This window comes from Doryrhamphus excisus, linkage group LG1, assembly GCF_037039965.1.
Source record: "Doryrhamphus excisus strain RoL-2023G ecotype Guam linkage group LG1, RoL_Dexc_Guam_v1.1, whole genome shotgun sequence".
Lineage (NCBI taxonomy): Eukaryota > Metazoa > Chordata > Actinopteri > Syngnathiformes > Syngnathidae > Doryrhamphus > Doryrhamphus excisus.
In genome coordinates this window covers 8,218,068-8,339,900 of record NC_136357.1, presented here as the reverse complement: position 1 = coordinate 8,339,900, position 121,833 = coordinate 8,218,068, and the positions used below count along the sequence as shown (strand labels likewise).

Below are 121,833 nucleotides of genomic sequence, written 5' to 3'. Positions count from 1 at the left end.
CGTTTATGCAGCTGAGCGCAGGACTCAGCCACCCCCATTTTTCTCCCCAGTGAGAAGCTCTTCCTCACCGCTCCCTGGGAAAGGCGTTCGGGTTTTCCGCTCTGAAAGCCCAAGATACTACAATCACAAACAGAGTTGTATGGAACACGTCTCTGATCAGTAGACGTTGGAGTTGGACATGTGCAACAGAGCTAGTGATTCCAGGAACTTCCTGCAGGTCAAGGGAGCTACTGTTTTACAGCGTGACTGTGTGTGACATATGGATTCCCTGTTAACCTTTGTGTGGGCCCCGGGTCAATGTTGGAAGTGCCTTATGTCAGCATGTGCTCTGTGAAGAGCAGGATAGAGATGTGCATGCCAATTGGTTGTTTTAGCTGCACTGAGCAGGAAATTCATGGAATCTGTTCTCCCACGGGATTGGTGTTCCAGGAACACTTTTTCTTCTGTGGCATCCAATGAACTGGGCCATAGGAGGGTATGCATCACCCTCTCTTCACTGGGGAACTAGTCAGCCGCAAGTCCCCCTCTAGTTGGCCACGCCTTGTTTCTGTCCACTTCCCCACTTGCATTTGTGCTGACAGCGGCATAGCGAGGGACCACTCCTACGTATATAAGCACACAGACAGGAAGAGCTCTTTTCCTTCTTTCTTTCTTAACCTTGACCCTGTTCTGACCATCTCTGAGCCCCAGACATCGAGCTGTGGCTTCTTTAGAGACCCACGCCAGCAGCTTTTAGTCTTGACCTACATTGCTCCCAAAGTGCCACTTCAACTCCACTTTAAGGACACCCCAGCAACAGAGCAGGACTCCAATCAATGCTTTTATTATATTTATTATATTTATTTCTGCATCCTATAGAGGGATGTTTATATAATGTTTGATTTTTCTGGAAAAATCAAAGTCACACAAACTCATCAGTTAAATGTAAGATCATGTGAGACTTCAGCATATCCTGCTACACTCAGTGAGCATTAGCGCGAGTGTAGCAGCTAATGTATCTTTCCTGGCTGCTCAGTATGATATAACAAAAGTGACAATAAGTTGACATCAATAGAATAGCACAACGTACACCTCAAATACCTTGTTAATGTGTCTTAATGTGAGGAGACTCACCTCTCAGGAACAAGCACTAATCCTTAATGCCACTGAGAGGGTACATGTTTGAGATGCTCGTCAATAGAGACGCTGAACCTCAAAATATGTTTAGTGTGGCGGGTTTATTAGAATACGCAGTGGGGGTGTCACAAGATCTTAAAAATGTGACAAGAAAATTCGCTAAATAAATGAACAAAATGAAGTCAATAATTTTGCTATGTTGTCCTCGTCTCTCACCTCCAAACAGGCAGGAAGAGGATTACTGTGCATTGTCTCTGTGGGGGAGGAGGTGCCGCTAGCATACATAGCAAAAGAGTGAAGCCCCGTCAGAAACAATGCAAGGTAACATGGCGGTAAAAAAAGATGCTTGCAAAGCCGAATGCTACAGCCAAACGCCAGTGTGGGAATAATAATGAGCAAGGTGATCCCATCAACATGAAAAGGCAAGTATGCTGAATTACTTTGAAAGTGGTTGACACACAACAAACAGCCATCAGTAAGTGTACTGAGATGTTTGGTCTGCAAAGTAATGTAAAGTAAAGTAAAAGAAATCCTGCTGTTTTATACAATTGAAAAGCCAGCATTTCAAGAGACCTGCATACAACCAAAGTTCCTCCTGCACTAAGACCGCTACATAATGTCTGTATGCTCCCAAATCCATACTGAGGTGGTACTCAACCCCAAATTCTGTCCACACTTGCAAGTACAGCCGGTCGGGACCAGGGCTTTAGCCACCCTCTGACGAAGTACACACACCCACGTCACCTTAATTTAATAGTAAGTATACAAGTAATTGTTTTACGTATTAGAGTGGATCATCGCCCATTTGCGGCCACACTATTTTTTTATATGCCCATTTGTGCTTTCCCTCCAAAAATATCATATATCATATAAAATAGGTGGTGCCACAGGAGACTGAAATGCAGTTGTCTTGGTATCCTGACAACAAAGCTAAAGTTTGGACCGTGTTTACGATTCCATCTTTTCCTCTACCCATCATCTTTCATTAGCATTCATTAGTACTGCCTACCAATACATTTTATGATATATTATACATTTTAATATGTAAGGCATACTATAGAATGTTGAAAAGTTACTAAAGATGATTTCAAAACTTGAACCAGTCAACGTACATTCAGAGATGAATTGCGTTATTATTATGTTATAATAACTGTGCTGCTGTAGCAATAACCACTCCCTATGGGCATAAAGTAGAGGGAACATGTCCTAACATGACCTGTTCTTAACAAACCGCTATTTCCTGGCCTCAAATCCACCAATGTGTTTAGTCTGTAAGAAAAAAAATGAGGCGTCAGCACCCTCACATCGTTTCTGTGTTTCTTTATCTTCTTTCATGTACATGTACCTGTTTGTCCAGTGGTGTGTGTGTGTGTATGTGTATGTGTGTGTGTGTGTGCGTTGTTTGCCTTAACTTGCTCCACTGAGGGACTGAACACACCTCGGTGTGTCTCAGGTGTGTGTAGTCTGTTTCCCCAGCAACCAACCAACCAACCAACCAACCAAAGGAAAGTCTTATGGTGAAGTCGTTACAAAACATGTCAGTTGTATTGTTTTGTTAGTAGTACAGGTCACTGCAGATCTGTGCAAGCATCTGCACACGTCGACAGTGTCTTTGTTTGGTGTTTTTCTGCTACGTGTTCCCGCAAACAAGTGAAACACATATCTCTCACCTCCCTTAGAAGTTGTTTCCCCCATAACAGCTTCCCAGATGTTGGCTGTATTGTAATAGACATTGGTGATGAGATTATAGTGATTACAGCACAGCCATGATCAAAGCACAACATGGTCAACAATATACACAACAAAAATGATCATCAAACCTGTGACCTCTTTTGTCAGAACAGTCTTTAAAGCTGCTTAGAGCGCCCTCTTTTGGTCTTAATTTAGTTTAGCAACTGGTTTATTAGTGACTTAGAAGTCTGAGAGGTCATTCTAATTGATTAGCTTCTCTCTAACCAGGATATTAAAACTGTTGCACTTTACACCACTGCAAAGCCCTAATAATTTAGTATTCAGAAGATATTGATGTTCTCACTGTATACACAGAACCGCCGTTGCATGTATTTGTATTCCATATTTTTCCACCCTTAACTTCATTCATTAGTGTTGTCCTATATCTTCCGGGGTTAAATAATCTCCTCTTACAAATGCAAAGCCACTACCAGATGATAAAGCTCTTTAGTGTTTGCTTACAAGGAGAAATATGTATTATCCATTACGAGATGCCGTCTGTGCACACATTGCAGTAGTTTTGTTGGACTTTAATGGCTCTTCTCTAGAATTAATTTCTTGAATAAAAAGACCAGAATGATGTGTTTGATGTTCTTCTCTTTCCAAATGAGGTAAGGCATGCTTGATGATGTTGAAATGTGCATTTTTACAGTATGTATATTTAGTTTGCATGGGCTTGTTTGATTCGTCTAGAACAGGGGTCGGCAACCTTTACTATGAAAAGAGCCATTTTACCCAATGCCCACTGAAGAAAAATAGCCTGGAGCCGCAAAACATATAGTATGTTTAAAACAACATTGGAGGGAATTTGGGGGTATCAAAGTAGTTCAGATAAGAAAAGACGAGTTGGAGTACTCTTGCTAGTTTTGGAGATAAACTTACATAAATGTATGTGTAAACTACTGTAAACGTAAAAACAAGTTCCCATGCCGCTGTTTTTAAATTATCTCAAATTTATTTTTTAGATTTGTAGGTAAGTATTACTTGTTTTTCTTCATGTACTGAACTGGATAGCAGTCAGAACTCACTCAGGATGCATTCATGGTCTCAGACAAAGTTGGATTTTTTAAAACTCATTACAAAAGACGTGCATTTTCCCCACTCGGGTGTTAAAAATATTCAAGCATCGCAAAGGGAGCCACAATAAAGAGTCTGAAGAGCCACATGCGGCTCTGGAGCCGCAGGTTGCTGACCCCTGGTCTAGAAATACAATGGTTAGTTTAAAAAGCAGCCATGTACTGTGTCTGATATTCAGCAGTAGAATATTTTATATTCTACATATATAAAGATGTGTTGCATAACATCTGTTCTTGTATTAAGATTAATCTTTTTTTATACATTCTCCCACTTTTAAATGAAGTCGAGTTGATATATTTTAACTTATAATGCAATTTAAGTCATTATAATGGTACTGTTCAGTATAGTATGGGACATACTCGACAGTTCCAGCTAGCGTCCAGCAGAGGGAGTCGTTGGATCATTTTAGAGCGCTCTCCCGTACGTAGGAAAGAATTTATATGAACATGCAACAAAAAACCTCTGCAAGCACACAGACATTTCACTGGACATATTGAGTAAGTAGCTAAACGTTTTTTTTTATTATCTCTCATACAGCAAGAAAAAACACTTGGCTGCAAACTTTTCAGAGTATCAGCATCCCGCATTGTTGTTGAACGTACATGTGTATTGCTGTAACAGAAGAACTAGCCACAAGTGCTAGCACTTTCACACAGTGACACCCTGTAGCCCAAAAACTCGATTAAATGAAATTCAACCTCTTATTTATTGAGGGAAGACCAGCTTAGAGCAAATTCATCCGCATATATGTGTGTGTGTGTGCCAGCCAAACCTCATACATTGTCCCAATATTGCAGAATTCCCTCTGACACAGGCTGCGTCCATGTTTGTTTTTGTTGTATCCTATCAGGGGTCACCACTGCCGTATGGTTGGCACAGGTCTCCAACCAGATGACCCCCCCTGACGCAACGCTCGCAATTATTTGGCCTTGGGACCACCAACACTGGAGAGGTCCGGTGAATGAGCGGAGGTGCGTTTCCTGGGAATCAAACCTTAACAGTCAACTGTACCATAATTACCCTACCAATGCAATGCCAAGCCTTTTAGAATGTAATTCGATATGTACTGTAAGTGTGCTGTGGTGTATCCAAATTCTGCATATTTAATTAGAATTATGGTCATTTTGTTAAACATAATGTTTATAGTGGTTGTAGTATACTTTTTATAGTGCTTGAATATACTTTAGCCTGTTTAGTTACATGAGAAATGGCTTCCTGTATGATGCAGTGGGGTACTACACTGCAAACTACATATTACAATACTTTCTGAATACAGCTCTTTCATTGGATCTCATTCGTGCAGTCGTGTCTTAATAGTTGATTGAATGTAACATATTAAGCCCACTTTTTTCTACGTGTCTGTCTGTCTATCCCAAAGAAGCGAGCTTCATGTGCTGGTATAACCTTTGGCTCCACAGCAGATAACTTTAGCTTCACAGCTTGCATGGACGCTCTAAGCCTTTTTGGGGGCTTGTGGTGTTCCAAAGTAGATTTACCTTCAATAACCATTTAATAAATCTCTATCCATTAGACTCGGAGGCTTCGTAAGAGCCGGCTGCATTAAGCCTGATTATGGGATGCGCGGCAGAGGAAAGGGGTCTATGTGTCAAGTATGTCATCGAGTGATTTATATCCCAGCTTGAAATGTGTTGTCTTGTCAGTCGGGGGACAAAGTGCAGTGAGAGAAGAGAGAAGAAGAGCTGAAACCTTTAATGATGCTTACTTTTTACCTTTGCCGCACAATGGTTCTCTCATGGTGACCCTTGACCTCTGGTTGCAGCTCCAGCATGGACACCAAAGGCCCCGCTGGTACCTTCAAGAGATCCTCCCTGAAACGCAGCACGTCTGGATCTCAGAAGGTAAGACACAACCGGGGTCACACTTATTTTGTTATTCACTTTTATTGCGCTATATTAATATTTTACATCCTTTGGTTGCCACATTTGGGCTTAATCGATCATGTTTGAGGACTGCTGATGAAATGTGAATGTCGGCATGCTGTTAGTGAAGATGAGCAGGCTTCAAGTTAAAGCCACTCACTACTTTAAGCCTTCATAATGGCCTGTATGGCAACCACCGCCACAGATTAAATATACTGGGATATGTTTCATGCTGCTTTCATGTGATTAACACTCCAATTAATAAACCCTTGAAAGCAAGACATTTTGAATATCTGAAATCAAGTTAAAATACAGAAAATTTACAGGTAATTTATACACGAGAACGACGGAACATTATTTCCTGGGTTGACAGGTACGGTTCAAATTGGGGTTGACTTTGGTGACTTTTAATATAATCTACAGCTTAGGTTCCTAAAGTGGGCTAAGTATGCCCCTGGGGTACGCCAATTGTTGAAGTGGGTATGTAAATAAAAATGTTACAAAATTAGTGACGAACACTTTCAATTACAAGTGTGCCTGAATGCCTCACGGCACAGAAAGGAGACAGAGCAAGAAGTGCATCATACAGTATCAACAATAAATAAGTTTGATGATTATTTTATGCATTAAGAGTGCTTAAGCTTGAATATTTCTTTCATATTGGTGTTCCAATCCCCGATCGGCGCAGCAGTGAAAAGCTGTCACTGTGAGTGGGGCTTTATGGTTGCTTGTATGTATGGTATTTTTGTACCTTGGCTACTGCTTTATCATGATTGCATGACTTTCCCCTTCAATTTGGTATTAAATGAATATGCAGACTTAAACCATAGCTATCGGGAGTGGACAAAAAACAAGTGAGGCTCGGATTGTATCCATTGAAACAGAAAGGCTGGAATAAATTACATGTACGATGATTACAGTCATGTGAAACTTTATCAAAATGACAAAAAATTGACCCGGGATTAATTACGTTCAATACTTCAAGTTAGTTAGAAGTTTAAGAGCTAATGTGCTAATAATAAAGAAAAATAGCAATACAAATATATGTTTGCTAACTGTATTGTTTTGGGCCAAATAATGGCCCAAGATTAAAATATACACATAAAATTTTATGTAATTATCGTTGTCGTTGAACAGCGAATCGTTTACCACAAACCTACTTATTATAAAAACTGATTTATATCTGTGATTAAATGTGATTAATTGCAAGTTAACTACAGACCGATGCAATTAATCGCGATCAAATATTTTATCAGTTGACAGCCCTAGTAAAACCATATTACTTTCAATTCAAACAGAGCTTCCATTTTGAAAGACAGAATGTTTTGCATGTGACAGGTTTGCATACACCACAGCAGACATGTATGGCGGTTATTAATATTTGCATTATCCACATGCCTTTTGTTTTGTTCTGTAACGCTATTAGCGATGTCATGGCTCTTATCGAAATAGGCCAACACTTTTAATGAGATTGTTGCTAAATATAAACGCAACAGATGGTGTCAAAAAGGTGATTTTCATTCATACATTTTTCCCTGACATCCATTCCTATGGTTTAAGCAAGGCTTTATCTGATACAATGTAATGCTTGGACAATACGTCTCTATTTACTATCATCAGTTATGGTCCCACAATAGACTAGACTAGACTAGACTAGACTAGACTAGACTAGACTAGACTAGACTGGATTAGAAACAACTCTCAGTATTATCGAGTATTCTTCTTCAATGGCAGAAGTTCTTATTGTTAAATGATTTGTTTCTCACTTTTTCACATTTGAACAAACATGCTTTTTTGACTAGAGGTCACATGTGAGTCAGCGCATAATCTGCCTGGGATGACCCTTTAACTCTTTCACTAAGAAACACAAGCTTTAAGGTAAAAGAAATGAACTGACTCCATCCACAACCTCAAGTGGGATCTGCAATGAGCTGTGAGTTGAGTCCTATTTCACCATTTATTTCCTGTTCAGACTTTACTGTATGAATCCTCTCATTTCAAAAGTTCCACAATTTCTCCATTGTTTTAATGAGATCATATGACTGCATCAGGCTCCAGTCAGCAGAGAGCTGATGCTTGAGGCCTGAGGTCAGCGTTCCGACTATGGAAGTCCTGTTACAACAACAACTGGGAAAATGTTCAACATGTTTTTTTCTGTACTTGAGCAAAAATTATCATCAAAAACTTAAGAATATAAGAATAAAAACCTTGTCCTTGTTAAACTCAGATTCTTAATGTAATACGACTAAAGTTCATGTAACATTAAAACTTCCATTCATCCATTTTCTATGCTGCTTATCCCCACTCGGGGACTTCACACTCACATTCATACCTATGGACAATTTAGAGAGAACATGTTTTTGGAATGTGGTTGGAAACCGGAGTACCCGGAGAAAACCCACACCTGCACAGAGAGAACATGCAAACTCCACACAAAATGTGTCCAAGTGGAGATTCGAACCCATGTCTTTTCTGAGTGTGTGGCCTACATGCTAATCATTCGGGCCACATTTAAACTTCTTTACGATTACAACAATTCTACTGGTAGTATGGGGATGCCAAAAGTGCAGTCCGTGGGCTATTTGTGGCCCGCGGTTGTTTTTTTAATTTTTTTTTATTGTCCTGTGGTACATTCTAAAAATATAATTGAATAAGAAAATTTTAAAAAGCAAAAATTGAAAAATGCAGAGTAATTTTACAAGAATAAAGTCCAAATATTAAGAGAGTTGTAATCTAATGAGAAAAGGTCAATAATATGAGGTCATTTTAGTAACATGAAGTTCAAATATTAAAGAAAAAAAGCTTTTTTTAAACCTTGTAATATTATGAGTATGAGTATTGGTGATGGTAATGATTTCATTTTATTTAAAATGCATCAAGTCACAATGCATCAAATAATTCAATTCACACAAGTCCAAAGGGAGTAGGAAGAAAGAAGCAAAGCAAAGATTCTTATTCTTATTTATTATTATTATCATTATTTATATACTTATTATTACCTAACCAAGTTGCAATTGTTAGACAATTATGTTGTGGAAAAGGGTATAATATTATAAGAATAAAATCAGAATATTATGAGTCATAATTATGAGAAGAAAATTTACAAGAGAAAAGTTTGAATCTAAAAATAACAGCAGAAATGGGAAATAAATGTTTTAATTTTTAAGAGAATAAAGACCAAATTTGAAGAGAATTTTGTATTCTAATGACTTTTTTTAACCACAATAAACTAAAGTAATGAAAAGCAAACAAAACTAAATTAAGTTGTCCTTTTTTATTAGATTGTGGAAAAACTCATAATATTATGAAAAGAAAATTTGCAAAGATTATTTAAGAACAAATAAAAAAGGATAAAAGAGCAAATACCAAAAATTCATACTAATATGCTTTTATACATTTTATACATTTATATCACAAACCTGAGATGCAGTTTTTTGTTGAAATATATAAGTACATGTCTATATATAAGTACAAATCTACTTGTGTAAAAGTAAACTAGTAGCGTGCAGAATGCAGTAATAGAAAAAAGATTGTGATAAAACTGCAACAACAGATTCCACATGTATTATCAATGACATTAAATTAAGTATAATAATTCCAGATTCCCCATGTATTCCAGATTAAACATGTATTATTAATCACAGTAAATTAAATAATGTCATGGATTGAATTGAAAATATGCTCAATTAAACTACATTACATAGAACTATTAATTTCACTCACATTTCTTATCAAATGACTGACTTTCAGTAATGACTTTAAGTAATGAATAGCAACCAGTTCATCAACTATTTCCACTATAAAGTAAAGTTTTTGTACAGTGTAAAAACACATCCATATGCATGGTGTGCCTGAGGTGTGACATTCCTCGGGGGCAAAAAGAGCAGCAGCTTTAAAACATGTCTTATGACACTGGCGCCTACCAGCGGGGCTAATCAGTGACATGTTGCTCTCATGTGATGCCTAACTGGCCGCTAACTGGATTTTGAAAACCCAGGATGACAATTCAGTGCATTTAGAGTAAAAAAAAAAAAAAAAAAACAGTTCACAGTTCATGCTAATTTGTCCACCACGAGCTCGGATCTCGTGGGTGTGACACTCATGTACCCCACACCCCTTCCCTCAAGTACGAGCCTGGAAAAAGGCGGCTTTTCATTCGTGCCCTGGTGGGATCCACCATGGGTCTGAAATATTCCTTAAACAGTAAAGGATTCCACACGGGTTTCCTTCCCGTCACGCCACATCAAACTCCAACCACGCTCCCATTGAGCACCCAAGCAATTAGTGGCTTTTATCTTCAACCCTGGTGACATCACATTCCACACTGGACCCCCCCAAAAGCCTTTATGATCCATTTCATAAACCACCCCAGGGTTATTATCAACAAATACATTATTTTTACTCATCAATACCCTTTACACTGAGCATATAAAGAAAAATCCTTCATTTGTGTACATTTTTATTTATGATTCTTGGTATAGTGATTAAGATGTAGCGGAGTATACTGGCAGCATACTAAGCTGTGTGGGTCATGAGACCCAACCCATGTGATGCTAGCACAATAAGGCGTGTATGGTGGAATATATACATAAGAACAGCATGGAACTTTCATAAACCACCATTACATTGTTCATTAAGTTGGATTTAATGCTCTTTTAGTGTCAGTACAGCTTGTAAGATATACATATAGACGTTTGTTTGGTCCATTACTTACCTTTGGAAAGCCTGTTTGTTAACCTTTGAAATGGTGCTGGAAATTGGGTTTATTGCCTTTGGAAATTTGCAAATTTGAACATGCATTTGTGGGAACAGCAACGAACGTGTGTAGAGCTTCTGGTAGTCACCTGATTGGCAGTACTTGTCAGCATGGACCCAGCTACAGGGGTACAAAGCCGGTACAACACCCCAAGAAGTACTTAGGCACCATGGCCTGTCTTTTACAGATTTGTAGTCAAGGTTTACAGATCTTTATGTCCAGACAATCTGGAACCTTTCATCATCAGGCTACTTTGTGCTAATGGCGGCAACAAGTGCAGTGGAACCTGAGCGTGTGGAGAAATGTTATGTTATGTTATTCAGCAATTAGTCCAGATTTTACTGTACCTATACGGCAGTGAGCATATTTTGGTGGACGCAGTCTAATGGAGTGGAAAATATGAGGCTAGTCATCATTGGAGGCAATGTTAATGCAGAGAGATATCAATATGACATTTTGTAACCATTGGAAATTGACCCGAACTCTGTCCTTCAAGACAACAACACTGGCCTCCATACAGCGGGTGTTTATCAAAGACTACTTCAAGAATTTGGAAATGGAAAGGATGGGATCATTGCCATGAAACATCATATAATCGTTCATCCATTCATTTTCTACCACTTTTTCCCCACCAGGGTTGCAGGGGTGCTGGAGCCTATCCCAGCTGTCTTCGGGCAAGAGGCGGGGTACACCCTGGACTGGTCGCCAGCCAATCACAGGGCACATATAGACAAACAACCATTCACACTCACATTCATACCTATGGACAATTTGGAGTCGCCAATTAACCTAGCATGTTTTTGGAATGTGGGAGGAAACTGGAGTACCCGGAGAAAACCCATGAGAGAACATGGAAACTCCGCATAGAGATGGCCGAGGGTGGAATTGAACCCTGGAACCCTAGTTGTGAGGTTTGCGCGCTAACCACTCGACCGCCGTGCCACCCTTCATATAATCATATATAATCATATATCATATGACATGATATCATACAATATCATTAAACTCAGAATGATTCAATCTGACGACCTGGGTTCGATTCTTCGCTTGGGCATTTTGTGCATGCGTGGGTTTTCTCCGGGTACTCCGGTTTCCTCCCACATTCCAAAAACATGCTAGGTTAATTGGTGACTCCAAATTGTCCATAGGTATGATGTGAGTGTGAATGGTTGTTTGTCTATATGTGCCCTGTGATTGGCTGGCGACCAGTCCAGGTTGTACCCCGCCTAAAGACAGCTGGGATAGGCTCCAGCGTACCCCCACGATGGATTACCAATCAAATTTAAGTTTACATATATGATAATACATACAGAATACAATAAAAATAACTAATTTGACTGTTTTCTTAATTATGCATCAGTACAGCATATATGAAATCAATATGTCCTCACGCAGTGTTCCACTGTCATATTCCATTTCCCCATAATGCTGCATCATGCCACCTCGTCAGATAAAAAATATACATTTAAAACTGTCGAGAGAAATGTCAATCCTCTCCACAAATGTTCCATTGTGCCGACTGTTTGCTAAATACAGCATGTTTGGAATGAACGCTGTTTGTGTGGAGGCTTGTGTTAATTCTTGTTAATTTGTTTGGTGTGACACAGTGTGATCTGCCAGTATATCCAAATCTTGAAGTCCCCCCCCGTTTTTTTAAGCACTTGGAGGCAGCTCTAACAAGGCAGCTGCTTGCTCTCAGGATTTGGATTTTAATTGCTGTGCTTAATGAGTTTAAGTAAGCTGGAATAACTGCGTCACCGTGGCCAAACCCCTCTGCAAGTCCATTTTTTTTGTTTTTAATTAATACACAGTGCACCCATAGAACTTGTTCTATTTAAAAAATGGCTGGTTAGTGTAGTTGTGTGCTCTCTTGCGTCTTTTTTTTTCCACACATGCTCAAAGTGCTTAACCATAAAAGGAACTCTGGTCGAAGCTATTCACATGAGGAAGACTTTGCACTAACTTGCAGCTCAAATGCCTTCATCTTCTTATTTCAGCAAAGCCCTTGATAACTTTAAATAGTCTTAATTACTCCAGAAGGTGCATTTTCACACACTGTGCAAAAATAATATATCACTAGATGTTAGCAAGAGGAGGATATTGAGTGACTGCTATCATTCTCTGCACCAAAATAGAGTGGAAATAGAGATTAACTGCAATTAGTATTGCGTGACCTTGCCCCCAACTGGAGAGCAGTCATGTCTTAACAGGGCGCCTTCTAAAAGAATGCCTGCATCCAATTCTCCCAATTATGCAAATTTGGGTTGAAATCAAAGTAGCTGGAAACGGGGGGGTGAGAGGTGGGGGCGGGGGGGTGCTGAAAAGTCTTGAAGCAACAACTCTCCCCATACAAACAAAAAGGATCTTCCACACTGCTGCGAGGGCAACGCAAAGAAAAAGAGTTTGAACAAATTGGGAGATTAGGCGCCGCTTATCAAAGTCGATGTATTGTGCCTTGTTCAAGCACCAGGGTGAAAATACCCTGCGGGCATGGGGAAGGGGGTCATGGGACTCCCAAAAGGATTACCTTGAACTGGAGTCATGAGACTGAGGCGAACAAAGAGCCTGCTCACATGCTCATCATATTAGCTGGCCCTCATAAAGTGAACAAGTGTCATGTCCTGTGGGATTCAGTGAGGCAGCAGCAGCAGCAGCAGCAGCAGCTCGCTTTTCACCGCATCTCCAGAGAAGCTTGGACCGGCCTTTTTATGTAAGTGGAGCGACTGCAAGACCTTATTTTTTTATCATTTTCTTTTACATTTATGACATAATTTGTAGATGTGAGCCAATGGCAAAAGTAGAAAATTATTTGTGGGTTTTTATTTATTTACTTATACACACCACATAATTAAATATGTACATTTTACAAAAAAACAAGGTTATTTGTTTTAAAATTTAATGCATTCATTAGATTACAAATTTTGTTTAATTATTAATTTGAATTAAGTCACATAGAACTTGCTGTATTAGGTACTTATGAGGTATTTATAAGTAGGGACTATTGCAAGAAACAACACCGCAATACATTGAATTTTACGTCAATTCGGTCATGTTGTTAGGTTTAAAATGTCAAGAAAAATCTAATATTATTGGCCAGTCGAATAACAAAATCCACTTTTGATGCCCGAGGTCTTTTCCAGACACCAAAACAGTACAACAGTGTTATTATTCCAGACGTCTTGTGATTCCTGATCATAAGACATCCATTAAGAAGCCATTAGCGGTGTCACACTTACATGACATCCAGTTATATAGAAAAACATTTTTGTTTGGTAAATGTGTCCAAGCTAATGAAGCAAAAGAATGTTCCTGGTTTATTTTTTTTTTCCACTGTTTTCACAGCCACCGCCAACGCTTTCCTGGAAAGCTGAGCTCCCATTGCTCTACTCTTAATTAGTCATTCATGCTCTACAATGGCTGTCACACAAACTTTGCTTTCAACTCAGGTTATTTTCTGCTCCGAGCTTGGAAACACATCAAGGGAGGGGGGCAATCAGAAGCAGTTGTTGGACACAGTGTGCGGTCGACTGCTATTGTGCGGTGATGATTCACTTTGTGATGTAAACATGTTGTCTTTTTCTTTCTTTTTGCTGTCTCAGGCCCAGCGAGTTTGGATTGAGAGGACTTTTGTGAAGAGAGAATGTATTCATATCTTTCCTACCAAGGACACCCTCAGGTAATTGTGGTCTTAGATGTTTTTTTTTATGCAAAAACATCATTTACTTTGTTGTTTGGTGTTATTCAAGAATATGTTCAAATTCTTAACATCCATTAACATTAATTCCTATTTTCTACTATTATTAAAAGTACAAGCTTGATGTTTTTTAATGTTGAAATCAAGACCAGATTATCCCTTAATCTTAAACACGAGTTCTATAACTTGTAGTATACAATATACACTAAGTCTGATGTGTAAATTGAACAAGCCTGTAGTATACCTCTGTGTATAACTGGACATGCTCGTATTACTATATCTTAATCATAGTTTCAAAATGGACCATCTTAGAATATATCAAAAATACCCTAATCCTGATGTCCAAACCAGTCTAACTCTGAATATACCTTAACCTCGGGGTATATTAGACAAGCCCAGTATGTAGCCTAACTGTCCACTCCCCCAAATTACCTTAAAACTGAATTTCTATATCAGTAACCCCATCATATAGCAAATACTGGACTCCAGAATATTCCCTAACCCAGCATCTGAACCCCATGTCCAGTAGCCAATCTGCAAAACAACAGCGTCATTGCACATTGAGCCCTCCCATGTGATTCCCATCTGACCCAGACGTCTTCTCATCATGTGTTCCGTGTAGATGTGCATGCGGTCAGCTGACAACGCAACACGTGGCTATTCCACCCGGCGCCAACTCTCTGGAGGAAGCTCACCAGCTAGTGCATATCGACACACCGAAGGATAAATGGAGCGTGATCAAGCACACCAGAACGTACCCGACGGACGCCTTCGGTGTGATCGAGTTCCAGGGCGGAGGGTTCATAAACAAGGCCATGGTGAGGAGAAAGTTGCTCAACCACACAACACAAGTTGTGAAGTAGTTTGGGAATACCCTAAACCCTAACTCCTCCCATGTTCTCCATTCCAGTACATCCGAGCCTCATTTGACACTAAACCCGACAACCTACTGCATCTGATGGTGAAGGACTGGCAGTTGGAACTTCCCACACTACTCATCTCAGTGCATGGGGGCCTGCAGAACTTCGACCTGCAGCCCAAACTCAAGCAGGTTTTCGGCAAAGGTCTGATTAAAGCCGCCGTCACCACGGGGGCGTGGATCTTCACTGGTGGGGTCAACACTGGTAAGGGATCATTTGCTTCCTGTTGACTTCACAAATATTAGTGACATTAGAAGATTACCTATGCACTCATTACATAATGCCTCTTCTTCAGCCCATTGTGACAGGTTTATGCACTACAATTAAGAGCTTTTGTAGGGCACAATTCATCATGTGTGGTAAGCTGTGGCCTGTTTGGGTGCTCGTAACGCTAACACTTTTCCATCTGTCCATACCTTTCGAGAACACTTTGACACTTTGAACACTTTTTTTTACAGTTGGTGTACACCCTGGACTGATCAGCTGTCACTCACAGAGCACATATACACAACCATCCATGTCTATAGACAATTTCACATCAATTACAATACGTTTGTTCACTTCCTGTATTCCAAATGTACTCTTTGCCAATTTTGAATACATAGGAAACTGATAAGACAATGTAATGGTAATGGTTTTATTTCATTTGAACATGCATCAGATTACAATTGAGCGCATCACAATCAATTCACAGTTCCACATGTCCAAAAGGAGTAGGAAGAAGCAAAGCTTATTAAATCCTACCCCTCCATCTGGTATTTTTACAATCAATAACCGTTACATTTGTTCACTTCCTGCTTTCTGTAATACAGTTTAAGGTTTTGTTTTTTGGGGCTTTTTTTGCATGTGGTAAATACTTGACAGAAAAAGAGTTAGTAGTAAGTGCAAGAGTGATGTTGTCTACTGATTCAGCCTCCAGGAAGCGTATCCACGCATAGCTACTGCTTGCAAAGTTGCGTGTCTTTGTACAAAAAGTACAAAACAGTGATGGACATATTATGAGTGGGCCATCGTCAATTCTATTTTTAGACTTTGATGCCTGTGGCCACTCTTGATTTAGAGTCTCCAATGAACCCGACATCCTATTTCCTAACTAAGGTGTGATTCGTCATGTGGGAGACGCCTTAAAGGACCATTCCTCCAAGTCACGCGGAAAAGTGTGTGCAATCGGAATAGCCCCGTGGGGAATCCTGGAGAATAAAGAGGACCTCATTGGGAAAGACGTGAGTGTCCATTGCCGTATCCATGAAGTCTTTCAACAAGCTGATGATGTCCTTCTACCCAGGTGACCAGACCCTACCAGACGATGGCCAACCCTCTGAGCAAGCTGGCCGTGCTCAACAGCAGCCACTCGCACTTCATCCTAACCGACAACGGCACGTGCGGAAAGTACGGCTCTGAGGTCAAACTGCGCCGCCTGCTGGAGAAGCACATCTCGCTGCAGAAGATCAACACCCGTGAGTTGCGCCATCTTGCAGAACACAGGCCGACTACAAGCGTGCTTCATCATCGTGTCATCTTTTACTTGGTGTTGTTTACCAAGGATTTGTGGATGGAGAGCTTCCTCTGTGACCTATGGGTTTCCCTTTGTCATCCTATGCCTGGATCTCGGTTAAGGCAGGGACAGCAAAGGGATGCTCAGCTGTCACCACAAACTTCATTCCCTCCTTCCTCCTTCCTCTGTGGCTTCCTGTGTGATCTCACATTCCACAAGTTCTCTCATGAAGCACAGCTCTGTAAATAAAAATAACGCTCATCACTGTATGTTTTCCAGGTTTGGGCCAGGGTGTACCGCTGGTGTGTCTGATCGTGGAAGGAGGTCCTAACGTTATCTCCATCGCCTTGGAGAGTCTGAGAGACGAGCCTCCCATCCCAGTGGTGGTGTGTGATGGCAGCGGCCGCGCCTCTGACATCATTTCCTTTGCACACAAGTTCTCAGAGGACGGAGGGTGAGATGTTATATCCCTACTACTTTATATTGGTGCTGTTTTCATGGATTGCCATAATGTAATCTATTATGAATTGATTTAAGTGTTTTTTTTACATCTTGAAACGATAATATAGTACACTTTTTATTTACAAGAACCAGTCATTTGTACTTTACTTTGTTTCATGGGACATTTGTCTTTTTTTACAAAGTTAATAATAATAACTTTAAGAAATGGATGAATGTATTTATTTGCGAATACTATTAAAGTGATTATTAATATTCTATTTGGGACGATTTCAAAAATAACAGTGAACATGAATTTATTTTTTAGAATAATACTACAATTATGGAATGTAATTACATGAATATAACACACAGTCATTGATATAAATGTATAAAAATGTATTATACTAGTTGTAAAATGTCTGAAAATGACTTGATATGAATTAATAACACACTAGATTTATTGTGTGAATTTGTGTAATATATTTACATATTAAAAATTTATGACAATTATAATAGTATAATAATATAGTATATTTACAAAACTGATGATCATCATTAACATACATACTGTCCTCAGTGTAAGTCGAAATTTGCATCCGTAAATCCTTTTCATTTTACTATTTCATAGATTTTACAAATGTATAAACAACTTATAAATAAGTATTATGTATTATATTGGGATAAAAAAATTAAATTACTGAATATAATTGCATAAAAATACACATTTAAATAATAATAATGTAAACATTATAAATAAACCCAAATAATTGATTAATATTATGTGTATAGTTAGTAGATTGAAATAGATAGAAATAGATTGATGTGTCCACGGCTAGTCCTTTTAATCTCCTCATGCATCCAATCTTGTCTTTCAGGCTTGTCAACGACGACGTGCGTGACCAACTCTTAGTGACCATTCAGAAGACTTTCAACTACAGCAAAAGCCAGTCTCAGCAAATCCTTCTCATGGTGATGGAGTGCATGAAGAAGAGGGAACTGGTGAGTAAGGGATGAACGAGAAACAATGGAAGCTGTCTTTACTGCATTTGAAATCAATAAACATGGAAGCCACACATTCCCGTCTCCATCTCTTATTCATCCGCTCATTTCAATTAACATATTGAATCAACATAATCCCACCACTTGCTTGTCATTCCTCCTCCTTATGATGCCCATGTGTGGAATGTGGAATAATCCACAGCTTTACCGTATGCGTGTGTGCGCCATCATCATCATCATCATTATCCATCAAGCACAAAGTTGACCCGACCGCAGCAGCATACTCTGAAGATGGTACTACGAGATAGTGCTTTAATCCCACAGCGATCTCCAAAGCGTCCACGTGAAGTACTTGTTGACTACATGAAGGCGGCAGCATTGGGAATAAAGTGATGTGATTAGTTTAATCTGCACACTTTATACATTGGAGTCGGAAGGATCCAAGCACACTACTTAACTTTCACCCAGTCACAGCAGTAAGCATGCATCACACAGATGGAAGATACATCTCCATAATCCCTCACCCAAGGTCCTCTCAGACCAGAGTGCTATCATATCACCAGGGACCCTCCATCCTCTGACCCTCATGTATTAAACCGCCTAATGCCCTCGCAAACTGCTTTTTTTTTGTTTTACATAAATCACCACATTTGCTTTCATTTGGGACCCAGACAATGTGACACAACTATGCTCTTAGTTTAAAAGTGCCATGACCTGCAAAGGAATCACTGTCTGTTCACACAATTTAAGCTCTTGGTCCTAAATGCAATCCCTAGTGAGCAGCTGGCAAATAAATATAAAAAAGTTTTACATGGTGATGCAACATTTTACCAAATAGTTACCATCTTTTTGCATACTGCAGCATTTCCACCTCCATTGTTGTCAACCTAATCGCATTAACTCCAATGGTACAGTTTATAAATTAGCTTCTTGTGCTCCAGAGGACAATGGATAAGTAAACACAAACAATCTGTCATTATGTGGCATGTGATGGCCATGTGTGCTTCTATACGCTTATTTGATTTAGCCTTGCAAAACAGGAAAAACAACTCCATGGGAATTCAATGCAGTCTAACGGTAAGGATGAGAGGAAACAATACGAAATATGTTCATTTTTCATGTTTTTTGCTGTTACGCAAAAGAACTTAAACCAAAAAAATTGCCTCAAAAGTGCAGCAAAGTTGAATTCTAACCATTGTTATCCAGGGCAATGAGCATCTAAATTATCAACCCTGCATAATCTTTCAATTTTGGATTTCTTTTTTGATGCCATCATATAGGGGACCATTTATTGCAAAGATTTTCACAATGTGATGATAGTTTTATGTTTCCCCTCCCAAGTAGAACACAAACTAGTGAAATAAAGGTTGCTAAGGGGGCAACTAACCTAAACTGCATGTAAATCAAAACGGGTCATGGGTTCACTAAGTCTATTAAAATGATAGAACAAAAAAAAAACACAGCTAAAGAAAAGCGTGGAAATCAGTGGACCAAGAGAAGGCCAAAACACAAAATCCCACACAGTACAATTTATTCTCACTACCAAGAGCGTCATCTGAGGATGTTGACTCTCACACACTCACAAAAAAAAGAGAGCAGCAAATGCTCCTTATAAACCCGCCCAGCCCTGCTGATTACGCAGACCTTCAGCTGGGCGTGGACACCACAGGTGCTTCCACTCGCTCCTAACAAAGAAGGTGATTCTTGTGGGGAAAAAAACAAAACTCATAACAATAACCACAGAACACAAACTATGACCTATTGCGACATCAGAAAGACACAACTGCTTAGTACAAAATGAACAATACAATTACATATCAATTTCATGTAGTAGATGCTAATGTAAATAGTATGTAGATGAAAGCCGACAAGTGGTTTGTGGTCAAAATCCTTTAGAACACGTGCTAGCCTACATACAGATATCCTTACATTTTACCTTTTTTACATTTACCTTGAATTTTTTAATCACACGAACACATCATTCTTTCCCTTTTCTGTACATTGTTGTTTTTTGTGAAAGCTTTGCCATCAAAATAGGTATTTCTCGCAAGCTAGCAAGTTGCTAGCGAGCTTATATGAACTCGTTTTCTTGCGCTAGAATACAGAAAAAAGGGAAAGAAATATTTGTTCACGTTTCACATAAGAATTGTGAATGATGGGGGAAATTTTAATAAATTCAAACAGACTGTTAAATATTGCTGGAAGAGGTGCAGATTCTGGAAAATCTAGAAAGATCTAGAATGTTTTCTGTGCCAGTTATTGTGTGTAGCTGCTCTCTAGAAGGCCACAATTCAATACAAAGGGGTGAAAATGAGCATAATAGGTCCCCTTTAAACAATTCATTAATGACTTATGGCCAATTAGTTACTAAGCCCCGAGTGTGCCTGTGCAAATACATTTTGCTTTGCTGCGGCCATGTTTTTCAACCAACAAAGTCTTTCAACCAGTCCCCTAAAGCTACAGTGGGTGTCTTGTCGAATGCATTAAGCTGTATGAGAAATTTCGAGTCAATTCGACTTACGGGGTTAAATTAGTCAGCCAAATAATAGGACAGGCAACACAGGGTGCATGTGTTGACAAATTCTGACCCTTTTGTGTGCTGTGGCTCACCAGAAGAAAAGTTAGCATCCACGGTACAGTCATATTGCTAATGACTAGCATATCATCTGCCAGGAAAAGGCTTTGTTTTTGTAGCAATTCGCTTAAGAGTACATATTGTACACCAGCAAGTATTGTTTAGTTTTATTATACAATTGTTTTCTTTTTACATTTGGATGACAGATTTTTCTTGTTTCTTCCTTCCAAACAGATCACAGTTTTTCGAATGGGTTCAGAAGGGCAACAGGATATTGAAATGGCCATTCTTACTGCTTTGTTAAAAGGTATGATCACTCACACTGTATCCTGTTTGTCAAATATATCAATTTAGCATACTCAGCATGCAATTTGAGGTCATGACTGAATACGCTTGTATACATTATTGCGCTCCATTTTGTGACAATTTGCTGGTTTCAGTTTCCAGTTCACTCTGTTCACATATTCTTTTACTTCCATCTCTTCGCATCAGGCACCAACGCTTCAGCAGCCGACCAGCTCAGTTTGGCACTAGCATGGAACAGAGTGGACATTGCTCGCAACCACATCTTTGTCTATGGACACAATTTACCTGTGAGTACTGCTTGGCTTCATGTTAGTGTCAATTTTTGAACCGCAGGTTTGATTGCCGGATTTGCAGTGTGAAAAATGGTGGTACACACTTTAATGTTTCAGCTCATCAAGCAAATTTAAATATTACTCAATGACAACACAACTGAACGTAACATGTAAAATGCAGTAAATGAAACTTAATCCAAACCTAATTGGCCCTGTGTGAAACAGTGATTGCCCATTAAACCTAATAACTGGTTGGGCAGCAACAACTGCAATCAAGCTTTTGTAATAACTTGCAATGAGTCTTTTACAGCGCTGTGGAGGATCACAATGTTGTGATCATACCTATTGATATGGTATTGATCATACCTATTAGTATGATGCAGTTCTACAGCACAATAACCTGCAGCTCGGTGTAATGTTTTGGTCAGTGAGTTAAAAGTATGATGTTTCAACAAAGACGGATCTCTCTTGAATTCCTTGCCCAGCCGGCAGGCGCCATCGCCAACACTGCAACCACAATGGCGTCAACCCAAGAGAAGCAGAAGAGTCCCGCCAGTGCCCCTCGCAACAAAACCAGAGGAAAGAAAGGGAAGGGCAAAGGAAAGACTAAGCCTGAAATTCCAGAGGAAACAGATCCGAGGAAGCTGGAGCTGATTCGTTGGGTAAAAAAAAATGTCAAAATTAATTTGTAAAAGTAAGAATTCTGAGTTATTATCTTATATATTTCAGGTGAATTCCCTGGAACAGGGCATGATGGATGCTCTGGTGCTGGACAGAGTGGACTTTGTCAAGTTGCTTTTGGAGAATGGTGTCAATATTCACCACTTTCTTACCATTCCAAGACTGGAGGAGTTATACAATACGGTGGGACATATATAATGCTACACAGTGATGGTAGACATCTAATATATTTTGCCTTTATAAAGATAATAATGCTTAGTTTTGAAGGTGTGCTAATAAATGTTCTGATAAAGTGACCTGGTGGATATGTTAGAAAGGCACTCTTAACATGTTTTTTTTTTCTTTTATCAGAAACTTGGCCCTGCTAATACTCTGCATGCTGTAGTTAGAGATGTGAAAAAGGTAAAATTATGTTGTATTTATTTATTTGGGTGTTTTTATTTTTATATATTTTGTGCTGGAGGAGGTTATTTTATGAAGTATTTGTACATGAAAAATGTCAAATGATCCAGAGCAGGCTATTTTTTTTTTAGTTTTTATTATTACTATTATTATCACGACACTTGGGGGTGTCAAGTTTATTTCTATTTTTGTTTTTGTGTCAAATGTGTGTTCTTTTATGTAAAAAAAGAGGGTTTTTGTTTTTTCCCTTTTACATGTTTCAATTGTGGTCGTTTGTCTATACTATGTGCCCTGTGATTGGCTGACCACCAGTCCAGGGTGTACACCGCCTCTCCCCCGAAGACAGCTGGGATAGGCTCCATCACCCCCCTCGACCCTCGTGAGGATAAGCAGTAGAAAATGAATGAATGAATATTTCAATTGATATTTTTTGCAGGGAAACCTTCCCCCAGATTACCAGATCACTTTGATTGACATTGGCCTGGTGCTGGAGTACCTCATGGGCGGAGCTTACAGGAGCAATTATACCAGGAAGGCTTTTCGCAACCTCTACAATAATTTGTATGGACTAAAAAGGGTATGCGTGGGGGCGTAATGAATTAAAATGGCGGTGAGTGATTTATCTGTTTGATACTAATGAGCGTGTGTTGTCCTGTATTGACAGCCCAAAGCTTTAAAGCTCCTCGGGATGGAGGTGAGGCAACTTTGCAGCTAAATACTCATAATTTAATAACAATAAAAACATGGAAAAATATGTCTATCTTCATGTTTGGTAGGATGATGAACCTCGATCCAAAGGCAAAAAAAAGCCTAAGAAGAAAAAGGAAGAAGAGGTGGAAATTGACGTGGATGATCCAGAGGTGTGTCGCTTCAAGTATCCCTTCCATGAGCTGATGCTGTGGGCGGTCCTGATGAAGCGGCAGAAGATGGCGCTCTTCCTCTGGCAGCGTGGAGAGGAGGCCATGGCTAAAGCTTTGGTGGCTTGCAAGTTGTTCAAAGCCATGGCTCATGAGTGCTCTGAGAGCGAGCTAGTGGACGACATCTCTCAAGACTTGGAGAACAACTCAAAGTTAGTGTCTGTATCTCATATATTTGTATGGTTTTCACCGAAATACAAGAAAAAAGACGGGTTGTTTTATACTCAAGGTCTAGAGATGTATACATTAAAAAAACCTTGTGGTGCCAAACATCTTCTCCTGGAGAAATGCAAAGGTCAAAAGTTCAATGCAGTTTATCATCTTATGAACTTCACAGAGAGTTTGGCCAGCTAGCCTACGAGCTGCTGGACCAGTCGTACAAGCACGATGAGCAGGTAGCCATGAAGCTGTTAACCTACGAGCTGGTCAACTGGAGTAACTCCACCTGCCTGAAGCTGGCCGTGGCTGCCAAGCAGCGAGACTTCATCGCCCACACGTGCAGCCAGATGTTGCTCACCGACATGTGGATGGGCTGCTTGAGGATCGGCAAGAACCCAGGCCTCAAGGTACGTAAGTGTGTCTGATTGCACAGAGCACGCTCACAAGATTATACTGACCTACTTCTTACCTTACAGGTCATTTTGGGAATTATATTCCCTCCGCTGATTCTGCTGCTGGATTTCCGTATTGGAGATGATGTATCCTACGTTGCACCTGGAGGCAAAGAAGAGGGAAAAGACAAAGATGACGACACCAAATCCAGCAAGGTTTTGCTACATCTTAATCAGTGTTTAAAAAAAGTAATTAGTTATAGCTACTAGTTACTTCTCCAAAAAAGTAACTGAGTTACTCCACTACAAAAGTAACTAGTCAACAGTAAAAGTAACTATTGCATTACTCGCTCCTGCTACAGCAAAGACGGTACCATGAGTTTTCTGTAGGTTCGAGTTGCTCACACAAGACGTGGACAAAGGTTTTTTTTCGGGGACATAATGTACATTCGACGTGTACATTTTTACCTTTGACCTCAACGAGGTTAAAGTAGTGTCTGTACTTCCATTTGGCAAACGCTGTCTTTTCACCGGAGTCCTGGCGCCATCTTTCGGTATGCTTTATCTACTACCCGGCACTTTAGATGTGCTCTAAAGACCCGCCCACCCAAGTTCTCTGATTGGCTGAACACGCAATCTTACTAAACCTTAGCCAATCGTAATTGCTTATTTGGTTATCTCAGCACCTCCCTTGTCACTCTGCAAAACTGTCACACTCTCGCTTCGCTGCAGATTAGTTATGAAGTCGGTGATATATTTTTAGGCGGTTTCAGTAACGTGCAGTAACGAGGTGTCGAAAATTATAACGACGTTATGCTGACTGTAAAATAATTAGTTATATTACCCGTTACGGTTGACTGTATGTGTTGTTTTATGTTGTATTGTTGGGTACATGAACTGCACACGCTTTGATGCTCTGCACAAATGAAGTTCCTAATGGATAAACAAAGTTCTTAAGTTGTTAAGTTACTGAAAAAAGTTTTTTTTAAAAGTTGTTTTAATGCAGTTATTCCCATCACTGATCTTAATGGTAATCAGTCAAAGTAATACAAAATAAAAAAATAATGATGTAGGAACAAGTCAAGCTAGGGTGCTACATTCATAGGTACGACTTTTGACACTTGACCTTTACAGCTTGCTTCTGATGATTTAATGTGACATGACGTATTATAATTCATAATTATGTCATTTATGCCCTGTTTAATTCCAGGAACCAAATGATGCAACCTCCCGCAAAGGGGATGAAGAGGAAGGCAGCACTAATGTCCGCAAAATCCCCATTGGCAAAAGATTCTTTGAGTTTTATGATGCACCCTTCACCAAATTCTGGTTCAACACTGTAAGTTTTTATTTGTAAAACCCTCAAATGTCAAATGTGACCTTTTAAGTCACCTTAAAGTGTAATGTTCCCTTAACTATTAGTGATGATGTGTTCTTTCTCTTCCAGATTTCCTACCTGGGCTACCTCATGTTATACAACTACATCATCCTGGTCAAGATGGAGCGATGGCCGTCCATACAGGAGTGGACCGTCATCGCTTACATTCTTACCCTCGGAACTGAAAAAGTCAGACAGGTAAAACCAACTGAGTCCTCATTGCCCTTTAAAGATCTGTTCATGAACTTTGTTGTTTCCCTCTTGAGATCTTGATGTCCGAGCCTGGCAAGCTGAAGCAGAAGATCAGCGTGTGGCTGGAGGAGTACTGGAACATCACAGACCTGGTGGCTATCTCCACCTTCCTCCTGGGCCTCATGCTGAGGCTGCAGCGTGAGCCCTACATGGGCTACGGCAGGGTCATTTACTGCATTGACATCATCTTCTGGTACATCCGCGTACTGGACATCTTTGGAGTCAATAAATACCTGGGACCCTATGTGATGATGATAGGAAAGATGGTATGTTATTTTACAGAAATAAACTCTCATCTGATTCATAACACTCTTTTTTTTAAATCTTATCTTTCAGATGATCGACATGATGTACTTTGTAGTCATCATGCTGGTGGTGCTAATGAGCTTCGGAGTGGCCCGCCAAGCCATACTTCACCCTGATGAGGAACCAACGTGGCGTCTGGCTAGAAACATTTTCTATATGCCCTACTGGATGATCTATGGAGAGGTTTTTGCGGACTCGATAGACCGTAAGACTAGAATTCATAGTAAGATTCTGTTTCCTGATTCTGGGCAGATGATCACATACAGGATTCACGTTGGTGCTTTGCTGCCCCCTACTGGAGAGTATACGCTCAACGACCACAACATTAAGTACACTTGCATGGTGGAGAAATCAAATACAACAGTTGTATAGAGCATCATTATTTACAAAGATAATGCTGCTGTTTGGATTGACATTGACACTGAGTTAGTAATTTAACAATATTTCCATCCTGAATTGAAAAACACATCTCAGTATAATATACAGAGCAATTCTTTATAGGGCATGTATTAAAATACTTTTAACCCCACATTTGACCTGGTAGGACATTACAAATGTTTTCATTGTACTTATAATGGGGATATAATAATATATTTTTTAATAGTATTTAATTATATATTTTTTATGTCTTTACTGTTAACTTTTGACTAAAGATACATAATATAGAATAGTATGTATAACTACATTCCCTATAAATAATTATTATAATCCATTGTTTAAATGATATTCAATTATAAAATATGTGATTATCATGGAACAATAATAATAATTGTGTATTACATATTTTAATTTCCAGTTGCCCTATAACGAATTGGTACCTCTCTGGAAATGATCATCATTATAAAGACTGAATACTATGTACAGCTCTTATAAAGAATCTCATGGCATTGTGCATTTTTTGTGCCTAATTTTGTGGTGAAGAGTGTATGTTGGGGAACAATGGAAACAAATCAAAGATAAGACATTTGAAATTCAGAAATTTGAAATTGGGTGGAAAGACTTGGGTTCGAATCTTGCTTGAGGAGTTCGATTCCACCCTCGGGCATCTCTGTGTGGAGTTTACATGATTGGCTATTCTTATTTTCTTACAATGAAATGTAGTCCAATGTTCATCCAAAATATACAGTATACAATAACATTTGTGCAATTACATTTTTTTTTTACATTATAAAAAGGATAAAATCCAATCCAACATTGATGTGCTAAGACAGGGGTGTCCAAAGTGCAGTCCGGGGGCCATTTGCTGCCCATGGCTTGTACTTTTTGGCCCATGCCACAATGTAGAAAATTGAAAAACATTGAAAAAAGGCACAATATAAAAAGCTGAAATCTTTCAAACTAATATTTAAAATAATATATACATAACTTTTTTCAGCCTTTTTACAAAATTTTCAAAATACATATAAAAAAAAATTTCTGTCAAATTTTTCCATGTCAGCTTTGTGCTATAGGTGACAAATTACGTTATTTTTATGGTTATTAGAATCAACTTTTTCCTGCACCTTTTTGCTCTTTTTTCCATTTTTGTAGTTGTTTTTGTTAGTTTTCTTGTTGAGTTGTATTTCTGGGGCCAATGAAAATGTGCTGCAGGGCATGATAAAAGTTGTTTTAAGATAGGTGTCATTTCACAACCATGATCATCTGCCTCAAGTTTATTCTGTTCATGCCTCTTCTGTCAGGATGAAGACAGTCATTGACAAAATTTGACATTTGAAACAGTTTGTTTTGTGATAATAATAATAATAATGCTGGTTATGCTGTATAACTGGACCACCTTGGACTTGATCATGACAGAAGGATGATGGAAACATCACATGAACTGATTTTAACACCTTTTCTGTGTCTCTTTCCTCTCAAGTATATGCAATGGAAATCAACCGTGAGTACACATGCATTGGAAATCATTGCCATGAAGAGAGCTAATAGTCATTGTTGAAGTTGTTTTTCACTTGTAGCTCCATGTGGTGAACATTTATACGACGAAGATGGAAAGAAGCTGCCTCCATGCATCCCTGGCGCCTGGCTCACCCCTGCTATCATGGCCTGTTACCTTCTGGTGGCCAACATTCTTCTGGTCAACCTGCTCATTGCCGTCTTCAAGTAAACACAGACTCCTAAATATCAAGCTGTTGTTGAGGCTTTGTTCTTACTGAGTGCGGATGCGCCGTCCAACAGCAACACCTTCTTCGAGGTCAAGTCCATCTCCAACCAGGTGTGGAAGTTTCAGAGATATCAGCTGATCATGACCTTCCACGACCGCCCCATCCTGCCGCCGCCGCTCATCATCTTCAGCCACCTGTACATCCTCTTCAGCAGGCTCTTTCGACGCTGCGCCAAGAAGAAGCAGGATGGAGAACTGGATGAGAAAGACCGTGGCCTCAGTAAGTTCAGATGCAATATGAAAAGAACTCTAGTCTGGCTTGTTTCATGGAGAATCGTGTGCCTGCCATTGGCCATGGCTCACTTCATTGTTCTAAAATCACGCCACCCCTCATGTTGTTTTTGCCACACAAGAAAATGACCCACAGTATTTTTCTTATTCATTCATTAATGAATTCATTTTCTACCGCTTATCCTCACGAGGGTCACGGGTGTGCTGGAGCCTATCCCAGCTGTCTTCACGTGAGAGGCGGGGTACACCCTGGACTGGTCGCCAGCCAATCACAGGGCACATATAGACAAACAACCATTCACACTCACATTCATACCTATGGACAATTTGGAGTGGCCAATTAACCTAGCATGTTTTTGGAATGTGGGAGGAAACCGGAGTACCCGGAGAAAACCCACGCATGCACAGGGGGAACATGCAAACTCCACTCAGAGATGGCCAATGGTGGAATTGAACTCCGGTCTCCTAGCTGTGAGGCCTGCGCACTAACCACTCGTTCGCTGTGCAGCCTATTTTTCTCATATTTCTGTTATTACATTATATTTCCATATATTTGTTGTCATACACTTATATGTATTGCTTTGCAAGTAGTTCTAAATGGTGATTAACCATGATTAAATAATTTGAAAACTGATTACTCTGATTACATTTTTAAATCATTTGACAGCCCTAATTTTATTAATTTTAGTATTAAATGCAACAAAGTGTTTTCCCCTATAAAGAAAAACAAATAAATTGGTTCTCTCACCTGTGATTGGCTGGCGACCAGTCCAGGGTGTACCCCGCCTCTTGCCCGAAGACAGCTGGGATAGGCTCCAGCACCCCCACGACCCTCATGAGGAAAAAGCGGTAGAAAATGAATGAATGAATGAATGAATGAATTTTTTAATCATTTGACAGCCCTAATTTTATTAATTTTAGTATTAAATGCAACAAAGTGTTTTTCCCTATAAAGAAAAACAAATAAATTGGTTCTCTCACCTGTGATTGGCTGGCGACCAGTCCAAGATGTACCCTGCCTCTTGCCCGAAGACAGCTGGGATAGGCTCCAGCACCCCCGCTACCCTTGTGAGGATAAGCGGTAGAAATTGAATGAATGAATGGTTCTCCCACAATTTTTGGTTTGCAACACAAAGAAAATGTAAAAAGATGCAAAAAAATAACATATATCTATTATAAATAACACATTTGCTGGTATATCCCACTTCATGTGATGAATTGTTGTCTCAAAGAACTCCGACTCAATCCAGAGGAGCTAAAGAACCTTTACGAATTTGAAGAACAGTGTGTGGAGGAATACTTCAGAGAAAAGGAGGATGAGCAGCAGTCCTCGAGTGATGAACGTATCAAGGTTACCTCAGAAAGGTAAGCTATCAAGCACAATAGCACCAAATAAAATGTATTATATTTGTTATGAGATATAGATTCACTCATAACGTCTGGTGTTCCTCACAGAGTGGAGAACATGTCAATGCGTCTGGAGGAGGTCAACGAGAGGGAGAACACCATGAAGGCCTCACTGCAAACGGTGGACCTCCGCCTAGCCCAGCTGGAGGAAATCCACGGTCGAATGGCGGTGGCCTTAGAAAAGCTGGCAGGGGTGGACCGTCTGGAGCTGACCAGGACTTATTCCCGCAACTCTTCAGTGTGTGATCCTTCCTCTCTGGTTCGCCAGGGTAGCATAAACAGCGCCGACGGTTACAGTCTGTACCGCTTCCACATGGACATGGAGGAGTTTTCATCCAAGCAAAAGGACACAGAGGAACCAGTGAAAAGCATCCTGGAACGACAGAAGAGTCTGCTTCAAGCTTCCAGTACGTGCACTCTTAACGCCAAAGAGAGCGCTCAGACCTTAGAAGTTGGGAGCCTGAGTAGAACAAGACCTAGCTCTTGCGTGGACATCCTTATATCTCCATGTGAACCCAAGCAGGTGTCTGCAGGGTCCAGCCAAGACACCTTAACCAACAAGGACGGCCAAGGAAGCACGTTGATGCTGGATAGAATCGCAGACAAGAACAGATTGAAACCATCCTCCCCTCCAAAAAGGACTAAATCACTGAGGCACTATCCAGCTGAAGACCTCTCAACCTCTCCTTTGACAAAGAAGAGGAGCATGAGCACCATCGTCATCAGCCCCCCCGATGAACCAGAGGAGCCACCTGAAGCCAGCAAAAAACTCCCCTTTGAGACATTTACTTCTCCTAAAAGGACTAAATCTTTACGATACGTTCCCGTCCAGACATCCCCTCTTACAAAGAAAAGGGCCATGAGCAGCATTGTCTACATTCCAGTTGAGGCAGATGATGATGTTCTCCATGCTCAAGACTACACATCGCTTGTGGAGCAGGCCAACAAAACACCCAATCAGTGGCCTGCAAACTTGGAATATAAAGTCCATCCCAGTGTGGTCGGTCACATTCCTAAAGTGTCCACGGTGCGGACCGCCATCCAACAGTTCCAGAGTTCCACCGATGGTGCAGAGATCACAACAAACGAGGACGGTGCAGTTCTTACAGAAAAAGAAGGAACTCCACCCAGAGTTGAGCTCACAGAAGACCAGATGAAGATGAAGGTGAAGAGAAACATGTCAGACGGCGCTCAGTATCTGACGGTCGCTGAGGACATGTACATGCCATCGCACAGGTCGCAGAGTTGGAACGCAGCAGACAGGAAAGCAAGAAGCTCAGTGGTGAGCAAGAGAGCATCCAGCAGTGAGAGAAACCTTTTGGATGCGGGCAAGATACAAGCAGACAAGATGGAGGATGGCACACGGGATAAGAAGTGACATTCACAATGTATCCCCAAGGACATTATCTGGATTTTCATAGGTCACGGTTCACACTCATCTCAAGCACCTATTATTTATGTCGTCACTTTGTGGTACCACTTCAAAGCATCTTCCCTAACTGTGTGGACACTGGAAAGGTTCAAATAGGAACATTATAAGAATATGTAGCGTCTGAAGTTATAATTCATTCATTTTCTATGCAGCTTGTCCTCACTCGGGTATGGTGGAGCCGATCCCCTCTGACTTTGAAGTTAAAATATTAGGAAGACATAATATTATAAAGGAAAGTCATAATGTTACAAGAATAACAAAAAATGTCATATCGTTTGCAAAAAGTTTGAATATTACCAAAGAAACTAAAACTAAAATCTTCATATTATAGCAAAATGCAGGGTATTATAAACAGAAAAAGATGTAATGGTAGAAAAATAACGCTGTTATGTGACAGAAGAGAAAATTCATAATGTTATGAAAATAGAGTAGTAATATGAGAAAAATTCGGGAAAAAATTAATGTTATAGGCAAAATATAAAGGCATAAATTTATATGTAATGTTATCAAAAAAATAAGAAAATTTAGTCATAATATTGCAGGACTTATTGCACAAGTTGTGATGTAACAAAAAAAGGATTTTATAATAATTAGATTATCAGAACTCAAGTTAGATAGTGGCTGTCGAGTTGTTAGAGCACAAGCCACACAGCTAGGAGACCTGAGTTCGATTCCACCCCTGTCCATCTCTGTGTGAAGTTTGCATGTTCTCCCCGTGCATGCGTGGGTTTTCTCCAGGTACTCCGGTTTCCTCCCACATTCCAAAAACATGCTAGGTTAATTGGCGACTCCAAATTGTCCATAGGTATGAATGTGAGTGTGAATGGTTGTTTGTCTATATGTGCCCTGTGATTGGCTAGGGTGTACCCCGCCTCTCGTCCAAAGACTACTGAAGACAACACCCACTGTGACCGCAACAGAAAATGAATGAATGAAGTTAGGTAGTAAGTTAGAAAATAAGCGAGAATATTTTTACATAATATTTTAGGGAAAAAGTCATATCGTCAAATATAATGACAACAAAGATACCAAAATAATGTTTTCATGTCACAAAAAAATATTGTAATATTCAGAAAATAATATGCTCCGTGAATAAAGATGTAAATGTTACAATAAATTATGAGTGGAAAAACATAATTCTTAAGAAAACAAATGTATGGCATGACAAATACGCAATTACAGGTGCACACATCTCTTCCTACAGTGCTTGAGCATGACATGCAGCACTGATACAGGTCAAAGAATCCAAACTTTAGGGTGCAACCATGCTTAAGCTAAGTACAGGTTGCCTCAGAATTACTTTGTATCTGTTGTTTCTCTAACTAGTGGGGAAACTTTCATCAACCCACAAAAAATGTCATACATGGTTATAAAGGCCATGCATAAAGCCTGATGGGAGCATCCCTATTAAAGACTACATCGGACTCTGATGAACAGTCTTCCTGATCACTCATTCACTTCTTTTACTTTACATGTACAAAGAGAGTCCTCCACTTTACAGTTTCCCTGTCTTTTAATGTGAAGAAAACCCTCTGAATGTCAATACTATTGCACCATGACATGAACGTCCAACACACTTACTCAACAATCACTTTCATATACAGACTGTAAACTGTCTTCTCTCTAGGTAGCGTACAATGTGCTTATATTCCATCCAACAGCTTTCATGCAAATACTCACAATGGCATCATCACAATATGAATTCACTGCATCTTATTTCTTACCTCTGCTCTGTATTGGCAGTGATGAATAAAAGAATTACAAAAAAAGGAGGTTGACTTTATACATATTGTCTATTCTAATGCCGTCAATGTACATGAATTTACACTCACAAATACAATCAATGCAGAGACTTCATATGCGGGTCTCGTCCTCGTGGTCAGTTTGGCACATGGTATAAAATAGTGCTACAAAGTGTCATTGTTGGACATGTACAATAAGAACACTATGGTTTACTGACATACTGAATACTGAGGAATAACTGAGGTATTATAGAACACAAAAAAGGAGACTCCTCTGAGGCCTCAGCTAGCTACAAACTAAGCACGGCTGATCAGCACCGGTTCATGCCTGGTTCCTCGTGGAGCATCTTCAAGTTGGAACGGACTTCTCGTGAACCTGTGGGCTCCAGCCGGCAGCAAGCCCCCCCCCTCCCTCCGTAACATGACATAAAGGGAAGCAAGGCCCCCCCCGTTTCCGTCTCCAAATGAGCAAAGGGGAGTACGCACTTTAGTGAGTCATCTACAGGAGGGAACACTTCAAGAACTTGATCCTCTTGGACTTTTTCTCAGTGATCTTGATCGGTTTGCCCGATGTTCCACCATTGTTGTCTGTCTGTTGAGGAAAAAGATCATCATGTTAATGACAAAAACAAACATAAAGTCAGTCAGCAATGAACACTTACTGTCTTTGAGCTGAGATTGTGCAGGATGTCTCTCCCCATGCTATAAAAGGCCTGATAACAATCAAAACAAGATGTTTAATATTTAATAAGCACATTCAAATTGTCAACATTAAAATATTGACCTACCTCCTCTACGTTTAGACTGGTCTTTGCACTGGTTTCCAAAAACTTAACACCATAATCAATAGCCAACTAAAGACAGAGAATAAATAGCATTGCATTCACACTGGACACTTTCATTGCATTCTCATGTTCTGTTGGCAGAGAGGGACTCACTTTTTCACCTCTGTCTTTGGACACCTGTCGCCTGTCTGCCATGTCACATTTGTTACCCAGGATCATTTTCTCAACATCTGATGAGGCATGCTAGGAGAGTTTACAAGGCAGAGTTTACATATTCAAGTACATTATAGAGCCTTTAATAACAAACTAAAGAGATCCAATGCAACAGTGGTATCAATATTTCACAACATGAGCATTATTGTGCTTGTAGTTTTCGCTAATATTACAGTGCTTCTGAAATAGTGGGGCAGGACCACCTGGCGGGGTACATCCCGGACTGGTTGCCAGCCAATCACAGGGCCAATACAAACAAACTGACAAACCATTCAGACTCACATTCATACCTACGGACAATTTAGAGTCTCCAATCCTTTCAGTTTTCGTGTGAGAAAAATCGGGATTCCGTTGCACTGAATGCCTATAACTGTTGTGGGGAAGAAGGACAAGGTAAGAAGCTAAAAAATCTACCACTTCCACACAGAAAAAGAGGACAGCTTTTTGTTCACCATGTCATGACTGGTATTTCAATATTTTGTGACTAATAACAGGTCACAGTCAAACTACAAAACAGCAATCATTTATGAATTAATATTTTTTATTTAATAAAACATCATAGAGCGATGAAGTAATGTCCAACCTGCGATGTAGCGAGTGACGACTGAATATACAAAGCTCACCTCTTCTATATTTCTGATCCAATTTTTTATGTTTTCAAATGACTTTTCACTGGAGATATCATAGACGAGCATAATTCCCTGAAAAGACGACAAAAAATAAATATTTAGAATCCACTTAACCTTCTAGTTAAGTTTACATTGAGTGAGGACTAACCATCGCTCCTCTGTAGTAAGCTGTGGTGATGGTGCGAAACCTCTCCTGGCCTGCAGTATCCCTGAGGGTATCGAACCAATAAGAATAAGTCTCCCAAAATAAATAAAATTGCATGAAGTAGTATAGCACTCACCAAATTTGAAGTTTGACTCTCTTTCCATCCAGTTCTATTGTCCGAATTTTAAAGTCTATTCCTGCGTTAGAATAAACAAACAGAGGTCAAAAGAGGATAATGCATGCATTAATTACCATATATCATCTAATAGACGCCAAGTTACGTTGTTGCAGTTTTTTTACTATTAGCATTTTACTTGACATATTACATGTGGAAAATATACTAGTAGCAAAATATGACTAAAATTACAGTTTTATTATCATGTTATTAACACATATGATACTGCAACATTATTGTGTATATGTGTATTACAAACTTGTGTATTTATTGATAGGAAAAATGTGCACATTTGATTTTTTTATGAAAATTTAATAACATGATAAAAATGTGTCAATGTTGTGTGCAACCATTTGTATGGTCCCAGGGGCTATGTGACTTCAGATTAGTTCCCTCAGGTCTGCCTCTATCCAACCTGACTACATGTTCTCTGCATTTTTGAAAGTCAGTATTCGTCCTTATTTAGTTTTACTTTAGATATTAAATAAATCTAAAATGTACATATGTGATGCTTTCATTAAAATATAATATGACATATATTATAATTCATTATCCAGTATATAATTTATATGGCATGTTTTTAAATTATTGGTGGAATGAATTACAATGTGGAAAATATTGTTTATATGAGGAAATACTATATTCAGGCATAAAAAAACAAATCAGGACCTTGTGTATTATCACATTTGTAAATGTGATATTGTACACTGTTATTACTAGACAGATGGATGGATAGATGGATACATGAAGGACATCATCAGCTCAATACAATGTCTCTCACACTCGTTGTCTTCTACCAATGCACATTATGTGCCCCCCCCCGCCCCCACCCCGCCTTAAAGGTAAATCCCCATATGAAGACAATAGACACAGACATATTGTGATACTGAGTATGTGCATTGTATGTCCATGCTTAATGACAGCTAGCTGGTAGCCGGGCGGCTGGCCATATACTTACCTATGGTGGATATGAAGGTGGTATTGAAAGAGTCTTCGCTGAATCTGAACAGAAGACACGTTTTGCCAACACCGCTGTCACCGATAAGCAACAACTTAAAAAGATAATCATATGTCTTCGCCATTGTACACGCAGAATAGAAGGGTCAATAAATGGGCTGTCTTCTTTTGGATCCTCAGCTGTCTGAGGTGGTCTGGGCTGCTGGCAGCGGAACAGTGTGGACAGCAGTGACGTAATGCGTTGCATTGTGGGTCACGTAGTTTTGGAGATGAAAACACTAGTTGTGTTTATTTGGCGTCTTTTACTATAAACAGGCGAGCTGTCCGTGGTGCCTTATAACATTTATATTCATACTAATTTAAAAAAACTACTTATGTGGTGGCTAAGTTGCTATAGTAATATGAGTCATGTATTGGCATACAATAAACTTCAAGGGGTCATTGTGTGTATTTAAAATTAATAATTAAACCACTAGACCCGTTTATCTGCCAGTTGGACCAGTTTACAATGTTTTTGAAATTATCGTTACAGCTCAGTGATACAGCTCCTCCCAGGTACTGCATCCACGAAGACCACGTACGACGACTGCGAGATGCCTGTAAGTTTACTTTAAAATTACAGTTGTTTTTGCTTTTGTGTCACTTATTGTAATCCTTTTATGTTCGTGTGCCTTATTAAGTAGTTATCACGCAGAGTGTCGTCGTGTGAGTCGCGTTAAAATATCTCAATGTGTGTATCTACAGCAAGCACATGGTGTCGTGTTTATACTAGCTAGCAGTGCCAATAGCCTGGCCAAGCAGCGGGGGTCGTCTATTTGCTGGAATGAGTACGAGCATTGTGGGACGCAAGGATTTGCTCCAGGAAGACGTCTTCCCCCACACACGACTATACTGCCTTACTTAACTTCGCCTTCTTTAACTTTCAAGTCATGGGGTTATTCAGGCTGTTTATTTGACATCGATGTGAAATAACTGTTGTCATGCTTCTCGTGTTTTTAGGGCTTCAAACGAACGCGTCAGGTTTATATTCTCATTCGTCATATTATTGTTCGTCTTTTTTGATACTTCACTTTGCACCTTGTTACAATAGTATTGTTCAAAATAAATGTTTAGCCCTTCTAACTACATGAGATTTCGACGTCATTAAAATAAAATAAACCCGTTTTGGCCAGATTCCATTCCTTTTGGCTTTTATGAGTCTTTTAAATTGTAAACATCGACAATTATGTGCCCACACTATGCATCCTCACTGATTTCTAATCTATTAAATTAGTTGGCCAAAGACCTCCTCCATCCTTCTATTGAAGTCGAGAGAAGACAGCACAAAAAGAAAAGGCTTGTTCAGAGTCCTAATTCCTATTTCATGGATGTGAAGTGCCCAGGTAAGGATGGCAAAGTGTCATTTTGTCATGTTAATCACGTAGTAAGTTGTGTACTATTTGTTGTGTCGTCACAGGCTGCTACAAGATCACTACTGTGTTCAGCCATGCCCAGACAGTGGTTCTGTGTGTGGGATGCTCCACAGTGCTATGTCAGCCTAAAGGAGGAAAGGCAAGACTTACAGAAGGTACCACTTCGACTGCAATACAACACAAAGTAACACCCGCATCCGAGCCTTACAATATTGTTTTCTTATTTTGCCTTTTCAGGTTGCTCTTTCAGGAGGAAGCAGCACTAAAAAATGGGCAAATTGTTAAATCGCTGGTTGAGGGATGTCACAAAAATGATATTTACAAGTCAATAAACTATATGAAAAGTTTAAGCATACTGGGACTTTTATTGAAAGTATAACTTTAGTTTTTTCTATGACTAAAATGACCTTCACAGAAAGCATACAGGAAGACATTTTAAGCTTCTGAACAATATGTCTGTACGGGGTGGGGCACACGTAAAATAATGGTAGCATCTACTTATTTTAACAGGAGCACAAACATTTTATAATGAGCATTAAATATGAAAAGACTTTCACAAAGCAATACATTTCCAATCACTTGGTAGAGTGTATTGTGAAATAGTGGGAAATGCCACTTTTTGCCACCGCTCTGTTGGGTTCCAGACCATAGTAATATGGTACATCAATGGTGGGGTTGGGCTCCACCATATCCACACTTTGTAATTTGTGAATAAGGCAGAGCAGGTTTCCAAAGCTGAACTGAACTGTACCTGAAAATGAAAATTAATCTTGTTTCCATCATAAAGGCTCCTTTCAACAACCTTGAAGGTATTGGTCAAACTAGGGCTAGGTGTGACAAGACTAGGGTTATTGCGTCTGACACTGCACCCCGCTTCTGGGACTATCCTCATCTTCTTCGTACGCCTCTCTGCTGTAGTTCTGTTGTTGTGTCCGCTCGTCCACCTCGCAGAGTTCCACCTCCTCTGTGTCGTCGGTGATCAGCACATCCTCCCTAGGAGGAAGCAGCCTTTCCAGTTGGTACATGAGATGCTCTGGGAGCCAGTGTTTTTCTGGGAACTCCACCTACACAGTGAAGCATTATTGTAAGTGCGCCTCACTCTGACAAGCAAAACTATTTCCAGTCTTACCTCAAACTGGATGATGAGTTGGCCCTTTTCATAAGGACTCTTGTATATTGGCATGCCTTCGTTCTGCACCAGCTTAGTTTCATTGTTCTTTATAACTTCCCCTTAAAAATTGACAAACAATATACCTTAATGACAGCACAAGAGGATCAGCCTTGCCAATGTGTGCAATGTACATGTGTTGCGCTTACCTGGTTGTGAGCTGACGAGGAGTGTTCTGTTGTCCAGAGTGTTAACAGCCTTCCTGAATCCACACAGGGACTCCACAAGTTTAACATTCATCTTCATTATCAGATTGTCTTCACTTCGTTTAAAAACACTATGATTCTTCTGATCCAACACGATGATGACATCGCCAGGCTCCAGGTCTGGTTCCTGGTCACCTTCTCCGTGAAATGTAATTTTCTGACCATCTTTCATACCTGGAAGCCGAACATCATCAACTTAGTGGCTATTCACTACCACTCATGTTTAACCGAACAGAGAATGAGTGTCATTACACCTTTGTCAATGTGGACTTCAAGAATTTTCTTCTTGCGCTCCACTTTTTGTCCATTGCAGTTCTTGCAGCGGTCCTTTGCGCTAAACGACTCGCCCTGACCATGGCAATCTCCACACATGCTTTGAATCTGCTGAATCATGCCTGGTCCTATCTGCTGCACCTTGATCTGCACTCCTCTTCCTTTACAGCTGGAACATTTCTCCAAGGCACCTTTTTTACCACCGTAACCTGGAATAAACACACTAAGCATTTGAATGATTGAAACTTTTAAAAGGAGGATTAGCTATGTTAAAAGCAACACATACCATCACACTTTTCACATATGACATTTTTCTGGAGTGCGAGCTTCCTTGTGCTGCCATTGTACATGTCCTCAAGTGAAACACTCAGCTGGTGGACAATGTTCTTGCCTAGAAAATCATCACTTAGTCAACATTTGCCTGCCAGGGGTTATTTAAAGGTGTTAAATTTGTACTAACCTCTCCTTTCTCTCTGCATCCTTCCACCACCGCCGCCAAAGAACATGTTGAAAATGTCCATGGGGGATGATCCTCCTCCCATGCCGCCATCTTTAATTGCTTGTTCCCCTCCTTGATCATACAGATCCCGCTTTTTAGGGTCCGAAAGCACATCATACGCTTGGGATATGAGCTTAAACTGTCGACAGAAGGAAATACTAAATGCTACAATCTGCAATGCAGTCTGTTCTAAAATATGATATGATAAAATATGATAGCTAAATGTTTATACTAAAAACATGATAAAGTAATAGACATTTATAATGCACCAATTGCTATCACATGTATTTACCATACTCCCTCAATCACTAGCCTCATGCTTCAATTAACCAACAGATGCTGATGGAAAACAGTCTAAAAAGGACAGGTTGTCTTATCTTAAGTGAGGGGTGCCCATTACGTTGATTACAAAGGTATTTGTTGGTTGATTTTATGAGCCACCCACATTATGTGTTACTTGGTAGATAAAACATACATAGACAGTTAGCCGACTTTAAAGGGGACCTATTGTGCTCATTTTTCAACCCTTTTTATAGAGTTGTGGACTCCCAATGTGCCCATTGCTGAAATCCTTTTGCTACGTTGCCTTGACTTTGGCTGTATTGTATACTGCATAATCAATTTCATTTCCTGTATAACTGTAATGTTTGATAGCCACATGTAATGTTTGATAGCAAATACCAACTTATCATGGCTTCTAGTACAGTTGAACAAAACAGAATATTTGACATTGCACATAACTTCCAGGTTGCTACATCATAATTAGTTTATTTTATATAAGAGTGTAATAAACTCCTTTCTGCAGGCAAGTATGATATTGGATAGGAGTGCTCCGATCGATCAGCCAGTGTAAAAGCACAGTATTGATATCTCCCGATACTTGCTTTAAAACCATGTGTGGGACGTCCTGTCTTTGTGAGAGTGATGCAACTTTTGCACCCTGCCTGATGAGGTCTCCACCCACATTCCAAAAACATGCATGTTAGGTTAACTGGTGATTCCAAATTGTTCATAGGTATGAATATGAGCGTGAATGGTTGTTTGTCTATATGTGCCCTGCGATTGGCTCCCGACCAGTCCAGGGTGTACCCCACCTCTCGCCCGAAGACAGCTGCGATAGGCTTACCAGCATACCAGCGACCCTCGTTAGGATAAGCGGCATAGAAAATGGATGGATGGTATCTGCAGCATAAATCCCTGATTGAACATCCCTAATATTGGAGCAACCCAGAATTTTTGTGTTATGTACATAGATGTCCGACATGTTTGGAGACATAACAGACGTGGCTCATGGATTGGAAATATCCGCATGAATACGTGCTAGTATCTATACCCAATATTGAATCGACCCCATCCCTATGTCATCCAACAGGTGCTGCCAAACAACTTCAATTGACCATTTTTCCCTCAATTGGTCTTGTAAACATCTTCCACCCAAAGTCAGCTGGGGTGGATAGGCTAATGAAGGCCAGCGGCACTGAACATGTACAGATGTCATTATTTTAACTATAACTCTATTAGCATAAAAAGAGCTATATTTGCACAAATAACTGCCTCGCCCAGATGGATGCCTAGTACTCTAGTAAAACCTACCCTCCCTGACACTACATCAGGAAATACAGCATTTTGACATAGTCTCTTGTGATTATATCCTGTGGTATTTCAGGCAGTGGCAAAGAGCTAACAACCTAGCCTGTCGCTAGAGCTTTCCAGAGAGTTCCTGTCTGTCAAGTGTAACTCTAGAAGGAGGCGTTTCTACACGGCCCATAGATAAATATCTATATTTAGCATTAACTCACCTTCTCTCCCTCATTGGGGTTCTTATCCGGGTGATATTTCAGGGCGAGTTTTCTGTAGGCTTTCTTTATTTCGTCGGCAGATGCTTTGGGACCGACACCCAGAAGGTCGTAGTAGCCTGTTTCGCGAACCATGACGACAAGCTAAATGAAAAAAATGTAGCTTTCTTAATAGGTTTGCGGATTGTGAGTGGCCACCATGTTAAGTTGGTAAAGGCGACGTTGGTTACGCTAGCAACGAACAGGCTTGTGAAAACAAAGCCAGAAAGAAATCATCACAAATAACACACATAACATACATATTAATAATAAAATACAGACAATACGAAAAAAGTGGAATGTTAGTGGCACTATCCTCACATTAAAAGACTCGATGGTAACAGGCAGATAGTCCCATTCATTTTCAAGATCTAATAATCGTTGTGATACATTAATTCGTTTCGTCAAAATAGTTTTATTGAACAGTCTACTTACTCGTTGGCAATTTTCCTCTCCAAGAAAAGGTAAGTTTTAGTCTGAATTAAGACGGTTTCGGAGAAGATGCCCAGCTCTTATAGCTGCTGTTCCTCCGCGTGGAACTTTCTGGAGAGACTCTGTCAGACCGGAAGTTTCGTGAGCAGGAAGCGTGAGCAACGGCAAATAAGGTTGGGGAAGTGGTACGGAAGCTCTGAAGGGACAAGAGAGGCCACTGTAAAGAAACCGCACAAAAAATTAAATACCATTGTATTGCCAGTCAAAATAAGACAACTTATGTGTCCAGTTATTGGCTGGCTAGGGTGTACACCGCCTCTACCCTAATGAGGCTAAGAGGTATATAAAGTTGGATGGTAAGATGGATGGAAAATATGACAAGTCAGTTTCATGTCATGAGGCCACAAGTAAGCTGAGTCTGTGGGCAACACACAGGTTGCACCCTGCAGTCTGCAGTACAGAATCTACTACAGCAGCCCGAATAGGACACATTTCCACTTCCATATAACTCTTTATTTTTGTGGAGATATTGTACATGGAACTTGTGCATGAGCATAAGGCAAACAGAAATAAAAATACACACTAGATCTAAGAGAAACAAAATGTTTCCCCCAAACCTAAACCTGGTGTCATGCTATTATTTGTTAATAGCACTTAAATGACACAATACAATACCAAACCATTTCTGATGTCATGGCAGTATTTTTAAAGCAATTAATTTTAATTGTGCACATTCAAAGCTGCTATCATGATAAGTGGGTGAAAAGTCCCCCATTTCTTGACCATGTACATGTGACATTAAAATATGGATAGCAGCGTGAATTTAACTACAGTTATAAGACATAATATATAGACAATAGTCGTTTTCCATACAGATACAGTAAATAGAGTAAGACCAATATTACCATACAAATGGCCAACAAGTGGAATAAAATGCATATTGCATAAAAAGTAACAGTTGGTTTAAAGAGAACAAATAAAAAGCAGACATTCAGGATCACAAATCCTAAGACTGGTTTAAATATTTTTTTTGGTCAATAATATGCAGATACATGTGATCCCCCCATCCCCCAAAAAACAATAAAGAGGCCCTTCTACTCAATATCTCGCACTCGTTGACAAATTGCTTCTGTGAATTCAGAGCACTTTGAAGATCCTCCGAGGTCTCCGGTTAAAACCTTGAAGAAAAGGAAAGACATTACAAATCAGATATGTCATATCTATAAAAAAAACCTCCAACCTTTTTGTCTCGAATGGTGTCAAAGCAGGCCGTTTCGATCCTCTTTGCATGGTCGTGCAGGCCCATGTGGCGTAGCATCATGACGGCACTGAGCAGCAAGGCGGTAGGGTTAGCCAAGTCCTTTCCTGCTATATCTGGGGCTGTTCCATGAACCTGAGAGAAAAAAAGCATCCAGCAATAGTCATCAGCTTGTTTTGAAATGTTATAAAACCAGATTTTGTAAGCCACGGTATTTGACAGCAATAGTGCAATAATATTGTCTGACATATGTGAGGACATACAGACTCAAAAATGGCAACACCATTGGCGCCAATGTTTCCACTGGGGGTCACTCCAAGTCCTCCAATAAGTCCAGCACAAAGATCACTGAGGGGAAAAACGACGCATTTTTTCCTTTATATCAAATGTGGATTTTGAGACCGTTTCTTTCACACTTTTTCTCAGTCCAAACGCAAATTTTTGATCATAGGCACCAAAGTAAAGACATAGCAGTGATGTAATGAACATCCAGTCCAGTCCTGTACTAATGACAGCCACTAGAGGGCACTGGACATTTGGACATTATGGTTGTTTTTTAAAAACACTTTTGTAAACACATTATTAACACACCTAATTTCTCATTGATGACAAATCGCTCTTTTTTAATGTGTCATGCAGATGCACATCTACATTTGATTAGTGCACCAACATTATTTTATATCAAGTTAAGAACATGTACCCACCTCAGGATGTCTCCATACAAATTCGGCATCACCAGAATATCAAACTGTGTAGGATCCTGCACCATCTGTAAAAACAACAAAGAAACCATGCCTTTGGTTGGTTGTTTTCACTACATAAACACAGTAGCTAGTTCTTAGGGTCTTACATTGAGGCACACTGTATCCAAGTACATCTCAGTGAATTTAATATCTTTATGCTTTTCGGCAGCCTCTCTGCATTTTCGAAGGAAGAGCCCATCTGACATGCGCCTGAAAGATAGCACTCACTTGATTAACACAAATGAAATACTTGAAAGACATTTGTACCGAGTGCCCCTTACATAATGTTGGCCTTATGAACAGCAGTTACACTGGTCCTCTTATTGTTTCTGGCATATTCAAATGCATACTCTGCAATGCGTTGGCTGGCTCGCTCCGTTATGAGCTTAATACTCTGCACAACTCCATCGACAATCTGTAAATATACACACAAGAAACAATTAATACAGTGATGAGAAATGGGGTAATATTGCATAGGTGATTTAACAAACAGTGAATTTACCACATGTTCAATACCACTGTATTCTCCCTCTGTGTTCTCCCTGATGGTGACTAGATTCACATCCGTATAGGGCGTCTTGTAGCCCTCTATAGAAACACAAGGGCGTACATTGGCGTAGAGGTCAAAGGTTTTCCTCAGCAGGAGGTTCATGGATGGATGACCTGCAGCGATTGGTGTCTTCAAAGGACCTGTTAAGATTAAGATTAAGATATGCCTTTATTCGTCCCTCAGTGGGGAAATTTGTATTGCACAGCAGCAAGAGTACAGAGTCAGTTAAGCAGTACAAAATACACAATATAGAAAAATAAACAATATAAACAACCCAAGTATTAACAGAAATCAACAGTTTTTCCCAGAGTTATATACAATACAGTATGTAGATAATATGAAACCAGATGAGATATATGATCAGTCTATACACTGAGATCCTGTTAGAGAGTTAATATGAGGCATTATGGAAATACTTCACATAGAACTTAGTATATTGCATTAGAGCCCATAATATTGCACATGGAGGTTGATGAAGTAGTTGGAGTTTGCAAGGATGGAAAAACTGCACTGCCTCATACTGAAGCAGGCATTTTCAAACTGTGAGGTGGGCCTCTACTGGGAAGAGCTGGAAGGCTTCAGGTGCAGCATGTTGATAAAAATAAAGAAAAACATTTTTTTAACCTGCTAAGCTACCTTCAGTTATGACAAAACCAAAATGAATCAATTTTTAGCTCTTACTGTGAGAGAGTGAACACTGTCTGGGGTGAGCAGAAAATTCCCCAAAATATGCTCCCCAAAATCTGTTTTTCAGGAAGTAGTGGAGGCCCCAATTGCATTATAATCTCTAAGGAGAGGCTTACTGTACCACACTTTGAAAAATGTACTGTAATCACAATGTTATGTTACCTTTTAGGCCCATTTTGTTCCTGTCCATTGATTCTTTTGCATCTGCAGGAATCACCCACTTCCCTCCAGGTCCTTTGATGGCTGTAACGTTTCTTTCCTCCCACTGAATAGGTGCCTATAATAAAACACAATAACTGTAAGCTAAGTTAAAGTCATTATTACCTGCTTTTGTAATACAAACTTTTGCTTCTTCAAATATCTTCATGACAGCGGTGGAGATCTCTGGTCCAATTCCATCACCAGGGATCAAAGTGACTGTATGCATCTGTAAGAGAGAATAAAATGAATCCCAATATTAAAAAATAACATTTCATGTGAAACAAACATACGTCACGTGAAAATCTTCTGGTGTCTTTCTTCAAGGCTGCTGCCACCCTCGGCACCTGCCAAGCAAATTAACAACATTTTAATTAGCCATCTAGTCGTTAAGTATAAAACTAGACTTACACTCCATCAGAACACATAAAGGGTTATTCCACATGTAAGGTATATTTTTCAATAAAAGATGGCCGACACGCCTAACCTACAGTATGTACTGTTGTTGGCATTACTAGCAATGGGAAACTAATAGCTCTAACTCTCTTCCAAACAACAAGAATAATACACTGCTTTAAAACACAACTAAGCTTAACTTACTTCCTTTGCCTTGATTTTATCCTGGCCATTGCTCGATAAACTCCACTTTCTTAGTAGATTAACAATCTGCAGGTGAGGAACATTTCATGGACAGTTGTAGCCTGATAGGGAAGTAGTCACCTTAAACAATTATACTTTGGCTATATGGCATTACAAAAAATACATAACGCTATTACAATAGTTAATTTAGAGTATAAACAAGATTCGTGTTGCTATAGTAACCTGCTCTACTGCAAGGGCGTGCCTAGCAAAAGTGGCTAGGTAGTGACTGTATCTTTCCTAAGGAATTTGACAGCGTGACAACAAGCTAAGGGACACTGATGTGTCATTTACTATTAAAGGTTGTGCATATTATATAGTAATTATTGAAAAGTTTGCCATTTTCCTGTACTTACCGCTGACCTCCAAGCATTCCCTGCCATTCTTAGCTAGCAACCAAGGTCGAGTTAACCACAGCAGCAGCGCTTAGTAGTCAAGCCAACCGTAAACACCAAGTGGATATCCGTTCTAATTTAGTTTTCGAAATAAAGTGCTAGATAATTTCACATGTAAAAACGCAATATGTCGTTAATGTTTTATATGTTAAGGGATTGTTATATAAATACAATGTCGATTTTATCGCAGGTCATCGTCTTGAAAGCAGTGACTTTAGTCTATAGGAGGTAATATATGTGTATTTTGAAAAGTCCCCAACTTCCGATGCTCCTCCGCACTATAGGAAGCGAAATCTGGTGTATTTCCTTGAAAGCACATCATAGCTTATAATTTCCGAGCATACAGTTATATAGAAGTACTCAGTTAGAAAAAAACAGTCTTTTGAACAAAGAAAAAACGAACAACCTTTCACACTCACATTCATACCTATGGACAATTTGGAGTCGCCAATTAACCCAGCATGTTTTTGGAATGTGTGAGGAAATCAGAGTACCCGGAGAAAAATGAACTTCTTGCTTCTGACCTAAATGGTCTAATTTACTCCACCACCAGCCCTCCTCTAAGTCACACCACCAGGACTAGGATCCCGAGGACTTCCAGATACGCAGGTCCTTCAGTTACTGAGTGCAGACAATCTCATGCAGAGCCTTCTTTCTTCCAAATGTGCAAACATCATTATGGACGCCTTGGCATCGTATAATACTATGTCCCAGTTGTTAAATGTAAAAGCACAATAATTAACTGTGCCTTCAAAAATGACAAGCGCCAGCAGGTGGCACCAAAAGCTACCAAATATTTTCCCTATTTTTAACCAAAACATTCCCAGGGAAACAAAAATGAGTCCAGTATCATGGTCCAGTATTCTGTGGTAAAAGTATAAAAACACGTTAAAAACACACTTTACACACATACTCTTTGTATAGACAATAAACTTTATGGTATAAAACAAGTATAAACAGATGAACATTCAATCATATTTTCGCAAAAAAGGGTAATTTTACATAAAAAGCATACAGCAATGGGATGCTCCCAAAATGATCCAGCACAATGGAAAAGCTCTTAGTTACTTTAAATATTTAAACATTTTTAGCAGCATATGTCTGCAAAAAAGCAGGCTACAACATGGCACAATATGCACAGTGTGCAAGTAAAGACATCTCGGATCCATACGGAAGTTTGCATGTATCCTCAAAAGCCAATGCATCGGATGCATTAAAATGATTGGAAAAATTCCATAAAGAGCATATTTGTCTAGAAATGTCTTTTGCTTAACTTAGTCATCTGGAAAACAATCTAGCGTTTCATCACAACCAATTCATATGGCATACTGCTTTGGCTGCTTCTTTAGGCTCATTGATCTTTCAGTCTGGGAAATGACATGAGTTGCTCTGTTATTTAGGAGTCTGCATTCATGAAGAACATCTGGAGGAAAGACAGACAACATCGAATCACAATGTACACAAGGGCTGCACAAAAAACGGTCTACAATGATTTCTAAATGACAAAAAAATTTTTCACTTAATGTACATGAAAAAGATTATCTCAGAAAATCCCAATCTCAGTTTCAAGCAAGAAAATTGTGCTTATCATTTTTTGCAGAACAATGCCTAATTGTATACCAGCCAGTTACTGCACAGAATGATAGATGCAAAACCAAAAAAGTCTTACCATTAAACTGTTTGTAGGCTTCTTCTACAATGGCGTTGTTTGATCTTTTTATTTCCCAGTAAGTATCCTCCACCCATGGCTTGCAATCGTGGTGTTCAACAAGTTGTCCATTCTTGTATTGACCGGCTTAACATTAAAAATAAAGAAACATTAGCTTTAACCAACAACTTGTCCTGTTGTTGGTTACTGGGTACAACTCATACCTTTAATGGTGTCGTCGATGTCTTTGCATAGCTGGTATAAGTCACTCCCACGACCAACGACTCTCTCGCCTTCCATGAAAAACATGTAAGACTCAAACAGCGGATGTTATACAAAAAGTACAACTATAGCAAGAGCTTACCATCTAGCACCTTGATGTTGGGGAACATCTCAAGAACTGTGGTCCTATACAAAGCATTCCTGCACACTAAAATAAGAGATCATCTCAGGTCACAGACAATTTTTTTAATTTGGTCACTGATTTGAATTTACCAGGATTAGAATAATTGTACGTGTTGTCGTTGAGACGAATACTCTCGAGCTTTCTCAGAGACTGAAGGCAAAGAAGGTTCTCAGTACTGTTGAAGAGAAAGATTCAAGTCATTTTACATGATGAAAACGGAGCGGAAAAGTCTATTTTAATCTTAACCACAAAGCCACACCTGGAGATGATGTTGCCGGCCAGGTTTAAATTCTGTAAGTTTTCACAACTGTGAAGTGGCTCTGGGAACACATAAACATCAACTGTCATTTTCAAGCACAGTACAGTAGAACCTCAAAGGAAATAGAGCAGTGAAGCATACAAGCGTATTCAATATAAAAAATTATAAAAATTCCACAAAACGGCAAAGTTAATTCTTCGGTGCTGGCTGAATTGAGCTCTTTTGAGACATCATAAAGTCTCACAAGATTTGCCAAAGTCTCACACAATATGTCAGGGCACACATGACTACGTACCTAAATTGGAAATCCTGTTGGAGGACAAATTGAGAACAGAAAGCAGACGAAGTGATGACAGAGGAACTAAACTGACAATACTATTCCCGGAAAGGTCCAGTCTCTCCAAATTCATACACTCCCCGATACATCCAAGATCGTGTATTCCTGTTGAGACATTTAATAACTCATTAAGAATGCCATTACAATTGGTAGAACAACATAATCGGACCTTACCAAGACCCCTAAATTTGAGAAACAGTATGGACTCCAAATCAAACTCCCCAGTGTGCGATTTAAGCAGTCCAGCAGTTATCTTGTCGACTTCTGCCTCTGAGAGAAACAAATAAAGTGCACTGTATGAGACTGCAGCACGGCTACACACACAACCACATACACATTTATCTGTGAGTCAGCACTGCAGGGTAAGAATGCTGCAAGCATGGAGTGTCCGTTCAACTTAAGGGAAATGAGTGGATAATTCATGCGGTCTTCTCGAAAAAGGGCATTTGCACCAAGTTATTGTGTAGAAATATTGAATATGACAGAAACTGAGTTATTATAGGAAATTACGCTGTGTTGTTTTGAGTGGTGTGTTGTATTTGAATGTACTAAGAATAGTCAAACTGCAAACGCATGATTATTTAATGACGCTGCCGTTACATATTCACAATCACTAATACAACACTACCATTACACGATCGTATTCAAGTAATAGTTGGGTGAATACTTAATAACCTGACGTGTGATGCGATGCAGATCACAAGCAAGGTATTCAAAGTAATGTATCATTGTATATCAGTCGTAATGTTTACATGTTTATCGAACGAAACGTTTAGCATAGCTTAATGACTTGCTGTCATTAAATGCTAGCATATTTAAGCTAGTGCGGTGTAATTGCAAGGGACCAGCTGCGTGCCTTGGAGAGCCTGATTCATCCGGACCAAAGTGGGAGGGTTATTTAATAAAATCATGGTAATTGCACCCCTGACTAGAACACGCACAGAAATGTTATGTAACGCAGCATAAGGAGCCTCGGTTGCTGCTACTACTAGCCACTAATGCGCTAGCAAACGGCTAGCATGGCGATGTAGGTAGCAACAAGCTATTACAACTTACCTTGTTCTTTATCTCTCTTTGTGTCCATTCTGGCTAAGAAAGCTACTTGTCTTGATAGGGAATAGGCGAGTTAAGTAAGCCAAAGTGTAGAAAATGTTAGTAATGTGGAAGGGGAGCGTGGAATTGGCATGTACGTGTCCAGCTCTGTAGTTAAGGATTTAATGCCACCGGGCTGTAGTGGACGCAGGTGGATGTGACGGACCTGCGTGCTGTTGCTGGCCGTTGGGAGAGCATCTTCATAACTCGGGTTGGGTGTCACCGCATCGGAAGCACGGGGGGGCCATGTTGACGCGGCAAAACGGAAGGATGTCTCAAAATGTGTGCAACAGGTCTATGGCAGAGACTAAAAAATGGCGTCGAACTTTTATTTTGTCACCACAAAATGCTGCTAATTACACCACAACCTATCATACCACCTGTAGTATGCTAATAAGCAGCATCAGGAAGGACTTCACTGCTATAACTAGATGCTAGGTTAGCACTAAGCCCTTCCTCTCTTCAATATTAATTTGGGACCTATTTTGCTTTTTAGACTTTTCTGACCTATAAATGTCGTTAGAATGCTGTACTCTCGTATTAAACGCTGCCAAAGTTTCAGATACTGATGTTTCCCCATTTGGAAGTGAGCCCTGAAAGAAGTTTGGGACAGATCAAAAGGCTTGGTTTCAAAAGGCGTGGTAGAACTGCCCCTTTGTGATGTCATAGAGGGCGGACTTCCTTATATGGTTCATAGTTAGAAAGCTCTTTGGGCGTGTGACCAATCGCAGTGGAGTGCCAAACAGACAGTTTTGGCATTTGAAGTAGTAGCACTTTACAATAGTGTACACAAAATTACAGTAGTTAATGAGGACCGAACCTTCCTGACCGTAACCCTAACCATTATTCATTAGTTCCTATAGAAAATGGATGGATGGGTTCCTCAGTAACTACTCTAAATTTATGCATGTTAGGCTTTCGTTCCTCATTAGTTCCTCAGTAACTACTGTATTTTTAAGTACCTTATTGTAAAGTGAGACCTTTGAAGGTAGCATTGAGTGGCTATATTGTTGTTCATTGTTTGCAATGAATGTAAAAATGTAGTTGTTGTTGGTACCATTCCAGAATGCTGGTCACTGTCCATTATTCCTATTTTTAAACAATTATTACAATTGGAAATAATGAAAATTTATTAATCAGTTCCAGGGTAAAACTGTCACCATGACAACTTTTATTAATAGTCTAGGCAATTTTTAAGTAACGCTGCTTGGGCAAAAACAGCATGTTAGGTTCATTGGTGACTCCAAATTGTCCATAGTACGAATGTCAATATATGCGTCCTGCGATTGGCTGGCGACCAGTCCAGGGTGTACCCCGCCTCTTGGCCAAAGACAGCTGGGATAGGCTCCAGCATACTCGCGACCCTAGTGACGATAAGCGGCATAGATAATGGATGTTGGGATTGCCTTAACTAAGTGGTCTTGAATGCAGCATAATGTACCAATGTAGAGCAGCAATCATATTCTCAGTAAACAAAAATGTTCTTCATTTTAATATTGTGTTTTTTTATATGCTTTATGATACCTCTTATTTTATCTCAAGTATTTTTAGTTACAAATTTTGATAGTGTGGTTTGCAGATTATTCATCAAGTGAACAGAAAATAAATCCAATTACTATGATTTTCTTAGCAGTGAGTAATTGCTTCAGGAAAACCAGCAGTATCAGGAACACCTATAAATCCACATTGTAGCCCATAATGAAGACAGCTCTAACCAGCAAATCATAAGTCACCATCATTTCTTTATTTATTTCCCTGACGTCCTATTGGCTTGTCTGGACACTCGTGGGCAGCATTGCTGATGCAGAAGCAGCCTGCAGACCTTGTCATCTACACTGGCTTCCATGCACGGCGCACTGATCTTTTGCTCTTTATTTTTTTCTCACCTTTTTTTTGTAGTGCAGCTTCTACAATTGGCAACCATGGCTCACACACCCTCCAAGGACAGTGGTGATACTTCATGAGGGAGATTTCAGCATTGTGGACTCACCCTGCGACACAGACTGAGTGACTTCACGGCCCCTAAATGTATTTTATTCATCACAGGCTGTGGACCCTCTGTGTTCTGTATGCATACATGCAACAAATGACTTGATAAACATGGGAAACAAGCAGACTATTTTTACAGATGAACAACTTGATGCCTACCAAGTGAGTGTACATTCCTTTTTTTGATTGTACTGTGCTAATGGAAAATCAACGTGTTTGTTGGTTAATGTTGCAGTGCTATTTTCTTAGACCTGTACATGAACCTTTATAATTAACAAGTACAATGGAAACGCAATCTATTTTTAGTCTTAATGGTCATTACCCACTCAGGCATGATTATAGAATGTTTTGATTGCCTTATGCGAAGGTGATGCCTGTTAAAAGTCCAGATTAGACCACCACACTCACAGAGAGAAACATCTTTAATGGTATATAACATGTGCTTCTTAATAATTGATGCCAAACCAGCGTGATATGCTGTGAAACTCTACTCTCTGGAGACAGTTTGGTTCTCAAGAGCTTCTCTGGTTACTCCTGCTATTGTTTAAAAGCCCTCAGTAGAATACTGTTGCTCTCTGCTTCAAAACCAGTGGGCCAGATAAAGAACTAAGCTTTATTTTGTATAACAAATTATAGTAAAATGTGTTCAATACATATACATTTAATATATATTTACTGCAATACTTTATTATTACTACTTTTTCATTACGTTTTCATTCCCTCCCTCCTTAATTACACCATTTCCAGAACTGGCGGCAGTCCTTCCTCTGGCACTCACAGCTCAGACAACAAGCATACAAGGGAAATGTAAATTGAGGCGCCAGTAATAGGCCTGTTATAGAATGTTACACAATACGTGGGCCCCACACATGCATGTGTTCATGTACACTGACACAGAAAAACACCAGATCACATTTCCCCTCCTAAACTGCAACGTCATTTATGAGAAGCCTGACACCTTGATTTCCTCTTCTTGCAGGCCTTCAGGGAATCAGTTATTGCATTATGCACCATAACAGCTTGTTCTGTTTTATTTGCATTACAGGACTGTACTTTTTTCACCCGAAAAGAAATCTTGCGGTAAGTCGACTTTTATCCATTTTTAACAAATTGGTGCATTGGTCACAAATTTGCAGTATTAGCACCAGTGAGGATCAAGAAGGTTCTGTCTTGTTGCATAACAGAATGTCAATCTGTAGATATAGAAATTACAATTAGGTAACTGAGACAGGTATAGTGATTTACTAGGTAGCATTCATTTTGTTGATGGCAGCCATAAATAAAAAGTCGCATTTTGCACGAATAAAATTAACTGATGATGCTCATGAGTCAGCATGGTTTTAAAAGTTCATAATGAATGTGATGTGATTCCATGCCGTTATATGGTCATACAAGGGCAATTCCTCCATGAACTGAGCCATGAGTCATATTTTAATATTAAATAAAAAGAGGATCTGCAGGCACATATGTCTAAAACCTGAAGCTTTAATTAATAATTTTTGTCAAATATTTACAAGTCATGTCCTCAAGGCAGATCTTTTCGCTGTGATATTGAATTGACTTTCATTCCAAGGCCAGCATTGGACTGGGGACAATCAGCTGAGGTTGTAATGGGGTCTCGCACTTTATGACCTTCATAAAACACTCCTTGTTTCTGCCTACACAGTCACAGCACAGCCATGTTACACTAGAGATACAGGTTATCGCTGATGGTTACAAGGTCACTGCGCCTCAGCCCTTTGGCCTTATGCTATAACCTAGGGGTGTCCAAACTTTTTCCACCAAGGGCCCTCACACAGAAAATGGAAGAATGCAGTGCGCCACTGTGTTACATTCTGTATGTGAAAGATGCTCAAACTAATAAATCAAGTCAATAAATGCTAAGCCACAGTGTAGTGAAAAAGGGTTTGCCCCCTTTCTGATTTACATGTTTGTCAAACTTAAATGTTACACATCATCAAACAAATGTAAATATTAGTGAATGACAACACAAAATGCAGTGTTGAAATTGAACTTTTTAACATTAAGGGTGAAAAAAAAATCCAAACCTTCATGGCCCTGTGTGAAAAGTGATTGCCCACCCCACTGTGTATACCCCGGCCCTCCTGCAGATGATGTGGCCCGAAATATAAGACGATCCATCTTTATTAGACTTTTTTTTGTTGTGGAAAAAATACAACTTCAATATGTTATGTATGTGCTAAAACAAGTTACCAATAATAAACAAGTCTAACAATAAAATATGCTCTCACCTTATGACATGTTATAAATGCTTGTATCTTGAGTAGCTTGGATAGAGATGCGTGCCCTGAACGTGACCACTTTGCATCGAAACTAAGTCTACTTGGTGCTGCATTCAGTAACTGAGGACAAGCATCGGAGGGGGCAATCAGTGAGGGACCATTGTCAAGGGTGAAATGCAAGTTTTGCCTCTGCACCTCTGCAGCATATTTTCCATAATATACATAATATTTATTCTGAGCTGCCAGAACAGAGACCGCTGCGGGCAATTGTATTGATGTAAGAGTGAAAGAAAGTTTTGTGTATTTTAAATGTACATGTATAAGGTCATAATGTTTTCCAATTTTTTTTTCCCTAGGTTGCATGGTCGATACCATGAATTGGCTCCTCATCTTGTACCAATGGATTACACCAATGAACCTGATTGTAAATTACCTTTAGCCTTGATAGTCAACATGCCGGAGTTAAAGGTAAAAAATATATTTTCTAAATGGTATCTCGATCTTGTCTTTTGTTATATCTTGAAACTTCTCACCCCTTTTTATGACACTATAATAAATGAATCTGAACACTCTGGGCTTTGACGTAAACCGTCAACTAATCGATAGTTAATGCTTTTCTGAGGGCAGCATTGATTTTTAATCATCATCCTTGCACATCTGAGTGTATGACTAACCACATTGTGTGATCTCATGGAGCTTAATATGCCTCCTATTTTTAAGTGACATCCATTTTGGAAAGAGCACTAATGGCATATTGCATTAACATTACAGCCTCATACTGACATGTGCACAAAGAGTATGACACAGATGTGTGATTGGTCTAAAGGGGGTGAACTTGTCACTGCAGTGAAATGAATTTGCATTAATTCTCATAAATGTTATTATTACCTTCCTCTGAAGGAAAATCCATTCCGTAACAGGATTGTTGAGTCTTTCTCAGAGGATGGGATGGGGAATCTCAGCTTCAATGAATTTGTGGATATGTTCTCAGTCCTCAGTGAAATGGCTCCACGGGAATTGAAGGCCATTTACGCCTTCAAAATATACGGTAAACACACGCATTCATGTTTGTTCTTTCAGCATCATGGAATAAATTAATACATTTGGTTTTATCTGTTGCTCGCAGATTTCAATGTGGATAATTACCTTTGCAAAGAGGACCTAGAAAAAACTCTGAACAAGCTCACAAAGGAGGAGTTGACTCCAGAAGAGGTGCAGCTGGTGTGCGAGAAGACCATTGAAGAGGCCGATTTAGATGGAGACAATAAACTCTCCTTTGCCGATTTTGAAAATATGATATCAAGGGCTCCCGATTTCTTAAGGTAATCCACTTTACCGTGCCATAATATTACACTCATTATGCCTCTATGAAATATGGAAACACCTACAAGTGATGCTGATGCAGAGGTTTTGTACATTATGTCTGCATTTTCACTTATGACCAGCAGTGTGTAACATTTAGTTTCATACATATATACATATTTAAGCGGAAAATGTTGACATTTTCTGTAAGATTGTGGACAATGTGCCAATGAAGTCATGGCATTACTAAATGCTCAGTCATCTCCTACAAAGTCACTGAATACCTGAAGATATATTTTATGCTGTATTGTGACATCAGGATTGCCAGATGTACAATAATTCTCATTTTCAGTACTTCTTCAATACATGGTTATTAGAAAACAGAGACAGGATACATTGTTTCACGTGCCTCTGTACAATCAACTAAAGATGTTTTTGAAAGAGTTGTTCAAAACTGAATCGGGACTCACGGGTACTTCCCTTTATTAAGTCGTTCACTTACTTAAATAAAATGGGGACCAGGTAACATGTCAAGGTGTGATTAAATGTGGGACACCTCGGGTAAGGCGGTGTGCGAGTGTACACGCTCCGTGTCGGTTTATTCAAGTGAATCGAATACCTGATTCACAACTTGATGCGCATGTATGAGTTGATGTGCGTGGCGTCATTGACAGGTGACTCGGGTGAATTGAGTACCTGGTTCGCTTCAGTTAGTAACTCAAAAAAACATGAATCATTAACAGGAATTGAGTTTGCTATCGGACCAGTCCAGGGTGTACCCCACCTCTCGCCCGAAGACAGCTGGGATAGGCTCCAGCATACCCTAGTGAGGATAAGCAGTATAGAAAATAGATGGGTGGATGGAGTATCCGGGTTCGATTCCCACCTTGGGCATGTCTGTGTGGAGTTTGCATGTTCTCTCCGTGCATGCGTGGGTTTTTCTCCGGGTATTCCGGTTTCCTCCCACATTCCAAAAACATGCTAGGTTAATTAGCGACTCCAAATTGTCCATAGGTATGAATGTGAGTGTGAATGGTTGTTCGTCTATATGTGCCCTGTGATTGGCTGGCGACCAGTCCAGACAGCTGGAATAGGCTCCAGCATACCCACGACCCCAGTGAGGATAAACGGCATAGAAAATGGATGGAGGCGTTTTTTATTGCTACAATCAACGCACAATGTTGCATGGAATCACTGTTTACAAAACGTAAACAACAATGGACAATGAGTGAATTGGGGTGGGTGCGCATAAAGAGATTAAGTCTCAAAATATTTATGATATAGGACATTGATACATGACAATTAAGAAAATAGTTAAATACGATATTTGTGGCTGTTCCGTGAGCTTTTTTCCAACAGTCTTATTTACAGATAAAACTACAGGCTATGTTCTGCCAGAGCAACGTCAAATTGAGTATCTATGATAATTGATAATTTTAAGTTTCTGGTATGATAATTTTTCATATGCCATCAAGCCAAGGAAAATATTGCTTATGTGCTGTTTGAGTGAAGACCTCCCATGTTGTGTTTTCAACAGTACCTTCCACATACGAATCTGAGAGGGCTCCACATTGAAGCTGAGCACAGTGCCTGTCTGTTACTCCCAAATCATCCCGTGTGTCCTCTCCAGCTTTGTTTCCCAGCTGTCCTCACCTCTGTGACGTCTGCCCAGATAAGAGTGCAAAACAGTGGATGGATGTGGCGTTCTCAGGATGCCGGATGTCTTTACAGATGAACCCATGTGACCACCACCAGTGAAAGGGCTCGGCCTGGGTTGGTCTGTTTAATGAGTTCAATCATTTCCTTGCAGAGGAAACAAAACAAGACTGACAAGACTATGGATTTGGGCTTTATAATAATGCATAAAAAAATAATCTACCTATATTGCACATGTCATAGCCCCACTTGCAGTCTTCCTAGATATTCACTATCTAATGAATGACTGTTCAGCATTAGCGTTAAGGGCGTCAATGAGCTATATGCACTATTTGTACTTGCATGGTAAACCTCTGGCTCTTTTGCAGCGTATTGCTTATTTGAATTTATGGTTATGCTCGTGGAACTGTAACATAATGACAATCATATTTTAATTTTCTCCAGCTACGTGAAGGGCTAGCTTCCATATTCTGCCTTGGCAATTATCATGAGGTGTTTGTGACAGTCCTCTTTTGAATAGACATTTTTCAAGTTTGCATTATTTGGAATAAATGTCTTCTCCGTCTGTTGTGACTGCTTAATTTTTGTGTCAATACACAAAAAGTTAGTATTAACCATGGTAATGTTTATAATCAGCGCTCCTTAACCTGTCTGGCCATGACGAAGGAGGAGTGTGCACAATAAAGATGAGGAGGAATGGCGACTACGTGCCTTCTCCGTCATATAAGCACAATATATGGTGATTAAAAAGCAGCTGCATCAGCATTCACATGCATGATTACATGCGCTGTATTGGAAAGCATACCCCCACCTGGTCTTGTGTCTGTGCAAAGATTTACACTGAGCACATCTGAGCATAATAGCTCCATGTTGGCTGTTTCATGCAGTCTGCAAGACGTTCATGCCCTGCATCTGCTACTGAGATATACGAGTCTTCTGCAGAATAATTGCTGCAGTTGCAGGATAAAAGCTGACCTGGATAATTGGTGCTGAGTGTGGCAAATAAAGGTCAGTTATGGTGCAGAAAGTGGGACACTATAGTGGTGGTGAAAAATACAGTACGGTACAGTAAACAAAGTGTTGTTTTGAGATTACTGCTTATTCACACTTAAGCAAAAGGTTTAGATTTTCAATTAAGTTTCGTAAAATATTCCCCAGCTTGCGTCACTAAATAAAACATCGATATCCACTACAAGAACTGTATAAAAAAATCTGCCTTCACTAATAAAACACTTTGTTTTGATTGGGTTAGTATTATAAATAAGGTGACCACAAAATTAGAAGCGTATTGCAGCATGATGATACCACCACATAGTACAACGACAAGAATAAACATATTGTTGTGGGTTGTACCCCTCGTTGTTTACTGTACTTTTTTTTTACTTCCTGTAATAACCCATATATACAGGTCTAGATAGATCAAGGGAGTTAGAGATATATAGTTTTTTAATTCTGTGGGAGAAATGAAAGCCAACACAGCAGCAGTAGTCACACAGCATTTATTTATTAGACAAGCGTATACATTTAAATACAAGTATGTTCAAGCCATATTGCAACAAAAGCAAGAAAGTAAAAATGCAATACTGGTACGTAGTACAAGCAAGTTCATACATCAGTGAAATTTCATAGGTATAATATTACTAATATATATAATAATAACTAATAATATACATATAACCCATATGTTCATGAATATTTGATCAAAAATGACTTGCATAATTCACATTTTAGTAAATAATCCCTGTTAGAAAATATTTAAATGCCATGCATTTTCTGCTGCCGTTACATGTAACATTTGACAGCTTCCTCCTGACTGATTAAACTGCTTCATAATTATTAACTGATTAGTCTCCTGCAGAAACATGTGTCTTTCAGTTGACAGTTATGATTAAAGAAGTGATTATTAATTAAAATTTCAATTTAAAAAAAATAATTAAAGTGCACTACTTACTGCAAAGTGAATATCTGATCTCCTCCACTGACTCGTAGGTGTTACTATCGAGCTGAGCTTTGGTTGTCTCCTCTAGACCCGGAATGATCTCATAGGTGTCATCATGCGTGTAAATGGCATCACAGTGACGATGCAGTGTGTGTGGTGTGGTGTCTATGCGTGCAGGGTGATGGTCACCGTGCCTCCCAGCAAGGAAGTAAACAGCACCGTCACTCAGGTGTTGGCTGCTGTGACTTCTTGGGGGTGTTCTGCATGGGTCTGTCTTCTCCACCCTCATGGTTTTAGGAGAGAATCTTTGTTTTGGGGTGGGGCTGACCCTATTAGTGTGCAGTTCAGTAGAACTGTAGAGCACAGAGTATACAGGCTCTGGTGCAGATGCAGGACGACACTTTCTGGGGCACCCTTCTACCCCTCTGGTGCTCGGTCCAGGGATGTGTTGTTGGGTACTTTGAAGCGCTCTGGCTGGTTGCTTTTTGATCTTAGCATACGGCCCTTTGTCCTGTTCTTTCCCTCTCCTTGGCATTGGTGCCACTTCCTGGTTGGTATAAAGTCTCATTAAAGCATGTTTGGTAATACACAAAATCCTGTGATGATAACTTCACTTACCTCAAGCGTTCTTTTGCTGTTTGGGGGTAAAGGTGGCAGTTCAGAGTTCCAATGCGCTTTGTCCTCTGTGGCAGGCGACACATGCTGGATCACATCATACAGCCTGTCTGTAGGTGTCTGCACAAACATTAAAAAGAATTAATTCTTTATCCACAGTAAATGCAATTGAAGTTAAGTGAAATTCCATCTCACCTCAAAGCATGAAGACGTGAGGTACTCTCCAAATGGCTCAATGGGGCTGGTCTTGTAATGCTGGATTAGCTCAGAGACTGCGTCATGTCCCCCACTGTCTCCACTGACAACAAAGTGTCCTGACTCACTTTGGCTTATCACAAAGTGTCGACAGCGATCTCTGCCTCTGTAACAGATGAACATGTTGACAGAGGCCTCTGCACGCCACACAAGGCATGTTCATGTTACACGTAAAGTGATCCAGTATTTAATTAGCTTTAAGCACCAACACATTCTGATGTTAATTGCTTGCGGCCAAAGAAGGCCTTAGAGAAAATATACATTTCTCTGACACTTTGGGCAGCTATTGTTGCAAAAATGTGCTGTGAAAAATGAATTTGAAAAACATCGCTTGTGCATACAGTATATTTGTACACACAAACATAACCTGTCAAACATTTTAACACAGGGTCTCAAACTCACAACCCATAGCCAACACTGAGTTCAAAGTGAGCTTGTCACACAGTAAAATAAACATTTACTACAATCACGTTGCAAACACAAAAATGACACCAATATGTGTAAAGCATGTAAACACACATCGGGCAACTACGTACTATTATGATGGGGAATAATAAACCACAACTGTTAACTACGCACATAAAAGTGCCAATTGCACATGTGTTTGTGATCCTACACTGGTAGTAGTAGTTGTCCTGTAAGTTGCTGCGTGATGATTATAGCATCATTTCTTTTATGGCCTACCTCCAGCGATCCAGGTAAGTTGAGTTTTACAACACTAACTACTGTATTGACCTCAATGTAAGTCATTTTGGTCATTTTTTAGCTAGGAATTTTCTCAAAAAGACAGAATATCTTATATTTGGGGTTTACAGATTCATACATGCAAACCAACTAGTGACACGATAATGATTTCTCCCAAAGCAAGCTTGAGTGCTTTTCTTCCCGTCATTCACACATCTGTGACCCGTTGAAGTGTTGAAGCGCGGGTCCACTTAGCAAACAACCGACGAGGAATTATGATGCTAACTTTAAGATAATGGATCTCAACAACTGTCAAGCAGGAGATACGTATAACGTCCTTTCCATGTCCAGTTGTTATTTTGCTGATATTGAACAATATTAAAAATGGATTTAAAAAAACAACAATCATTTTAATTGTATGGATAGGGCTTCATCAGTCAATAGTCAATACTCAATGAATGACTTTACAGCATTGTCACCTGTAAGACAATATGTATCCAATGGCTTTATCACTGAGACGGATTAGGAAACAGCCGTTGTCTTTTTCTTTCAGCATTTCTTCAGCATCTCTGTAGACAAACCACACAAAGACCACATTTGTTAGAACATGTTTTTAATGTGAGGTATGCAATAAAACATTGAATTTTAGATGAAAGAAATTAGCTTTGATAGATAGATAGACATGATAGATAGACTCCCTTTATTGTCATTGCACAAAAACACAGTAGTGAAATTGCCAACGAAATGTCGTTGCCTGGCTCCCATATAATAACAGACACATAAGAAGATAAGTAATAATAAATAATAATAATAATACTAATAATAATGTGGAGAATAAATAGATAGAATAGACACCAAATATGAACAACATAATGTAAAGTGCAGCGTGAACAGTAAATTGCCCAAATAATTGAAATAATTGAAATAATAATAATAATGTAAGTAAAGGTAGAGGGCCTTATTTGGCATTCAGCAGTCTGATGGCCAGGGGGAAGTAGCTGTCTCTGAACCTGGTCGTCCTACAGCGGATGCTGCAGAGCCTTCTCCCCGATGCCAGGCGAGAGAACAGTCCATGCTGGGGGTGTGTGGGGTCAGAGCAGATCCGATGGGCTCTAGATACAGTTGACACCCATCTTAAAACGTCTTTCTTATCTTGTCGGTAATCACCACTGAACAATATCTACTTTAAAAATATCCCCTTGCATTATTTGTATTTTGTTTGAAACCTAAATAACACTAAATGTTAGAGCTTTTATAATAGTCATAATAATAACACATAAAGAATACATAAAATAAATATGTATTTAAATATACCTAAATATATTAAAATATGAAGGAAGAAAAACAAAAATGCAGTAAAAAAAATTTTTTAATTGTTTCTGGTTTGAGGACTTACTTTCGTGTGACGAAACCCACAAACCAAGCGGGGAAGAAGCCATTTGGAGCAATGTGTGCCACTTGAGTCTCGATAAACCATTTTGAAGATAATTCTGTGAGTTTTCTGTCCCAACGAACTTGTGGTGAAGGTTCTCTCTGCTCCATCATCTCCGAACCCTAATTGAAGACACAGAGACGCACAACAGGAAGTGACACTAATCTCTTGTCCTTTTTTGGACTTTTGGACAAAGTTCTAACCATGAAGCGAACCCTCCAGCGGGTTCTCAGAGCCTTGAACCATGGAAAGCGGTGGAAACGATCCTGTCTGGATATCTTCTTTTCAACTCCTAAAAAACAAATTGACATTAATTGCTTCTATTAAATAAAACATGTTTCGGCTGTAATGGAATACATACCTTCCCCTGAGATGGAAGCTGATGTCATTTCAGCAAACGTCTCTTCTCAACTGTCTTCAATCAGAAAAAGAATGCGATGTGACACTACGGGAACAGACAGTTGACATTTACAGTTACAAATATTTTCCACCAGTTTACATAGTTCTGTAGAACTATCCCTTATTTGCATCACAGTCATGAGCTATAAAAAAAAGTCCACATCCTGGTGAGAAATGGAAAGCAAGATGTGGTTTATGAGGGGAGAGGTGTGACCTCAGTGCTGTCTGATTAGTGTTGCAACATGCATCATTATTTGAACTCTGAAAGAATGGAAATATTTAGTTTGAGTGTAGATGAAGGCCTTTTGAACTACTTGTATGCGAATGTTATCGTCAATAACGCCTGTCTGTGTGGGGGATCTGGGAAAAAAAGTGTTCCTATAGTTGTATTTTGGAAATGATGGGCAGATCAGTCATTCTTTACAGTACACATGTAGGTGTGTTACTGTATTATATTCCACAAACAACAAAATCTTACTACATTAACGAGATCTTACATCTTCTGATTGTCATGTGCTTTACACATGACTCACTGTGTGTTCCTCTAAGGGTCAGGGTCAACTGAAAGCGCTGGTTTCGGTTTGTCATGACCTGAACAGAGTAGTACAGGGTTTACAAAACAGGAAAAATAAGACAGGACAATAAGACTTAGTTATGACTGACATGTCAATGTTATATTTGCTTACCTTTTACTAGTTTGAAACAACTTTTATTATGATACAGTGCAATATATCTAAAAAAAAAAAACTATTCATCTGTCAAAACGTTTCCAAACGCGTGTTGCTCCTGAATGTGTCCCTGTGATTTTGTTTCCATCACTGTTTTGACTACATTATGGAAGGCGGTTTGCAATTGACAATTAAAAAAGAGACAAGATGAAGAAGATGGTGATGATGAGGATGCGGATAAATACAAATAAAATTATATAAAAACGAGAATGACCGTTTTTGGCACAACGTTACGCTGTCAAAATTCGCGAACTCGGAAGTACACACTGTACGCGGTGTTGTACGCGATTTGAGACACAATTATAGTGTGTTGTCGAGACTGTTCCTAATAGTAACACTGTCAACAAAATGCGTGTATTTACACAGTGTTTGAAGAGTTACCACAACAATATTTTCAATATAAGGAATTTGTACGGTAATAATTTCAAATTATTTGTAACAACAATTTCGCGAATAGGCTAATCGTGGAGAGCAGCACCACTTGCCACCACCACTTCCGCATTCTCCGATAGACGACATCTCCCATGGTGCTTTGCCCCAGAGTCAACCAGTCATGTGGATGGAAACTGGAGTGGGTATCCGCTACGCTGCACGAAAAAGAAAGTTCCAGGAAAGATGCACGAAGAGGAGGATGGCAACGGCGAGTCGAGCCCAGGCCCAACTCCTCGACATGATACCACCAAGTCGGGCGACATGGTCGACGCGGAGTCGGCTAAGGAGCAGACCTCCAAGCTGTGCGGCTACTTGAGCAAACTGTCCGGAAAGGGGCCCCTAAGGGGGTACAAGCCTCGGTGGTTCGTGTATGATCCCCGGAAATGTTATCTGTATTACTTCAAGAGTCCCCAGGACACTTTACCGTTGGGACACATCGAGATTGGCGATGCTTGCTTCAGTTACGACGTGGAGGCCGAGGAGGGGCATTTTGAGATCAGCACGGCGGGGAAGGAGTTTTTGCTCAAGGTAAACTCTTCAAACATGTGTGTGCCTCAAATGCTGTCATTATCTTTCATTATTTCATTATTCCACTTGCCCTGCTACAAAGTCAGGTTTTAATATCTTTAAGATACAAAAAACACTATACAGTGTACTTTTATTAGCATTACATTCAGAAGACTAGACCACACACATACACTCAAAGGTATTTATTACGCCCTGCAGATCATTCCAGGTTATGTTTTTACATACACACCCCCCAGTATCATGTGACCATTTTACCATCACATGACCCAAGTGACTTTCTCATTGGACTGCAAGAAAGGCCTGGCTGTCCCTTATTCTCTGCATCCTAATCATCTTCAAACAGATGGTGGGAATGGTTAATAACAGATTGCATGGCTAGAGGCAGGAGCTGTAACTTCTGTGCTCATTCCCACGAATGTAACCTGTAATTCAACATGCATTCTGACTGTCTGGCATGTTCTTTCGGATTAGATACAATACAAAAAACAGTAACACCACTCCTCATAATCATAATCATCACATTGGGCAGGTAATAAGCTTTACAGTGCCCAAAATTGTATCATTTTGCAATTAGAACCCATTTGCATACCTAATGAACGGTCCTGCAAATGCAATACCACCTTATTAAATAGAACACTGTTGTGTTCCCTACTTTCTGTTCTCATGAAAATGCAACGCACAGAAATGAGTAGAATGGACATGTTTGGGTATTATTTGGACAACCTTGTACATATTGTGTAATGCAAAAAAGGTCCTAGAGTAAACATGCACTAATCTTCACCCAAGGTTTTATGCCTAAATAAGCAGATATAAATACATAAGTAAGGCAATTGGAGTAAAATCTACAAATTGGAGAATCGGAGGAAGCCAAACTTTCTGTCAAAGATATCAAGGAACTGGACAAATATTAAAGATCAAATCTAAACTAGAAACAAAAGGCACACCATACAATGACTGATGCAGTGCTAGATTGTGCATCCATTCTATAAAGATTGGAAAAATGTGGTGAACTGGAAACTTGTGTTGGTGCTTGCAGGCTCCCAGCAAGCAGATGATGCACTTCTGGCTGCAGCAGCTCCAACAGAAGCGCTGGGAGTTCAGCAACACGAGAGGATGTGGACAGAGAGATAGCTGGAGCTCTCCCACATTGGCCCACCCTTTTAGTGGACTTGTAGGCAAAGACAATGGTAAGTCATTACAGGCATTTAATGGCCATATGTTATATCCACCCACAAGTTAACATTAGTGTCTGATGGCTTGATATTTGGACACGGCAGGCATCGTTACTGCTGGATGTTGTTTAACTTCACTATACACAATGCCAATGTTTTTTTTGTGCTCCAGTGTACTGTGATGAAATGTGGGGGAGCAGATAAGACTTGTGAGGTCAGTCAGACATTCAATGATATCCTCTTGCTGTAAGATGTTTAATCCGCAAGATTGTTTTGGAAGATTAGCATGACTAAGCTTTTTGTAATTCCTACTAAATACTTACTGTTTATTGGTTGTTTTTTATGCAACTAATACAATAATTTGGCGTTTTAGAAAGACATATCCTGTGTGTTTGTTTAGTTTTGTACGATAACAGTGGCACCTGCTTGAAACACAATAGAATACATTGAATGCTTTAATTAACCATTACTAGTTTACTTTTGAACACTCCAGCATATGTTTATATAAACCACACCCCTGGCAGACTTGGTGGTTAGTTGAACACAGGCGGTAATTGGAACATTTACTGTAGCTCAACAACAATTATCTTATCTTAACACAAGGGCTTAAAGAGAAACATTTGGACAATATGTAAACAGTATGTGTAAAGGTGTCTCATTTTGTGTCACGTAATGTGTTATTACTGCACTGTGGGCCACCCGACCTGTGGTGCTTATTGTTTACTGGGTGTGTAACTTCTTGTGCTGCGCTGACAAAAGTGACACATAGCATTTTTTTTCATGCTGAAAAGAGCACAGATAATTAAGCTTGCTTTTATTGGGAATCCATTCAAGGTCAGTATAATCTAATCTTAAAAGAACTACACCTGCTCTAATCTTTTTCTCAAATGTAGCTTACCCTATTTAGCTACATATGAAGGAAAAAAATATTAGAATCCTCTCTCCGTATAATGCAGTGCAAATGTGAGCATAATTAACTTTGTTGAGACATCACATATTCTATTGTTTCTCATTTGATTTTGAAGGTGGTAACTTGTGTTGTGTCCAATTTGTGTTGTCCTGACCATCGGTGTTATTTGTATTTTTTTCTTTCTGTGAATTTCAGATGCGTTCATTTTTGAGAATCTCAGCGACAGCATGGAAAAGGTCCGCAGTGACTTGACCCTGGAGACTGAGACGGAAGGTGGCGGAACAGTCGGAATTCAATCAACCAGAGGGACTGCTGCTTCTACAAATACTCGCAATCTGACACTTAGAAATTTTGGTACAGAGATCAGGTTAGTCAGTTACAGGATCTGTAGTCTTTTTTTTACTATTTTTTTGAGGGGGATTGCAGCAGAGGAAATTGTTACACGCTCTATCTGCAATTGGACACAGTTCCCCTTCTGTGGTTAACAAGTCGATTCAACACAAAAATAACAACAGTATGTGTTGTGACAGCGACAGAAAGTAATGTGTAAGGATGCATCTTGTAGCATTCTTCCAGTCCAAACAAGCGACTCAGAATCTTGCACCTTTATTTAATCTCATGATGTCATAGTGAGTTCTTTGTCAAGAGAGAGCTGAGCCAACCGCTCTGCTGACTAGTTTGTGTCATTATAGGAACTCCATGTCAATTCTGCGACCGGGTAGGGGAGGTGACAGCAGACGCAGTGTCTTTTACACCAGCAACAACAGTGCAGACGAGTGGGAACTGGTGGACGTTCCACCCAAAGACTTCCCAGAACAGAAACATCGTCCAGACGTCCACAGGCGTACGTAAACTCCCTCTTACTTCATCAATCGACTTCTCTATGCTCATACTGTTCATGGAGCGTTTAAAAATAATGATAGTCATGGAATTGTCTCTCTCAGATTCCTTCGGATCAGCGTTTGATTTTGTGCGCAACTCGTCACGGCCTAAAAGGCCTCTGCTACGAGACATGATGGGCTCTGGAAAGTTTGGTCGCAGTGCCGAGTCCCGCAGCGCAGAAAGCTCCCCGGTCGAGTTTAACGGCAAGTCTTTGGAGTTGCAAGTTCGCCTCCAAAGCCAACAGGAAGAGCTGTGCCGTATGCAACAGGAACAAGCCAAACTCAAGGAGGAGCTGGTCAGTCAGAAGGTAAGATGGCTGAACTTAAAAAAATATACTGAAAAAGATACTGTATTGACCCAAATATAAGACGGTATGTATACAGTTTTATCATTGTTCAAAATTTCATCATTCAAAATTTGGCAAAACTTTTTTTTTATAAACTTCAAACATTGACACAGAATCCAGCAATCAGATAATTAGATGCATGGCGAAGTGCGGCGTCTGAAAGTGAAAACTGCTTTCAATCTAAGATGGCGCGAGAAATGAGTCGAGTGTTACATTTCAGACTGCAGCCTCATCATTGCCGGATATGCTTTCACAGCAGCGGCGTCTGTTTTACCTGTCCAACAGAACTACAGACCACTTCCTTAAAATTGCAGATGTTGTGTTATTTGTATTCTAAATCAGGAGCTGGTGAGACTTTTGCAGCAGACTTTAAGAACATCGCAGTGTGATCGGCAACCAGCACGTCGTATGGTCCCATCAACAGATCGATCATCTACTGAGTCCGATCAGGCCAACTGTCCGGGAGTAACCCAGGCGGAGCTTGCACGTTTGGAAGCCGTGGTCCATGAAAGAGATGGACAGATCCAGTCCTTGTGTGGTCACATGGAGCGACTTGCCCTGGAGAAGGACAGCCTTCAGCAAGAGCTGAAGGGCCTGAAAATCAAAGTGGGGGAGATCAACGAGCAGCTGGGCATGCTGATGGAGACCATCCAGGCCAAAGATGAAGCCATCATGAAGCTGTCCAACTCAGAGCAGGGCGGGAATACAAATGATGGTTCACCACCTCTTGGCAAAGAGCAGCAGGAACTGGACATCCTCAAGGTAACACAGACTACAGTACCTACTACTGGTTAGTTGGAAGGGGACAGAAAAACTGAAAAGTTTTTCTTATTAAAATGAAATACTCAGGAATAATTTACCTATAAGGACGCACAAAACTTTGGCGTCTGAATCAATGTCATGTATATGATGCCACAAAAGATCTCAGGAAGCATCAATTTATTAAATCTGGGCTTTTTTTTTGGCTTATTGCAGTTTTTTTTCCATGCTAAGTCCAAAATTAAGACCAGCTTTTTGAACAAAAAAGGATTGTAATGAATCAACTTCCTCGCTAGGTAGCACAGCAGCATTTTTCTTCTACTTTTATCCACTTGAAAGAATGAGAAAATGGTGCAAATGTATTGTTGGGATACCTTGACGACCATCCATTTCTAGTTCCTGATGAGTCTGTGATGTGCTTTGCTTTCAGGACAGTCTTCAAGGCTATAAAACCCAAAACAAATTCCTAAACAAAGAGATCCTGGAGTTGACAGTATTGCGCAGAAATGCAGAAAGCCGAGAGAAGGCTCTAGAAGCGAAGGTAGAGTACTGTGGGTGTGGTGGCATTCGAAGAAACAGGAAGACTGATTCATTTCTAGGGGAAGTCCACTATGACTTTGTTCTCTTCGTTACTGCAGTACACAGCTCTGGAGGCCAAGTTGTGTCAGGTGGAGAGTAAGTATCTGGTGCTGCTGCAGGAGGTGAAGAACCCAGTGTGCTCGTCTTCAGAACAGAGTCCAGCCCGAGACGTCATCTCCAGATTGTTAGAGGATGCTCTACAGGCGGAGAGCTCAGAACAGGAGGAGCACCCTGTCTTCAAACCGAACACTGTCAGGTACACCAAAACACTTAACATTTTAACATATCTAACTGTCATACAAGTATAAAGAGTTATTAACCACTGTCTAATGACTAACTAAATAAAACTAAAATAAAGTAAAACTATTCTGCTTTTGAAGACACATGACAAAGGGAGCAACAGAAAGGTGTGTACTGCCACTTAGTGGTGTGTGTACTGCTGGAATGAAAGTGTCGAATTACACTTAAAAATCAAAATACTACTAAAATAAAAAAAAAATAGAATTCTAAAATGTACAACTTTTGGTGTTCAACTTTAGATTTAACCCCCCAATACTTTTGTCGATATATCACCTCAAATTGCTTATGTAGAGACAAATGATTCATACCATGTCCTGTGATTTCACTGACAGCGAGTATGACGTGTATGGCTTCAAGACATTGCCTGAGGAGGAGGAAGAAGAGGAGAGGCTGGTAGCCAAGGTGAGAGCCTTGGAGCTCAAGTCCCTATCCATGACAGATCAAGAAGTTTCCGTCGGAGTCAAGTGGGAGAACTACCTGGCCAGCACCATGAACCGCAACTTAGTACGCTCCCCCGAACTCAAGGCTCTGATCCGCTGTGGCATTCCACATGAACATCGCTGTCAAGTGTGGCGCTGGTGCATCTCCATCCATGTCAAAAAGTTCCGGGATCCCCTGCCAGCCGACTACTATGAGACCTTACTAAATGTGGCCAGGGAGAAGCCCAACCCTGCATCCAAGCAGATTGAACTGGACTTGCTGCGTACTTTACCCAACAACAAGCACTACTCCTCGCCAAGTGCCATCGGCATCCAAAAACTTCGGAATGTTCTGGTGGCTTTCTCCTGGAGGAACCCTGACATTGGATACTGCCAGGGACTAAACAGGTACTCATAAATGTTCCGTTACCGCTCGCATTTCCACCTAATATGACTAATATGTGCCTTTGTTTCACCTATCATCAAGAATTTGCTCTTTCCTTCACTAAAACAAACAAAAAAATTGCCGCAAAACAAACAGAACAACAAACAACACACTATTTGTTGTTCATGTTTAACAGATGGCTAATACCTCGCTACTTGATGCCTTCAGAACTGTGTTGCAAATTTTGCTGGTTGATAATTGTGCTATTAATTGTCAACCAATATTCAATCATTTTGCCTAAAAAAAAATCATTCAAAGATCATTGTGTCATGTCACATTTGAGCCACTAGATGGTACTCAAGCATAGTGTACCTGTGTGAGAAATACCATATTTGATATGAATCATGGGGCATCACCACATTACACACAATTCCTACTCCTGATGTCAAATGGACTACACACACATACAGCAACACAATAGGAGGATAAAAACAGACAATACACTATCAACGTATAATGCTGAATATTAACCAACTACTTTGTGAGTTTTAACCATGTGCTTTCCAAACTTTTTTTTAAACTAGTAATATAGTTTACAGTAACAAGGTGTCCTTAAAGAAGACAGAAGACATACAGAAGAAAATTTATTATTATGAAATGTTATGCAACATTTATCTGCTTCCCATTTGTTCCATCTGACATTATGGTGTTTGTGTATTTTTGAAACCACATGTCAACTCAGGTCTCATCCTTGTACATTAGGCTGGCAGCTATTGCCTTACTCTATCTGGACCAAGAAGACGCCTTTTGGAGCCTCATAGCCATTGTGGAGGTTTTCATGCCAAGAGATTATTACACCAAGACTCTGCTTGGCTCACAGGTAAACAAACTGTCCCCGCTGGGCCTTTTTTAAGGCTGTCGTAAGGAGCATTAATGGTGGTGTGTGTGTGTGTGTGTGTGCAGGTGGATCAGCGTGTCTTCAAGGACCTGATGAGCGAGAAGCTACCCCGACTCCATGCCCACTTTGAGCAGCACAAAGTGGACTTCTCCCTCATCACCTTCAACTGGTTCCTGGTGGTATTTGTGGACAGCGTGGTCAGCGACATCCTCTTCAAGATTTGGGACGCGTTCCTCTATGAAGGTCCTAAGGTCAGTTACATTAGTCAGTTAATTGACAGTTAATTTTACTATGACATGGGTGGCATCCATCTTCTATGCCATTTATCCTCACTTGGGTCGTAGATATGCTCGAGCGTATCCAACTATGTTCGGAACATCTTTACCCAGTGTACGGAGGTCAGATATCTAGGCGTCTAGGATGTCAAGATAACATGTGAAGACCTCTGGAAGAAACCATTCCTTCTATTAGAATATCCAAATAAAACCTTAGACAATGCTTCTAGACAATTATAAACTGGTGTTTGTTTTCCATTGGCCAGAGCAGCGTTACGCCACACCTCCAATTGTCTCGAACTGAGTGGACTCTAGGTTGGCTCACACCCGATTCTGCTCAGCTATTGGAGAATCAGTAGCCTCGGAGTTCACTTACTTTTTCCTCCCTCTCCTGTGATGTTTACATGTTATTTTCAAAGCAAATATGAAAACACAATTGTATGTATGTATTTATTTAAGCAGACTGTTTATTGTGTTGATTTAAATGAAGATCAGACTACATTTTACGACCAATTTATGTAGAAATTCAAATATTCCAATGGGTTCACACACGTTTTCTTCCAACTGTGTACAGTGTAATGCCAAATACATTCAATTTGTATGGAAGCATATGTGATTTACAGCATTTTGTTAATTTTCACTACAGATAATATTCCGTTTCGCACTTGCGCTCTTCAAATACAAAGAGGAGGAGTTCTTAAAGTTACAGGATTCCACCACCATCTTCAAATATCTCAGATACTTCACACGAACCATCTTGGATTCAAGGTAAAAGACCACATTTTTAGCACCATTCTTCAGCCCAACCTATTTCATTGTAATGTACTTGTAGAAAGCTGATGAACATTGCATTCGTGGACATGAACCCATTCCCAATGAGGCAGATCCAGAACCGGCGCTCCTTCCACTTGGAGAAGGTCCGCCTCGAGCTGACGGAGCTGGAGGCTATCAGGCAGACTTTCCTGAGGGAGAGGGAAACGTCTCAGAATGGACGCTCCTTCGTCAGCGATGACGAGGAGGATAACTGAACTCAAGCGGGTCATGTTTATTTGACTCAGAGGAATAAGAATGTGTTTTACATAGCTGGACCAACATATTTCTATCAGTATTCCTGCCTTTTTTACATTGCTTGTGTGTTAGTACAATAGCCAATACTTGTCTTAAGCTTGCTGTCCGAATCAGTATTTCTTCAATCGTGGCTGTGATAATATTTTCAAGGCTGTTTTGTGCTTTTTGAAGGATTTTTTTCCCCACTCTCATCTCATTTTTAAAAATGACTGAAATTATTTGCACTTAATCATCAAGGTTTCTATCAAAAAAGGCTCTTCAACAAAAATCTGGGAATTTTTATTGCAACATCAGCATCTTGAAAACTCATGAAAACTGTCCAAAAAGTCCAACTATGCACTAAAACATGCCTTTCAAGTCATATTCTGCAAGATATTCACACTGTCATGGCCTGATGGCAAAGGCCGAAGGCTGAACATGGCGTGATAATTGAACCGCACAAGCAAGGCCTTTTGGAAACGCAGCTTGAGAATGTTTGACAGGAAACGAAATGAAAGTCTGATTTTTTTTAATGATGTTCTACTTGCTCTGCTGTGATTGGCTGGTCAGCAGTCCAGCTGGGATAGGCTCCAGCATACCCACTAACCCTAATGAGGATAAGCGGCATAGATAATGGGTGGATGGATGCCTATACTCGTTACGGTCCACTGGTGCACAATGTGGTCTTAAAATAATGTTCTGTTTTTTAAACTATATACTTGCTATTGTCAACTGTTTTTTTAAGGTCTTATTTTTACAACAAACATTTCCAATGCACCTCTATGTGGAGTTTGCATGTTCTTCCTGTGCATGTGTACGTTTTCTCTGGGTACTCCGGTTTCCTCCCACATTCCAAAAACATGCTAGGTTAATTGGCGACCCAAATTGTCCATAGGTATGAATGTGAGTGTGAATGGTTGTTTGTCTATATGTGCCCTGTGATTGGCTGGCGACCAGTCCAGGGTGTACCCCCACCTCTTGCCTGGAGTCAGTTGGGATAGGCTCCAGCATTCCCACGACCCTAGACCCTAGTGGCATAGAAAATGGATGAACACATTTCCAATTTCATTTCAAAGCTGTAAAATACGCTGCTAAAAATTGAGCCAATGATGTAGTTGCATTCCGTGTCCTCAGGGTGGCAGTGCAATCTATATATTCGGTATCAGGTCAATTTGTGCTACTTTGACAAGTATAAATGAAAACTGTTGTGTGATTTTGTGAAATGTGGACAATTTGTTCTCTTCTCTTAATTCGTACCATTATCTGTGTTAGTCAATTCAACATGCTGGCAGCAGATTTTTCTTCCATTTTTTGTGTGGATGTATTTTTTTAAATACGAGCTGTTGATTTTTCTTACTCCTGTCACGTGATTGTCTTCAAAACATGACAATACCGCTTGGATCTAAAAATAATCTTACATCTCGAGAAATGAATTACATTGTGTCTTTGAGAGCAGGTCTCTCTTAAAATTCGAAATATCTCACATTTTTAATACCCAACCTATCTAGTTAAAAATAAGCTACATTTAAACATTTGTTTTTCTTTGTTCCCTTGCTTCTCCTCAGCTTTGTATTGCACTCTATTAAGTCACAACATTATAGGGCACTTGAGTATTTCAATATTATTGTTTACATATAATTTTCACTCTGTAAGACTGTTACTGGATGAGAGGGGCGGTACATTCTGTTTAAAGAGACCAATTCATTAGTAATAATAAAGAAGGATCTGTGGTGAAAGTGTATGTCATGTCACGGTTATTGATAGCTTGTTATCATAGGCTGTCCCATAACCGAGACATCAGTGGGCGGGGCTTGAGCTGACATAAAGTGTGATGTTGCTGCCATGCCTTGACGCTAGCAAACACAGCAAGCTCACTGAGGAGCAACCTCTGCGTCTCACTCAAAGGTATGGCGATATGCCCTGTTTGTTTTGTGTGCCCCCAATACTAACCCTGTGGTTATGTCCTGCATTTACAAATATTGCCTAACCTGCCCCAATTATCCCAAAGCTCTTTCATTCCTTGTAATCCCGCTGCATTCCCAGTACTTACTGTTATACTGACTAGCTGTGTACTCTAATATGAGTTTCACTGAGTTTAAGTTTGTTTTCATGAGAGAGACGGTTTAATGTTTTCTGAAGTGAAAGTAGGTCCGACGCTGAGATGGAATGCTTCCCAAAGCAAGCTGGGACATGCGTTCACCAGGAGTGACTTTGTGTGTGTGTGTGTGTGTGTGTGTGCAGGGCAAGAGGAACAGGATTTAAACAGTGTTGCACAGTGGGGAGATCATCCTTATCAATGAGGACACCTGGCATGGCGCTTTTTAAACAGCAGCTTGTGGAGGACTTCTACGACATTGGAGAGGAGCTAGGAAGGTGAGTGAAGTGCTTCAGTGTACTGGTGGTCCTATCTGTGTGTGTGTGTGCTTGCTGAGATTGGGAGTGTCTCCTGTGTTGAAGTGTCAGGAGGTCTAAAGGGCAAAAGCAAAGGCTCTTAGAAAGATTTGATGAGCTGTCTTTATGTGGATGAGCTCCACCTCAGGGTGGAGGTCCAATGTGCTGAATGAGACTTGAGCAGACACTAATGACAAATGCAAATAAGGAAGTTGGCAGAGTGCATTCCCTAGTGAGGAACCTGTGTGTCCGTTTAGCTGTGACAGACATGTTCAGACGATGGGAGGGAAAGGAAACCCCTCTGAATATTTCACCACCAACCAGTCCAAATATTCCCTTTGACCCAATGTTTGCCATCTGTTGTCATACCCTGATAGACCAGACTAACTGGAAAATAATGTTTCATTTGGATATTCTAATAAAAGGAATGGTTTCTTCCAGAGGTCTTCACTTGTTATCTTCTGTTGCATACAGTATTTCGTGGCAGGCAAGAACCTGTTGGTTTTGGTGCTAATTGCATGTGTTTGATGTTGTTTCCGAAATACCTAGACAACTGATCTACATACATTGTAACTGTTTACTGCCATAAACATTTATTAAAACACTGCTAGTTTCTTGTGAAAATGGGACTTCTCGTAAGTAGAGTGTTAGCGCTGTCGTTATTAAACTGTTAACAGTTTTTTTTCCATAGGAAACAATGTAAATCCAATTAATCGATTCCAGACCCTCAAAAATATTAACACAAAACATTTTTAGTTTACAACAATTAGAGTTTTACAGCCAGATAAAAATGTTGAATGCATTTAAATGGTGAATGTGAATGAAAGGGATAAAGGGTAGGGGTAAGAGTGAGCCACTTGGATGACACCTTAATAATCTGCTGCAAATTATTTTTTAAATTCAATAGTGTTTCTCATCTTCTCCCAAAGGGCTGGTACTTACAATTTTCTTTGTCCCCATGGTGGGTTATTTTGTGGTGTAACTGTGTTAGTTGGCAGAGAACTACAGAATCAACCTCTGATGATGTCATAGAGGGGTGACAATGATAATCTTAGTGGGGGTTAAGAGCAGCCTGGTACGTTTTGTAATAAAGACATGTTACAAACATGCAGTGTATTAATAACGTGACAAGACAGAGTCACCAACACGGGGGAGTTTTTGTTTGGGCACTCAAATCCACAGAAGCATATGTGGGCCAACAGACAAGTGTGCCTTACAGCCTAGGGTTAGGGTTTAAAGTTCAAATCTAAGTCCATCATTGCCCCGAGGTTTGTAACCTGATGATAAGGTTGGAGAAAGAGTCACACGGTGACTGATACGTAAAACTTTGTCTTTGTTTCTGTGCGCCACAGACAATGATTTTAGTAGGAGAATGTTGTTTTGCATCCATACACTGATCTGTGTGATGCAGTGACGAAGTAAATCTGCAAGTAAATGTTCACGTACTTCATGTGACATGTACTTCTGAGCGAAAATGGATGGATACTGTTGATTATCATATTTGTTAAACTTTTCCTTTCAATTTGGTATGGGTTGTAAACCCACACTTGTACAAGTACATCACAAACTCTCCAAACTCACCACACCCTGCCAAGTGTCTGGTCCTAAATGCTGCACCAATCGAAAGCTTTTTAAGCGCAACCCTGGTGAGACACATTTTGCAGGGTGCAAAACTTCTATCACTCTCACGAAGACAGGGAATCCCACACACGGCAGACGTGCTTGTTCTTAATGCTGCAGCAGGGGTGAAGGGGAAGTATTGGCCAATGTCGATACTGTCCATTTTCACTGATATCGGCCCTTTTTAATACCACAAGATTCAACATAGCAAAGTTACGTGCAATAATATACGAGAACCGAAAACCGAACCACAAGAAAACTAGGGCTGGAAAACCAAAGTTCCAATTGATATGACTTTATTTTACGATATTCAAATTTTTTTTGGGCCCTAATATTTCTTACAATGGAATGGATGGGACCGTTCCCCAAACTTGTCCATTTGTAATTAAAATCCTAATGTTTTGCAAGCAAACTGACTTATGACAGCCATCACAGACTCTCCTTCAAGTAAATTCCAGAAATATGAACATTAATCTCATATAATCTAGCGTAACATCACACACTGACATTTGTTGTAATGAACCCTAATTGGGTAGTATCCAAGTAACGAACACAATCTTGGATGCCTCCCCACAGCATGGGGAGGCAGCAATTCATGCAGATGAATTAAATGAGCACGAGCAAGCAAGCAATGAGTGGGAAGCTACATTTGGAATAATGGTATAAATTATTATTTTTAATTAAGGTTTATCTGGTTTTGTTCTGTGACATTGGTTAAATTCCAAAGTGATGCATATCTAAGTGTATTTAATTAAGTGAGCTAGTGAGCCTCTCCATTCAGAGCAACACACGTTAATTAGTGCAATCCTTGCAGCTGTCCACACCGTATGGAAGTTGAATGTTTCTCTTGGAGGCCTTCTGCCTTGGCGTGGCAACATCATGTGACCTGTAGTGGGTGTGGGCCACCCTCGCCTATTTATTCACCTGACTTCAACAGTTTCAGATGGTCCAGACCTGTCCACTGGTCTCAGAGGAAGTAAGGGAACCTGAGGGAGGGGCTGTGCTTGGTATTTAATGTCCTGTCCTCCATGTAAGTCACTTCTAGTTGTCAGATTTAAATCTGTGTTATGACTGACGCAAAACGTTTCTGGTCAAGCAAACCACGCCTTTGGACTGACGTGTCTTAATGTCTGACTGCTGACTCACAGACAGTTGAGAAGCTGTTGCGCAATCACTTCAAAGAGAAGTTGAGAGAAATGAACACGATTGATGGACCTTTACCTGTCAAAACGATGGATTATGTCATGACCATATTTGGGCAGCACAAACATTCTGTACATTACTTTTCGTGGATGTTAGTTGATATGATGGTCAATAGGGTCCCTTGGGGGGGATTTGGGAAATATTTCTAATGTCAAAGGTGACTGATGTTGGCACACATTCTCTGGTTCAAGTTCATCCAAGGGGATTAATTTAATAATGTTTATTATCGTAGTTATAGTTTGCCGCGGTGTGCATATGGTTGTATTAATATCTGGTATTTGTATTTCTGGAAATACAAAGTATTCCTGTAATAAAAACCTTTTGTATGTAAATGTAAAACATCTGTTGCACTGACACGCCATTGACACATTATAAAAACAAATGTGTCAACGTAATAAGTTATGATGTTTCCCTCCTGAACAAAGCAAACAAAGAAATATTTGTAAATTGCAGCCAAGAGAAATGTTTTCTTCTTAAGTCCTCGTGGAGACGTTCTTAGGCAAAGTGAGCCCATGCTGCTCTCACATGTGTTAAAGTGTACAGAAGTGACGAGGAGACTGTAAAAATGCTATCATTGCATGATGTATGTGGAGCAGACACAGTGGGTGCTCACATACAAGGTGTTTCCCGGAATACATGTGCATGTCGTCCGCTTATAGGAGACATTCCTGCTGGATGAGGGATGTGTTTATACAGTGCAGTCTGACAGAGGGAACTCCATGCTGACCGTTCCTGAGTTCCCGTCCAACGAAGGTCCTCCCGACACTGTCAGCAGAATCTCACATAGCCCCGCCTTCCAAAATATGATTTGTTGACCTCTGACCAAAGCACAACCGGAACTGTTTAAGGTGCTTGACAATTTAAGAATCTTTGACAAAGACAGAAGTGACATTTTATACGTAGTAGTGTTGGCACTGGCAGGGTACCTCACATTATGATGGTGGTAGTCACATAGAATGAGAGGGACCCAAGTGGAAAAGTGAGGTTACAGAGAGAAGAGATACAGAAGGTGGAGAATTTTAAGTACCTGGGGTCAACAGCCCAGAACAATGGAGATTGTGAAAAGGAGGTGAAGAAGCGTGTGAAGCCAGGATGGAACGGGTGGAGAAAAGTGTCAGCTCAAATGAAAGGAAAGGTATACAAAACTGTGGTGAGACCAGTCATGTTGTTTGGTCTAAAGACAGTGCCACTGAGGAAAAAAGAGGAAGCAGAACTGGAGGTAGCAGAGGTGAGGATGCTGAGGTTCTCATTGGGAGTGACCAGGATGGAAAGGATCAGGAACGAGTACATCAAAGGGACATTACATGTTAGAGGCCTTGTAGATAAAGTCAGAGAGGCCAGACTGAGATGGTTCGGACATGTCCATGTCCATAGTACGAGGCATAGAGGAAGACCAAAGAGAGGAGGTATATGGATGTACTGAAGGAGAACATGAGGGTAGTTGGTGTGAGAGAGACAAATGCAGAAGACAGGGTTGGATGGAGGAGATTGATTTGCTGTGGCGACCCCTGAAGGGAAAAGTCCAAAGAGAAAGAAGAAGTCACCAATATTTGTATAACTAATATTTGACTAATATGGTTGCGAACAGCACTTGGTCAGTTCTGTGTTGATCTGTGTCACATGACCCTGGAGGTTGCTTGTCTCTAAAATGTGTTTTACTATTGGGTCGGCGCCACTTGCCCATGCATTCCTTCAACCTTGGCTGTGTATAATGACCTTCAGCTGTTGGATGTGGAAAAATCTGTGGCGAGATGCCGCTTTCGGTCCCACCGGCCCGGCTTATCGGGCTAAAACGTCCGGCACGCTTAGCCTCTTGTGGAATACCGCTGGCAGCATCACAGTGCTCTGTTACTGTACACGCTACTGTAAGAGTGACTCACATTCAGGGCATAAGATAAGAGAATGCCCTCCCTGTGCACGTGGCGCCATGCATGTTTTACATTCATCACGCATCATGTCCTTGCCTTCTATAGTTGCACATCTTCCTCTCCAACAGAAGTGGGAGACAAGTCATGTTACTAGAACAGCTAGAGGGAGTATTGCAGTATTCCCACTCTGTCAAGCATCCCCTCCCACACTTTTCAAGAAGAGCTGTTGTAATCTTTTCAACACTCCTGTTTCTTCTTTCAATGCTGTCTGCCTGGAATCTGACCATTGCTGCATCTTAAGCTATAGCCTGATAGTGGACAGTGGACAGTTGCGGGGCTGCTGGAGCCTATTCCAGCTGTCTTCGGGTGAGAGGCGGGGTACACCCTGGACTGGTATGTTAGAATACCTCACTTGTATTAACTAAGTCCAGTGCTCCATTCTATCTTGGTGAGCCTTATCATAGTGGTTTTATGGTTAAGAAAAACCTGAGGAGACTAATAGTATTTCAAAGATAAATCAAAACTAATCAGCAGAAGATTAGCACTTTTATGCCATTATGTATTATTATATTAAAAAAAACATGCTTCTCTCACCTCTCACCTCATTTGCACAAATTCTTAAAATGTTATTGGAAAAGTGACAATAACATTTGCCATAATAACAACTGTGAAGACCTGGGGCCGCATGGTGGCCGAGTGGTTGGCGACTCCAAATTGTCCTTAGGTATGAATGTGAGTGTGAATGATTGTTTGTCTATATGTGCCCTGTGATTGGCTGGCGACCAGTCCAGGGTGTCCAGTGTGCCTTAGCTTATCCACCTCCATTATAAACATTATTACAGAAAAAGGGTGTGTCTCAAATGCAGTCCCACGCACTCCAAAACAATGACGACAGAGGTCATTTTAGTTAACTTAAACCACAAAGATGATTGCAGGAATCTAATTTGACTTTATGACTTTCTGCTCTGCAGGCATTCTTCTATGCAGCAGCAGTAAAGAGATGACAGGTGGAGAGCTGCAGTTATTCTTAGCCCAGGAGATAACTATGATAACAATGGACGCAAAGGGAATAACCACACATAGCTGCACTGCTATTGCTATTCCTCAGTATAGTCAGCTATAGCATAAACGTTCAACTGCTGTTACCATGAAATCATATGTAGCAACAAAAACTTTTAATGCCCTAATGAAAAGGAAGTCAGTCAGACAAAATACATCGTGCAAATATCATTACATTGCTACTATTAACAAAGCATAAAAAAATAGCAGCATCTCAGAAGTACAAACCTGAGCCCCAAGGGGTTTACTAGCCTACAAAAGCCGGCATCTTCAACAATGGTAAAGAGCTGTTTGTACCGTGCCATCATTTGCATGATGAAATCATATATCGCTTTACCCGTCTGGTCATCTCTGGCAAACATTTTTGCATTTTCAAGGAACAGGCCCTGGGTGTCTCCCTGGAGTTTCAGGTGGCTGATAAGGTGTGAAATGTTTGGATCATTTGGCGAAATGTCTATCTTGTGTACAAGTATACTCAGGGGAAGTTACGACAGCCGTTTGCAGTATGTCACAGATGGGGAGCGCTAGATTTGCTCTCGCTAACTAACCCACATGCAAAGTTTGGGTAATCTCGCCTCACTTTTCGGTGATCGCAGCCATTTTTAAATGCAGCATGATGTCATCATTCCTCCTATGGGAGCAATAATTATCATGCAGTTCTACATACTGTTATAACATCACTGTGATGAAAAAACGCAATATCTGCTGTATGTAGTGGGGCACTGCCCCACTGCATACATCACTAGGAATAATTCTGACACTTTTTGGGTCCACTACTTTTCACACTTACTGTGTCATTGTGCTGTTTTAATGATGGATGCTTGTCATGCAACTCAGCCTCTGCTGCATAAAGTATGCGGCGCTGGGATGCTTTGTTAGATTTAAGATTGCAAAAGTTGCCGCTAATAATGAAATGTGCTGGCGTGAAATGATGCTGTGTAAGAAGCTTGCTGGAAAGAAATACTAAGACATGATCCCTGCTCTGTTGTGAAATCCTCTAGAGGATTGTTTGATACTTGGCAGGAAGTTTTCAGGCGTGGAAGGACAGCAGCTCAGCCTTCACAGACAGCCTGTGTGATTGTTCTTAAACGGGAAGTGATGGATCATACTGCAAAATATCACCCTTAACTTCCTCCCCGACGTTTGTGTCCACCTTCTGCCATATCCTGTTGACACTTGATGAGGATTTTATCATCATGTGCTGTAGATTAAAATGTGTATTTTTACAATAACAAGAACATTTGTTCCTGTGATTGGCTGGCGACCAATCCAGGGTGTACCTCACCTCTCGCCCGAAGACAGCTGGGATCGGCTCCAGCACCCCTCGCGACCCTTGTGAGGATAAGCGGTAGAAAATGAATGAATGAAAAGAACATTTGTTGACTTTCTGTCTGCAGTGGTCAGTTTGCAGTGGTCAAGCGTTGCACAGAGAAGCACACAGGCCTTGAATATGCCGCCAAGTTCATCAAGAAGCGCCAAAGCCGGGCCAGCAGACGAGGCGTGAGGCGGGAGGAGATTGAGAGGGAGGTGGACATCCTGCAGCAGCTTCAGCACCCCAACGTTGTCGCACTTCACGATGTCTACGAGAACCGCACAGATGTGGTGCTCATCCTGGAGCTGTGAGTCTCTGCATCAGTCCACAGGATAAAACAATACAATTTGACATGATGACAATCACAAAGCAGCACATTGTTGTCATTCCTTTACCTCCTTTAACTGCTCCAAAAGCATCTTTTTCTTTGCTTTAGAGTCTTAAAGGGACTATGCTCATTTTCGGCCATTTGTATTGAGGACTCCCATAGAGCAGCTCCACACAATAACCCACACAGAAAGCTTTCTCGAGCTTCAAGAATCTGCACCTATTCCATCTGTACATCCTTGGATTTCCAAAGCAGTCTGTTTTAATTTATTCCACCCACAGCCTGCCTCAAGTGATTGGTCCCACTCAGCTTGTACAGCTTGTACCCTTGGCATATAAGGAAGTCCAGCTCACTGTGATGTCACAGTGAGTTAGAACAAAAACTCCCAGAAACTGAGTTTCAGGTTATGTTAACTACTTTTTCTACTTTTATGGCACTTAAGAATGCTGAAATATTACTAAAACATGGCCTGTACAGTTACTAAAGGTTTTCTAATGAAAATGGAGATAAGCCATAACATATTTATTTTACTGGACAATAATGAAAGCCAACTTAAGCTGCACTGCTTTGATACAATAGCCTAGTTGTTGTGTCAGTTTGGCCAGTGAGTTTCTGTGCCCCTGCTTGTTGTTTGCCCTCCTTTCTGTGGCCAAATACGTATCTCTGCCAGAATCGATAGAGCCGTCAGGGAAGAGGGGCCCAGTCCGCATCCAGTCGGGACTGAAACTTGATTTATTCAAAGCAAGAATAAAGCGTTTGACAGCTTTTGTCAGCAGCGTGACCTCACCCAGTGCGTCATTCAGTCAATCATGTTTTCAATGTGACCGCTAGCTGCACAAAGAACTTAATGTATGTGGGGCTTTTCACCTATTCTTTACTATAAAACAACGCACAGAGCATTGAATCATGCTGCAAGAAGGGCGGGCTGATGCAAAACAAGCAAGAGTAATAGCCAGAAGTATGCCAGGCATCCTAATTGAGCACATCCCAATCCTGAAAACACTCGGATAAAGTTGAAGGGCCTCCAGCGTGAGTCACTGAGTGTGTATCTGTATGTGTGTGTTACAGTGTTTCTGGTGGAGAGCTATTTGATTTCCTGGCTCGCAAGGAGTCACTTTGTGAAGAGGAGGCCACTCAGTTTATCAAACAGATCCTGGATGGAGTCCAGTACCTCCACGCTAAGAGGATTGCACATTTTGACTTAAAGGTACAAAACATTCATTGTCATTTGTGGGAAAATGTTGCTGTACGTATCGTAGGAACTAATGTGAAATATGTCTGATGTAAGCACGGTTAGGCTATTGTGAACCACACTTCCTTCCTGTTTTCTGAGGTCCAGGCTCTCAGATACAAACACTACAAGGTTATCTCATCACTTTTGCAGAGCAGTGTCACCCACGCTACACTCTCACAGCTCATGTCCTGTTATTTTGTAGCCATAGCACTGCATGTTATGTATGTTTGTTTACATGGTCTAGCAAATGGTTTGACCTTTAATGCACTAATGCATGTAGGATAGACACATATTTATGTATAATATGCCTCGCACATGTCTCATTTGACTCAACAAAGACAAGACAACTGAACACAACATGCAGTTTTTAAATGGAACTTTTTATTATTATTAAGGGAGAAAAAAATTCCAAACCTACATTGGCCAAAATTAGCAGCAACAATTGCAATCAAGCTTTTGCGATAACTTGCAATAACTTAAAGTGCTGTGGAAAACTCTTAGCCCACTCGTCTTTGTGGGATTGTTGTAATTCAGCCACATTGGAGGGTTTTCCAGCATGAAGCGCCTTTTTAAGGTCATGCCAAAGCATGGCAGCATGACTAGGCAACTCCATAGTCTTCATTTTGTTTTTCTTCAGCCATTCAGAAATGGACAATGGACTTGACAGATGGCCAGACATTCTCCTTCAGGATTTTTGGTAGACAGCAGAATTCATGGATCCATTTATCACAGCAGGTCACAGCAAAACAACCCCAGTCCATCACACTACCACCACCAAATTTTACTGTTGGTATCATGTTTTGTGGATAATGGCTCTCACTCTGGTTTGCTGGAGTCCCAAAGCTTTAGAAATGGCTTTATCGCCTTTTCCAGACTGAAAGATCTCAAATATGGGGGGACAATCAGTTTTGCACACAAGGCCATGTAGGTTTGGATTTTTTTCTCCCCTAATTTGAAAAATGGACTTTGTGTTCAGTTGTGTTGTCATTGACTAATATTTTAATTTGTTCGATGATCTTAAACATTTAAGTGTGACAAACATGGAAAAAAAGAGAACTCGCGAAAAGGCCAAACACTTTTTCACACCACTGTGTATATATATTTTTTAATTACAGACAAGGTTAACCTTGCTTATAATGTTTTTTTTATTGTTTATTTTGTTTTTATTATAGTCATTACTCTGTGCACCATTTTCCTTGTGTTTTATTGGGTGCTGTACAGCAATTTGGGTAGTTGGAAATGTGCTAAATAAATACATTTGACCTTGACCATTAATTACAGATATTGTAATTAACCCACTAATTGTTTTTGGAAATGAATATTTCCATTTAATGCTATAAGAGGGAATAATAGTCTGTCACATAATTTTCAAAGTGCTGTGTAACCTTTACATATAATTTACAGTAATAAATGTGTTCAATAACATACACTGCAATGGTTTTCCTAATGCTTGCACAAAAGGCCCCTTCAAGAAGGTATTTCGTAATATTTAAATTATTACTATTACGATGTATTGAATTATTATGTTGTTATCAAAACTGGGGAGTAGGTGACGAATAACTGTTGCATTTGTTGACTTCAGCCTGAAAACATAATGCTGCTGGACAGGAATGTTTCTCTACCACGCATCAAAATCATTGACTTCGGACTCGCACACAAGATGGAAGCCGGGGCAGATTTTAAAAACATTTTTGGAACCCCCGAGTTTGTTGGTAAGTGTTTTTTGGATGTACATGTAATAGTGTCTGCGATGTGAAGTACAGTACATAAGTCCTGTTTGTGATGCAAGGTGTGTGTTTATTTTGCAGCTCCAGAGATAGTCAACTATGAGCCCCTGGGGTTGGAGGCAGACATGTGGTGCGTTTTTAATTCCAGTGTACACTTTGCACCTACAATATGTACAAACATGCTTTAATATTGTGTTTTCTTCTTACAGGAGCATCGGGGTCATCACCTACATACTGTAAGTTGAATGCTACAGTTAAAGTTACAAGGACAAACAAGATCAATGATGAAATTAATTTTTCTTTCAGCTTGAGCGGTGCATCACCTTTCCTCGGCGACACAAAGCAAGAAACCTTAGGCAACATTTCCGCTATGAGCTACGAGTTTGATGAGGAGTTCTTCAGCAACACAAGCGAGCTGGCCAAGAGTTTTATCAGGCAGCTCTTAGTGAAGGACACGAGGTACAAGAATAACAACGATGGCTCTTTCACAGACAGCCACAATGCACAACGACACATCTTGTTCTTGTTGCTTTCGCATGTGTTTCCCATTGTATTGCACCTCTAGGAATTGAAAGCTATACCGTGTGCATTAAGCCCAATGTGATCCAGAGGGGGTTTGCATCACTGTGTTTATGCAGCTGCATTTTCTTGCTTTAGGAAACGGATGAGCATACAAGACGCCCTCAACCATCCTTGGATTAAGGTACTGTGTGTGTGTGTGTGTGTGTGTGTGTGATGCTTTACACTGTAAGAAGTGTGGTTGTTTCGGCTACAAGAAATGACAGCATGAGTAGCTGTAGCTCTGCCATTGTGTGTACCTGGGTGTACTTCACAGACACAATCTTTGAGATCACAATTAACGTAAACTAAAATATGCACTGCATCAATGATTAATATCAGTGATTAATATTTTGTGTAATAAAGTTACTTATTTATTCATATTTGTAAAAATCTATCTACAAACTATTACAAAATTGACCAAACTTGTATTCTGTATTTTGAAAACAAGAAGTAAACAATTCAGTAGTAATTGCTAAGAATCAGAGAAGGAGTAGGATTATTAAATAAACTCTACTTCTTTTTGGACATGTGCACTTGTGATGTTTGAAATAAACTAAACCATTGCAATTACACAATAGGAACGATGTATTGTAAGCATCACTCAGTATGATGCAATGCTGCTCTGCACTACAGCAAATACAATAATATAGTTTGTTTTACCGTGTAAAGCGTATCTGAGTTTTTGAAAATAAACAAGACCTCACTAGATTGCAATGCAGGTATCCTGTATGTATGTTTCTTCTTGTTTACATTGTTTGCCACACCATGCCACCAACCATAATGCAATGGAGAAAAGACACATTTTGTGCATTATATGAAAACTTTTTTTTTAAATTACAGTATGATTGATGAATGTTTTGGAAATAACATGCCCTAACCTGTGAAAGGCTTTAAAATTATGACAAAAGGTAATATTTTTAATGCAGCATGTGTCCACTGTTTCTGGACTGTACTATGTGTTTGGAGTGCAGGGGTTTGTGTCTGGAGGCTGTGCCCATCCTGCTTGAAAATGATTTCTAATATTGTGTACAGTGTTTGTATTCTTTATTTGTGGTTATCAATGTACTATTTAATATATAGTACCAATATTAAGATACATTTCAGTTGACATTGGAAAAGCCTTTCTGTGTGAAACCCCACGTTTATTTTATAATTGAATCATCACCAAATAAGTAGTTTTTTTCCCCTCACGTCGCCATCTGTGACTAACTGTTACTTGGATGATTTACAACAAGCTGTAGTTGAGGTTAATGTATAAATGCATGTGATTGTTGTTTTGTTGTGCAATGAGTGGACACCAGCATGACACCAGGAAGCATATAACACAATGGGAAAGTCCGGGAATGTCCTGTGGATGCTCTTACCTGCCATGGCTTCTGCTGTAGGCTCACACACTAATCCTCCAGAGCCACATCTGCTGGGATTCGTCTCTGCTGCCTGTGTTGTCGAGATCGGCCACTGACTCAGTGTTCCTCCATCCTTGTGTCTGAAGTCCTGTGGCCAGCCGCCGGACATCGCCACCCCGGATGCTGAGCAGAAAACTGAGCAGCTGAAGACAAAGCGTCTGAAGGAGTACACCATCCAATCCCACTCCAGCATGACCCAGAACAACACCTATGCCAGCTTTGAACGTTTCTCCCGGGTGGTGGAGGACATCGGTTCTATGAAGATGGGGGTGTCAGAAGTGGTTGGGGCCCACCATACCTTGCAGGGTGACCTGGAGGCATTGCTGGCCATCTACAATGATAAAGAAGCCTGGTACAAGGAGGAGAATGAGACCGCCAGGAAGCAACTCTCCCAGGTCCGCTATGAGTTTCGCAAAGTGGAGACCACAAGGAGGCTGCTGCAGGAGGACATGAAGGGCGTGGGGACCACTCTGGAGAGCATCGGAGGGAAGTACCAGCAGAGGCAGAGTCACCTTGACACTCTGAGGCAGGAGCTGACCTCAGAGCTGCAGTGGTTGCAGGAGATGATGGGCTCTCTGGATCTACAGGGAGCAACAACACTGGAGGAGCTGCTACACCGATCCTGCCGTGGAGAGACCCAAAAGACTTAATCGGAAGAAAGACTTTTGTTTGTATTTGATGAGTCTTAAAGGAAGACCTGCCCTTTTTTGCAATGTTACCAATTATCCATAACCCTTATTTATGTGAGACATGAAATCTTTTCTGTGCGTTCTAAAGATATAAAAACAGATAAAAAAGATGCACTATTCTGCCTGTAAAGCCTTCTGAAAAAACTCCAAAAAACGACAACAGTGCCCCCATTTACATTACGTGACCTGCATATTAACCAAGATTTGTTATTATATTATTATTATTATCAATAATAATAATATTACACCAAATAACTGCGTTACTGGTGTAGTGACACCACGTCATACCACACTGACTAGTGACTGTGTCCCATTACGTGCATTCATGAGCTACCAAAAATCTTTTTAGCTGTTTTTATATTCTTTAGAATGCACAGCAAAGAGAATGATGTGCTTTCATACTATCTCACGTAAGGATTTTGGATTATGGGCCTAATTTAAAACAAAAGTGTAGTTTTCCTTTAACATGTTATTGTAAGCAACTGACTTGAAAGTGATTGTCAAATCATGTGAACATTCAGCATGAATATAGACAAAAATATCTGGTTGTAAGCTCACAACACGGACAGGAAGAGGATATTTTGCAGCTTTAACAGACACTTTTCTAGATGGACTAGTACAAGATGTTGAAGTGAGAGGTCAGAGTTCAGAAAGTTCTTATTCACCAATGTCATCCAAACGTTCCTCAATGGATCATATTTTGTGTACTGGAGTGCTGAAACATCCCAAACCTGTGCCCACAAAATTGATTTGGAAGGGAACCATGGGGTCAAACCCCAGTGGATGAATATTGGGTTGTTGTGAATATCTTTTTGAAACATTTAAGCATTGAATTTTATTTTGGCAAGTGAATTGGCAATTTAAGCCTTCACTATGTTGTGGATATGAGGCGATAAAGGGAGCCTTTTAATGGAATGTATTGGGATATCACATTTTTAATTGATTTTTCATTCCATTTTATAATGTACACTTGGATGGTAGTTCTTTCATTCTTTCATTTATTTTATTTATTCTGCATTAATAATTTTCAAGGAGCACTTCTATTGACTTATATATTATATTTCTTTATTTATCTATTTATTTAAATTATGTTTTTCTTGGCTCAAAAATATAAAACATACAGAGTATGCTTGTAAATTGTTGGAATCTACACAATGTGCACCTTTTTGGCTTCTGTATTAAAATAAGCACTGTTAAAGATTTTTTTACAAGTGAGTTTGTGTTAAATAGATATTTCAGGTTCAATTTTAGGTGAATTTTCTCCATCAAAATGTATTCTTATATGCAGTCATTTGACTTTGAGCCCTCCTGTCATTTCTTCCCTCCCTGTGTCTCCACAGCCTCACAATTCCAGACAAGCAATGGTTAAGAGGTTGTCAGTGGTCAACTTGGAGAACTTTAAGAAGCAGTATGCCAGGCGTAGGTGGAAGGTAAAATGTCAATACACAATTACATTATACAAATATGTTGCTTATTTTGCCTTTTTTATGCATTTTTTTACAGCTTTCATTTAGGATTGTGGCTCTGTGCAACCACTTAACTCGGATCATGAAGAAGGGTCACAAACTGCCAGAGGAAAACGGGGTAAGAACATACTTTTTTAGGGGGGTGTTTCCTGAAATCCCTGAAACACTTGTGCCATTGAGAGAGACGATTTTAGTCAATGATTGGTTTATACTTGAGCTTTATGGAAATACATCTTTCAAAATAGCACAGTGGGTGAGTGGTTAGCATGTAGGCCACACAATCAGGAGATTGGGAAGGCCTGGTTCGAATCTCCGCTTGGGCATCTCTGTGTGGAGTCACGGGCATGCTGGAGCCTATCCCAACTGACAGGGCGGGGTACACCCTGGACTGGTCGCCAGCCATTCACAGGGCACATATAGACAAACAAACATTCACACTCACATGCATACCTATGGACAATTTGGTGTCGCCAAACATGCATGTTTTTGGAATGTGGGAGGAAACCGGAGTACCTGGAGAAAACCCACGTATCAATGGGGAGAACATACAAACTCCACACAGAGATGGCCGAGGGTGGAAGTGAACTCCGGCCTCCTTAGACTTTTTATTATTAAGGGACAAAAATCCAAAACCTACATGGCCCTGTGTAGGAAAAGTGATTGCCTCCTAAACCTAATAACCAAACCTACATGGGCCACCACCCAACCACTGGAATCAAGCTTTTGCAATACCTTGCAATGAGTCTCAAACAGCGCTGTGGAGGAATTTGGGCCCACTCAGAATTGTTGTAATTCAGCCACATTGGGGGGGTTTTCCAGTATGAACCGCATTTTTAATGTCATCTCAGTTGGATTCAGGTCAGGACTTGGACTAGGCCACTCCAAAGTCTTCATTTTGTGTTTTTTCAGCCATTCAGAGATTGACTTGCTGGTGTGTTTTGGATCATTATGTCGCTACAGAACCCAAGTTTGTTTCAGCTTGAGCTCACGAACAGATGGCTGGACATTTTCTTTCTGGATTTTTTTGTAGACATTAGAATTCATGGACCAATTTATCACAGCAACTCTTCCTGAAGCAGCAGCATACGAGATGATTGTACAGGTTTTATACTTCTACTGTCTTGACATTCAGTACTAGTCAAAGGTTAGAAACATCAGATAGTATGTCCAAACTCTTGGCAGGTACGCTATATAAAGCCTACAAAATCAACAGGAATCTTGATTTTTTTTTTTTTATTGTAAATTGTAAAGAGAGTTTGAAGATTGCTTGCAAGTTGCGCCCCACAGCTGCCCCTTAGGTTTCCTCACAGTCGCAGTCAAATGGGGTTATATTTGTGTAGTGTGTGAATAAGTATGTGTTAACAGTAGCTTATGTTTATGTCAGAGGGATTGCGAAAGCGACCAGGAAGAAGAAATCCTGAAGAGGCGGCCCAGGACCAGAAAGAGAAGCAGCACTTCCTGAGAGAAGCATCTTAAAAACATATCTGTCTACAACAGACACGCACTCTGCACGCTCACTGCAGCTGTTTGTTCCTGTTCATCAGCAGCAAGCATGCTATCTATGTGAATGATCTGGAATGCTTCATATCTGCCGGCATGTTACTTAGCATTTTGAAATTAGAGCTACTTTAGTTTTCTGCCGTAGTTAGATTATTGCTGACTGATGAGACAGTGTTACTTCACATCTTCAAGAATGTAAACGGCTTCCTCTAATATTGTGCAGTCTTAAATAATCCTTCAGCTGTCAAGCGTTGATAGAGAAATACTCTTCTTTTTATTGGATAGGCTGCAAAGAGGCCGGCTATTTTACAAGGCCAGGAACCATATTTGGTTACTTAATAAACAAGGGTTCAAAATGGACCTTCAATGCTTCATTGTGAGGCAGTAAAATGCAATAAAATTATGATTATAATTTTCATATAATCATTTTTTGTCTTGTAAATGTCAACGTATTCTAGTATTCAAGTATTCAAGTATTTTAATAAACAATGCATGAAAATCATCCTGTGTAAACAAAGTCTAGACATATGTAAGGTGCAACAACTTCTTAATGCAATTATGTCCTCATGACATTTTAATGTATATAAAGTGTAAATATAAATATCAGTCAAACGTCTTACCTATTTTGAACACAAACATCCTTTTTTGCTCTGTTTACTTGTATGTATATGTACAATCAAATTGTCTTTTAATAAATTCATGAACATAATTGACAAGTGTTTGGAAGTCAATTTTCACAGTCAGGTGGTGGTCAGTTTATGCCGTATTATTTTGTACGTGGTGCGGAAAATATGAATGAATGCTGGAAGGGTCATGAAGTCCATGCGCTATCACGAGGAGATCAGGGAGAAGAGGAGATTGTTATCCTTCCAGATCAGCCTGGAACAATAGTTTTAAGAAGGTGCTGTAGGACAACCACAAAGATAGAAGTAAGGAGTTGTGCTCTTGTGAATTATGTTTTGTTTAATTATTGTGTTTTTTATATCTTTATTATATATTTATATGTGTTCTGTGTACAGTGTGAGCGACTTAGGAATTAATTTAGGTATATGTCTATGATTGGAACTCATTTTAAACTCATTGGTACTGTATATTTCTTACAAATTTTGAGTGTTAGGTTGCTGTGTGATGAATTTGGCGTTCTATGTAAGAAGACACTGTGCGTTAGACTGTTAATAATATTGAGTGGCACAACATTTAAATGATTAGTAATAGTTCTCAAGTAAAGGAGTCACAAAACATAAATTACATAACATGAATTAGCTGCACCGCTTTATAAAGTTCAAAGTTTAAGAAAAAGGTGGTGACTTATACACAGGAAATTACAGTCTATATGAAGCACATCCACCTTGAACCACAATGTCTTTTACTCTTCCAATTAGTAATGCTGGTCGAGTGTAGCCCTCATTTATATGAGCTGATCAAAGCTCGGTTTTTGGCAGCCGCAGAAAGTAGGCCACTGCCACAAAGACGTGGAGAAAGAAGTCGACGTCTATAAGTGGGTCAGTCCAAAATTCCCATGCTAATTGGTGCTACACAAAATGATGCCATATTCAATGCAAACTTTTATATGATGAACCATCCTGTAATAGATAGCATTAAAAAAAACAGTAAGCAGTGTGCTATTAGGGCTTAACAAGAACATTCCAAGATCTTAAACAGATCTCTCTATACTGTATATGTGTGTGTATGTATATACTGTACCATGTATGTAACCCGCACGGTCCACAAATTTTGAGTCAAGCCAAAAGCCACACTGGCTAATTAGTGCCTGTCATACACACACCTTCCTTACCTTACTGTGTTAAATATCATTAATAATAATTTCTTTAGCAAAAACTATTTAATTACAGTTTTAATTATTAATAGTTTTAAGATTTATTATAAAGTAGGGAACTCGTGGAGGTTTCTGGGTAAAAAAAAAAAAAAAAGAGGCCAGGCTTTAAATTGGCAAGACCCAGGAAGTGAAAGAAAACACACAGGAAGTGGGGATCGTAATAATGGAGACACAGACAGGAATTTGAAAAGGAAAATGACAGATGTGTGGAAAGCGGCAATAACCAGCAGCAAGATCAAGTAAAAGAACGTATTCAACATAAAAGTAGGTATTGAAGCTCTCTATGACCTGCTCACATACAACTGCGCTATACACTTCAACATGATTGCCACTTTTTAGTATATAGCACTGTGAGGCGGCCATCTTGTCTCCAACCTTCACCTACCTGGTACTTGTTTGTTTCTGTTTAATGTCAGGTGCTACATCTTACATGTCCTTTCACTGCTTTGTATCTTAGCTCACTCGAGGTTGGCCTAGCTTGAGTATGTAGCTAGCTACTTTCTAACAAGGCAGTAGTGTTTGCCTTTGAATTATGCTAAGGAAATGCATGTTCATTAAGTATATAATGACATACTGTATGTACAGTATCAACAAAGTCATGCGATAAAATACTAACAATTACTTTTTCCCCCTTTATGCCCCCAAAATTGTATTTAGGTTATACCATTTAGAGACAATTTCTTCGGACAACAACTGTAGCAATAGGGAAGAGAGACACCAACAAAGGTATGCTTACATTTCCCACACTTGTTGTAATACATGTTTTTGTTTGACTTGTCACTTATATCATTATATTTCAATCATTTTACTGTACTCTCTTGGTTATTAACCGAAATCACTGTGTAAAAAAACTTGCTCAATTTAACATGCCCTTAGTTAAGCCTATCTTTTCTCAGAAATTATTGATCGCTTTGTGTTTAATATGTTCACTCTTACCATATAAATCGTGTGTTCAGTTGTCTGAAAAGTAGAGCAAAAGAAAAAATAATGTGTAATCCACAACCTGGCATCTTATTAAATGCTGAATTGATAAATTCAGCAGTCAAATACAGAAAAATGTTATCATCTTTAACAATTATTATTATTATTATTATTAATAATAACAATTGGAGAACTTTTGTCTATCCTGCAACATTCAATGAGCATATAATATATTACTATTAAATACTTGTCAGTGTGATATAAGGCTAGCCAAAATTCTAAGTCACACTGTAATTTACAAGATCACGCTGCTGACCTCTTAAGGCCTTGTTAACAGTGACAACAGTACACTTACTGGTATGAACTGAGACAAGGAAAAGCATTTGGCTTCACCTGTGTGCATTCAGTCTATCTCCAGGCTGGTTACTGTAAATATTCAAGCCATGCCTTACTGATATATGAGACGGCTGCTATGTAGAGTGGTCATTGCTCGAGAGTGAAGCCACAGGCCTTCCAGGATATAGCTCATGTAACAGCTTCACAGCCGGCATGTTGCGGGGATCAATTCTCTGGTTTACCCTCGATAGCTTTTCTGGATGAGGGGATTCCAGCGGCTTTATGTTGGGATGAACTGTCGGATGATGCATTCACTCACAGCACATAAATTTCATGTTTGTCACTGAAACAACTGTGTCTGAAAGCAAAATTGCTAAACAATTCTATTCTAATTCCAAACATTGGGGGTGCAAATAAAATATACATTTGAATCAAAATTTGGTACATAATTTAATTAATTAAACGAGTCCATATACCATATTGGCAGAATTGTGCATTATCTATCTAGCAAGCTCTCTGAAGTTTGCAGCCTTAATGGTTGTGTGGAGTTGATTATATTCCGTAGAAATACAGAAAATCATTCATTTAAAGATTTGACAACAGTGCCACCAAGTGGCCTTTACGCACCACTTCACATGCAATAGAAATAAATAGAAAATAAAATATATACAATATAAAAATGTGTAAATGACAAATTAATTTTGGTATCATTATTATTGTTGTCATTGTTAATAATGATGATAATTATACAAATGATGATGATGGCATTAATAATCGTTGTAATCAAAATATATAGTTTTGAAAATATTTTAGATGCATTAAATTGGAATATTTAACACCTAGCATAAAGTGAGAAAATGCTCATCGTCACTGTTTCATTGATTTCAGTCGTGCTTAACAAGGTTATATGAAACAATATCGCATGTTTACATTTGCCCTATTCAAAATGCCTGAAAAGGAGTAGGAAGAGGTAGGGTTTATTTAATCCCACTGCTGGTAAATGTATGAATATTTGGGACAAAGGTGAAGCGTCAGCCAAAAAGAAGAGTACAGTTGCCTTGATTCAACCTTTGTGGAATATCAGTGGTGTATTTACAATTTTCTGAATTATATGAATATGCAGATAATACAATAATTGTATAGATCAAATTTTCTCAGATTGTAGATTACCCGTAAACATAAGTGTAGCGTGTTTATCTGTTTTATATTCTCTGCATGTGTCTACAGGTCATGAGATATACGCATGTATCACCTATCAGGATACCTCTTTGGTATTCTATCCGATAATGGCTGTTGCGGCGAGCTAAATGTCATCCTTTCACTACCCTCCTCTTCCCATGCGTCTTATTGTGTCTGAGCGTGAGCGGCTTGTCAGATGATGCGACAGCAGAGGCCACGCACGGCTCTAGACCCCTGGCGCCATTAATCATGTACAGCAGCCACTCACTTTATCTGTGTGATCATTAGGCATACTTTAGCATGATGATCACTCTGTGGAAATGAGCTCCTGGAGGTCGCTTTCATTATTCATACCTACACGAGTGCAAGCTGCCGCCCTATTCTTAGAAATGAGGTTTAATGAAGTGAGGCCATATTTAGGCGTTGTGCTCTTAATATGTCACTGTGGTCTTGTCGCTGTCCATTTTTTTATATCCTCCAGCTGTCTGATTAATCAGAGATGTGTGATTAAAACAACGTGTAGGTGTTGGAAGGTGTGATTCATGAGGATGAGCAGCAGCTAGTATTCTCTTAGGCCATTGCTTCAATTTGATTGATTGACCTTTGCATTAAAGTTGTGTTTTGCACCTGTTAGGGCAACACTGGGTACGACTTGGGCTTCAAAAAGCGCCAATTACTTATCTTGCAGACAGCTTGCGCCCGAGGCTTCGATTTCTAATATCATTCCTAATTAATATAGAAGGTGCACATTTGCATGTTCCATTTTCAGACGCTATTTTATCATTTTCAACGGTACGCTCAAGCTCCAATAAGAAATATTTGGGTATGAAATAAAAGCTCTGTAGGAAGTTCAAGTCAGCCTTGTGTATCCCGTCCATCTCCAAACCAGTAACTGTAAATATTTCAACCATGTTTCATAGAGCCAGCTCCTTTTGGAGCATTGTGACAGCTCCACAGGGAAATGACATGCCTTCCAGTCATGCATGACACTTTGCACTGATGCAGCTCATGTAACAAGAGCTATGTCGGGATCATCTACTGATGAGCCGCCAGGGTCATTACGTCACAAGCCCAGTCGAGCTTCTCATTAGATGTTTGCTGATGATGTTGCATTAAAAGCCTACAAATGTCCACTTTATCTCTCTCTGTCTTGCTCTCTTTCATGTGTTGTTACAGTAAATGCTAAGATGATTCCCAAATGCCCCAATGTTATATTATTGCGCATGAGATATGGAAAAGTACTTGGTTTCATTAAATGGCATCCTTTCTATGTTCTCTCCTCGATTAAGCGTTTGTCACCCTTGTAGGAATGACAGTCTTGCGTTTAAAACCATTTACCTTGTTATGAGTTTTACTCAAAAACATGTATATTTTCACATTTTGAGACCAGGTGAATTTGCAATATGGTGCATTATTTTAAAAAAAAACAAAACTGTATCATGTAAAGCAGAAAGTGAACAAGTGTAACAGTTACTGATTGTAAAAGTACCAGATGGAGGGGTAGGATTTAATAAGCTTTGCTTCTTCCTACTCCTTTTGGACATGTGGAACTGTGAACTGATTATGTGATGTACTCAATAGTAATCTGATGCATGTTCAAATGAAATAAAACCATTAACATTACCAATGTGTAAAATCAAATTTTATGAAATGTATTATAATATAATTTAGAATTTATTTGTGAGTGTGTTGGGAAGTCAAGGCCACCAGAGCCTTTAAAATGTGGACTTCTGTGATATTAGGGAGAAAATCTTTAAATCTTCAGAAAAGTCTTTCCTCTTCACCCCCCACCTCCAAGTCAAATCCAGAAGTAATGCAGACTGCCTTTACCCATGGTTCCAACCCAGAAATTGCAATTGTATAAAAACTATATGGTTTGGATGAATTATTTGTAATAGACGAGGTGAAGGATTAGTTCCGCTTCTTCTTACTCCTTTTCGGATATTCAACTTTTTCAACTGTAACCATGTGATGTTCCCTAATGTGACTTATTCAGCATGTCTAAAACAAATAAACCATATCATGCCATCCGTCTATCTATCATTTGTAAGCTGTATGCAGCGGAACACTGAAAAATTAATGAAGTCGTCTGCAACATGATCCACATAGAATATCAATTTTTTTTCAAGCTCTCCCAAGCATAGGTCTATTTGATGTAACCTATTGGAGATGATGGAAAATCTTTGGTGAACACTGAGCAGTATTGAAGCCTTGGCATGCTGCTTGCTTGAGTGATCAATGCATTGAGTGAAAATGTGGCTAGAGGAGAGCACAATATTGCCACTGCAGTATCAGGGATGGAGGGCCAGCATTCATTTACTGCATCAATATACTGCACAATACAGTATACCTCTAATGCATAATATATAACCAGACAATTGCAATTGAGCATGTCCCATAAAACACGGAATCTCTGTGATTAACCAATATTGAAATATTGTTTTTTTCTGTTTTGCAAACTTAATAATTATGACACTCCCAACCTTTATATATTTTGGTAGAATTCTGCATAAATATTTACAATTAATGAATCAATCAAGGGGATATTTAACATTCATAAAGTTAAGAAAGTTTAATTAAATTTAATGATATGCAGAATTAAGATGCCAATTCCTCAAAATTTTAAGACCTATAGGAACTTCAAAACGAACAAAGAAGAAATTACGTGAGATGAAACTGAGTAAACTTGAACTAGGCTGCCCATCAGCGAATCAACAGTTGAAGACAATAACTCAAAAAGCCCAAAACCTCCCTAAAATAGAAATAACATTTTCAAAACCATAGCTGCATCATTCTTGTCAACCACCTTGTAAATGTGTTTTGCATGCATGATGCCAGTGTTTTTCTGAGGCTCGTGGGAGTGTTGCTCCAGGTGGTGAAGATGCCTTCACGGAGGGCATCCCCTCTCTAGAACTGATTTTTTGTAAACATCCCTTGCAATCCATCTCCATGAATATGAATTTGATAATTTGTTCTAATTTAAAAATATTCCCAATAGGAAAGTCCTCTCTTTTCCAAACCATTGCAAATTGCTATTTGTACTTTTTTTTTTGGCAGTGTCAATCAAAACACATTCTTTGACCGTTTTTTTATACTGATGAAATTGTGCAGTTGTACCTAATGAAATGTCCAAATAATTAACATGTCGGTGGAGTAACTTCTCTGATAAGTGTAATGAGCAGACAGCTAATCAATTGTAGCCTATAATTATGCAGCATGCATGATAACTGTATGCTCATCAGGAAGTTCATTACAGTGAACAGTATGTAGCTGCTACAAATTGGTCACATTCATCGTATTTTACCTATACAGGGTCCAACAACATGAAGCGTTTGAGATGCTTTCTGTCGTCTCGTATGCAGCAAGGCTTCATAAGGCGACTTGCTTTATACAATACATATTCAATAAATAAATGTTAGCATGCAGCCTCGTCAAGTCTGACTGGACACAACACTCCTTGTGATTTTATTCTTGGCTGAAGATCAATTCAAGGCTAATTTCCAATGAAAGTGTAGAGGGAGAGAATGAGGCTGAATTTATTGTTCTCGCTGGCTCTTTGCGACTGGAACCATTGACGTCTCCTTATCTGTGCCATTTATTTCTCGGCCAACTCTTTTTTTATATGCACAAAAGACCACTAGCTGTGCTCCTCCAATCATGATTAGTCTTTGTACTGTTAACCTCCACAGATATAAAAACACGGGGACATTCAATATCAAGCGGTTTTGGAAAGCTCAACTACTGTGGATCCCTCCAATCAAAAACAATATGATTTGTATTGTGTAGACTCCACTGTATTCGTTACTGTGAATGCAGTTGAAATCCTAATTATGATGTGAAAGTATTATTCTATTCTGTCTATTCCCCATTCCAGGCACTCTTCCAGTAAATTCTTTACTTTTCACTATAAATGGCTTCATATGCCTCTGGAGCTGACAAGTTTCCTGCAGGAAACATTCCTTTCAGATGTGTCCTTGTTTTGTTTAGGACCGAACCTCAATAAATTGTCTTTACATGCAATTGTAGTCCTTTTTAAAATGACATTTATGTTCCCTGGCCTTTGTTCTCTACACTTTAGCACGTCATCAGTCCAGCATGTTCCACCAGTGCAGCTCAAATGTGTTTCATCTCGCTGTGAGACAGGTGGCTTTTTTGTTGATGCAGCTCTTCCTATCATTCACAACCACTTCCTGTCTGCAAGGCGGATCCGTGCCAGCTGTCTTTGGACAAATGCATGTGATGTGCACCCAGACTCACCTTCAGAAAGAAACTTTGGGGCGGCAATGCCAATGCAGTGCAGTCTGTGTAATTGACCTTTCGGCATCCTGCCAGTTACTTCTTTTAATCTGAGGAAAACATGACTGAGGCTTAACTCATGAGGCAACTGAGTTAATTTGGTTTGAGAATTGATTTTATCCAAACCATTTGCACGTTTACTTTGTCTGCATCATGACTAATACAATATTCAATATGCTAGTATAAAATTTGTGATAGATAATAGACATAAGAGTGCTCATACTAAAGAGTGTATAGTAGGATATCTATTTTGTCTAAAGATGGCACTATTCAGTTTGATGTGCGCTTACACCAGACTTTCATTTTGCTTGGCTGAAAGGTCGGTCCAATAAATGTTTAATACTAAAGTATGACAATGTAGCCTTCAAAAAGGTAATGCTTTTTTAAGTGTGTAGATGTTAGTTCAGATCTACACTCAAGTAATATAGGCCCACATAAAATGTATTTAAGACTGTTACTTTAGGCAATACGTATATTCCAAAGTGTACTGTATTTTGTGTAAATAGTGATATCCACATTTCTGCCTTGACAAATCTCATATTTCTTTGGACCGCCTTAGCTCATACACCAACATAGATTGTGAGCCAACATTAGTGACCTCTGACCTCACAAATATTCTTCTGTATGACATAAACCACGTAGACACACCCTTGTAGGTCTTGTAGAAAATCTTTCCAGAAATTTGAAAGGAATAGGTGGAATAGTGCTTTAACAATATTCTCTGCCTGTGCACATTATATGTTACATATAATGGCATTAACATTATTTTGATTTTTAGTTTTATTTTAAAATGTGAAGTTATGTATTTTTCAATGGACAATTCAGGATGTTATAAAACCTTAACTATTTATATATAAATATTCAGACACTTTTCTTATGATATCCACAACAAACAGTCAACAGCCTGATTGCATCAAACAAATATACACACATTTATTTTAAAAGTATAAAAATTCACACTATAAAGGCCACTTTTCAGAATAAATCAATAACCTCTCTGTCAGGTTTACACAGAGGGGAAAAAAACTTGCCCCTCTCTGCTGGTCTGGTGTACTGTCTGAGTTCTGTGGCAACACATAACAATTGTTCTACTCCACCACTGAAGCGGGTTGGCAAGAACTGAATAATTTACGCATTCCAAGAGAATTAATGGCAGGAGACTGACAATTCCTGATTAGTACAATCCTGCCTTGGAGCAGGAAGTCCCAAATTTTCTCTCGCTTTACTAAACCGGCATACAGGCACAGCTTTACGTTTACAGGCACTGTTTTGCCTTCGACTGGGAGACTCGGTGGACATTCTTTACAATGGCACCACGAGAGCATCCCTCCAGTGGGAGCGTCCCTAAACAGGGTGGCTCGTGCTGCAGAGCTTCCTGTTTGATACCGGTGTGGCTCACTGCAGATCCGCGGAGGTGTCCGGAGAGGTTGAGTGATGCGTTCACATTCTTACGCTCACCCGTCAACTGTGACATGGCGCCCGCTGAGGTAGAACAGTTGTACCAAAAGACTTATTCTCCAAGTATGAAAATGAGTAACAGTTACAAAAATAAAGTTGACATAGTGGAGTCATGAAAAGGATGAGAAAATGTCACATTTCAGCACAACAAATACGTAGGCCGCTATTGACCACATGTCGAGAGATTGGACGTACTTCCTCCCAGCACAAACTACTTCCACCTCATAGGCAAGATGGCGCTTTTACAAACTCTCAAACAAACCCATTGGATCTACAGTGGGAGCGCTGCTCCAGTTAAGGTGAAATCGCTCTCCTTCCCACCTTCAAACATGCTACCCAAGAGTGCAAACGACAAAACAAAAGTAAATCAACCAAAGGGAAATAGAGCAGACACTTGTCGTGTAAGAGAGAGCACATTCCCACACAGTACAAGATGTTTGTCTTCCACGCTAAAAAGTAAACCTGCCAAGTCCCCTTTGAAGGCTCAGGTCTCCCCTGAAGGCTGGAATGGGCAAAGTGAGCTAACTGGCCCCCCCTAGTAGAGTTATAAAGGCTCAGCTGCATGTTAGGCAGCCCCTCATGTGGACTAGGACCAGCTGCTGTCCTTCAAACCCGATGTCCCTTTGCGGGTGATGATGCTTTCTGTCGACTTTAGGAGGCGCTCTAGACAAGGTGCGTTGATTTTGCCTGGCGGAGGCCCTCTAGGCACGGAGTCTGTGTTAGCGGGGATGTCAGTGCTGGAGGATACCGCACTATCCTGCGTTATGTCTCTAGGGGGTGCTACATGCCGAGGGCCCGCCTGGGCCTGTTCTGCTGTGGGGGAGCAGATGGGGGATGTGTGGAGCCATTTAAGGTTGCTTGCAGAGTAGGCTCCAGGGGGTGTGAGGTCAGTGACTCGCAGGGGTTTGGCACCCACCGGAGTATCGCTGATGGTGACTGGGCTCACTGCTGCAGTCTGTGTCACTGGGGAAAGCTGTTGAGGAAATATGGAACAAAATTGGGATTAATTTTACCATCAATGGTCAGTAACATATGTTTCTATCAGACTATATACACACAGTAAAAGAAAACGTAACATATACTAAATGTAATGAGTTTCAGGGCCACAGCAGGGAGCAGCATACCATGGACTGTGGTAACTAACATCATTTCTGCTTTATAAGTCCCTAATTTTGTGTGCAAATATTTCCTGTATTATGCCCACACAGTCATCATAGCCAATGTATGGAGAGGTGAATGTGATGCGGTTTTTGCTTGCCTATATCTGTACAAATCTTGTACAAAGTTACTAATTTTTATTTTGCCCATCATCCACATTCCTTATGTGAAACATGAACACATTTAGTGAAACAGCTAGCTGACAACAAAATAAAACCCCCTCTAACAACGTTGAATCATTTGATATACATGCTGTGATCACGCATCATATAAATACATTGATGACACAATGTAATACTTGCAGTATCTTGCCGTATTTTGATGATTTATTGCACATACTAGCCCATGAGTGGGTGTGGCTTATATTCAGGTATGTACGCTCTGCGGTCCAGAAATTACAATATTCCAATGTAATACTAATACTAATTCCTTTTACTGTCGTTTTATGAGCTGTGATGCAACTCTATTGGTCTAATTTTGTCCCATTTTAAAGATAAACATAGTAAAACAAACCTACTGTAGCGAGGCTTGAGGCAAAACGTTCTTTTGAGCGATATCTTGGGAAGATAGGTGCCCAGTCCACTGAATTGCAGTAAGATATTCATGAATATAGTTTGCAGTGGTGTAGAATTGCACCATATAATATTGGGAACTGCTTCTAATATTTTGACTTATTTTAACTTAATAGGAGGTGGATACTGTTTTTGTATTGGATCTTATTGTGCAGATAGTCCAAATGAAATGTTCCAGCCAGGGTTAAATGGACAACTCATGAAAGCGCACCAGTTTTTGGCAGCTTTGCTTCTTGCAAATTGTATAAAATGCATTAACACTACATGATGGGTACAAAGCAACAAGCTGTACAAATAATATCCAAATATTAGCTACATCATTAGATGCACATTAAGTTCAATATCATGCTGCTTACAAGTACAAATGTATATTTGACTGTTATTTCTGTCTCATCTAACTGCTGATATAAATATCTAACTCCATGTTGGCTTCTGTGAGCTCAACGGTTAGTTGCCAACTTTGTCGGATTTCATGTTTTGGATTATGACACGTGTTGATGTCAAGTGAACCAAGGCAGGTTATTAATAAGATGTATCAAACAAAACAATCAGCCGAAAAATGCTTTCACAATTTGTATATTTAACAAGAACTGCATTGGTAGTCAATAGGCACCTTTCATATAATTCCAGGTATATAAAAACAGTTTTTTTAATCTGTTTTGAAGTTGCTAACACTGATACAGCACAGTGTTCAAACCATGAGGGTGTGTTAGTCCTCGTCAATTAGACACAAAAGAATGTTATTTAATGTTCTGACCTTTCTTATTCCCTCAGGGACACTCCTTGAAAATTACCTTTTCTCCTCTGTGATTGTTCACATGGAACATGAGACTGCTGCAACACCGTACATCAGTCAAAATAGCTTACAATCCTCCCTACCGCTCCCAGACCCGTGATTGGGTAATAATAGAATTTTAATCTGCGTTTCCCTGTGTTGTCACCATATGTTCTTGGCTGCAATTCTTCTTTAATTACAGTGCTTTACCTTCAGTTTCTTTGTAGGAACGACTCCCTCTGCGTGGGTGAGAGCCTGTTGGTGTTGGGGTTTTACATTGGGGAACCAACTCTTTAGCATTTCCTCCATTTTAAGAATGATACTAATGTATTTCTCCCTGGAAAAGACAAAAAAGCAAAGAGAATCGTATAAAATCATTAGCAATGATGTGTACATCTCAGTAATCTAACTGAAATGTCGCCAATCTCAGCTGTGAAATCTTATCTTTTTTTAAACTCACACAGGAAATATGTACACAATTACACTTTCACAAAAAAAGCCTGCACTCCGATTGTGGGGAGGAAAATTCTCCTCAGTACATTTCTCACATGTTTGGTGCTAACACGTGGCCTCGTGTATACCGTTCCACTGGCCTCTAAATTTAAAACAGCAAAGCCACGCCGCTTTCCAGCAGTGTCACTGTGAAAATAAACTAGTCGTCGTGACGCAGATCTCATCGGAGGCGGGAAAAGAGCGGCAGCCCTTTAATTTCCACCCCATCAAAACCAGATGGTGGGCAGGGATTAGCTAGTGTCATATGGTCAGGCCCTTCTTGCCTTACTCCTTTCAGTGCATGTTAAATTCATGTGGAAGATTATCTGTAACTGTGACTGCTAAAAAAGTCACTTTGATCCTATCTGCTATTGTGTGGCTGTTGGAGCTGCCAGCTGGCAGCACCGAGCCGTAGAGGGGGGAGGTGGTGGGTGGTAGGGGATTTAGATCCACCTTCCAGTCTCGACCCAGACTGTCTGCAGGGAGGCTGCCACACCCACTCTTTGTCTCCCTGATGACGGCAGCAGCTGGCGGCTGAAGGCTCCAATTAGTGTGTACCCGTTTCAGCTGATGTCACTATACCAGCACTGCATCAGCACGGGGAGCACGTTGCATTCTGTCGCTAATCAAGCCCCAAGTTCATTCTTAGACCTTCAGAGTACCACGTGCATTATTACGATACTGCTACTTAAATGAGTCTTTAGTAGACTTTAGTTTTATATGATAGCCTCTAGCAAATTCAGACAGGGAAATTTTCTTTGCTTTACATTTATTACTTAAACAACGAGTATTAGTCACCTGTGTTCTTTGGCATATTACAGTGTTGTCCAGTAACCTACTGGTATCTATAATTTATAATGAAAAAACAGGAGCGTTGACTTTGTCGAGGCACAATTGTTCATATAGTTCTTGTTTTGGATCCCAATATATTGTGCAGATACACCTAATATGATACTAACTCTGATGCTCAAGGCTAAAACATGATTCGCACGTCCATGCAAAGACATTCTACTTTAAAAAGAGGTGCTCCCACTCGCCATTAAAGCGTCTAATCAAGCAGAGACAAGAGTGGCGCTCCCACATGGAGCCTTATTCATTTTTAACGAGATGCCCGACTGCAGCGAGACCCTGCAAATCTCTGCAGTAAATGTACCCTGAAAGTGTGTATGTGGTAGTGGAGGTGGGGATGTGTTTCAACATGCTGTGAGCCATGTGTTGCGAATGTTGGACCTGAGCGTGGCAATCTCACTTTCTAGTAGTCATTGTATACTAAAGCTAAATAATAGTTGACTTGAGTTTTGAAAACAGCAACCTATTTCTTTTGATGCTTTAAAAAAGGCTTAGCATACTCTGAATAGACTGCAAGCATATGCATTACATTACGTAGACAAAATGATTGGCCCTATTCTTGCACAATTTGGTGTTCCACCTAGGATCATGAGCATGCTTGAGATTTGCTTGAGATTGGTGTGGCAGAACCAACATCAGCGACCTCTGACCTCACAAATGCCTACCCAAAATAAAACTGAATTTTTTTTGTCCATATGGTGAAAGGATATATACAGTAAAGGTCTTTTGTTGCCAATGTTACAGTATGTAGGTGTAGTTGAGGACACATACCCTAAGCAGGGGTTCTGCAGAACACCCAGAATCCTTTGGATTCTATCCATGGCAACACTCTCTTGGAAACTGCTGAGTCCTAGAGAAGGAAAAAGTTGTAACACATGAGCCGAGTTGACAGCAGGACAGCGGAGTGTGCAGTACAGATGGGTCGTGCAGAGTTTGTGTGCATGTGTGTGTGTATATATACATATATATATATATATATATATATATATATATATATATACACACTACACACAATATATGTGTGTGTGTGTTTATGTGATAGGAAACAGCCTCACTTTCTGTCTGGGGCCAAGTAGTGCAGGGTTCACATAAGGTTTTGGATCATAAAGTGAACTGGATGCTTGAACGTGGCGCTATCATTCCTTGCAGAGGCCCTTTCAGTGCCTATCAGACCAATCACTAAGATCAGTTCTCACCCTGCACAGACATGGTACACTATGTTCTCACTCCACTCTGCCAGGCCTCTCATTTATAGCAGTAAGCTGAAGTGTGACAGCGCTTGTCAAGTGACTAAAAAAAATGTAATGTTTTTCAGCTCATCATGGCGCCATTAAGTCTGGTATGTATGTATGTATGTATGTATACATCCATTAAAGCACTCCAAGTAAGCGCTCCATAAATATGTGACTATTGCTTTTCACTAAGATGTCTCTCATGGACAAAAACAAATAAAATGTATAGAAAAGGTGACTCACGTTCTCTGTATCTCCCTGAACGAAGACCATTCAATATGGAGGACAGTGGCTGGATGTAGCATTGCAGCTCCATGCACTAAAATAAGACGTTGATTTATAGTTAATGTCTCAACCTTATTTAAACCATACACTATAGTTTGTTACATGGAAGTTTAGTACCTCAGTAATTCATTTTGGCACACTGATGAAGAAGTTAGAAGAAAAAGTTAGTAATGGGAATAAGATCTGTTTGGTTGTTAAGGATTTGGTCTATTGTGTGGAATAGATTGATGATTTAATCATGCCAAGAAGCTGGGCAAATGTAATACACTACTTGGATGCACCCAGCAGAGGCACTAGTGACTCAACTAGTGATTGGCTAGGAAAAATAGTTCAGAACATTCAGGTAGAGATTCTCCTGTCCTGTTAATATTATCTATATATTTTTAAATGTAATAATTATTCATTTTCCCCATAGTTGATCAAGGAGCACATACCTGAAAGGTAAAGCTCAACACAGTCTATTGATTAGTAAATGGGGTATCGTCACGTCCACATGTAAATGGTAATGGAGTATTATTATAATTATTCTCCTCTGTTGTATTTTTGTTTCCTGTGTGATGATCTTTGTGTCATGATTATGTAAAGTAACACTATTATGGAACATATGCAGCTATCACCAGTACAACCAGAGTGTATGTTTCCAAACCTGGATGTATTATGCCCAACTGGTGTGGAACTCTTGGCTAAAGTGTGGAATTAATTAATATAAACTTAAACTGAAAGCTTTTAATGGCTATTTGGTGTAAACAATTGTTCGTTGCGAGACATGACTCATCCCTTTCATGTCTCCACCCCTTCTGGATAGGATTTATAGCAGAAAAGATGGCTTATTCTGCTAACACTAAAGCCTGGAAGTGGATCTTTCCAGTGCATCATGCCATTCCTGAGGTACTTGTAAAAACGTCAGAGAGCATGATACAGTTTTGCTGACCTTGCTGACGTGGGAATTTGACATGAATCATGGAGAAGCTCACCTTTTGGGTGAAAAGTCGCCCCTTCTCTGACTGACTGGAAATGACCCGTCCTTCCTCCTCCTCTGTGAAGCTGCGCCGTCTCTTCATCTTCTCGCCTTGTTGTGTTTTACACAGTTCAATGGTGTCCATGCCCCATGTCTCCATGCAGCTGGAGGGAGGCCCCCTTGTGGACGCCTCCTGGATCTCACAGCTCCAGCGGCTGTCTGTTGAAAGAGCATCTGTCTGGCTATGCTTCCTCTCAAACTCCTGTTCACTGTTGTTGTCCTCAGTGTCGCTAGCCAGCCAGTCAATGGAGTTGTCCGAATCTGTAGCAGACATCCTTGGCTGTGGGCTTTAACTACCACTGACCATCACCAACCTGAAATAGAGGATATAGGTTGGAATCAAAATGTATCTACAAAATATCATCAAGTCTAACTTGCATGCATACAAAGGTGGCTTGAGCAGATGATGCCGACTGTTACGACCACATTCACCTGTCTGTTCTGCGGATGCTAACAGCTGATCCACTAAAGACACACGCATTCACAAGCTCAACAAATCATCGTCATAGCAATCTCCCACGTCCTAGCATCACAAGGGGACAAACAGGAGTGTTATGACCCATTGGGCCTCCCAGCTGCTTGCTTGCGGCACACTCATTCATAAACATTGCTTGTTTTTTCTAAGGGGGGACAGGGGTCTGCCACCATGGCGACTAGTGGCTCAGACTGCTGAACTGCACTCCCCACACCCCGCCCCACCCCCACCCACCCACACAAGTGACCCTCAGATGTGGTGATGAGGGTGAAAAAAGAGATTTGACAAAAATAAGAGACAGTGTTTAAGAATATCGCCTCTTTGTGAATCTGCTCATCTCCCAATGTGTTTCCTTAGTGATTAGCAGCTTTCTCTTGCCACGCTCAGGAAGTGAGAGCAGCATTTTCAACACACAAGATTATTTTGAGACGGGGAGGCAATGGTTTCGCGCCTGCCATCTCTCTCACTTCCTGTGAAATTTGCTGGGAAAAGAGAGTTAATTGCTCTCTGGTTCTTTGTCCCCTCAGATCTTATCTCTTAAGTGGAGGGCTGGAGCAAAGTAGATTCTACAAGCTCAACTGAACAAAACCTAAATACTAAAAAAAAGTAGGCAAACAGACAAACAGGTTCTATAATGTGACCTTAGAAAATGTTTGGGCAGGGGCCAGGTTGCCGCGCAACATGGTGGGTGAACAGCTGCGATCGACAAGTGAGGTTGAAATTGAAAAATACAGTATTCCAATTTGGATAAAATGAAAATGGAAAATATGATTCTCCATGTGAGACTAAAGAGACACTTATATCAAAGTGTCCCCCTACCGCCTGCATCGTTTAATCTCATTTAATCCAATAATACTTCACTGTAATCTGCAATGTCTGTACTGTTATTTAGGAAGAATCAAAATGGGGAAAGATAATGTTCTGTAAATGCCTTTGAGACATGCGATTGGACAATTCACTGATCCAGATATCCATACTGAGCTTTTCCAAACTACAATAAAACCAGTTGTTTAAACTCTTTCTAAGGGTACATATATGAATGTGGGGCCTTCAAATTAATCTATTTATAAAACACTATAATAATAAAAACATCAATTTCACATCTATATACTGGTAAAATGTTATAATGCCCCCCAAACAACAAATCAAAGGGTCTTATGGCAAATATTCAGACACAATGGACTTCCTCATCAGTGGTACTAGTAAATTTGGCAACAAGCACAGTGAGATTATATAAAAGCAGTACACATACACACACACACACAGATAGTATCACCTTATTACATAAAGTGGCATCTTATCACGGTCATTTGTCCTGAATGAAGCGAATTCCTCTGGATGATTTGGAGTAATAATTTTTTTGGAATATATTCTACCTAAAGTGAGACAATGTGGTGTTTTCATGTGTGGGTATGATATGGAGACGTACCTTCCCAGGGTGGAGCAGACCGGTCCTTTTCCTTTTGTTGAGCGGGGAAATGGAGCGCGTATTCGGGACCGGAGCTGTGGCGATGTGTCGTACGTGCTCAGAGCGAATGCGGAGATCTTCAGAGCCCAGCGAGCGGCCCGTGTTGCTTCTCTCCAGACAACGTGTCTGCAGGGGCGGGGCCACAAGCGGCCGGCTCGCCCATTTGCTCCGGAGAAGGGCCCGACTGACAAATGGGCTTGTCCGCTCTTAGCAGACGCCGTACGATAGGCGAACGCGGTTTACATATGCAAATAATATGTAAACGACGCAAACACGTGGACACGCGGATCGGTTTCGTTTCAGCGGGGCGAAAAGTCAACCAGTGTGTGTTTTTTTTTTTATTTGGCCATTCCAGAAGCGTTCTTGCTCGTTATGTCATCTGGACAACACGATGGCTGACTTTGTGGCGCAGCCTGATAAATGCAAAGTCAGCAAGTCCAAGCTCAACTGTGCTTCTGGTGATGGCATTTGCACAGAGACAAAACTTGAATAGCTTCCCAAAGTTATTTTATTAGACAGACACACATATTTATTTATGCAACTGCTCCATATATGCGCGGTAATTACGCACCCAAATAGACAAGTCCTTATAATATAGAGATAATATAGTGTATTTAGTGTTACTTGTACATATTGTATAATACACCTGATCAAAATCTCAAGACCAGTTGAAAAATAGCTCAAAAGTTTAAGATTGCTCAAAAAATTACAACAATTTTTTTCAATACTCTCTAAACCAGAATAAAAAGATAATTTTAGGACTTGGTAATGAGTAGCTTCATGTAACCACGCACCGTTTGACGACCCTGCACCACCTGAAGCTCCTGCGTTTTGCTGAATGAGAAAGCACCGCAGATCATGATGGACCTCCCTCCATTGTGCTGGGTAGAAAACATCTCAGATGGGATCTCCTCATAATGTTGGAAGCCATCTGGACCATCAAGGTTAAATTTTTTTCTCATCAGAGAATAAAACTTGGTCTTGAACTTTTGATCAGGTAAAAAACAACCGATTTCAGTTTCTTCTTTTTTCCAGCCAACTATTTTCTATGCCGCTCATCCTCACTAGGGACTATGCTGGAGCCTATCCCAGCTATCTTTGAGCGAGAAGCGGGGTATACTCTGGTCTGGTCACCAGCCAATCGCAGGGTGAAGACAAACAATCATCTTGTTTCTTCCGACACTATTTTGCATAAAATGTTTTCTCGTTACCCTCATGAATAAAGTTAGTCTACTTACTGCGGTGAACAGACACATGGTACAAAGTAAATACACAAGACCCTTGTGTTCCCTCCATTGTTATTAGCATGTATTATTCTGAGTGTCGTGTTCACTGTGGCATGGTTTTCACAATTTCACGTGACCAAAACAGACAAGAAGAGCTGACCCGAGTTTTGCACTGTGTAGTTGAAAAGTGGCACATGGAGCAGTTGCTGCAGTTCACCGCAAATACATTGGGAGGAGGTCTGCTTTCTACTTTTAAGTATTTTTAAGTATTCTACTTTTAAGTGTGTGTTTCATGGCTAGTGTTGGGAGTAATGGTGTTTAAAACATATATTTTGTTTCCCAGTAACGGTGAATCTTATGAATTACCATTTTAAAGATTACTACATCATATCCATCACAGGAAGTGAAATGCAGCGTGTTATTATGAACTGATATCTGTATCAATTATCTAGATGTTGTTCACTACTACTACACAGAAACTAGACAGCTAGTCAAGACTTTGCTCAGGAAAACACTGACTCCTAGTGTTTTGGTAGAAAATTGTAAGTCACAAGCTCAGCCCTCAGCCTCATCTCATGGCACAGCCGCTACAATGCCAAAATACAATTTTACATATGTGAAGGTTTTTCAAAAAAGTAACAATAATTATTTTTCCTGGAAGGAGTAATTATGTTACTAATTGAATTATTTAGGGGGGAGTAACTGGTAACTATAACTAATTACTTTATGAATGCAATGTACACTGCTCACAGCACATCAGTACCTCTTCCTGGCTGGATCAGGATCTCCTCAATGAGGCCAGACAAGCATGGCGAGCCTGGAGGCAAAAGTGAGTCATGGAGCCTCTTGCTGCAAACGTGATCACGTGCACCAGAGATAACACCAACTCAAACACTAGTCTCATGTCCTCATCTCCCACGTTTGGCGTCAAGAGCCAACAGAACCATAGTAGTCAAAGAATATGTCTTCCTCCGCACAGCCGGTCATCCGGGATTAAAGGCCAAAATGCATTTTTTGTATTAAATAGAGGAAGACTAGTTGTCTACATTTGAGAGCATTTACTGGTGGTAGTCGCATCTTTTAAGGTGTTCTCTAAAATGTGTGAAGGTTCAGGTGGGCTCAGCACGGTACATTTAGAAATAAGCCACCCTCATCGCACTGGGCTCTGCAGTCAGATCCTCTCTGTAGATGTACCATGTGATCGTTGCGTATCCGCAGCTGAATCACATCAACTCCTCCAAGCACATTACTGGAAGTGTCTGATATTAGTAACGTTATAGTGGGTGTGGTCAGAGATGATCTGAAAGAATGCAACCTGTTTGTTAGCACTGTCGCACAAAACACAGATTAAAGCACCTCTTTGGGGTAACACATTTAAATGTCATTTGTTTAGTTCACATAAAAGAAAGACTATGAGTTGCCCAATACTAACTTTGACATATATGTATACATTAATTTGGTGCAACCTACAAATGACTGAATTGTTTGGGACTACCTATTGATTTGTGTATGTGTATCTGGCAAATGCGCAGAATTTCAAATTGCGACCGGATAAGTTGGCAGCATTGGGATTTGCTTAATTTGTTAAAAATATTGTTTTTTTTCAGAGAAGTCCAGAAATGACCTTGTTGTCAACTAAATACCTGTTCTAAAACATGTAGAGTTGTCCCTCACTGCATCGTGTTTCAAACATTGCTTACTCACACACTTTTTTCCAAAAATGTAATAATAATAATAGTTTTGTGGTTGACAATGGCCTATTATTAGTCAAAGAATATTGAAAGCTATATGTAGTTTCTTTGGTCACTATGCCTCAGTGATGTTATACTGATGAGATATAACATTACATTGCATGGAACCAGCCATGGTATGTCCAACATGATTGTTGAGAAAGAAATCCTCCCATTCCGTGTGGAAGTGGTACTTTTTTAGGCATCTTATTTTATCCTTCCCCACTCCATTTGAAACCTTTAGGATCTTTTTAAGATCCAGAGGCTAACTAGTTAGCTCAGTACCTTGCTAATGCTAGCTGCGGCTTTTGTTGATGTGACTCAGTATTCCAGTATTTGTTGTAACACCTTAAAATGTTGCAAATTCTCCCATTTAATAAGTGATCAACATTAACCGGGCTATTCTTAGCAACCTTGTAGTCATAGTAACTCGCAAGTAGTCTTAGGCCCTGTCCCCACGGGAACGTTCTTGGGATTTTTTTTTGTTTATTTTTTGGTGTGTTGAAAAAAAGTAGCGTCCATGCTGTGCTGGATTATAGCATAGTTTTGTGGAAAGGATGTAATACACAAGGCACACATGTGTGGCACAGGCACGCAAATGTAACAATGTAATTATATGGTCAACATGCATGTGTTAATTAAAACCACTTACCCTCATTAGGTTGCAGGGGTATGCTGGAGCTGACTTCATGCCAGCCAATCACAGGGCACATATAGACAAACAATCATTGGGCAGAATAAACCACTTACTTTGTATAATTTGGATAAGTTTATTCTGTTTTCTTTCATCTCCTTTCAAATAATTTGGATTAGTGTTTTAATCGAAGCAATACTCCGTAGCGATATGTGATCGTGATCATGATAATGATATTTGATCTCTTAACAGAAATCAAAAACACAATTCTAAGTAAAATCTAACCCACTTACAAAGATTCTGCTCCACCAGCAGTATTTAAGTAATCGGGAGGGATGATTGATTATTTATTTTAAAAGAATGACATTGAATTGTTACAGTAGTTTATGATCAGCATTTCTTTAGCATTCATTTAGGATGTGCCCTTTTTAGTGGCCCTTCTTCAAAAACGCATTTTGATTTGAGAGTCTACTGCTGATGACATCATAGACAGGCGACGTAACATCGTCACTTCTGGTTTAGGTTTGTTTCGCTAATGGGATGTTGACAGGGAAGGATATTTTGTGACTTCAACTTCAACTTCACAAATGGATTAATTTTATAACTTTATACTTTGTCATCCTGTTTTTGTTGGCGTTTGCAGTGAGTCTTGTATTTTATTTATGTACTTCAAGTTGTACATATTTGTGGTGACTTGAAGTATGGGAAAAGACGGGGGTGGGGGTTGTGCAGCTGGTGCTGTATGCCATTTATTATTTCCTTATTTAAAATGTTTCAAGGTGCCTGCTCCAGTAACTCGGTCTTCTCCTTACACAATGGCAACTACAGGCTCAAAATACAAGACTGCATTTATCGAAGCAGTTTGTATGTCTAACAGTTGACATTAATGACACTATTATTTAGTAAATGTGTGCATTCAAAGTTAAGTTGAATAGTTAATTTTTCCATTGTGATGTAATGTGAATGTATTAAACTGTACTTGAAATATGTACACTTCCTGTATCAGGGTCTGATCTGGCTTGTGTCTCCACCGTGAGCTGTGTAGGAATTGTGAAGTGCTGGCTGCATCCTCTTTGTAAATAATGTGATATCATAGGATGACAAAGCGTAAACTGCCAATGAAGCCAACAAAGACAGAATGTCCACAAACGGGAAAAACATCGGGATTTGAATGCTTTCTGTCTGTTTTTTAAATGTGATGTTACTCTCATTCCATTCATGTTAACCATTCCATGAATGGACTGCAGTCCAATGGAAGGCTGCCAAAGAGGTATGGACGGTTATTTTTGCACAAAAATCATATATTTAGGACGGTCCTGAACTGAACTGTACTCCCATGAGGTCTCCCACACAAATGCACAGTTAAAAGCTGCACAGTCATGTTGATTTTTTTTTTCTGAACTTAACTCGTGCGCTTCTAGCACTTAAACATTCCATACATGTTTTCCGGTCGTGGAACTGCCCAGGCCCAGATCCTCTGGTGACCCCAGACTTTGTGACGACATTGCTAGGTGCATTGAACTTCCTAGCAAACTCTCATTTCCCCTTTTTGTCTCGCAGGCCTCAAAATCACAGTGAATGCATCATTCACCTCAAAGCACAGGAAACAGACGTTTATTTTGGATCAAAGCTACACTGCTCTGGGACAAGCGGTATAGAAAATTGATGGACGGGCTATATTCTTGGCACATGTATGACACATTTTAAGAAAGGATAAAAACCTATAGGGTGTTGTTGAGGGCAATGATTCCATTTATCATCAGATTTTATGTGCATTGATGTGTCAACTGGGCTGCACGGTGATCTAGTGGTTAGCGCGCAGACCTCACAGCTAGGAGACCAGAGTTCAATTCCACCCTCGGCCATCTCTGTGTGGAGTTTGCATGTTCTCCCCGTGCATGCGTGGGTTTTCTCCAGGTACTCCGGTTTCCTCCCACATTCCAAAAACATGCTAGGTTAATTGGCCACTCCAAATTGTCCATAGGTATGAATGTGAGTGTGAATGGTTGTTTGTCGAGCGACCAGTCCAGGGTGTACCCCGCCTCTCGCCCAAAGACAGCTGGGATAGGCTCCAGCACCCCCGCAACCCTCGTGAGGATAAGTGGTCGAAAATGAATGAATGATGTGGAAACTGAGTTGGTTAGTACCGTCATACCTGCATTTATTCAATGGTGGTCAACTATATTTAGTGAGGAATCGGAGAACAGGCATGTTTTTGGAATGTGGGAGGAAACTGGAGTACCCGGAAATAACCCACGTAGGCACAGAGAGAAAATGCAAACTCCACACAGAGATGGCAACAGGAGACTGTGTTGCCAACATGCTAACCACTCGTCCACCGTGTGGCCCCTATAGATACTTGATGCCAACTGCCAACAACGCTAGGCTAGTGTAGACTCCTGCAGACTATGCTATGCATGCACAAATCTCTTAGTAGTGACCGCAGCGCAGCTTGTTTGTAGTTCTAAAGATATCCACTTTGCTATTCATGGTGATAATGGCTTGTTTCATTACCATCGTGGTTACGTCATTCAGCACTGTCCCCCACCAGAACCACACTCGCAAAATCCATTAAGAAACATTTATCACCTACAATGTCCAGCCTAATTCTAAACAGAAAATATAACCAATTTTAAACAAAATGAAACACTGAAATTAAAAAACAAGTGTTTTTTATTGTCCAGTTACAACAGGGTGAAAAATGGTGCTTATAATGTAAGTCAGTGGGGGGTTTCTAGTAGGAAACCCTATCACCCTACAGGTACACTGTCAAAATTGTACAATTTGTCCTAAACCATAAATACGACAAAATTGGACTATTTTTCAAAAAAAAATGACACCTTAAAATTAGAACATTTATATGGTGTAATTACAATGGGGTGAACATTTGTGCTTATATGCAAGTCAATGGGACCTTTTTGTCGTTTTTGGGAGCCAAAAGGGTGGGAAATTTGGAATTTGACCCTGGAAAAAACATAACAAAGCATCAAAATCAATTTTACTAATGGTCTTATCTATTTTTTAAATTTGACATCAAGATGACTGAGATAGCCAAGCAAAAAATATTAATTTGTCATGTGTTTATAGAAATCTTTGAGAGGCACAGTTTTTTATTTCTTTTAATTTCAATTTTTAGAGAAGGTGAAAGAAATCTGTTACAGCAATCTGCCACCTTAAATTGCTCATCAGTTTGCCGTGTTAATTTACCCCAAAACCACCAAAAATAAACTGATTTTAAATGCTATTATTTATCACGTACTAACAAGTACAACAAATATGAGAAACAAGTTTGTTTTGCTCCTGTTTTACGGAATTAATCCGTTTTTATGAGATGTTTGGCAGACTTTGGAAATCTCGGGGCGAGATTAAAATACAACTACATACATGCTCTATGTTTCAGCAATATTTTGGAGATGAAGGACAATAACAATACATGTTGTTGAAATTATTTACTCCTATTGAGTGAGTATATGTGATACATGAAGACATCAAATGTGATCAACAAGCAACAAAAGTTAATCTCAGTGTCAGACATAATGAACCTAATGCTTCTATTTGTGTTCTCGATGAGCACATTATTGTATATGACCTTCATTTTTCCGCTGCCCTGTTTGGGAAAGCGTGACTAATGTGTCACTTCATACATTTCAATACTTTTATATGCTACTTTACTTCCATGCAACAGAGCAGGCTTTGTAATTTGTAACCGGTATAGTTCTGGTGTTTATTGAATAATCTTGCACTTATACAGTTGGATCATTTAATGAAGCGGTATGATGAAGTGACTAATCTATAGTACAAATCTTTAGTACAAATGATGTTTCTTGTTGCTCACTGTAAACTGAAGCGTGTATACGAGAGCGATAGCAAACACCGAAAACGGTGGCTTGGCTACCTTTTTTGCTCATTTCCTTCACTTTTTTCCCCATTATGATGAAGTTGAATGTGGTATTTTTGTCCTGATTTTAGTTATGAGTACTCTGAATTTCCCCCCAACAATGGGATATGACATCTCGTGAAACCCAGTGATACATCTCGTCTACATTTTGTTATTCATTTTGACAAAAAAGCAAATATGGTTCCTTTTGCTATAAAGATCCTTGCAGTTTGGATAAAAAAAACTGACTGGTATGCCTGTAGAGCCAATGAAAAATCTGTTGTCCAACGTGTTAAACTGTGGTTTTGTTGTGCATGTTTACTTCACATTCACTGCAATGTGTCACCCACTGAAAGGCAGTTTATTTGCAATGTGAGGGGAGTTTTTTTTTCTATCAACGTGTTCTGTCAGTATCTGAGATGAGTCATACGACACGAGCTGCCACCGTGATTGTCATTTTGTCACTAGCTGGCTGGCTTGTTTTTGGTTTTTGTTTTTTTTTTAATCTGACATGTGTCTGCCTCTCATTCATAAAAGAAATAATGATATAAATAAAATGCAGAGTCATGTGGGCCCCCTGTCATAAAAAGCAGGCAACATCTGCCGTGTCTTTTCCTGCACGTGTTCCATCTTCGCCACACCTCTGACCGCTTTTAATGCCTTGTGGCTTTTTTGGGAGGGAGTTAGTTTGATAACTGTCCATAGATAGTCTTTTATTTACTAATTCCTAAGCAGGCAACCTCTGCTGACCTCTCCACCTCACCTTCCCGAGTGGTAGAACATGTCGTTACCTGCCAACATGCTGCAATAAGATACAGGCGTGTATCTGTAAGTGTGTGAGTGTTTGGGTGCTGCTGGCATGAGGAACATATTTGTATGTGTGTCTTCCCGGCAGCTGTCCCCGTGATGATGAGCTGTGACTCAGCTCCGTGCACCCTGACTTGTCCTCAAGTGTCATTTGTCCTATTCGCACCACTCACCATATCAGTTCAGGTTTGGGCTGAGAGGGAGAAGGGATGTATTTTGTGTGAAATTACAATGTAAGCTTAAACGTGAGCAGTGACTGTGTGGATCGGAGCCTCAAAGACACATGCTGCACGTACGAGTCCATGCAGCCTCTTAGGTCTATTATAGCATGATTACATAATAGTTTCACAATTAAGATTGCCAGAGAGTGAAGAACCCTCACCATCTGCTTCAAGTCACATTACTATCTTTTGTAACAAGTCATGCACATGTCTGTCTCTGCTTCAGTCAAGCAGAAACTCAACTTTGGCACTCGAGTCTCATATGTAAACCACAACGCTAAGCAGAATTCTTGCGGTCTGGTGGCAGGGGCATGGCATGCGTGGCTCAGCCAATAGCAGTTTGGCACGGTTGTTAAAAAGGTTATGTAGTCAGAAGTGAAGAAGCGACATGAGGTGCATTTTTTTTTGTGACTTTAAAGGGTTGGACTTCAGGCACGCTGTCTTGTTACCTCCCTTCTCCTCCTCCTTTCTCTCTCTCTCTCTCTTTCTCTCTCGCTCCCTCACTTGTGGCTTCCTCAGTCACATGTGCCTCACCCAAGAAGGAAAACTCCCTGACCATTTTCCACACAGACAGTTCAACATAGAGCCAGTTTAAGATGCCCTGGCAGGGAATCACTGTCAAATCTTTTATGGCCCTATGCGTCTAAGAGTGTGTGCATGTGTGTGTTTATGCATACTCCCTCTAATGTCTGAATGGCTGCCAGAGGCGCTCAAGCAACAGTGGGATATCTATCTGCAGGGCTGATCGTTACATGTGACTCGGGTATATTTTAACTGGGTTATGTAAGGGCTCCAGCCTGCGCGCTCTCCACGCACAGATGAGGACTACGCATGATGCAGCCTTGTCTCAGCACATTAAATAATCCCTGCACTCAAGCCCTGTGACTTTAACACATTTGAAACTTCAACAAAAGCCTTTCAAGGATGAAACATCTTTTCGGTAATTTGTGTGGTTATACTAATTTGAAATGATATAACATTTGGTAGCTAATGGCCTATGTGGAAGTATTTCAGTGAGAGGGTTGGAGTTATATAACCGGATATGTGAACGTCCCCAAAAACTGTCGTTGTCATCTTGTGGCAAAAAAAAAAAAAAAGCAGCAGATCACTTTTGTTGGGATTGGACATGCAGACAGATGATTGTTAAAATTGACTAGAGATGATGAAACTCTCCTTGTGGGGAAGTGATGACATGGCTGACAGGCTCGCTGCCAAATTTATGTCCAGTGTAAAACTACCCACGCTCCCTCTGCTAGCACTTTTATGGGATCATGATGTGGGCGTGTGAGTGTGAGGTTCCATCTCCGAGTGACTTCGTCCTTTGAAGAGGAGCCGCTGATTAAAGCTGTTTCATAGCGATTCTTGTTATACGCCTCCTTTTTTCATGTCGCTTCACTAGTCTCAGACATTGTAGTTGTAGTCACCACAAGGGGATGATAATTATTATTCACTCGTTTCTCCTAGTCTTCAAACTTTTAAAGATTTATCAGTCTCGGACCAATAAACCCTATTGATTTTTAATGATTTTTTTTACTCTGGAAGCAGGGTTCAAAGCTCAAAACAGTTTCATATTAAAGAGAGAAAGAGAGAGAGAGATGACCAACAGTAATAGTCCCGTGATGACAGCAATGACAGTTATGGCCCATTCCAAACAGCAGCATCACCACCACAATAACAAGCAGATAAATGTGCACGTGTATTGGTGCTGCTGCTGGCTGTACCTCTGGAAATAGAGAGCATCCACCACAGGATAGAGAGAGAGAAATACAAAGAGAAAGTGGTTTGTAACATAGTACACACTGGTAAGATGGGGGTGATACAACAGCACACTGAACAATAGCTGTATCGATAGCCATTATATCTTCGAGTATGAGCCTTATTCAGCCCTGACTATAAACATTATCATAACAGCATCTGTTGCAGATTCACCGTCTTAAATTCATTTCATGTTGTGATTGATTGAAGCATCCTTTCTGGTCCTGGTACCTCTAGAAAATGTCTGCCCTCTCCCAGATTAGAATGCTCCTTATACTGTTCCATACCCCTTGGAGTCATATCTCCAGGTCTTCTGAACCTCTACTACTGGCTTGGTTCTGGTGATAGAACATCCTGACTCTGTTCCATTTGGTCAGATTTCTCTTGGGAATCCATCCGGTCCTCATCTCCATTTGGTCAGCTTTCTCGTAGGAAAGTGGATTGTATCCTTGTCCTTGCTGTATTCCGCTCGTAAGGCTCTTCTAAGTCATGCACAGCCTAGCCCTCTAGTGTTATGAATGGCTGGAGTAAGGGTGATTTGCATCAAGGATATTGACGATTTATGACAAATACATATGTTGGCTGTCAGGAAAATACATCTGTACATACGACCAATATTCAGTTTATTATCACTATGTACAGTATACATAAAAACCATACCCATGTTACATCATATACGACCAATATATCATTTTAGAAGCCAGTGTAAAGCTGGTACAGGAGAAGAGAAATATGCTCTTATCTCCTGGATCTGGTTAGAACTTGTGCAGTGACATTTTGGACCAGTTGGAGGGTCTTTAGAGACTTGTTTGGGCAACCTGTTAGCAGAGAGTTGCAGTAATCCAGCCCAGAGGTCAAAAAAGCTAAAACATGGACTACTTTTTCAGCTTTAGTGAACAACAGGAAACTTTGCAAGTAAAAAAAAATTCAATTAAAGGGTATTTCTTGATCAAATGTAATGCCATGGTTCCTTACTTTGCTGCTAGGGGCGAGCGCAAAGACATCTAGAGCAGTTATCATTAGAGACCCTGCCTCTGAAATCATCATCTGAGGAACTCTACTGACCAATTGCATGCGAATCATCCCAAGCCATCCCATTCCCATCCTTAGCTTGAGAAAATTAGCTTGTTTGAGTCTCCATCATCAAGAATTTTAATGAATTTACGGCAGTTCCTCTCATGTTTGAGTCTCCATCATCAACAATATAGCTAATTTACAAAAGAACCACCATTTTTTTCCAGAAGAGGCTTCACAGAAGTACTATCATGTCATAGTCAAAAGCTAAACAGAGCTGCAGTGTTGTTTGATGCCATGTAATTACACATCATTACATCACCTCCAAGCCACAGAGGACATCAAAACAAAGTGGATTAATCTGATCTACAATAGTTAGCTGTTCCCGTTGGGGTTCTGCACTGCAGTAGACGAGGGTGGTGGTGAGCAGTGGATCATTGCATGTGTCTGGACAGCTCCCAAAAACCAGCTACTCTGCACAGGGATGAGGAGGACGGTTTTAAGCGAGCTTCCATTGTTGAGGTATTTTGATGCCTAAGATCTGTACCTTTAATTTGTGACAAAATAACATGTCTCCTTATTAAAGGATAGCTCAGACAATGTAGCTGAGGTGAGCAGAGAAGCATGGTTAGTAATGACAAGTGCCAAGTTCTAAATGATCTATGAAAGATGAATATATTTTGAATATACCAGACACAATGCTGTGTCTATCTGGAACTGATTTTTGTAAACTTTCCTTGCCATCCAACCTCAAATGTTCTCAATTGGATTTAGATCAGGGGAACACGCAAGATGGCCCAAAAGAGTGAGCTTATTCCTCTAGAAGTCCTTTGTTAGGCAGACATTGTGAGTCGCTGCCTTGTCCTGTTGACAAAGCAAGTCATTACCACACAGGCGAGAGCCTTCAGTTATGTGGGATGTCCCCTGCAACATCTCCACATAGCTGCCGTTTAACACCCCTGCACAACCTGAAGCTCATATGCATATGGTTTTGTTGCTATTCGAACCTCACTTCCTCATAAATCTTCAAACAAACAACAAAGTTCCAACACATTATAACAGCAATTCAATGTGATTTATCAAAGTTGTATAATACACGCACCGCCTCACAAGGTCACATTGGTATGCTGCTCCCCTTGATTCCTTCACATTTCCTTTTAACAGCAGTCGTTTGAAAGCCAGGCTGAATGATGCTAAAAGTGCTCCATTTGCTGACCTCAGACTCACGGCATTTCTATAGCGAAGCAGTAGACTTGCTGTACTCAACCCTTGTACTTACTATTCTGTGAAGAAGTCAGAGATCAGACATTTCCAGGCATCACAAAAAAAAGGAACATTAGTAGTAGGATTTTTTTTTTCCTTCTGGTGGCAACACGTGTCTTTGGCCCTTCCCCAGATGGGAGCTCTCTGCTTCCCTACCAATAGCAGCTTCAGCGTGGTATTTATGTTGTGTTTTTTGGGGGGCTTTTATGATGCTGGTGCAGTTAAACACTTGCGTAACATTTGAAGGCCTGCGTTCAAACAGTCTTTTCTTTGGATGTCATCCCAGTCTTCAAAAAAAAAATCGAAAAAAAAAATCACCGGGCTTCCTCACACACTTAGTGAGATTTATAAATATGCCTTATCACTATCTTTGCAACAGACAACAACAAAAGGGCTTAATCGATAATTCGAATTTGCCTTGAGACAGGGATTTGATTGCATGTGGAGAAAAGTAATGATGAATGCATTTGAATTAAAATATGACTTTATTACATTATGAAATATTCTTTTAAGGAGATGGAATCTCAAATCTCTGAATGATGATGCATGGTGGCATAAACTTATTATGGATAGTGGCATAAACTCGAGTCTGAAATGACTTTCTTCTTACTTTTATTGCTATATTGTAAATCACTCCACTACCTAAATATATTCAAGGGTTTAAAATACATCAATAAATTATTATGATGTCTTGTATACCCCTCCTTTCACCTGAAGATAGCTGGGATAGGCTCCAGCATACCCACAACCCTCC

General features: G+C 40.0%; 11 protein-coding genes and 1 long non-coding RNA gene across 21 annotated transcripts; 6 read left to right on the top strand and 6 right to left on the bottom strand.

The window, feature by feature from the left end:
• The first annotated feature begins 3,306 nt into the window (after nt 1–3,306).
• trpm1b (transient receptor potential cation channel, subfamily M, member 1b) lies at nt 3,307–32,410 on the top strand. 2 transcript variants are annotated; one of them, XM_058074792.2, is made up of 29 exons: nt 3,307–3,458; nt 4,775–4,895; nt 5,705–5,783; nt 14,160–14,236; nt 14,877–15,072; nt 15,165–15,378; nt 16,273–16,397; nt 16,460–16,631; nt 16,949–17,123; nt 17,986–18,109; nt 20,919–20,991; nt 21,177–21,277; nt 21,748–21,924; nt 21,992–22,126; nt 22,295–22,345; nt 22,782–22,922; nt 23,010–23,039; nt 23,122–23,414; nt 23,600–23,828; nt 23,898–24,029; nt 25,024–25,152; nt 25,261–25,389; nt 25,458–25,709; nt 25,780–25,954; nt 27,608–27,628; nt 27,705–27,849; nt 27,925–28,130; nt 29,374–29,506; nt 29,597–32,410. In XM_058074792.2, the coding sequence occupies exons 2-29, from the start codon at nt 4,816–4,818 to the stop codon at nt 30,924–30,926; spliced, it is 5,124 nt and encodes a 1,707-aa protein (XP_057930775.2). In that variant the 5' UTR covers nt 3,307–3,458; nt 4,775–4,815; the 3' UTR covers nt 30,927–32,410. The 2 variants fall into 2 exon arrangements, with proteins under 2 accessions (XP_057930775.2, XP_078645541.1); XM_078789415.1 differs by having other exon boundaries at nt 25,780–25,972.
• Nucleotides 32,411–32,474: 64 nt separating this feature from the next.
• Nucleotides 32,475–35,924, bottom strand: LOC131130798 (ras-related protein Rab-8B). Its single transcript, XM_058074797.2, has 8 exons — nt 35,628–35,924; nt 34,631–34,691; nt 34,498–34,558; nt 34,344–34,421; nt 33,661–33,750; nt 33,511–33,576; nt 33,385–33,435; nt 32,475–33,314 (listed from the first exon to the last, which is right to left on the bottom strand). Exons 1-8 carry the CDS (start codon nt 35,749–35,751, stop codon nt 33,222–33,224), a joined length of 624 nt encoding a protein of 207 aa, XP_057930780.2. The 5' UTR covers nt 35,752–35,924; the 3' UTR covers nt 32,475–33,221.
• Nucleotides 35,925–35,974: 50 nt separating this feature from the next.
• Nucleotides 35,975–37,409, top strand: rps27l (ribosomal protein S27 like). Its single transcript, XM_058074798.2, has 4 exons — nt 35,975–36,225; nt 36,900–37,008; nt 37,083–37,193; nt 37,276–37,409. Exons 1-4 carry the CDS (start codon nt 36,220–36,222, stop codon nt 37,302–37,304), a joined length of 255 nt encoding a protein of 84 aa, XP_057930781.1. The 5' UTR covers nt 35,975–36,219; the 3' UTR covers nt 37,305–37,409.
• dnaja (DnaJ heat shock protein family (Hsp40) member A) lies at nt 37,384–41,599 on the bottom strand. Its single transcript, XM_058074796.2, has 8 exons — nt 41,455–41,599; nt 40,984–41,124; nt 39,146–39,323; nt 38,972–39,076; nt 38,667–38,894; nt 38,356–38,586; nt 38,168–38,268; nt 37,384–38,102 (listed from the first exon to the last, which is right to left on the bottom strand). Exons 2-8 carry the CDS (start codon nt 41,113–41,115, stop codon nt 37,887–37,889), a joined length of 1,191 nt encoding a protein of 396 aa, XP_057930779.2. The 5' UTR covers nt 41,116–41,124; nt 41,455–41,599; the 3' UTR covers nt 37,384–37,886.
• Nucleotides 41,600–42,426: 827 nt separating this feature from the next.
• idh3a (isocitrate dehydrogenase (NAD(+)) 3 catalytic subunit alpha) lies at nt 42,427–45,969 on the bottom strand. Of its 2 annotated transcripts, XM_058076259.2 has the most exons (12): nt 45,883–45,969; nt 45,488–45,553; nt 45,181–45,234; nt 45,033–45,116; nt 44,852–44,966; nt 43,955–44,142; nt 43,734–43,867; nt 43,560–43,662; nt 43,414–43,478; nt 42,973–43,057; nt 42,692–42,844; nt 42,427–42,629 (listed from the first exon to the last, which is right to left on the bottom strand). In XM_058076259.2, the coding sequence occupies exons 1-12, from the start codon at nt 45,907–45,909 to the stop codon at nt 42,546–42,548; spliced, it is 1,158 nt and encodes a 385-aa protein (XP_057932242.1). In that variant the 5' UTR covers nt 45,910–45,969; the 3' UTR covers nt 42,427–42,545. The 2 variants fall into 2 exon arrangements, with proteins under 2 accessions (XP_057932242.1, XP_057932243.1); XM_058076260.2 differs by lacking the exon at nt 45,488–45,553.
• Nucleotides 45,970–46,839: 870 nt separating this feature from the next.
• lrrc61 (leucine rich repeat containing 61) lies at nt 46,840–49,970 on the bottom strand. 2 transcript variants are annotated; one of them, XM_058076262.2, is made up of 9 exons: nt 49,830–49,970; nt 48,746–48,841; nt 48,530–48,676; nt 48,235–48,295; nt 48,065–48,150; nt 47,934–47,999; nt 47,794–47,862; nt 47,591–47,716; nt 46,840–47,344 (listed from the first exon to the last, which is right to left on the bottom strand). In XM_058076262.2, the coding sequence occupies exons 3-9, from the start codon at nt 48,642–48,644 to the stop codon at nt 47,238–47,240; spliced, it is 630 nt and encodes a 209-aa protein (XP_057932245.1). In that variant the 5' UTR covers nt 48,645–48,676; nt 48,746–48,841; nt 49,830–49,970; the 3' UTR covers nt 46,840–47,237. The 2 variants fall into 2 exon arrangements, with proteins under 2 accessions (XP_057932245.1, XP_057932244.1); XM_058076261.2 differs by having other exon boundaries at nt 49,628–49,955.
• cib2 (calcium and integrin binding family member 2) lies at nt 49,150–57,458 on the top strand. Of its 3 annotated transcripts, none has more exons than XM_058076263.2 (7): nt 49,150–49,279; nt 51,563–51,814; nt 52,698–52,732; nt 54,252–54,363; nt 54,796–54,943; nt 55,022–55,217; nt 56,735–57,458. In XM_058076263.2, the coding sequence occupies exons 2-7, from the start codon at nt 51,764–51,766 to the stop codon at nt 56,754–56,756; spliced, it is 564 nt and encodes a 187-aa protein (XP_057932246.1). In that variant the 5' UTR covers nt 49,150–49,279; nt 51,563–51,763; the 3' UTR covers nt 56,757–57,458. The 3 variants fall into 3 exon arrangements, with proteins under 3 accessions (XP_057932246.1, XP_057932252.1, XP_078645537.1); XM_058076269.2 differs by lacking the exon at nt 49,150–49,279 and adding an exon at nt 49,398–49,483; XM_078789411.1 differs by lacking the exon at nt 49,150–49,279 and adding an exon at nt 49,519–49,598.
• Nucleotides 57,459–58,393: 935 nt separating this feature from the next.
• Nucleotides 58,394–63,234, bottom strand: LOC131131072 (uncharacterized). 3 transcript variants are annotated; one of them, XM_078789375.1, is made up of 9 exons: nt 62,864–63,234; nt 62,675–62,768; nt 62,140–62,223; nt 61,982–62,070; nt 61,743–61,900; nt 60,826–60,915; nt 59,603–59,768; nt 59,411–59,527; nt 58,394–59,339 (listed from the first exon to the last, which is right to left on the bottom strand). In XM_078789375.1, the coding sequence occupies exons 3-9, from the start codon at nt 62,165–62,167 to the stop codon at nt 58,797–58,799; spliced, it is 1,191 nt and encodes a 396-aa protein (XP_078645501.1). In that variant the 5' UTR covers nt 62,168–62,223; nt 62,675–62,768; nt 62,864–63,234; the 3' UTR covers nt 58,394–58,796. The 3 variants fall into 3 exon arrangements, with proteins under 3 accessions (XP_078645501.1, XP_078645507.1, XP_078645512.1); XM_078789381.1 differs by having other exon boundaries at nt 62,140–62,193; nt 62,675–63,234; XM_078789386.1 differs by lacking the exon at nt 62,675–62,768 and having other exon boundaries at nt 62,140–62,193.
• Nucleotides 63,235–63,396: 162 nt separating this feature from the next.
• tbc1d2b (TBC1 domain family, member 2B) lies at nt 63,397–72,410 on the top strand. The gene is made up of 13 exons (XM_058075401.2): nt 63,397–63,865; nt 64,902–65,052; nt 66,143–66,314; nt 66,640–66,791; nt 66,892–67,136; nt 67,518–67,937; nt 68,365–68,475; nt 68,573–68,769; nt 69,146–69,640; nt 70,380–70,497; nt 70,581–70,766; nt 71,437–71,558; nt 71,623–72,410. The coding sequence occupies exons 1-13, from the start codon at nt 63,521–63,523 to the stop codon at nt 71,816–71,818; spliced, it is 2,910 nt and encodes a 969-aa protein (XP_057931384.2). The 5' UTR covers nt 63,397–63,520; the 3' UTR covers nt 71,819–72,410.
• Nucleotides 72,411–73,702: 1,292 nt separating this feature from the next.
• dapk2b (death-associated protein kinase 2b) lies at nt 73,703–90,900 on the top strand. Of its 3 annotated transcripts, XM_058075407.2 has the most exons (12): nt 73,703–73,742; nt 74,079–74,210; nt 81,376–81,597; nt 82,687–82,825; nt 84,435–84,564; nt 84,661–84,709; nt 84,789–84,815; nt 84,886–85,038; nt 85,237–85,282; nt 88,576–88,665; nt 88,739–88,819; nt 90,086–90,900. In XM_058075407.2, the coding sequence occupies exons 2-12, from the start codon at nt 74,134–74,136 to the stop codon at nt 90,161–90,163; spliced, it is 1,092 nt and encodes a 363-aa protein (XP_057931390.1). In that variant the 5' UTR covers nt 73,703–73,742; nt 74,079–74,133; the 3' UTR covers nt 90,164–90,900. The 3 variants fall into 3 exon arrangements, with proteins under 3 accessions (XP_057931390.1, XP_057931392.2, XP_057931391.1); XM_058075409.2 differs by lacking the exons at nt 88,576–88,665; nt 88,739–88,819; nt 90,086–90,900 and adding an exon at nt 86,633–87,373; XM_058075408.2 differs by lacking the exons at nt 73,703–73,742; nt 74,079–74,210; nt 81,376–81,597 and adding an exon at nt 84,314–84,327 and having other exon boundaries at nt 82,713–82,825.
• Nucleotides 90,901–92,249: 1,349 nt separating this feature from the next.
• Nucleotides 92,250–95,763, top strand: LOC144900648 (uncharacterized). The gene is made up of 3 exons (XR_013628840.1): nt 92,250–92,302; nt 92,696–92,764; nt 94,523–95,763. It is a non-coding gene; the product is annotated as an uncharacterized LOC144900648 (long non-coding RNA).
• Nucleotides 95,764–99,678: 3,915 nt separating this feature from the next.
• Nucleotides 99,679–108,673, bottom strand: ciartb (circadian associated repressor of transcription b). The gene is made up of 6 exons (XM_058075070.2): nt 108,514–108,673; nt 106,566–106,923; nt 105,550–105,625; nt 104,846–104,924; nt 102,944–103,070; nt 99,679–101,201 (listed from the first exon to the last, which is right to left on the bottom strand). Exons 2-6 carry the CDS (start codon nt 106,881–106,883, stop codon nt 100,815–100,817), a joined length of 987 nt encoding a protein of 328 aa, XP_057931053.1. The 5' UTR covers nt 106,884–106,923; nt 108,514–108,673; the 3' UTR covers nt 99,679–100,814.
• Nucleotides 108,674–121,833: the final 13,160 nt, after the last annotated feature.

Bases quoted from the DNA above. Each gene is read 5' to 3' on its own strand.
- trpm1b (XM_078789415.1), top strand. From the start codon at position 4,816: ATGACCCCCCCTGACGCAACGCTCGCAATTATTTGGCCTTGGGACCAC. The intron at 22,127-22,294 runs GTGGGACATATA...TTCTTTTATCAG, and splicing joins TGGAGGAGTTATACAATACG to AAACTTGGCCCTGCTAATAC. The intron at 23,829-23,897 runs GTACGTAAGTGT...CTTACCTTACAG, and splicing joins GCAAGAACCCAGGCCTCAAG to GTCATTTTGGGAATTATATT.
- LOC131130798 (XM_058074797.2), bottom strand. From the start codon at position 35,751: ATGGCGAAGACATATGATTATCTTTTTAAGTTGTTGCTTATCGGTGAC. The intron at 33,751-34,343 runs GTGAGCTTTGTA...AAACTCTCCTAG, and splicing joins GGATCAGAAATATAGAAGAG to CATGCCTCATCAGATGTTGA. The intron at 33,577-33,660 runs GTGAGTCCCTCT...CTCTGTCTTTAG, and splicing joins CCAAAGACAGAGGTGAAAAA to TTGGCTATTGATTATGGTGT.
- rps27l (XM_058074798.2), top strand. The intron at 37,009-37,082 runs GTAAGGATGGCA...GTGTCGTCACAG, and splicing joins CATGGATGTGAAGTGCCCAG to GCTGCTACAAGATCACTACT. The intron at 37,194-37,275 runs GTACCACTTCGA...TTGCCTTTTCAG, and splicing joins AAAGGCAAGACTTACAGAAG to GTTGCTCTTTCAGGAGGAAG.
- dnaja (XM_058074796.2), bottom strand. From the start codon at position 41,115: ATGGTTCGCGAAACAGGCTACTACGACCTTCTGGGTGTCGGTCCCAAA. The intron at 39,077-39,145 runs GTTAGTACAAAT...ATGATTTTCTAG, and splicing joins GATGCAGAGAGAAAGGAGAG to GCAAGAACATTGTCCACCAG. The intron at 38,895-38,971 runs GTATGTGTTGCT...TGTTTATTCCAG, and splicing joins CATATGTGAAAAGTGTGATG to GTTACGGTGGTAAAAAAGGT.
- idh3a (XM_058076259.2), bottom strand. From the start codon at position 45,909: ATGGCAGGGAATGCTTGGAGGTCAGCG. The intron at 45,235-45,487 runs GTAAGTTAAGCT...TTTGCTTGGCAG, and splicing joins ATAAAATCAAGGCAAAGGAA to GTGCCGAGGGTGGCAGCAGC. The intron at 43,663-43,733 runs GTAAGGGGCACT...GCTATCTTTCAG, and splicing joins GTTCATAAGGCCAACATTAT to GCGCATGTCAGATGGGCTCT.
- lrrc61 (XM_058076261.2), bottom strand. From the start codon at position 49,655: ATGGACACAAAGAGAGATAAAGAACAAG. The intron at 48,677-48,745 runs GTAAGGTCCGAT...ATGTCTCAACAG, and splicing joins TCTCAAATTTAGGGGTCTTG to GAATACACGATCTTGGATGT. The intron at 47,345-47,590 runs GTAAGACTTTTT...TCTTTCCTCCAG, and splicing joins AGCCTACAAACAGTTTAATG to ATGTTCTTCATGAATGCAGA.
- cib2 (XM_058076263.2), top strand. From the start codon at position 51,764: ATGGGAAACAAGCAGACTATTTTTACAGATGAACAACTTGATGCCTAC. The intron at 54,364-54,795 runs GTAAAAAATATA...CTTCCTCTGAAG, and splicing joins TCAACATGCCGGAGTTAAAG to GAAAATCCATTCCGTAACAG. The intron at 54,944-55,021 runs GTAAACACACGC...TGTTGCTCGCAG, and splicing joins TTACGCCTTCAAAATATACG to ATTTCAATGTGGATAATTAC.
- LOC131131072 (XM_078789381.1), bottom strand. From the start codon at position 62,167: ATGACATCAGCTTCCATCTCAGGGGAAG. The intron at 61,901-61,981 runs GTTAGAACTTTG...GTCTTCAATTAG, and splicing joins GCTGGAGGGTTCGCTTCATG to GGTTCGGAGATGATGGAGCA. The intron at 60,916-61,742 runs GTAAGTCCTCAA...GTTTGTCTACAG, and splicing joins GTGGGTTTCGTCACACGAAA to AGATGCTGAAGAAATGCTGA.
- tbc1d2b (XM_058075401.2), top strand. From the start codon at position 63,521: ATGCACGAAGAGGAGGATGGCAACGGCGAGTCGAGCCCAGGCCCAACT. The intron at 65,053-66,142 runs GTAAGTCATTAC...TGTGAATTTCAG, and splicing joins ACTTGTAGGCAAAGACAATG to ATGCGTTCATTTTTGAGAAT. The intron at 66,315-66,639 runs GTTAGTCAGTTA...GTGTCATTATAG, and splicing joins AATTTTGGTACAGAGATCAG to GAACTCCATGTCAATTCTGC.
- dapk2b (XM_058075409.2), top strand. From the start codon at position 74,134: ATGAGGACACCTGGCATGGCGCTTTTTAAACAGCAGCTTGTGGAGGAC. The intron at 84,816-84,885 runs GTAAGTTGAATG...TTTTTCTTTCAG, and splicing joins GGGGTCATCACCTACATACT to CTTGAGCGGTGCATCACCTT. The intron at 85,283-86,632 runs GTACTGTGTGTG...TTGTGTCTGAAG, and splicing joins TCAACCATCCTTGGATTAAG to TCCTGTGGCCAGCCGCCGGA.
- ciartb (XM_058075070.2), bottom strand. From the start codon at position 106,883: ATGTCTGCTACAGATTCGGACAACTCCATTGACTGGCTGGCTAGCGAC. The intron at 103,071-104,845 runs GTATGTGTCCTC...TGTCTTTTCCAG, and splicing joins CTGCAGAACCCCTGCTTAGG to GGAGAAATACATTAGTATCA. The intron at 101,202-102,943 runs GTAAAGCACTGT...TTTCCTCAACAG, and splicing joins TTCCTACAAAGAAACTGAAG to CTTTCCCCAGTGACACAGAC.